The sequence below is a fragment of the Oryzias latipes genome, chromosome 12 (assembly GCF_002234675.1).
Source record: "Oryzias latipes chromosome 12, ASM223467v1".
In the NCBI taxonomy this organism is placed as follows: Eukaryota; Metazoa; Chordata; class Actinopteri; order Beloniformes; family Adrianichthyidae; genus Oryzias; species Oryzias latipes.
The window spans coordinates 26,805,565-26,946,989 of NC_019870.2; the positions used below are offsets into that span (position 1 = coordinate 26,805,565).

Sequence of the window (141,425 nt, forward strand, 5' to 3'; positions counted from 1 at the left end):
AGGTCCCAGTCGCACAGCCCCTTCTCAAAGTCACAGCGGCGGAAATCCCCTGGACAAAAACGTGCACGGTTCCTTACCACATTACCAGCGACTCAACTCTCTGCGAGTTCAGCTGAGAAGCAGGAGCTCGGGGAGTTTCTCACCACAGCTCTCTTCATCAGTGCCGTCGCCGCAGTCATCGCTACCATCACAGACCTGCCGCTGCTCCACACAGGCGGCGTTCTTACACGTCAGCATCCCTGCAGGACACTCCTCCTCAGGACGGGGAGCTGACGATGGCAGGAGGACGAAAACATCAGATGATCCTCAGAGTTCTTCGTATCAACAGTTTTGTAATCAAATGTTTGCATGATGATCAGGAACAGCTGAAGTCTGAGGGGCTCACGGGGCAAAGCGCAGTCAAGGAACTCCAGCTGGTCCAGGGCCACGTCCCCCCCTCGCCCCTCTGAGCGCTCAGAGTGAAGCCTGATCTGAAAGCTTGAAGCAATCCGTCCCAGGTAGATGGTGTCTTCCCTCCAGGCTCGGACACTGGAGGCCTCAGGACGCCACACCACAGCCTCCTGAGAGTCCTGGCGGAGGACGGACCCCCACAGGGGGACAGAGCCCAGCCCTGTGTGACCTTAAGACAACAATCAGTTTAACTCTGGACATCAGTGAGGCCAGAGAAGCTGTTGGATGAGATAAGAACATATTTGTTTGTTCGCTTGAGTCTGGAGATGGAGGGAGGATGGGCCACAGGTGCTACCTGAATCCCAGAGGAAGTATCTGAGACGAAGACGACACGTCGGTGAAGACTGCTTCATCTCCGGGGAGATGAGAACTGTCTTTTGTGGCGACTGAGCCGTGACGGCGCTCACCCCAATGAACCAGCCTGCAAGAGGAGAACCAATCAGAAACCAGTGGATCCAGAGAGTTTCAGTCATCAGTAAAATCAGTCCCACCTTTGCTCCAATCATGTTTCAGTAACTAACACTGTGACCACCCATGTTTCAGTATCCAGCTTTAAAGAATTTCCTTAGCGCGACTAGCAGCTGTCTATCAAAGTGTTTTTACAACATTTTTCCTTTAGATCAACTTTCTTTAATAGACTGCTTATACAACTACCTTGTTATTCATACAACTATATTCCTGTGAAGCAATGTTTGCCACAGCAACATTCTTTACTGCAACGTTCACTTTGGTACTTTGAATCTAAATTTGTTCTTTTCCTTAAGGAAGGTGAAACAGAAAAACAGTCACGGTGCCCTATTTTGTTCAGAGATGGCTTCTCAGCTGTTTAGCGCCCGGGGCATGTGCTGACCTTTATGTCAATTTGCTTTTCTACTGTTTCCCTTTTTATAGTGAAGTGAAAAATAGCATTCACAACAGATGCTCATCATCCGATTATCTTAGACATCGTAAGCTGCTGGGATAACAAACACTGAGAAAAATATGTAAAATTAAAAACAAGGTTTAAAAAAAGGGCCATGTCTGATTTTTAATCCTGTCCTACGTCTGTTTACATCTTTTTAAAGACCCACTTCAATTAAAATGGTGTTTTTGGTGTTTTGAAAGTGTTCTTGAGGCATTCATGAAGGACATAGAAATAATTCAGATTAAAACTGCATTTCTGAGTATTTTTTTATTCAAACTGGGATGAATCAAAAGCTGATGAAAAACCGCAGTTTGAAACAGTTCTCTTTTGTAGCAGCTGAAATGGGCGGGCCAAAGTCTCCCTGCTCTGCTCCATTCTGATCATCCACTGTCAGACACATAGATCCATGAACGTCTTTGTTTTCCTGGTCTGAGCTGGAATCTGGATCAGAACTGGACGGCTGGATAGCTCTGATATTGCTAGCAGTAAGCTAGCAGGACAGAGTTTAAACAAAAGGATGATGGGATATCAGCTAAGGCTTACTTCGGCGCCAAAAGTCCCGCCCACAACTCAGATGTGATTTTCTAATGAGCCTGTGCCGCTCTGCAGAAACTATGTCCCAGAAAACGATACAGGTTTTTTGGATTTGATCTAGAAATAGTAATTGACAATATTGTCTAAAGTCCGTCTGTGACTGCAAGGACCATAATAATCATAATTAAAAGACCACTGGGGACACTGTTAAAAAAAATCAAAGGATTAACTCGTTTGTTAATCGGTGATGAAATGTTTTTATCTTTACTCCAAAAGTCGCCTTACTCCCAAAATTCAAACAAATGTTCAGAACTGACCTCCTTTATACAGTGGTGGACAAAATTATTAATACCCCTCAGTTAAAGAAAGAAAGTCTACAATGCTCACTGAAATGACTTGAAACGTTCAAAAGTAACAATAAATTAAAAAAGTTTGAAAATTAAATAATCAAAATCAGCCATTACTTTTGAGTTGTTGATTAACAGAATTATTTAAAAACAAACTAATGAAATATGGCTGGACAAAAATGATGGTACCCATAACTAAATCTTTTGTTGCAAAACCTTTTGAGGCAATCACTGCAATGAAACGGTTTCTGTATTTGTCAATGAGCCTTCTGCACCTGTCCACAGGTATTTTGGCCCACTCCTGATGAGCAAACTGCTCCAGTTGTCTCAGGTTTGACAGGTGTCTTCTCCAAATGGCATGTTTCAGCTCCTTCCACTGATGTTCAATGGGATTCAGATCTGGGCTCATAGAAGGCCACTTCAGAATAGTCCAATGCTTTTCTCTGAGCCATTCTTGGGGGTTTTTGGCTGTGTGTTTTGGATCGTTGTCCTGTTGGAAGACCCATAACCTGAGACTGAGACCAAGCTTTCTGACACTAGGCAGCACATTTCTATCCAGAATGCCTTGATGATCTTGAGATTTCATTTTACCTTGCACAACTTCCAGACACCCTGTGGCAGATGCAGCAAAGCAGCCCCAAAACAGAACTGAGCCTCCTCCATGTTTCACAGTAGGGACATTGTTCTTTTCGTTGTATGCTTCGTTTTTGAGTTTACCAACATAGAGCTGATGTGCCTTACCAAAAAGCTCCAGTTTGGTCTCATCTGTCCAAAGGACATTTTCCCAGAAGCTTTGTGGCTTGTCAACATGCATTTTTGCAAATTCAAGTCTTGCTTTTTTATGATTTCCTTTCAACAGTGGTGTCCTCCTTGGTCGTCTCCCATGAAGTCCACTCTGGCTCAAACAACGACGAATGGTGCGATCTGACACTGATGTACCTTGATCTAGGAGTTCACCTTTAATGTCTTTGGAGGTTGTTCTGGGCTCTTTGGATACAGTTCCAACTATCCGTCTCCTCAATTTGTCATCAATGTTCCTCTTCCATCGTCCAGGGTGGTTGGCTACTGTCTCATGGGTCTTAAACATCTGAATAATATGTGCCACTATCGTCACAGGAACTTCAAGCTGCTTAGAGATGGTTTTATAGCCTTTACCTTTATGATGTTTGTCTATAATTTAGTTTCTAATGTCCTGGGACAATTCTCTCCTTGGCTTTCTGTTGTCCATGTTCAGTGTGGTTCACACCTTTTCACCAAACAGCAACATGACTATTTGTCTCCCTTTAAATAGGCAGACTGATTGATTATGGGTTTGAAAACAGCTGTGATGTCAATTAAAGGACATACCTGAGTTCATCTTGACCCCCTGGACAATTAGTTCTCAGTCTTTTATGGAGGTACCATCACTTTTGTCCTGCCATATTTCATTAGTTTGTTTTTTAAAATAATTCTGTTAATCAACAACTCAAAAGTAATGGCTGATTTGGATTATTTAATTTTTAACAAATTTTAATTTATTGTTACTTTTAAACGTTTCAAGTCATTTCAGTGAGCATTGTGGACTTTCTGTCTTTAACTGAGGGCTACCAACAATTTTGTCTACCACTGTACTTCAAATGTCGTTTCCTACAGCACTTAACTTGAAATGTGACCCCGACCCAGTTTTGATTCATGTTTGTCTCTCGTTTGTTGCTTTGGAAAAAAGCATATGTTGAATGTCCATATGAACTGAAAATGTGAAAATTAAGATGTCTATAAAATTGCTTTAAAAAAGGCTAAATTTGCTAAAGGGAAGCTTAAAGTCCCACTCTGACCATCTTTTGATCCATTTTCAAAGTGTTCCCAGTGGTCTTTTAATGATTGATTGATTTTAGGCAAAATCCAAAAACCTGTGTTGTTTTCTAGGACGTGTTTTCCACAGAGCGGCAGGAGTTCCTTAGAAAATCACCTCTGAGTTGTTGGCGGGACTGATGGGGCGGGGTAAGCCCACCCCCCTTCCCCTCCCTGAGAACTTGGAGCAGGGGGCTTGAGGCCCGCCCAGCATTTTTCCCACATCACCAGAACAATCTTTTTCCAACAGGATTTTTTTTCATCTGCTCCTGATTTACAACAATTTGCATCAAGCTAAACTCAGAGATGCAATATTGAGCTTAATTTGCTTTATATATGTCTGCTATCATCAGAAAAATGCTACAAGAACATGTTAAAAACATCAGTTATACCAGAGTGGGTCTATGTGTGTATGTATTCATATACTTTTCTATATTTAAAGCTATAGTAAAATGTTAAAAATTGTGTGTTTTGTATGTGATGTATAGGCCTCTGTCTTTTTTAATGATTAAAAGAATAGAGGGGGTCTTTTAAAAGTTATTAAAAGACAAAACATGGTTTAAAAAAGGCTTAGTGATCATTTTTCCCAAGCTTTAATAACCTAAAGTCTGAATAGTTTTAGAATCAGAAATGTGCAGACATTGTTTTAAGTGAGCACAAAAAAGTTGAATAAAACAAACAGGATTTGAACCTTTGGATGCCAGAATGAAACATCTAAATGTGCTGAAGAAGCTCCAGAAGAACCAAAAGGGCAAAGGGCGTGAACGTTCTCAGTCTGTGTGTACCTGTGGCTGTGCCTGTGGTGAAGTCAGACAACGGCCCGCTGTCAGACGGCCCCCCCTGGAGCCTCTCCCAGGTGTAACCGTCACCTGACTGGACGCTCCATCCACACATGCCAGCATCTTCAAAGTCACACTGAAAGTCCTTCCCCCCGTGGCCTTGGGAGGGTGAGGAGAAACAGATAAACTCTCTGACATTTACAGAGTTATTGACAAACAGATTTCAGGCTTGAACTTCCTCCTCATTTTCTTAATGATATTTCAAAGTAAAAGCCTCTGCAGACTCACCACAGTCATCCTCATCGCTGCAGTCAGAGCAGTCGCACACAAAGTCACATTTGGCCTCTGCAGCCTGACAGCGAGGAGCCTGAGAACCTGCAGCTGATGAGGAAAACGTACCGTTCTCATTCTGCTAACTGTGTTCAGTTCGAGGTTTGAGGATCAACAGAGGAGCAAACAGCTGATCGAGACACTCAGAGCCCATCTGTGGAGCTGCAGCCTTCCTCATCATGCAGTAAAAAACAGATCAGTGTTTATTTAGAAAAGTGGAAATGCTTCCAGTGCAGTAGTGGGAATGCTTACTAATAAAGACAATGCATACTAATTTTGTTGCTTGTTTCAACACTGTACCCTCTACTCTTTACCAAACTGGACTTCCCTCTTCACTCGATGTAAAATTCACTTCTTGCTGTTAATTGACAAAACTCTGCTTGGACTTGGTCTTTATTTTAGCCAGCTTTTGCACACTTCATCCCCCGTGTACAACAGCTGGTCTGCGAAATGATTTAGTTCACATCCAGACCCTAAATCAAACTCCTCATTGGGTTCTTCATGCTTTCAGTCTGCAGCATCCTGAATCTAGAATCATTTACAACAAACCCAGACTGCACACTCTTATTCAGACAGTTATTAGACAGAATCTTAATGAGCATTTCAAAGAAATATGCAGTAACCTGGTTTTAGGATTTTATTTATTTTATTCCATTAATTATTGCTTTTTTTTAAATGATTGTCTTGTATTGTTGCTGTTTCATCCTGATTGGTTCTATCTATGTGTCTCCTGTTACTCCTTTCATTTTTCTGTCTCTAAAGGTCTTCCCTTTTACCAGGCCACAGTTGGAAAAAAAATTATGTATTTTTTAAATATGTCTTGCTGGGAGTAATAAAAGTTAATAGAATAAATTAATTAAAGAACTATGGAGTACAAGATCAGGCACACATGTCACTGCGAGTTATTCGGATTTTTTTATTTTTAATTCGTTCCAGTGAACAAAATTGTAGAATTTCACTTTATGATTAAATGCAGTATTTTGTACAAAATCTATTTTATTATAAACAAATATTTGAAAAGTGAGATTTCTGACACAGTTTGTAGATCAACTTTGTTCTTAAAAAAACAAAACAAAAAAAAAAGCTGTAGAAATAAACTGGGATTTTGAGATATTAGATTTGAGAACATGATTTGTCCTTCAACGTGAAGGAAACAAAAACTAAATGTATGATTTTTAGAAATAAAACAAAAGTCCATTAAAGAAATGAGATATGAAGATTTGTGAAGGGAAAACTGAAGTAGAGTTAAGGTGCATCAATGAAGATGCATATTAATGTTTCATCCATTAAAAGCAATCACTAAATGGTGGAGAAATTCCAAACTTTGTATAAAACTCATGAATCAGCTTTCCTCACAATGCCAAATGGAGACATTTCAAAGAAAATATAAACAAGAGTTTGGTTCTAAAACTCAAACTGGCTAATTAAAATAAAAAATAGTCTCAGCCATTTTACAGAAACTACCAAGTAATTATTTTTCATCCACTGAAGTTGGATTATTTGTTATTTGTGAATAAACGATAGTACTGAGTCATAAATCCACCACATCGCCCATCATCAGAATGTTAAATGCTATGTGACACATTTCTCACTTTCTATTCTTTTTCTCCGGGTTTTAAGTGGGAAGTCACTTCAAACTACAAATTAAGTATATAAGGCAATATAGTTTTGACACAGTAATACAGTAAGGTAAGGGATTACTCTCACTAACTAGTACTATGTAATCTATTACAGTTTAAAGGGGCTCACTGGCACATCACCAATCAGCACATAAAAAACCTCAATCTCCATCATTTTCAGGCTGGCAGAGAAACATCTCTAGAGCAACCTTCACACAGAGAATGTACTCAATGTGTGAGAAAAAAGATGAACCAGAGCTCTGAAATGGACCGGAATCGAACCATTCTTTGAGTTTAACATCTCTTACCAAACTGTAGAGTCAGCAGCAGCAGCAGAAGAGCGAGGGTTCCCGAACGCACCATCTTTCAACTACTTCCAGTCTGAAGGTTGGAATTCAGACACTGACCCCTCCTCTCAGAGATAACACACGGACTTTGAAAGTACCCAGCATGCAACTGCAACAATCTCCCCTCATAAAACCTCTAGAATGGATGACACCACTCATAATTATTAAGTATTATAGCACCACGTGTCTGAAAGAGCAGTATCTGGAAGATAAGAAACCCCCCCCCCCCCATCTTAAAACTGCTGCTCTAGTGTAGTTTAGATCTGCTGCAGGTTTCTGCCCGTTGGTAAGTAAAAGTAGAAGAACTGTTCTATGGAACCATTTTGGATCATGAAAAAAGCATTACAAACTGGTACATCTGTCTGGCTTTGATGGGCAGATCAGGACTGAAATGGATTTCAAAACTTTAAGACGATTATAAATGGTTAGATGGTTTCGTTTTTTGTTCAGCCTGAGGAAAATCTAAGTTGCATGGATTGTCACAGTGATGGCTGCAGTGATGGATGCATAGTTGCAGGGATGGATGCGTGGTTGCAGTGATGGTTGCAGTAATGGCTACATGTTTGTAGTGATGGTTGCATTGCTGCAGTGATGGATGCGTGTTTGCAGTGAAGGATTTGTGTGGTTGCAGTGATGGTTGCAGTGATGGATGTGTGTTTGCAGTGATGGTTGCAGTGATGGATGTGATGTTGCAGTGAAGGCTGCAGTGATAGATGCGTGGTTGCAGTGATGGTTGCAGTGATGGATGCGTGTTTGCAGTGATGGTTGCATGGTTGCAGTGATGGTTGCAGGGATGGATGTAAGGCTGCAGTGATGGATGTGGTTGCAATGATGATTGCATGGCTGCAGTGATGGAAGGGTGGCTGCAGTGATGGATGCGTGGTTGCAGTGATGGTTGCATTGATGGATGCGTGTTTGCAGTGATGGTTGCATGGTTGCAGTGATGTTGCAGGGATGGATGTGAGGCTGCAGTGATGGACGTGGTTGCAATGATGATTGCATGGCTTCAGTGATGGCTGTGTGGTTGCAGTGATGAATGCGTGGGTGCAGTGATGGATGTAGTGATGGATGCGTGGCTGCAGTGATGGAAGGGTGGCTGCAGTGATGGATGCGTGGTTGCAGTGATGGATGCGTGGCTGCAGTGATGGATGTGAGGTTCCAGTGCTGGCTGCATGGCTGCAGTAATGGGTGCGTGGTTGCAGTGATGGTTGCAGTGATGGCTGCAGTGATGGATGCGTGGTTGCAGTGATGGTTGCAGTGATGGATGCGTGTTTGCAGTGATGGCTGCAGTTATGGATGCGTGGTTGCAGTGATGACTGCATGGCTGCAGTGATGGATGCGTGGTTGCAGTGATGGATGCGTGGTTGCAGTGATGGATGTAGCGATGGATACGTGGTTACAGTGATGGATGCAGTGATGATTGCATGGCTGCAGTGATGAATGCGTGGCTGCACTGATGGTTGCAGTGATGGCTGTGAGGTCGCAGTGATTGCTGCATGGCTGCAGTGATGGATGCTTGGATGCAGTGATGGATGCGTGGCTGCAGTGATGGATGCGTGGTTGCAGTGATGGATGCGTGGTTGCAGTGATGGTTGCAGTGATGGATGCGTGGTTGCAGTGATGGCTGCAGTTATGGATGCGTGGTTGCAGTGATGGATGCGGGGATGCAGTGATGGATGTGTGGATGCAGTGATGGATGCGGGGATGCAGTGATGGATGTGTGGATGCAGTGATGGATGCAGTGATGGTTGCATGGCTGCAGTAATGGGTGCGTGGTTGCAGTGATGGTTGCAGTGATGGCTGCAGTGATGGATGCGTGGTTGCAGTGATGGTTGCAGTGATGGATGCGTGTTTGCAGTGATGGCTGCAGTTATGGATGCGTGGTTGCAGTGATGACTGCATGGCTGCAGTGATGGATGCGTGGTTGCAGTGATGGATGCGTGGTTGCAGTGATGGATGTAGCGATGGATACGTGGTTACAGTGATGGATGCAGTGATGGATGCGTGGCTGCAGTGATGGATGCGTGGATGCAGTGATGGATGCGCGGATGCAGTGATGGATGCGTGGATGCAGTGATGGATGCGTGGCTGCAGTGATGGATGCGTGGATGCAGTGATGGATGCGTGGCTGCAGTGATGGATGTAGTGATGGATGCGTGGTTACAGTGATGGATGCAGTGATGGTTGCATGGCTGCATTGATGAATGCGTTCATCAATGCAAGTTTATTTGTTTACTTATCCGGTTCTTTGTATCTGTTTTTACTTTTATGTATTTTATTCCTTTTACATTTTCTTTCCACTCCAGTGTTTTCCTCACAGTGATTTTCCACATCACCGATTGACCCTTCTTAGTTAATGGGCCGCTGCGGTTGGATCTCCGGGGTTTAGCTCTTTGCTTAGATCTGGGGGGTTCTGTCAAAATGTCATCATTTGTTTACACATTTGAAGGCTCTTTATGTCCATTTGACAAAACAGTACATTCAAGTTCCAACACAAAAACATATTACCTTTGAATGCGTTTCTTCTGCGACGATGCTTTGTGTTTAAAGTGCTAAGCAGCTCTTTGAGTTTTTTTTTTCTGTGTGTATACATGCAGCCGTTTTAAATTCTGCTCAGCCCCTTAAATGATGCTAATCCAGAGACATGCAGTAAGCACTAAGCTAAGTTTAATCAACGGTTAGCAAAGAGGCGTGACTGCTCAGTGTTCACCTCACAGCTAGAAGGTCCTCCTAAAACGTGCGAGTTCCTGACAGACTGCTGCGTATGTCTCTCTTTTTTTTTTTTTTTTTTTTTTTTTTTTTTTTTTTTTTTTTTAACTTGTCCTGTCCAACAGCTAGGCAAACAGATGAGAGCTGAGGGCCTCTTGTGTTGGACATATTTTATTCTAACAAGAGGGGTTATTCATCTTCAGACAAACCAAAGGTATGTCTGAATAAACCCCTTTTGTAATTGAGGCCAAACTTTATTAATTTCAATCATGTTTGAAAATCTTTGGTGTTGGACCGGACGGAAAAGGAAAGAGGGGAACAAGAGAGAGGGACGTTAGAGAGAGGGGGGGGTAGGAGGGTGATAATAGGAGGGGAAGGGGGGTAAGACCATGAAGCAGCATAGAGCAGGCAGGTTTACTGGTTGTTTATCGTTACGGTACGGTTCAAATGTAGTACAAAAAGGGCGGGGCCTGTTCACACACACTCAAATATTATCAACACACCTGCTAGCCGCAGAAATGTCCACATGTCAACATGCACACAAAACAGATAGTGTTCACGAACGCATACTTATGCCTTTAAACCAACTAGTGTGAAATCTTTCATTCATTCAATCATGCAAACTATTAGTGCAAAGGTGAGCTAACACCTGTGCTCAGGTGAGTGTTTATGTTCTTCTAAAATGGATGGTGGAATGTGAAAAGAAGGAGGAGGAGCGCCCAGCCACCCCCACACCCATACCCCCGCCGCAGCAGCAGCGGCAGCCGGAATTCCCCCAGCGCCACACGGGAACAGGCAGGGAACAACCGCCCCCCGGGCGACCAAGACCGCCACCCAGGCCAGGGCCAGCAGGACCGCCGCGAGGCCCCCAGAGCCAGAGAGCAGGGAGGCGCAGAGGGAAAGAGAGCGCCGCCCCAGCCCAGCCAGGAAAGCAGCCCCCCGCCGCGCCGGAAGAGCCCAACGCAGGGCCCCACCGGAGAGGGACGCCCACAGCCCCAGACGAGCACCCCACCACCACCCAGGAGTTCCGGGCATCCCCCCGCCCCGACCCCAGGTACGAGCCAGGACCCCCCAAGGGAGACCCGCTCCGCACTCCAGGCAGCCACCCACCCGGCCCAGGTAGGTCCAGGTAGGAGCAAGGCAGGGGCCCGCCGCCCCCGCCCAGGAGGGGGGAACCCCGGGGAAAAAAGGGCGGCCCATAAGGGATGTTATAAATATGGCCCGACCAGGCTCGGCCATGTTGGAAGTTTGGCGGGGCCCAGCGCCCAGGGGCAAGGACCAGGACCCACCCCCCAGGGACACGAACACCCCCGGCTCAGGTGTAATATGAACCCCCCCACCGTGCGGAGAGAGCACCGCCGGGCCCAGGGAGCCGGCACCCAAGGGACACGGCCGCCATCGCCAAGGGGCCCACACCCCCCACCAGGGACGGGGTAGGGGACAGATGGACCCAGGTCCCACCTTCCTTGTAAAATGTGTGTGCGTGTATGGGTGTTTGAGAGGGTGTTTGTGTGCATGTGTGTGTGTTTATGTTTGAATGTATATATTGAAGGGGGAGGGGTGTGTGTACTAAGGGGGGTGCAGTTAAAATTGGCGAGTAGGGCACTAAGGGGACATCTCCTGATTACTCACAGTGATGTCCCCTCACCCTCCACACCAAGGGGCCCTAAATGTCTAAGGTGCGGTTAAAATTGGCGGGTAGGGTGCCAGGAGGACATCTGCTGCTTGCTGGCAGTGATGTCCAAGCACCCCCCCTACCAAGGACCCTACGTGTCTAAGGTGCAAATAAAACCGAAAGAGGGGGGGCCCACTCCATACGGCAACCATAGGAGGGGGGCCACTCCCAAGTAGCCCCCCCCCAAGGCGCATCGCAGGCTAAACCCCCCACCCCCTCACCCTAATATGAGGTTATATAAGGAAGGGGGTAAGTTGGGGACAGCTGGTAGACTGTCCCCCGGTGGTCAAACAGCCGTCCCCCAGCCCACCCCCAGCAAAGGGGCCAGGGCCACCCAGCCCAGGGGCCCACCCCCGGAGGCGCCGACACCCCAGGCCCGGCACCACCCACCCCACACAGAGAGAGAGGAGCCAGAAAGCGTCGCCCCCCCCCGGAGCAAGCCCAGGCCCCCACCCCCAGACGCCGGCCCTAGAAGAGCTCTGGTCAGGCCTCGACGGGACCGAGGAGGCCAACCGGCCGAGGCAACCACTGATTGCCTCAGCGGAGACCCCGACCCGCTAGCCCCCCCGACCCGTACTAATAATGGGCCCCCCCTCCCCCCCAGAACGCCCCCCCACAGGACAGGGCCGACAAGCCCCCCACCCCACCCCACCCCAGACCCCGCAGCCGAAGCGGGTGACACCCAGAGTGACCGGGGGCCCCGAGAGGGTTGCCCCGTCCCGTCCCAGAGCCAGGGAAGGGCCGATCCCAGCCCCAGGTGCAGATGGGCAGCCCATCCGGCGCCGCTGGGCCCCCCCACCCGAGCAGGGCCCCCCGCCAACCCCCCCCAGCACAGGCAAAGGGACCACCCCCCCAAGCCAAGCCAGACCACCACCCCACCCCCCCACCACGCACCCCCACACCCAAGCCCAGAGGACCACGCAGCGCCCCAGCCCGCCCCACCCAGGCACCGGACCCGACCCCCCGACCAACGGAGCCCCCCACCGCCCCCGCCAGGCACCGGAAGCCCCGACCCCCACCCCAAACCACGGCAGAAGGGCAAGGAGCAGCGACGACCAGGCCCTCCACCCCCTAAGTCATGGAGTCAACCACAGGAGACCAGAGAGACTGAATTCTTTCAAAGTTACTTGAGCTTTGGGCTGACATTTTTTCCAAGCTGATATGATCAAACAGCAGATTTCTGTGTTGACTTATGTTTATATTTTTCTTGTTTTTCCAATTTATTAAAATAGTTTTTTTGGCAATACAAAGGGTTATGAAAATGATAGATGCTAATCCTTCTTCTATATCGATGGCACTCATGTCACCAAGCACACAAAGTGACGGTGAGGCAGTGATTGAAACCTTAAGCCAGACTGATAAATCGGCACATACCTGCTGCCAGAGAGCCCTGACAGGAGTGCAGAACCACAGTGCGTGCATGTAGCTGTCGGGTAGATTATTATCACAGTGCTCGCAAATGTCTGAGTTACTGAGACCCATCTTGAACATCCTCTGTCCAGTGTAGTAAATTCTGTGAAGAGTTTTGAGATGGATTAGCTGCAGATTTGGACTTTTTGTCAGTTTAAAGGTGTTTAGACAAAGTTCTGACCAGAAGCTTTCATCTGTGCTGATGCTCAAATCTGCATCCCATTTTTTTGTTGGAAGGGCAATATTGTTATCTAAATTACATAAAAGTTTGTATATTTTGGAGAGAGTTCTATTCATTGAAAAATTAATCAGAGTGGTAACTACATCTGGTAGCTTTAAATCGTCGTCTTTAATTTTATACTTTTTAGTAATACTTGATTTAAGTTGCTGATATTCCAAGAAGTTATTTATTCCATGTTTGTCTTGAAGTTCCTGGGGGGTTATGAATCTTCTATCAATAATTACGTGCTCTAGTTGTTTTATGCCCCCTGCTTGCCAAGCTGGGAAGTGAATCATTTTTTTGTTAATAAGGATGTCCGGGTTGTTCCAGATGGGTGTCATTTTGCACGGTTGAATTGATGATTTTGATATTTTGAGAAATTCCCACCAGGCTGTTAAGGTGGCATTTATATTAATGCTTTTGAAACAATCCTGTTTTTTAACTGTTTGGCTAATAAATGGTAGCTGTGACAGGTTGATCTTTCCACATAACACCTGTTCCAAGTCTAACCATGAGTTGGTTTCTGGATTATTTTTTAACCATTTTAAGATATATTGTAATCTATTTGCAAGAAAGTATTTGTGGAAATTAGGTAGTTCTAATCCTCCACAGCTTTTTGCAGATTTTAAAGTTTTTAGACTAATTCTTGCAGGTTTGTTGTTCCATAGAAAGCTTGATATGGATGAGTCTAATGTTTTGAACCATTTTAATGGCGGTTGTGTGGGAATCATTGAGAAGAGATAATTAACCTTGGGTAAGATTTTCATTTTAACCGTGGCTACCTTGCCCATAAGGGACAGAGGCAGGTTGGTCCAGCGTGTTAGATCGTCCTGTATGCTTTTCAGTAATGGGGTGTGGTTTAGCTGCACCAGTTCTGATAGTTTGGGGGAAAAGTAGATACCCAGATATTTGATATTTCCTGTTTTAACTGGAATTGTGAGTCTTTGTTCCATATTCCTGTTGAGTGGTAATAAAACAGACTTATTCCAATTAATGGAATAGTCTGATATGGAGGAGAATTCATTTATGATCATTGCTGTTTCATTTACAGAATGTAAATTCCTTAAAAACAGTAATATGTCATCCGCATAAAGACTAATTTTATGATGGCTGTGTTTGGTTTTTATTCCTATAATGCTCTCATTCTGTCTTATTGCTGCAGCTAAAGGCTCAATGAATATAGCAAAAAGAGAAGGAGAGAGTGGGCAGCCCTGTCTGGTTCCTCTTCCAAGAAAAAACCTGTTTGAAGTCTGTTTATTAGTTCTAACTGATGCATTGGGGTTGTGATATAATATTTTGATCCAATTGATGAATGCTTCTCCAAAACCAAACTTATGGAGGGCAGCAATAAGGAACTTCCAATTAACTCTGTCAAAGGCTTTTTCAGCATCCAGCGATAGTACCGTCATTTCCTGTTTTTTAATGGTGGCAAAGTCTATTATATTAACTAGTCTACGGACATTATCATCCGAGTGTCTGCCTTTGATGAATCCAGTCTGGTCGAAGTCAATTATGTGAGGAGTGATTTTTTCTATTCTCTGTGCGTATGTCTCTCTTGACTACCGCGACCTCTGACCTGCCTGAGAAAAGGGTGGAAGCACAATGTCCACAAAGCATGGACATGTTTCAGCTGTTCTCAAAACTCCACCTTTTCAGGTTGGATCCAAACCAAAACAGATGTTATTTCTGCCCCAGATTCCTGTATCTGAAGTTTCATCTTTCCTTTTTTCTCTTCTGTTCTTCTGCAGAGGGTGATCAACTCTGCCCGGAAGATCACCGGCTACCCCCTGCCCAGCCTAGAGGACACTACCGGCTCATCCGGCACGAAACATGTCATCAACGACTCCCACCAGCCCAACCACCACTGGTTCCAACTGCTACCCTCGGGCCGGCGGTACGGACCTCGCAAGGCTGGCACCAACAGACTCGAGACTGTTTCTTACCCAGAGAACTTCAACCTGCTAAACAACATATGTACCTTACAAAAAAAATTAATAAAATAAAATCTGTAACAACTAAAAACCAGTCGTGTGCAATATTTAGCAGTTCAGGAAGTGCAATAATGATTAATACATGCATGTCTGAATATCTGTATATATATCTATAGTTCTCTATTGTTTTCCTCTTTTTATTCTATATATTCCTTTATTTTATATTGTTCAAACAGCTGGAGAGCAGCAGCATTTTTGTGTCACAAGCTGCTTGTGTAACAATGACATTAAAGGATTTCTGACTCTTCAGCGGATTTCAGTTTGACGACTTTAGTCTGATTGTCCTGAGATGACATGAATTCATAGACTGCAAGAAACACACTTCAGGATTTTTCCATTTATTACAAAAGCTAAACTGAAAACAAACACCACATAGTAAATCTTCAGGAGTTTGCTTGTTGAACCTGAAGAATGACTTTGTGATGTTGTGAGTCCGTGTCGCACAAGTCTCAGATGAGAAATGGACCGTCTGGTGTTCTCCTCTTCGTCCCAGGCTCTGCCTCCAGCAGGTGTGGCTCTCCAGAGGCTTCAGTACCCTTCATTAGCCCAGGTCACCTCATAACCGGGGAAGCGGGCCTTCAGCTTCTCGGTGGCCACCGCGTGGTTGGCCCTCCCAAATCCCTGTGATGACAAAGCATCAGCATTAGTCATGTGACCTGCCATGTGGAGTAATCCAGGTATTAACCCTCTTTGAACTACAAGAACTCTTCAACCGTTTACGAACTTTAAGTCATTTAAATGGGTCCTTAAGCGGGAAAAAAAAGCATCTTTGCACAGATTTGCAACATTTTACTGCAATAAAGTCCTAATGCCATCAACGAAAACAAGCTGATTTATTTGTCACTTTACTAACAAAGTGCTGCATATTGGCACAAAGGCTGCTTTTCTGATTCACAATCCAGAAGTCAAATTAACTGAGGAAACGGTCTAAGAGTTACGGTGGTTCAAGGAGTGTTTTTTTATTTGCTGTCGCTACTGGCAACAGCAAATTTGTGTAATTTTGTGTAAATCTCTTTTGGTAACACTTTGTATTAAGATTCCTCAACAAACTTTGTTAACGCATTAACAAGCATTATAATAGAATTTTTAGGGTGTTAGTAAAACATGTATTGGTGCAATAAGTCTACTAAGGTTTATTGATTACTTAGTTAACACATTTATAAGCATTATTATTATTAGAATGTTTTAAATTTTTAAATTCATTGGATTGCCCTGATCTTTGCATCAGACTGGACTTAAAGAAACCTTTCCAATGGTATTATGATCATTCAGATGGGTAAATAAATAAAAAAAGTTATGGCATTTTTAGTGATCACGTGGGGCGTAATTTTATTCCTGAAATGTAAAGAAAAAAACAGCAACATTTTTGTATGGAAGCATTTGTGTAGCATAATTAAAAATAAAACCAGAAATGCTTTTAAATGATAATGAAAATGGTATTTGACATTTCATTTTCCAAAAGTTCCCTGGTAAATGTGTAGCTACACAAATGCTTCCATATTTTGTGACCCGACTCAAAGAAGAGTGTTCTTAGTGTCCTAACTTTCTCATTACTTGTCCAATCTAAGAAAGAGCCATCATTGCAAACGAACTACAACAATGAAAGTTGATTTCAAATCAATTTTTTCCTTAGTGTTAAATAATAGATTAGAAAACTAATCAAGAAAGTGGTACAGTTCAATTTTGAAGCTACACCAATGCTGTGAGATGAGTAAACACCAACACCTTCAGCGTGACATATAATGTCTATAAAATAATTTAGCTAAAAAGAAGAAACACCTTTTAAAGCTCACATGTTGTTTACACTAGACTTTTTCTTTTTACATTTTAAGCTGACAATATAAAGAGAAAGTCGGAGAGGTAATGTCAACAAAGTCTGCAAAAATATTAAACGTAAAGGTAAAAATATGATGAAATATTTTTTAAAAGTCATGACTGATTTAAAAAAAAATAATAAAACAATAATATAACAGTTACTTTATTAAAAAATACCACATTCTTAAAGTGTTTCATTATTGCTACATCTGCTCCTTTATGTTTGTGGACATTGGCCAATCAGCTCACTCAAAACTGGTCACATGACCTCATCATGTTCCAGCATTCACTGCTTGGACACAGAGGCTTTCTAACAAAAAAAACAAAACACTGCTAACTTTTATTTTGTCATGAAATTTGCAGGAGGTGGAGACGACAACAACAAAAATTGTCTAGTGTCAAAATCAGACAACAACTAACTTAACTTAAAAAAGCTGAGGAGTGGTTTAGTGAACCGAAGCCCCTCCCAGCTCGCCCAGTGTGAATACCATGCACGTTCAGGAACAGGCGTTTAGCTGCATGCCGCCTTCACGGCGAGCCTTCGTACCTGCGAGTATCCGTACACGTGGATCTTCTTCGCTTCGGGGTCGTGTTTGATCCTCCCTCCTCCAAGACACTCACAGTCCAGGACTCCGCCCTTCTCCAGCTCCTCGGAGACCTTATCATAGATGTCCGCTGCAGACGGGACAGACAGTTAGTGCAGCGCTGACTCAGAAACGTGTCCGGATGGGAGAGGTCCCTGAACGCACCATGGTAGCCGGCCCAGCCGTAGCCGCGGACTATGTCCACCTCCGAGTCGTCGCCCTCCTCCCGGCTGTGGACCCTGATCAGGACGTACTTGAACACCCCGGACGGGTCGATATCCGCCTCCGGGATGTTGGCCATGAGAGCCGCGGCCCTGGTCTGCGTGCACATCACCAAGCACGGAGCGAGCACGCGGCCAGCTTAACGAAGGCTGCTGTTTAGTTGAAAAGCCCTGTATCTTTATACAGAGGGCGCAGTGTATTATTAATATTTTATTCGTTGTTTCAATACAATGTATTTTATAGAAATGAATAAAATAAAGAAGAAAGCGACCGCTCCACAGCTCAACCTAGAACACGAACATTCCGCCGGGCCAGGCTACTTCCGGTTGCCCTTCAAAATAAATCCTGGTTCTAAAAAAATTACTGACTGAAAAGTTTATGATCTATGAAAGTACACAAAAAGACAATCTAACACGAGTATTTAAATTAAAAAATACAAATAAGTGTTGTTTTTTAGTTTAATTTGTATTCTTCTTTACGTTATAAGAATGTGTAATATTTGGTGGTGAGCTAAGGGGTAACATTTTTAATGTACCTACATAAAAAAAGCTTTCCAAAAATAATTGTCAAAAATTTAGGATATTATTCAGCTTGAAGTAAAGTTAAACTAATTTGTGTCAAAATACCCACACTGCAGCTAAGCTGATTCTGATTCTAATAGTAAAGCAACAAAGTTAAATCAACAGAAACCTTCTCTGGCATTTGCAGTCTTGAACAAACATTTTCACATTTATTTTTACATTCTCTTCAAAATAATACAACAAACAAACAAAAAGACTTTAAGTCAAATAAACAATAACTAGGATTTTTTTTAACTAACAAATAAAAAAGATTTCACTTGCGGCTTTTATTTTGAAGGACTTCTATTCACAGCAAGCGCAAACATCTGACAGCACACTTTCTGGTAGTTGTAGTCCATGTGTAAAAAAAAAAATACAATTGCTTGTTTATTAAGAAACAAAAACACTCAATCGAGGTGGGGCTTTAAATATAAATGAGAGAGAGATAGAGATGGAGATAGATAGATACAGATGGAGAGAGAGAGAGAGATAGATAGATAGATACACACACACACAAGTACTTTTATCAAACTGTTCCAGTGAAAAATCTTACATTAAAGAATGTTATCGGCTATGCTGAAAAACATTCTTATCTTTTTATTGTAACAGAGAAATAACTTTACAACAATGTTAAATGAGCTAGAATGTTTTTTCACTTCCTCCTTAGGGTGGAATTATTAAAAAACCCAAGTTTTAAAGCAGCTGAGCTGTATACTAGTATTTTAAAATGCTCTTTATGCGGGTTTAGGGTAATTTTGGTCACAGTCTCAGGACCCTCAAACACACAGGAACTCTATGACAACTATGTTACCCACATAAAGAACAAGCCAAAAATGTATTTTTTTCTCTGTCAACATGAAATCAGGCTAAGTGCTTTGAACACTGGCTTGCTCTTCCCCGATGGCTCTGTGTGCGCTCGCTGTTCAGATGGCGCCCTCATCGCTGTCCTTCCTCTCAGACTGAACTCGATACAGAAGGAAACCCAGAGCTGCAGCGACGAGCAGGGCGAAGAGAAAGATGAGTGTCCCCCACACTCCTGGGGTCAGGGCCTTTCTCAGCCCCACTTTCTCTGCAGGCAGCAGGTTACTTAAGTTCAGTATGTAGCCCAGAGCCCACCCCACCGAGGTGTCCCCCGCCTGCAGGAGCAACACAGACACAGTAACTCGCTGAATCCAGGTCAATCTAGAACCAAAACTCATCTAGATGGGGTTTGCTTACCTTTTTCTGAAAGGAGATTTGTGGGAATGTAGAGTTATCGAAGGCATATCCCCTCAGCACGAGTGTCTTTATGAACACAGAGGCAGTGCAGTAGTTCATCCAGTGAGGACCCTGATCTGGAATCTGATTTGACATCTGCAACAAGAACCAGAGTTCAGGCACCAAAAATGTTGCAGTCAGGAAAACAGGGTGTATTGCAAATGAATACAGAGCATTACTTGACTCAAAGTCATGCTGCACGTTGTTTGCGCCGCCTCCTGCAGCTGCTGCGGCGTGTTCACCGGCTTTCCTGTCAATTTCCGCAGGGATGAGTGAACGTAAAAGAAGGTAGAGAACGCCTGGTAACACAGAGGAGGAGAACTGGAGTCATACTCACAACAACACCACTAGCACAACCCTAATACTTGTATACACTGGTTACCTGGTTACTGCAAATGGTCAGGAAACAAGACAGAGGAAACGTTTAAAGACACAAAAAACACTCAAAAGCAGAAATGCTCCAATTCCCATTTTCTTGGCAAGTTCCATTCACCAGTTTTTCTGTTAGTGTGATTTATCAAACTGAATTGTGCTGATCCTCATCTTCCCTCAAACATTCTAAATGCACGGCACGCCTGACCAAAAAAAAAAAAAAACGTCATTCAAACAACAAAGCAGTTGAGAGGTTAACTTTTATTTGCTGTTGGTTTTTTTTACATTTTCTATGTCCAAATTCACAGACTACGCCCAAACTGAGGGGTCTGCAACCCGAGGCTCCACAGTTTGATGTGGCTCTCTGGTTGAAGGAATATAAGAAGTATTTAAGTTTAAAAAGTAACTGTAAAGTAAAAAGTATGCAAGTAGTAAAGTAAAAAAGTAAACTAACTTTATTCAACTTATTCACAAACACTGTAAGGACAGCATGTTTCACTCTGCGAGGCAACTGACTACAGTACCCATAATTCTCCAACAAGCCATCAAATCCTTGTAGTTTAACAAAGCCATACTAAATCTGACGGTGAATTTGAGTGAATTTAAACAAAGCCAATGATTGTGTCGGAATTTCTTCACTACTCACTACATTGTGTACTATGTAGCACATTCTCCTTTTTGTAGTGTTGTCTGAGTCTAGAATTCCATACTCCAGTCTCATCGAAAAACCAGTGTGCGTCTATGTTCACTAGATTGGTGAATATAGACAACAATGCGTTTTCATTTTTTTTTTATGAACCATCCAAGTTTTCATATCCAGCATTTCCAGAAGCAGAACACAGTGGATGCATGGATTGTCTTTGTAAACGATTAATATTAAATGGGTTTCAACTTTGGGAAAGTCTTTTAGTAGTTAGGTTGAGTTTGGCCTGTCTGTGACATCATCTTTGTCACTGCGTATAACTTTATTTAAACTTCCTTTAGACAACAGAAAAAGAGCTGAACAGTAAAGACGAGCCAACAAATATCTGGATTTGTTTAAAAGTGGAAACTTATCGGCATGCATCGCTACCTGAAGCATTTTGTTAGAGGGGAAATTCAAAGAATGATATAAAATAACTGCCCAAAACTTTCATTTGTCTCACCATGAAGTTCCCGGTGACATTCGGCTGAGAGATTCCGTTGAAGGAACACTGTGAGAACGGACAATCTTCGAAGGAGAACATGTTAGACATGTTTTCCTCACACTGCTGATAGTTTCCGCTGCCTTTTACCGTCAGAGTACCCTCTGGGTTGTAGGGTTTTGGTCTGTGCTCCTCTGTGCAAGGAGAGCTAAAAACATCCTTCATTTTCAGCGTGGTGTTGACGTCGGGAGGGTAACATGGGTTAGTCACCGACTGCACGTAACCCTGAGACTGAAACACAAATGAAGCCTTTGAGATCAACAAATCAAACAGTGCAATAAATAAACTAACAAAATTATGTTTTGCATGTTAACAAGTAGCTACAAATAAAGCTTCAGATGGAAAGCTACGCATAAACATAGGGTTGCATTTTATTCTCCATCCATCCATCCATCCATCCATCTTCCTCCGCTTATCCAAGACTTGGTAGCGGGGGCAGCAATCCAAGCAAAGATGCCCAGACTTTCCTCGCCCCGGCCACTTCCTCCAGTTCCTCTGGGGGGACCCCGAGGCGTTCCCAGGCCAGCCGAGACACGTCGTCTCTCCAGCGTGTCCTGCGTCTTCCCCGGAGCTTCCGCCCAGTGAGACATGCCTGAAACACCTCCCCAAGGAAGCATCCAGGAGGCACCCTGACCACACCTCAACTGGGTCCTCTCGATGTGGAGGAGAAGCGGTTCTAATCCGAGTTCTCCACGGGGGACCGAGCTTCTCACACTATCTCTAAGGGAGCGGCCAGCCACCCTACGGAGGAAACTCATGACTATTGCTGAGCACTGGAACGAAGATCATCCGGTAAATTGAGAGCTTTGCTTTTAGGCTCAGCTCTCTCTTCACCACAAAACCCGGTACAAGGTAGAGCAGTGACGGTGTGGGATTTTTGATCACTGCAGTGATGAACCAGCAGAGGGCGGGGCGTCGAAGTTCACCCCCCCACCATACACAAAACTCCACGGCAGCCGCGTCGCAAATGAATACAATTACAACGCAGTACTCTTTGTTAACAAATAAAGAATATCAAACTAATGAACTCATCCATATCTCCACAGGTCAGGACCAACTGTCTTTCTTTCCTTCATCCTCTTCAATGTTTTCCTTGCTTCGTCCTTACAGACCTGTGCCATTTTTTTTCCCAGACAGCCTCTTCTTCTATTCTGTTGTCTCTGACATTTTCCTCCATCAGTTCTTCAACGCTCTCCTTCCAGCTTTCCATCACACTTTTTGGATCCTGTCAACACAGTTCCATCTCTGTCCTTGATCTCCCTAACCTGCTGCACATCCTTCCATTTCTGTTTCTCTGCCTCATCTGCAGCCAAAGAGACCAGAATTTGGAGATAAATGTCTTCTGAACATCGTACTGGAATCTTATGGTTTTTCTGTTTTTCTTTGTATTTGTCCATCCTTAATCATTGTTTTTGTTTTTATTCAGTTATTACTTTTTTCAAAGTAATAAAACTTAATAATATTACTGTAAATAAATAACTGAAAGGCAAAGAAATTACTCATCTGGATTCACACTGAAGTGAACCACACCAGAGTTCATCTGAAGTAAACAGTGACCCTAATCCTTGAGAGGTCAAAAGGTTCTCTTGTTTGGTCCAAGCCAGAATTTAGAACTGTACCTGAATCTGTTCTGTATTAGTTTGACTTTTTTCCTATATAGAAGTTACGTTTACCAAATGAGCATTCGGCCTCTGAGTGACACGATCATTACTGCTCTTCCTGCATCACCCCAGCTTTGATCCCTGACCTTCAATGTACTAGATCATGATGACAGGCATGATGTGATGTTTCTGTGGTTTTTGAGCCCAGGTGTTCCTTTACCTTTACAAGGTGAGCCAGCATTCTGTTGTAGACCTGGTTAATCCCATAGCAGAGAAAGCTGTGTGTATACAGGGAGTACTTATGGCCATAAAGACGCATCTCCATCATGTTTTGTTTCCCCTCCACTCGCTCCTGTGTGGCAAATGTTATCTGCGTAGATGCCCCCCCGAGGTCAAGGGCTCCCACTGTGGCTCTGCCAGGGCTCATCCACCGTCCAATAAATCCATACTGCAAAGACAGAACCAGGAAAACTGTGACACGTTATTAAAGGGTTCTGTTCTTCAGGGCAACTGAACCTTAAAGATTGATCTAGAAGACATTTTTTCCTTTTTGTCTTTCCTCTGCTTCCTTTGTCTCAATCTAACTCAAACCCAAACTTTATTTATTTATATAGCACCTTTCATTTCAGTTAAAAACACAAAGCGCTTAACATGAAAGCAGATAAAATAATCATAAAAAAGAAAAAAAAGAAAATTATTAAAAACAGAAAACACAGGACAATACCACACAGATGGGACCCCTCCCTCACCAGATTCCTCTCTCCACCCACCCAGTCCCCACAGTAAAACCCTGAACAAAAACAAAGAACTGCAGCTTAAAGAAGGTCTGGTTTGGTTCTGCTGTGCGGAAACGATATCATGGGGATCCATTCATTCCAAGGCTCAGCCCGACCACGGGGGTCATTACCACAGCGCCCGCCCAACTCAGAGCAGCGTAGGGCCCACGCCATGGCTATTAGACCACAGAGCGGGACCCCAGGCAGCCTAATGAGAACAGGCACCGCAGCAACAGCACCCCGTACAGGTTAAGCTGGTGGTGCCCCGGAACAATGGATTCCCAAGAGGAAACACTGGAGTAAAAAACATCAGAATAAAAATTATTATAAAACAACAACAATAAAAATAGAAATAAAAAATAACATAAGATATAACAATGTTAGTAATTAGAAAATAAAATATGTAAAATTATTAAAACATAACCTAAATATCATAAGTAAAATAAGAATAAAAAGAATAGCATATTAAAAACACAAAGGTAATAATAGTTTTTAAAGAAAAAAAAAGATAAATAACCTTATGATCTGTTCCATTCTCGCCCCCCTCCATCCATCCATGAACCTCCTCTTTGGTCTTCCTCTAGACTTCTTTCCTGGTTTTTCCAACCTTAGCATCTTTTTACCAACATCATCACTGTTCCCTGCATTATCTCCATCTACCATGATCTGTTCCTCTGGATTCATTCCTGATCCTATCCATCCTGGTCACACCCAAAAAGAAATCTTCATCTCTGCTACCTCTAGCTCAGCCACCTGTCTCTTTCTTAAGCTACGTCCACACTGCCCTTGGCACCATGTGTTCATTTGACCACCTCCAATGATTAGTCTCTGAAAAACCGGGCTTCCTCGTTCAACACCCGTGAATTCATGCATTGCTAAACAAGTTTCCACGACCAATTTTGGGTTTTTCGCACAAAACGTGTGGCCATTGAGTATGGGTTAAAAGTTAAACCAGGTTGAACTTTGGCCAATCAGGGGCTCAGATTGGGTAGTGAGGTATGGATGGCGTCCCTTTCAGTTCACAGACGTGCCAATTAATTAATAGTTATTAATCATGAAGGAAAAATTAAAGCTTGCAACTGGAACAATATGACTCCAAGTCCACATCACTGGAGAGAAAACATACTCACTGGATTTGTGTGTGTGCATAATACTTGATTTACAACTTGTGTCTGTCTGTTTGTGTGTAACTTTGGATTTGTAACTCTTAAGGCCCGTACACACCGGGACGAATATTCGCCAGGCGTTATTCGCCAGCGTTTTTCGCCACGTTTTTTGTGTTCACACCCAGGCGATTTTCGCTGACGATGAGTGGAGTGAACATGCAATTTCATTCCCTGACATTAGATGGCGCTTAATGTAAAACAGAAATACTCCTGTACACAAGGTGGCGCTGCGCAACTTTACGCTTCTTAAAGTCGCTTTTCACTCAGAAGAAGAGAGCAAGTATTTACACGCTTGTCAGAATCAAACAAAGAAAACATGAATATTTCAAGCACCAGTAGCTCCAACTGGTGCTTGGTTCGGGGATATTTTAGAATGTCCGTCATTATTTCTTCGCGGCTGTGTAGACGCTACTTGGCGTCTATCTTCTTCGCTGGTATGTGTGCTCAGCAAGGCAGTTTTGTGTTTGAGCGCCCCCAAGTTGTGTTTTACTGTAACTTCAGAGGCTCCAGACACGTGAGCAAAAGCGCCATTCTCATTGGTCGAGTAGATTTCGACGCGACGCGTCGAAAAAAAAAAACGAACCCGAGGCGTTTTTTTTTTTTGACGCTTTAACGCCTGGCGTTTTTTCGCCTCGGTGTGCACACTCTCGTTGGTGCCCTTTGTTTAGTCACGAGGCGTTAAACGTCGGCGAAAATCGCCGGCGAAATTCGTCCCGGTGTGAACAGGCCTATACAATGCATTTTGTGCATGTATTTGCCATTGTGTGTTCACTATACACTCAAATATGTGAGACTATACTCTCTCCATAAGAATCTGCCCTGAAGAACATAACCCTGCGGTGACCTGATTGGTTAATTCCCTGTTGTGTTGAATATATTTGTACAGTGTAAAAGAGTTTTTATACCTTGATGAAGTTCTCTAGGAGATAGTTGACCGTGACCCAGCCGTATGCGCCCTCCTCCTGACCGCTCAGTATGGCGGCGCCTTCAAATTTGAAAGGGTATGACTTGATCTTGTCTCCCACTTCCTTCAGAATCTGATCCGACTGCTTTGGGTTGGAAATACTTGAAAGAGAAGTCACATTAATGGAGCTTTATTGGAATCAAAGTAACTCTCACTGACCCATAATGCCTAAATTTAGATTCCATACCCACCCCGAACAACAGAAACAGAGCAGGGAGGTTTTTAGACAAAACAGTAGTAGTATGTTACCTCCAAGCACACAGGTACAGGAATAATAAAAAGGAGATCAAAACAGATAAGTAATAGTAATCCAACACTCTAGCAGCCATAGGCCAAACTCTGGACTTCCTGTTTCAAGCAAGATTGAAAGGAATAACTGGAGGCAGGTCAGTGTCTCTAGGAACCACCACAGGGCTTGTTAGGCAAGTAAGTCAGGACACTTCCACGCTGGCAGGTCTGGTTTTGGTCAGATCCAGAGCTGGTCTCTGCTATTGGTCCTCTTGGTTTGGCAGGTCTGACAGTTCACCTGAACTCTGGTTTGGGCCAAACAAGAGATAACAAGGGTCTTCGTTCCATTGCAAATGATGGTGAACTTCACTTCCGTGTGAATGCAGACAGACTTTCCACAAACCAAAAAGAGCAAGAGAACCAAAAGTAGGACATGCTGTGAGTTCCGTGTGTTTGGAGGAGAAGCAAAAAAGCCACAGAGTGAATCTGAAGAAGCAGGAATCCTAAAAAAGTTTGAAAACGTCTGCTGGGTAAACATGGTGACATGACGAAATGCAGTTTTTGATCAAGCATGTGACAGTCTGGAAAAGATCGACTAGCCGCTATTCTTCCTCCAGCTTTTCTTTCATCCTGGTCAGAGCTTGTTATGGGAAATAGGGCCACCATGTGAGAAGCTGCTGGAACTCCATACTCTTTCCAGGCAGTTTTTCTCTACTTGATATTATTTTTGGGTGGAGGGTGGGGGAGCATATGTCAGCCTTCCAATCCATTCCAGTCGAGGAAGAGACTTTAGTCTTCATCTAACTCCAAAACGTAGAACTTCGGAACTTCACAACAGAAGCAAACATACATTATGTTTTTTTTATCATTACTGTGATTATGTCTACCACTCCACAAAATTTTGTCAACTGTCCATCTTTGTCCTCTTATGTAGAACCGGGTTCTCCACATACATTTCTTTCAGTTCTACTTGGGGAACCATTTCAACCCTTAGAACGTCTTTCAGACATGGCTCCTCCAGTGCATCTTTGGTTTCTTTAAAACAATTTGCCTCAACACATCTCCAGGAGGAATCTGAAATTAGATGCCTGAGCCATCTCCCCTGGCTTGCCTTGAAGTGGAGGAGCAGCAACTCCAAGTAAATTACTGTATGTATAGATTTTTATGAACCTCATTGTTTGTTTTTTTAAATCTTCTACCAAAAAGTGTGTGTTAATGGGCGAGGCAGACATCCTATTGACAAGCAGCTTTCAGATCGTCAGCTCAGCACTACTGGAAATGTTCCAACGACACTAGGCTTGGTGAGGTGTTTACCCATTTTTTTATAGAGCTAAAGATTAAATAACATTTCTAGCTAAAATGGTGATAACTACAGAGCAGAAAGAATGGTTTAAAAGGAGCCCAATCCAAACGAGCGGGTGACATGAGCTCTCTCCATACAGACTATGCTTTAAAAAGAACTTGGTGAAAGTGTTCATCAGAAGTGCAGTGAATTTGGGATCCAGCATTTTGTCTTTAAATATAGCTGTTATTACAGGTCTCCACTGCAGCTACAAATGAATGAACCTCACAATCATCTGTCTATTAATGCAGAATTGTGTGTCTTTGTTTAGCCCTTGGATTCGTCTGGATAGCTGTAACGGGAAACTCCGGAGGGAGTAGAGCTCTTCCTACTTCACGGACTACAACCACGCATCATGTTTTTGCTGTAAAGGGAGAGTTTTACACAGCCTCACCGGACACAGCCAAGGTCTAAAGTTTCTTTTGGGAAAAACAATACCAACGCATCCCTTTTGTGCTTGAACATTTTGCACAGTATTGACAAATGAATTTAAAACCCAAGTACCAGGGAAGAAATGGGGCAGGGACTTACTTCAAAAGCCTCATGCCTGCTGTGGCTCCCAGATATACGGGTGTGAGCTGGTGCTTGTCTTTGGGAATATCCCTGACTGCCTGGTCCAGACAGGCCACCAGGCTCTCCCCTGCTTCCCCTTTTTGGCCTGCATAACTGGAAATGCCTTCACCTGAAAAACAAAGGGAAACCCGGGCTGATGGGTCGAACTCCTGAGGCGGGAGGGCTCGGCTGTGGCACCAAGCATAAACACAAAAAAGAGAACCAGTGTGGAAACAGGTTTACCCTCTGCGGAGGCAGGTGAAGCAAACCAGCGTATTGTTACTTCGAGTAAAAATAACTCAAGTGGGAGTTAAGAGTACTGTAGTATCCAAAATAAAGGCAAAAGGTGAAGAAGTAACTTAAGGGAAATACTCGAGTATTGAGAAAAAGTTTCAAAGTAAAATTTGATTCATTGACTCATGCAAACAAGATGGGAATACAATAATTCCTGTTATGCACTACCCACTATTATTGGGAGGATTGTTTTTTTGTCATTTACATAATTGTTTTGGTCATGTTGTAATTTTGACACATCCGTCATTTACCAGTTTCATGTTTGTCATGAAAAACATCTGTCTTTATGCGTTAGTCACATATGTCCTTACAGGTGGATAAGGGCTGTCTGTGGGTGAATAACCTGTACGCAGGTACGCAGGTTTTTTTAAAGATTAAAGATCATAGATTGCTTGGTAAATCTGTAGAGGAAAAATGTTCATGCACAATTTTTGTTTGGGGATTCTGCAAGCAACAAGTCGTAGCGAAACACTTAAAGGACATGAAAGGGTAAGTAAGTGGGTAGTAGATGAGACGCATCAATGTCGTTTGGAGTTTTCAACCCCCCTGAACTCTGCAGACTGCACAAGAAGCCCGTTAGTGCTGTCATAGGATATGTGTGCGCTCCTTGTGTGACTGTTTGAAACGAGGAAATTATATAAGCAGAGTGTAGTTTGTTTGGACATCCTATGGGTGTCCTACGGGCACTTATGTATTACGTGCACACCCTGTGGGTGCAGAATTTGTGGCCATTAAGGATTCAGTAGTCACACCTTACTAAAAAAAGATGACCCAACTCCCAATGTTTAAGTGCCTAGGATAGCACAAGGGTTACGGGAACCATACCACAGCATCACCCATATGTCATACGTTTGTGTAACTTACATTATCCTTACAAAGACACTATATTGACAAAAGTATTGGATCACCCATCCAAATGATCAGAATCAGGTGTCCTAATCACTTGGCCTGTCCACAGGTGTTTAAAATCAAGTCTTCAGACATGCAGACTGTTTTGACAGACATTTTTTAAAGAATGGGCCGCTCTCAGGAGCTCAGTTAATTCCAGCGTGAAACTGTCAAAGGATGCCACCTATGCAACAAATCCAGTCATGAAATTTCCTAAATATTCCACAGTCAGCTGTCAGCTCTATCAGAACAAAATGGAAGACTTTGGGAACAACAGCAACTCAGCCTCCAAGTGGTAGACCAGGTAAACTGAGGGGTCTCAGTGGTGAAGCGCACAGGGCAAAGAGGTCACAGACTTTCTGCACAGTCAAGTGCTGCAGAGCTCCAAACGTTTAAACAGATTAGCTCAAGTACAGCACGCAGAGAGATTCGTGGAATCTCGTGGATGCAGTGGTGGAAAGCACGCCGCCACTGGACTCTAGAGCAGTGGAGACGCCTTCTCTGGAGTGATGAATCACACTTTTCCATCTGGAAATCTGATGGAGCAGTCTGGGTTTGGAGGTTGCAGGAGAACGGTACATGTAGGACTGCATTGTGACGAGTGTGGAACTTGGTGGAGGAGGAATTATGGTGTGGGCTTGTTTTTCCAGACTTGGCCTTGGCCCCTTAGTTCCAGTGAAAGGAAGTCTGAATGCTTCAGGATACAGAAACATTTTGGACAATTCCATGCTTCCAACCTTTTGGGAACAGTTTGGAGCGGCCCCTTCCTCCTCCAACATGATCGTGGACCAGAGCACAAAGCAAGGTCCATGAAGACATGGATGACAGAGTCTGTGTGGATGAACTGGACTGGTCTGCACAGAGTCCTGACATGAACCCCATAGAAGACCTTTGAGATGAATTACAGCAGAGACTGAGAGTCAGGCCTTCTCTACCAACATCAGTGTCTGACCTCACCAACACGCTTTTAGAAGAATGGTCAAACATTCCTTTGAACACACTTCTCAACCTTGTGAACAGCCTTCCCAGAATAGATGAAGTTGTAAAAGCTGCAAAAGGTGGACTGGAATCATATTGAACTCTGTGGGTTATGAATGGGATGGCACTTCAGTTCATATGTGAGCAAAGCCAGGTGAGCCAATACTTTTGGCGAGGACAACCCCAAAAACGGCCTCATCCTAGTCCTTGTGCCTCCAACGGCTATAGATTGATTAGCTCCATTCTGATTGTAATCAAATGAGACTTGTTCAAATCATTACCTTCACAGAGGAGGAAAGAAGAAATCACACGAGCAGATAGAGGGGAGATTTTGAAGACACCGGTTGTGGGTGAGTTTCAGTAATGATGAGACGTCAGAAATGTGAGAACACACCACAGACATGCAGTGGGGGAGGGAGGTGCTGTGCAGTGCATGCGGCATGCAAAACCTTGGCTTTATGGGTTGGTGCTGACTCTCACCCTGCACATGGCATTCTGCGTGCTGGGTGACCACGCCCGTGCCATTCTGCTTGTCTGCAGGCCATCTATAGATGAACAAAGCTGTGTGTGAGGATCCAGCATCCAAGACGATCCCGTACTGCAGAGACAACGGGGAAAAGAAGGCAAGAGCTGAGAAAAAGGGTTTTTATGTTCAGGACACATGACTTTAGCCATCAGTTCCTGGAAGAGGTTTGTTCATGAGCTTCACTGGTCCTGCCTTTGGGGTCATTTTATGACCTGATGATTTTTTTCTTTCAATTTCATTCAAGCTTTCTTACCCAGAAGACACTTGACAGATTTATAAAAGGTTATTAAAAAGCAATCTGAATCAAACATATGTATCTTTGGAGAGTTTGGATTTTAAACACAGACGTTTTAAAAAAAATCTGGTGGACCGTGTTCTTCTTTGTTTTGCAAATTTATTTCAGGCCTCATACAAATCTTTCTCACTACCAAATGTTTTTTCAACAGATCAATTTTTTTTTTTATGAACAAAAGTCACATAATGCATCATTACCACAGCATATAGGAATAGGTCATTTGTGCTGTTTTAGTTTTCATTCTGCAGAGAAAACTGTTAGTTGAAGTTGAGTTGCTTGAGTAATTTTTTGATCTCTTTTCTCTTTTTTCAGATCAGAACAGCTAGTATAGCATTTTTATTCAAGTGCATTAATCTCTTCTAGCCTATGAACTCCAACTCAAATCAGATGATATGCTCCAGAAAGTCTGCTTCATTGTCAAACAGCAGAAGATAACTTGGAAGACAGGACTCAAGTATAAATGATGATTTAAATATGTTTTTATAGTATTTAACTTGTTTAATAGTATCCCTATTAGCTAAAACACAAATAATTCACTTCTGGTCATAGATGTTCTATAAATTAATAAAAAATATCAGCAAACATAAACTACTGCAGAAGTTTTAGAGACATTGATTCTGACCTTTCAGATTCGGTCAACTAGTTATAATGGCATCCAGGCAAAATAAAACATTTTCACGTTAAAAGTGCAGAAAACTCTCCTCCCATCCAAAATGCCTAAAAATAACAACCAAAAAAAAAGGAATGACATTTGTTTCTAGGAGGATTTTATGTTACAGTTTTAACTGCTAACACACACTTTATCAAAGTTTTTCCATATGATATGAACGAGAAAGGTTTGAATTTAGGCAACTAATTTGGTTTATTTTTCTTCCTCCCCTGTTTCAGCAGTTTGTATTTACAGAACACAAACCCCTTTTGAGTCAGACTTAGAAGGAAGTCTCTTCTGGTTTTCCTCCTCCAACGGCCTTTGAACCTCTTTCTGTCACCGTTTTCTTTGTTTTCTTTTGCTAAAAAAATACATTCATGTTCACAAACTCACCAGTATAGGGGCATAACGCAACAGAGGCCACAAAAAATACAGGGACCACAACTTCCTGTGAGTACATGCAAACTCAAGCTTTACTTTATCTCTAAAGTAATCTTTTCTAAAGTGTGAAGTCACATGCTTTTTTGTCATATTGAAACCATTTACACGTTGTGTGCATTGGAATGTGAATTTAAGTTCTCATGTGTGTGCATGTTTGCATGCAAATGTGAGCGTGCTTGTGTTTGCGCATTTGTATTCTTGAGCTTGTGCATGTGTGCATGCAACTTGCGAGGGCCCACATTGTCCCTGAATGAAAGCGAATTTTCCTGGCTTAAAAAGGAGCCATGGGATGTGGAGGTGGGAGCAGAAAAATTAGAGGGAAAAAAGGAGGCGAGGAGGACACTCCTGCAGGGAAATCCTGCTCTGAATGCTGGAACAGCTCCACCACTGCAGCTATTCATTCACCTTTTATGATTTTAGAATGCTCTATCAATAAGGCTGCTATTTGCCTGACCCACCAGCACATGTCCTGTCCAGGAGAGCAACATTTGCTGAATTAACTTTGGACAGTGTTTTTAAAGCCACAACAAAATAGAAAATAAATGTTATGAGAAGCTGCTGTTCCACCAAAAGGTTCAAATCTTAGCCAGTTTTTCTGAAGATCACCTACACGTTGAACCACTGAACCCATCAGTGCTGCAGGATGGGTTTTATATGTGTGTGGGATCTTTTATTTAAGGTGTGGAACATCTTTATTCCCCAATTATATAAAGCATAAACCCAATTATTAACATGAAATCTGTCCAGCACAAAAGAAGAGGCTCATTCTCTTTGCTGTACAGAACAAAATATAAATAAAATCAATTAATAAAAACACTGCAGTATAGGAAATTGCATTTAACGGATTTTAATCTCATTTTGTAAATGGAGATTCATTGGAATAAATAAGAATAATTTTTTTTATCCAACCTATCCAACAGTTCAGCTGGTCAATAATTATATCTAGCTTTAAACCTACATGTAAAACTGAATAACTTCTCGACCTGAACGTTAAACCCGTTAAAATGCTCATTAAGCATTTTTCATTTGCTGTGATCAAATCCCCCCGGAGTCGCAGGGTTCAGCTCCTCATCTGCATCTTATCGGTGTTTGGACACAAACTTTACTTTAGTTTTTCAGTCACCTTGCCTCATGTCCTCCAAACCAAACATCCACACCAGTCAGTCAATACGACGCAAATGGAAATTTACAACAAAATAATTGTTGACATGATTCTAAAATAAATCTCTGAAAAAAAGTACCGACGATGAAAAAAAACTGACTCAAACTTAGTGAGTAGTTTCCTGTGATATGCGTTATCTTCATCCTTCACTGCTGAGGAATAATTTTCTGTTTCTTGACTTTCTGCTTCAATTTGTCCACATAAGACACTTTTGGCAAAATCCTCCACCCTCCACGCGCCACACACCAAGCTTTGGGCAAACTCCACCAGGAACCGTCACGCTGAACTTACCATAAACCCCGGCGCCTCCTGGACGTCCTGGGTGGGGACGGTGAGGAGCAAGATGACGACAAGTGCGAAGACCAGCAGCGCGATGGACGCAAAGGAGAGCCGGGAGCGCCGCGCCATGCTGCGCTGCGCACCTGCTGCCAGTCCGAGCGCGCTTTGCGCAGCGCCTGAGCTGAGCTGAAGTCTTCCCGCCGCGCTCACAGCCCACGCGGATTCACGCCCCACCTGCTGTCCGGCCCGCTGTTGACATTTCAGTCAGAGACTGACCGCGGCGTCAGGGCCAAAAGGGGTTCCTGTCTGCCTGACGATGCTGATATGGGGGGGGGGGTCAACTTTCCGCGTGGAAGGGATGCAGAGCAGTTGAATGTTTTTTCCCGTGTGTCTCTCTAAACCGGCACTGTTGTAATACCGTCTGCACAGAGGGAGGTGGTTATACCGAGTCTGTCTGTGCATCCAAGATATTCAGGTGAAAAGCCGTTTTTTGTCTGCAGAACTGATAGGCTGATAGAGAGCCACGGGAGAAACTAGTTTGTCAAGTTCAGCCTTGTATGCAGTGGCAGTTTTTCCTATGGGCATTGTGGGCGATCGCCCAGGGCGCAATCTCAATCACACAAACAAAACCATTGCCCTATTTAAATGAAAATGAAATTTTTCGCTAGGGTACTATACTATTGTGTGAACTTGCTGCTGTTATGACTGTATTTTGCTTTGACTATGTACAGTGTACTGTGTGCAGTTACAGATGCGGGGGAGGGGCTCAGACTCACTTCTTATGATTCCGAACTAACAGCTGCTTCCTAATACAAAATAGTTGTCATCCATAAATTTAATACACTTTATTGGGTTTACTGTTATGAAAAGTTAAAGAAAAAAATAGAAAGGAGTCTGCATCAAAGTAAATTTGTTTCCATCTTCTCACTCATCTAAACTCTGTGTTTGACAGACAGAAAAGTCTTTTCAAGGTTGTTGAAAATGGACAAAAGATCAAAGGAAACATCAGCATCCAGTTTAGGAAGAAGAAAACACTCCAAGGAAAAATGAATGCAGGCGGTGAACAATATTAAAACTTGCTAGGCGCTGAATACGACCAAATTTACTGTTTGAGGAGTAACAGTTTGAGCAACATTTGGTTAATGAAGGTTTCCACTTAAACTAGTTTTGTTAATTAGCTCATTGGTGGATTTCATCTGAGCTTCTCTGTTCTCATACACAGTCAATGCTTCAGATGCAATGAACACAATCATTTGTCTTTTTCTGTTCAGTTTTATGTGACAACGAGAAGAATATGTCATTTAGTTTCCACTGATGTTCATTCATGAAGCCAACGGAAATGACCGGAATTAATTCATTCAGGGTTGTGTTTGTCAGAAGTCAGAGCTCTGTCCTTCTCCTCTGGTCACCAGCAGGAACCATCTCCAGAGTACTGAATGCACTTCATCTCCCAGTAACCGCAGTGTCCGCCACCTGGATGCCACACACCTGACTCTGATTCACTCAATCAATCACAGTCTACTTGAACACTGCACTGAGCCTCACTCAGTGTGAAGTATTGTTTGTGTCACTACGCCTGCATTACCGAGGGGTGTATTTGGATCTGAGCTTCTGTTTCTGACTGTTTGCCTGCCCTGATTCTTGCCTGGATCCTGACTACTCCTGTCTCTCCTCTGATGACCTCATGCCTGTTATAGACTCCTGCCTGCCTAACCCTGATTTAGCTTTGTGGACTTTTTGCTGAGCTAACAAACCTGCTGCATTTGGAACCAGCTGTCTTCCTATTCTTGTGACAATATTCAGCTTGTGAAAAAAAAAATCCCCCCAGAAAAATGTGGTAATTTTTACCAGAACCAGCCAGCCTTGAAAAAGAAAACAAACTGATGCATGTTAAATATGAAATAACTTACATACTGTGTTTCGCCCAGGGCACCAAAGTAGCAAGGACTGCCGTTTAGACGGATGTTTATAGCAGCAAGTCTGTGAGTGCATGAGAATACATGATGTGTGAAAACCACAGACCAGTCTCTGCAGCGGAACACCTGACAAGTCTTCACGGTTAGCATAGAAATGTCAGCATTGCTTTTACTTCATGCTAAGCTTGCCACCCATCTGCAAACAGCAAAGAAACAATTCTTTTCTAGCATTTTCTGTGAATTTCTCACAGAGCTGCATGGAGTCAGCACAGCGCCAACATGAAGAAGAAGGTCACCCAGGAAGAAGGTGAAGATGAAAAGAATGCACGGCATTAAAGCTGACCTTTGACTCCATGCTGGAGTACAAAAGAATTCATAACATGAGCCAAACTGAAAAAAAGACAGTTGTTTACCAAAGTCCTCTTAACACACATCAGGGACTTCAATGCATCGGTTGAAAGACCTTTGAAACATTTTGCCATGAGGAAAACATGTGAGGCTTGTGCACTTTTCTTTGTTTTTTAGTGATTTTTCTTGATTTTGGTTGTGAGTCGTCCCCCTTTCAGTCTCACCGCGTTCAAGATAATGTTTATCTATGCTGTAACAGATTTCTGTAAACTAGGCAGAATTTTGTTGCAATGTCAGCAGTGAAAAACCGTTAAAAGGCTTGAGGGCCTTTTACTGGAAACACCAATGAATTGTGGGAAATTACTGTTAAAAGCCATGGATTGTGGGAAACTCCCTTGTCACCACTGTCATTCCCCAGTTCTGACCTTTTCTTAGTCATTTGATGGTGTCCTTCCTCAAAGCTGTTTTGTCATCCACCAGGCTCAGCCCTGTGGAACAGCCTGCCTGAAGATGTGAGGCCTTTGGAGGTTTTCAGGAAAAAGCTGAAAACTCATCTTTTTAAAGCCTTTCTGTAGTTTTTACTTGTCCACGTGTTTTCATTTGATTTTATAAATTAATTTTATTTATTTTGATTGTACTTAGGGGATGTGTATTAGTGTGTGTATGTATTGTATGTATATGTATTATTTTATTTTACTTTATTACTATATTTTTTTATTATTATTTTACTATGTTTGCTATTTTAACTGCTATTTTTTTTATCTTACTATTGTCTATTTTATTACAGGAAGCCCTTTGAGATGTTTTGTAGCAGGAAAAGTGCTACACAAATAAAGTTGAATTTGAACTACCATATATCATTTTAGTACAACTGTAAAATTACAAACAATAACATATCTATGTACTGTATTTCATTTTACAGCTTTATTACAATAAAATGAAATACAGTACACAGAAATCCTGCTGTATTTCATTTTACTGTCATAAAGTATTAAAATGCTTTACAGTAATTACTGGCATCCAGCTGCCAGTAATTACTGTAAAATGTCCAGCAACTATTTTACAGTGTACAGCAATCTCCATTTCAGCCTATTATCCTCAGTGTGTGAGAGCCTGGTTGTCAGTTCTTCTGTGTCTGGTTATCTGCTTCGTCACCATTCTGTTGCTCCCTTTTTGTTCACAGATTTGTCACGTTTTTCTTAATTCAACGTTTAAGTTTTTGCCACAAGCCTGGTCTCCTGCATTTTGTTCTTTTCACCACGAGTTCCAGATAAAAAGAAAAAAAAATGGATGTAAGAAGCTGACGGTCCTGCATGCAGAAGACAACATGATGCAGATACGAAGGGATTTTGTGGTTTGACGTGGATGAAAATGAGAGCTGCTGACACAGGTCTCTCCCTTAACTGTGCAGTGATGCTGCTTCTCCTCTCTGCATAGTTCATTTGGTTTCTATTTCTGAGTTGTAAAATTATGCTTTTGCTGGTAAACCAGTTTTGCTTTTTGCAATAAAAAACTGTCATTTGTATAAAAAAGTGTGCAAATGCACAATAATATTAATTATTATATTTTAGGTCCATTGGTACCACTCAAGTCGTACTAAATCAGTGGCAGGGTTGAGGAGATCTTCAAAGTATTCCCTCCACCACTCGACACTATCCTCAGATGATGTCCACGGAAAATGCTGCCCGCAGAAAACGCTTTCTTGGGGTATAACAATGAATCGATTAATTGATTAATTGGACCATTGCTGCGTTGTCCAGGTCACGTGGTCTTGTGTCCACTCCAAACATTCACAAAATGAGGTGTGCCTATCACTCCATTTCAATCAATAATGAAGCAAAACAAACACTGTGTTTACGGCATCCACCGAGTTTTTTAACTTATTGTTAGTGTATATGCAGACACATAGCTGAAGATGATGAGCCTGATTGAGCTGGAGGATGTCACAGGAGAATCAGATGGAAACTCGGGGAAGAACTGTCACATGGCTGTGGAGCAAGATATTACCACAGTTTATTGAAAGAGGAACTAAAGGACAAATGACACATGGAAATTGCAAACACACACCACTTTCACAATCCTTTACCAGTGAAGAAAATTACTGATGTAGCCCCATCACTCAGCAATACTTTAACCAAATGGTAACCTACGGAGTCGTGATGGGGGGATTGGGTTCGTTGAGCTATGGTAGCTCCCAATCGGGTTACCTATTTAAATCTAAAGAGTTACAACGTCACAGAACTCACAGTAGACAAGTACGTCTTCCTAAAAAGTATGACACCAGACAACCATTTAAACTGAACACAGTTTCAGGTTTAATAAAATAAAGAGTTGACCCTCAAAACAAACAAAAATATTGGTCAATATATCTGGTTTTTATACTCTTCCTCTTAAACGGGAAAAAAAAATATGAACCTTGAGTAAATGTAAATTTCACAACTTAACTGAACATTCATAAACTGGTTTTAAAAGTTCGTTTCAAAAGTTTGTTTCAAACACAGATATTGCAATACTTCACCACGTCATGAAAAATAACAAACTGGGCCCATACTCACTCACTCATTCACACAGTCAGTTATTACCCCCGGGGGAAAAACCTCGTTGCAGGCCTGAAAAAAAAATCACCGACTTCCTTAGCCTTCCGTGCAAAGCCTTCCTGCGTTCTCCGTGCAGCTTTAGCCGTTGCTCCGCCCTTCCACAGCACCTGTCGTCCGTCGCGGGGAAAATCCACCGTCCTCAGCGCTGCAGCTCCGCTCCGTGGGCTCCGGTTCACGCTCAAGTGAGAAACTCCAAAACGGGAAACTTTCCGTCACCTTTTCTGTCACGGGAAACCACTCTCAAGTTTTCCTCCTGACTTTGGCCTGCAGAAAGTTTATTTTTTCCCGTCTTCTTCTCCACCTCCCCGCGTGCTTCCACATCCAGAACCTTTTTTCTTTTTTTCTCTCTTTTTTCTTCGATCCTCTCCTCAGCCAATCAGCTTAGTCCAATCAAAACCAAAGAACACTCCACAGAACACTCCGCATTTCTTCAAAATAAGATATAGTCCTGTGAACTGACGCTGATGAGGTTACATAATCCAAAACAAATCAATAAACAACAATAACATTGTTATTTACAGTAAACCCATTTCCTTCTGGTTAAATCTGTGTCATCTTCTAGACTTATTCAAACATATTCCTTTTAGTAACTTTGTAATATCAATATTAATAATAATATTGATCATTTATGGGATTAATTTGTTTAATCCTCCTCTTTTTTCTTCTCGGGGCTACACTGACAAAAATGCAGGAGATAACAACATTCCACTACCTAAGAAACATGAATATTTGAAAAACTTGAACATGACCCTGACATTTGTCTCCATGGCCAGAGAAGTGATCATTTATATAAGAAGAGTCTAGTTTGTTGCTTTAACCCTTGTGCTATCTTAGATGACCCCCCCCCCCCCCTTACATTAACGTGTTCTCCCTACCATGACAAAGGTGGATAAAGGTGGAAAGATTTCATGTGATCCATGGACACCAGTGAAGATCACAAATCATTGAAGAAAAAAGGTTCAGTCTGGTGAGTCTAGATGATCCAACTCCCAATGGTAAAGTGTCTAGGATAGCACAAGGGTTAAAGAACCTCTGGATGGACAGCAAAACAAACAAAAGGAGGGAAAAGCTACCAAGAAAAACCAATATGATGCTGGATTATTGCATAAGGAAAAGTTCACAATTGAACTTTTTTTTCTACCTTCCAAAAACAATAGAGGCCTATAGTGTTGGACTCTGTCAGACTTGGTTTAAGTTTGAAAGGAGACACTTGGGTTTTCTGACACTGGGGCTATATAAAACGTTAAATATTTGCAAATACCAGACAAAAGAGTGTCTGTCTTTAACAAAACCAGATTGGTCGCCGGATATTAGGCTAGGTAAGACCCTTTCCAGCCGACTGGCTAATACTTTGGCCAGAATTTTATCTTTACTATTCAAAAGTGAGATTGGCCTATATGAGTCACATTCTAAAAGATTGTTGTCTTTTTTGGGGAGTAAGGTATTACAGATGCCTTTACTGGAAGAGTACATAAACATTGCAGTCATCGCAGCTCTGGATTTGCGAGGACAACAAGCCAAAGGCGGGCTGTGGTGTAGTGTCAAGCGTCCTCATCTGACAGTAAGAGACCCTGGTTCAAATCCCAGGGCACTCCAGCTTCCTACCACAGTCTAAAAATCAAGCTTCATTGTTGTTTCTAAATAGTGGGTGTGTGGTTGTGTAGCCCTGGGACATACTGGGTATCTGTCCAGGGTGAACCCCACTTTTATCTACCAGTGGTGGGGATAGGCTCCAGCCCCCCCATGATCCTGAAAGGATTCAGCGGTTTCTGAGAATGGATGGATAGAGGAGGCTAAAGCTTTGGACATGTTGGAAACCACCAGAACACATTTAAATTGGCTTTGAGTCTCACTGTTTGTTCCACACTTTTAGAAAAGTTTTTCTTATTTTTTTTAGGAACTAAATAAGATTAAAAAAAACTCTGTTGTCACACAATATTTTAATATTGCACATTGTTTTTCTAAATTCACTCTTCATTCAGGAATATACAGACCTTTGAACACCAATGGTCAATGACTTATTGTGGTTAACAGACACAGGAATATAAATGAACTGCAGCCCTTAATCAATAACAGCACAATAATGGGTACGCTTGTATATTTTATTGACAGTTGTAGAAACAGGATGATTAAAAGCAATTTCTTCACTGGAAAAGGTAAGAAATACACACAGAGCCTCCTTTGAAGGGTTTCATTTCTCTGTGTGTGTGTACGTTGTTGCATTCTTCACGTGTGGTGTGGTAATAACCAAAGCGTAACACATTCTCAGCTCCAAAACATGAGCAGTTTTCTATTTACAGGGGATTTAGCGTCATACAGCTCATCTGCACACGTCCAAAACCACACGGAAGCGCCGGCGTCAACACAGAAGCATGCAGGCCAGACTGAGGCTGACCAGGTCAGAGGCCTTCAGCTGGAAACTGTTTCCTTCGACCGTCTTTTACCATCGAGCAAAACAAGCAAAACCACCAGTGAAACCCTGGCTTTTCTTGTTGTGAGGGTTAAGATGCATTGGATATCGTTTTATCATATTTTCAGACTGGGTGGGGGGGGGCCCTCAGAGTAAAGTGCAGCGCAGTGGCAGACACCACAGAGGATTGGATACGTGTTTGCAGCAGAGGTTTCTCACCTCCACAAAGTGGGAAACGGCCTGTTTTTGCAACCAACCAAGACCTGCACACGGGTCACAGGAGCGGAGCGTCCAGCTCACCCTGAGGCCTTCGTGCAAAAGCTCTGCAGCACTCGGCATGCTGGGAGGAGGTTTTGCATGAAGGACAGAGTGCCGGTTGGCTGAAAAACCTGGCCCTTTGATGCAACCCCTTTAATCAAAGGAAGTGAGAAAGACTGCTGCTGCAGGAGAGAGGAGGACCGGGGGCTCCCCCAAACTTAAAGGCCTTGAGTCATCAAATTTCTCAAAGATCTGGTATTTGTCTTCTTTCTATATCTTCTAATATATTAAAACTAATTTGACTTTGAGTCATTTATCCAATAAGTGCTTTTGGTGGGTTTGTGCAAAATAAAGAGCAGAAGATCTGAAGAATTTCTGCCAAAGAAGCTCAAAAACGACAATAATTATGATGATCATTCTGGTACATACAGCTCTTATTCATATACAAGATCACGCATGCTTTCATTATTACTTCTAAGCAAATAAAGCATGAATTTGTCCCTTTTTAATGCTGTTAATAGTGCGTCCCAATAAAGAAATCAGGTCAAAAAAGCCTTAGAATACAGATAGTTCCTCTTAAAAATATTCATCTTCCTTTACAGTACTTCGTATATTGCACTATTTGTTAGGAAATATGAGACTAATCAGAGGTGATATGTGGAGAACGTTTGCTCCAGATTGGCTGCAAAACTTAACCAAACTAAACCCGTGGAGCTAAAATCTAAGCAGTTCCTCAAAAAGCTGTAAAACACCAACGATTACGTTCATGTGAGTAAAAGGACAAAACAAGGTTAAATATGTTTTCTATAATATACAGAAGGAAAAGAGTGTAAGTGGGAGCTGGACGGGTTCTTCTGTGCATGCTCAGGTTCCCCACAAACATCTAAGATCAGGTCTTTGAAAAGGTGCGGGTTTTGAGGCCTCCTCCTCATCAGTGTCCCGTGGACCTCGGCGGCTTCAGCAGGAAGGGAAACACCAAGGCCCCTCTCCTTGCTCTCCTCCTCGCTTGATTCCTCTCTCCTGGCTCTCTCCTCACACCACGGTGCTGACAGACGGGTCCGATAGGTTGAGTTGGCCCGTGATGTCAGTGGGTGGAAATTGCTGCAGAGGTGAAGGAACACGGGACAAAGGAATGAGGCCACGCACACGTGTACTCTGTCACGGTAGAAGGCGAAGTACTGCAGGTTTGCTCTAAGCGTCAAATCGCAGTCCTCAAGGGCCGCTGTCCTGTTTGTTTCTATCTGTTTTGGAAAAAACACACCTGACCAGGTAATCAGCGGCAGGTGAAGGCTGAGAAAAACCAGCAGGACACCGGCCCCCCGCCAGACCTTATCTAAGCATGTAGAATACGCTCTATCCCAGTGCAGAAGCAAGAGGGCGCTCTAACCCTTCTCAGAGGCTGCTGACTGGACTCACCGCCATTCTCTGTGATTTTCTCTGAGAAGGGCTGTTCAGAGCTCACAGGAGTCTCCACAGCAGCAGGAGCAGACCTCCTGGAATCGGGTTTGCTGAAGGAGCAGCATCTCTGATGGAGAAGACTGCTTCAGGTCTGCTTTCAAATCGCTGCTGTGGCAGACTTGTGTGTCCCTTTTTAACCCTGCTTCTTTAAAGAGCATTCACTCTGATTGTGCTGAATCCCAGTTTCATGCACGTCCCCATGGCAACAGCAGTCTGCTCTTGATGGAGCCATGTGAAAACTTGCTGTGACAACAACGCTGACTTTAGGAAGAAATGTGGAAACCTGATGGAACAAAGACTGGCGGCTTTGTGGAGTTTCCTGTTCTTCATGTTTCAGCTGAACTTATCAGTGTCCAGGGAAGTGTGGTTTTGCTGCATCCGATGTGCGGGACAGCAACACTGAGAGCAGATGAAAGGGTCTGTGTGCTCATCTCATCCCTGACGTTATTCACAGAGCCTCCCTTCTGAGCTCAGAGACAAACTGTTTTCTGCTTTAAAGGCTGCTGTGATACCACTCTGACAGTCAGAGCAGCATCCAGTCTGTGAAAAACCAGCTGGGTTGGGAGGGGGGCTCTCCGGAGCCCCACCAACACCCCCCCCCCCCCCCCCCCCCCCCCCTTTAGCCCTCGTTCATCTCTGTCTTTTACCTTTGGGGCCCACTAACCACACAACCTGCTGAGGTCAGGTGGACCAGCAAAACAGACTCTTGTATTGACATCATAACAACATTATTCAGCACGACTACGGCACATCTACAGAAATCTACCATTTCCACTATAACTATGTCTATGACAGGGAGAAGCATGCTTGCAGAGGGAGAGAGGAGCAGTGTGGCATGTGGGTGAGGGACACTGACACTCAAGTCCATTGATATCCATTAATAGAAAAGAAGAACATTGATATAAAATCAAAATAATGGTCAAAGACTGAAGATGGCAGATCTTTCGATCCAAATTTCTGTTTTTACCCAACTAAATTTGACTTTGTTTTTGGCAACTCATAGATCCAAACCAACCTTTTCCCAAAACGAGTTGAAGCACTGTCCCGTCTGCACGAGCTGGGCTGAGAAACTGAGTGATGCCAGGAGAAACAAAGAGTGACCAAACGACTAAAAATAATCATTTGCTCAACGTCAGAACTGTAAGACTTCGCAACCTTCTGTTTCAGCGTCTTTCATTCAAGCCCCGCCTACAAAGCCCTGCAGGTCAGCGCCTTGTCAAAGCAGCGGCCGTGGTACAAACTTCAGGCAGCTTCAGTGTGAAGAACTGCAGAAAATCAGACACTCCCAGGCGAAAAAAAAAGTTTCAAATCCGCTGAAGTCTAATGAACATCTAAAGTCCAACCACTAAACGAGTACCTTTATTAAATGAATAAAAAATATAACGTTTCTTTTGCTTTTTGTAAACTTTAAAAGTAAATAAGAGAAAGAAAAACATGTCAGTGCTCTAATTGTAGATGTGTTTCTAGCATATATTTCAAAACTAGATGAAATATAAATTTAGTTTGATTCCAGATGATTTATTTCGTTGCTGATACTTATTGCTCAGTTAATTGATTCAAAAACAATTCTAGATCTTATTGGTGTTTGACACAATCATAGTGGCTCAGAGGAACCTTGGAGGACAGAAAGAGTCCTGATGGAGAGCTAACCGAGAGGAAACAGCTCAGGTCCTCTGTCACACGCTTCTGCACACCCAAAGTTCTTCTATTTTAGGACAAAAGTGCACCCTTTTATTTATGGTTACTTTTATGACACCTTAAAACACTCAGTATAAAATTAGCTGTTCCTAAATAGAAAAATAGCATATTTCATTCTGTCACTGAGCAACAACAGGAGCACAGATGAAGAATATCCTCAAAAAACGCTCGATTTCTGCTCGATTTGTAACACAGTGAGGGTAAGGCTCCAGATGATTGTAAGAAAAATCTGAAAACAGACCCTGGAAGAGGCACACAAAGTTCAGATAAACCAGCAGTGCAGGTTCAAACTAGAATCACACAAACAAAGCATTTGTCAGGTAAAAAAATCAAACTTTCAAACAAAAGTCCCGGATTGTCGTTCTGGAGTAAATCAGTGTGTCTCTCCTGAGGAGGCTGGGTCGTCATGACGACCTTGAGAATGAATTTTGGACATAGTGACAGAACAACGGCGCATGCAGACCAACACCTGCTGGAACCAAACAGAGGAGGTGCAGGATTAGTGCAAGAGAAAAACAATGACGGTGCACGGGACACAATCACAGGGAGATCGCTCAGGTACAGTTCACAAACACCACAAGTCACCACGCAGGAAGAGCACAGCTTGCATTTTCCACGCTCAAACCAGAGGCAGGAAGGAAGGAAGAGCAGCCCACCACAATGCACCACGCACAGTTGGCTTGCTTTTGTCGCGCCCCCTCCTCCAAAAAAATAAACAAAATAAATAAAACCCATCCTCAAAGGGAATTGGATCACTTTTTCCTCCAAACCAGGGAGTGCAGCTCCTGCCCTGACCTGAGACCCAGACCTGAAGCCCTGCAGGCTTTAGAGGAACCCCTGAATGGCGATGGCTGATCGATGGTGAACGGACAGACACCGCATGGGGATGAGTGAGCTGAGCATGGGGCTCGTTTGTGGTCGGACATGGGGGATGTAAGCAGAGAGGACAGGAAGGAGAGAGCTGAAACTAGAGACAGAGGAGAGAGAAGAGGAAGCAGAAGGGAAGTCGTTGCTTCTTCATCTTCTTACCGTGTCTTTGGAGGACCTACGTCTCTTGATGCTGGAGGCCAGGGTGGTACTGATGGACCTAAAAGAGGCTTTCTTTTTGGGGTCGGGCTCTGCTCTACCACTTTTCCTATCCTAAAATGAATATATGTAGAAAGATTATTTGGGATCTGGGGAGGGGGCTCCAGCTAAGCTGTCAGTCTTGCCCAGGCTCTCTAGTCACCAAAACCCAAAGTTACCTGATTCCATCTAAATATTTGGGAAGGGAGGGGGTCCTTATGAGACAACAGACTAATGCATAAAATGTGAAAAGAGGAGAGAGAAAGGGATAAAGGTTGTCAGACGTGTGAGCTAAGAATAACCCGACTAGTCTGGTTTGAGGGCATTCGTCTACATTTTATGCAACATTATCACACTCTGACTGCACGGGGCGGCACAGCCGTCCTCTGCAAATGCGCCGACACAGCCGCTCGCCCCCGACAAATGTACTGGAATGAGTGATGACTCTAAAGATGTCAGTGGAAGTGATACTTGGCACTTTAACTGTCCAAAAAAACACTCACAGCTGCCTGAAAACTCACTCCACCACAAACGAGTTTGAAGCAGAAACAGTGTGCGATGAAATCTGCCCTCAATCTGTGCCATTCATTACAGAGGAGGTCGTCTTTACCAGGACTTTACAAAGGGGCAGTTTGGTGCCCTCCCTCGTATCAGAGAGCTCCCCACAGCTACTCTCATGTCATCTGCATGACTTGTGTGTATTTAATGACAAAAACAACAAAAACAATAACTCATATTAAGGCATTCTTACATCCTGAGTCTCTAGAGAGGAAGAGGGCTGCATTGAGGGGGAGAAAAGAAAAATAAAATAAATTTCCATCCACCTGATCATTACTTATGAAAAGATCCTTAAGCAAAAGCCCAGAAAAACGAAAAGGGATCATATTAACTTCAAAAAGAAACTAGCAAAGCAAACATCCACATCCAAAGCCAGGCAGGTATAGAAAAACTGCGATATCAAAGAGGGAGAACAAAAGCGACAAACTTCTGTGTTTGAAGCCCATTTAAGGTCATTATACCTTCAAAGGGTATAATGGAAATTCACCCCACACACAGGGAATGGGATGGAGTGATGCGAAAGATAAAAGCAAAGAGATGAAGGCCTCTTCCTCCTGAAGCTAAAATGGAGGAACTTTAGTTGTTGCAGAAGTGAATTCTGAAAAAAAAGAGATGGTTGATAAAGAAATGAGGTGAACAGCAGAAATTAGGGCTGGGGGCCCTCTTGGGTGGGGCAGGGCAGTGTGGTGTGAATTTCAACATGCCAAAACATTTCATAGATAGGAGGAGGGGGGGGATAAGGGAGTGAAACATGTAATAATTAAACACCAAACAGAGAACAGATCAATGATGCACTGGCCCTGCAGCACATCCTTTTTTCATCAGGTCACATGACTGGCTCTTTCGGGGCAACCCCCCTCCCATGGGGCTGTTCTCTCAGCCCCCTGACGTTGTGCATCAGCGAGATCATGTCTGACATTTGTGGATTTATTGCAGGTAAATAGCAACAACACGGTTTTCCTGTTGGAAGACGACACCTGGAGGTTAGTATTGCAGTAGAATAGTGTTGTTTGACACGAGACATCGGCCCCCTTTCCAAAAATTTGTGCCGTTTCTTTGCACTGGTGGGGCTGCAGGAGTGCCGCCTGGCCGCTCTCTGAGCCCTGATGAGGAGTTGCGTGCGACAAACCCGGCCATGCTGGGCATGCTGAACCATTGGATGAAGCGAGGATGGACTTGCACAGCAACCGTCTGCTTCACAGATGGAAGCAGACCACCGCGGTCCCGTTTGGGTCAGAAAGTGCACCTCTGAGGAGCAACTGAAGGTCAGAAGATTCCCTGCAAGGGATGAACACCTTCACTGAGCTGCTGACAAAGCCACTGAAGTGAGCGCGTGGGGTAACTCTATGGTCTGTAGAAGGTATAAATTGTAACTCATCTACTGAGGTCATCAAGTGAAAATACATGTTTTAAAATGATCTTTATTGGTGGCTTCAGTTGTCTTGCTGCAGACTATAATATTTCTGACTGCTAACGGCATGAGTTTATCTATTTTTGCTTTTGTCTTCTGTTGTAAATAACTTATTGGCGTTCGTATTTCTAAAGGTTTAAAGACCCACTCCGATGAAAATGGTGTTTTTAACCTGTTCTTGTGGCATTTTTTTGATAACAGAGGACATATATTAAAAAATTAAACTCCATTCTGATCATCGCTGTCAGACAAACAGATCCAGGAACGTCTTTGTTTTCCTCGTCTGAACTGGAATCTGGATCAGAACTGGACGGCTGGACGGCTCCAACAGTGCTCAGAATTTTTGTTGCACCGTGATGTAATGTTAGGTTGGGGGTGTGAGGGGCTGTGAGCTAGGGAGCGTGGAAACAGAGAGCTCTGAGTTATGGGTGATGGAAAGGGGAGGCGGTGTTCTTCAGGGTTTATCAGAGGCAAATTTCTAATAAAGTACTGCAGTTTTGCAGGTTTTCTTTTTTTGCTCTCTGAGTATTTAGTCAGATAAAATTATGGATTTCGAGGATCAGAATAGAAGGCCACCTTTTTGAAACGGCACAAACTCCACCCACTGCTTCCCCTTTCTGATGCAAAAATGAACCGTTCTTTTATGTGACCACGCCCATGAATGCACCTAGAGTTTCTTTTACTGTTTTTACTGTGCCCTTTATATCAGAAAAGGCTTCTCAATGGTCTCTGTTCTAATTTTTTATTTTGGCAAAACATCATAATCAGAATTAAAAGACCAAATATATCAAAAGATAATCGGAGTGGGACTTCAAAAACACTCCCAGAATTCAGGTGGTCAATATGACGTCTGTTTTTGTTTGTTTGCATATTTTATGCGATTGTTTGTTTTGCAATGGTTAAATGACAGGCGCTATTGCTTCTAAAAAAAGGTATAGCAACTATTACAATTGGGTTTATTCCCATTAAAAAACAGAACCTGCTCAGTGAGGCCATGATAAAAACAACCTCTTAATGAATCTTTTTTTTGAATGATTGTGTCCTTTGTGATGGATGTTGAGATATTTAATGTGGACCGGGTCTGTGTGGACGGCTTTGCGGTGTGGGGAAGCAGCTGCAGAACATCAGCAGCAGGTGAAAGTAACACCTTTCTGTTCAGCAGAAGGTGCAGTCAGACGTGCACATCCTCTGAAGTTTGGCTGACGGCATGTCCTCCGTGTGTGAAGCGATTGAAAACACACAACAAACATACAAGCAGGCAAAATGGCGCCAGCAGTGAGACTGCAGCTTCTCTGGAGGAAGGAGAAGGCCGCATTAACTGGACGTTCCCATCCTGATTGCTTTATCGCTTTCAATTTGCACAAATTTGACCACAGTGTGCAACTCAATGGGCTGAAATGAAACCCAAAAAACATTCAAGCAGAACAGATTGGAATTATCCAGACACGCTTGCTGCTCGTTGTATGAGCCGCTGTTGTTGCAGGAGTCAGAGCGCTGACGATTATGTGTGTCAGTGAGTAGGATGAGCCGTCTTTGTGCAGAGAGCGTGATCATCACTGGCATGGCTCTAAATTACAAGGCTCTGCAGGCAGTTTAATGTGTCCCTCTCCTTTCCCAGTGACGCCCCTTGCATGCATTCGTCTGCTGCACGCGCCTGGAACACACACATCCATATGAAGACGATCACAACAGGGACAGACAGCTGTCAGTTAGATGGCAGACACTGTTTTGCTGACAGGCACTTGTGATGTGTATACTGTACCTTCCTCCAGCTCATGTCAGCGGGGACAAACGCTCAAATCGAGGCTTACAGAAACAGACGGGCTGCCAGGGCCGCATCGCAGACTGCAGGAACCAGCTACTGCAAGCTACCCGGCTACCATCAGGCTCACAATTGCACTGATAGCTCTGGAGCGCGTCGGCATGCCGTCACTGGCGTGGCACAACTTATGCTTTATTACAGCAGATGGTTCACACAAATACAAATTCTTTGTTTAAATTTGCGTGAACGGACCTTCACTCACAGATTAATGGAAGCAGAGCCTCTCTCACGCATGAGTTTTAGAAGTGAAACGTTTACATTAAGTCGTCGTGCCGCAGCGTGCAGACCGTCCTTGTGATTGTGCCAGGACATTGATTTTGCTCTTTATGCCCGCTCTGCATGTTTAGCTGGGGGCCGTTGTTTGGCTGCTGGAGCTAAAAAATGAAATCAATGTGGCACCAATACAACATCAACTCTACAATGACCACTGCTTTCACAGCTTCACCGCTCCAGATTCTCTTTTCTACATTTGTAATGAGTGGCTTTTCCACATTTATCGTATGACCTCATGAAGTGAAAAGTGCCACAGCAGAAGCTCTGTAATTCATGCCATGGACAGAGGCAGGTCTAACTTAGATGTCTACCAGGTTTTAGGCTATGCAGCTGGTTGTTTTATCGTCACTCTAAGAGCAAGCGGTGACATGGGGTGAAGTAACTCTGCTACATACTAAAGAGGGGGTCCCAGCCACCGCTTGACTTCCAGAGGCCTCCTGACTTTCCTGCAGGCACACAGAGACACGCCATTGGCCTCTGAAAGACTGATCTACCAGACGACCTGGCATGATCCCAACGCTTTGTCTGACATTTCCTATCAGCACTTGAACTTTTGAGTTGATTGGACTTCAGTCAGATCACTCTAGGAGGGGGCTTTGCTGGTTGTGTTGCACCCAAGCTTGGGCCACCTTGAAGCAGCACGAATGAGCGGGGAAGGCTCGTGACGTCATTCCTACCTGCAAGTTCTTCCTCCAAACGTTGACGGCCGCAAAGGCCAGCTGCATCTGCTTCCTGCGGGCGTCTTTGTGTCTCTTGTAGGCGATTTCAATGAAGATGAGGAAGATCCCTGCTGCAATGCCTCCAGCCACCAGCATGAAGACTCCTACAGGGGTGGGGGAGGCAGACACACAGACACAGAGAAAAGACAGAGGTGTGAACAGTCCGTTTGCCGTCCTGCCGCTCCCACTGAGCAAAAATGCACCCTTTGAATTTCATGCTCAGTGGTCGCCCCTCCTTCCTTAAGCATCTCCTACTGAGGACAGCTGCTGCAAACCATACAATACCAAAGGAAGACCACAAATGCACAAAATCACAGCACATGACAGAACAGCACACTTCCACTGAACACCAGGGCTGACACCGAAACAACCAGACTGCAAAGGTATTGGACAAAAAGGAGCTACAGTACCTTACCGACTGCAGTTTTTGTCCAATCCCTTTTAACGCTCTCTCTACACCATTAAGACCATACCTGCCATGTTTTCAAAGGTGAGTGTGGCTGGGGCATTGCTCCTCGAGTCACACTCCTGGTATCTCACCCAGGTTTTATCTAGGTCTTCCATGAAGCCATTCTCATGAGAACTGCAACAGGTTGGGGGCATGGGAAAAGAGGTAGACAAGTTTAAAAAATGCCTCAAAATGATTGTTTTCAGTCACTTGACATTCGTGCTGACCTGGAGGGCAAAGCAATGGTCCAAGGTGAAGGCTCAGACAAAGGTATATACATTTGTCATTTTGATCAAGATGAGTCAGTGGTACTGTTATCGAATAGGTGAAGAAAGTCCTCATAAAAGTAAAGATGAAAGCTAGCTGCTAATGCTACTGTGGAAACACACTGTCATAGATATTGAGGAGATTTAGAAGCTAAGTTCTTTTGGGGGAAAAACAAACAAAGAATGAACCACTAAAAATCTTCTTCACAAATGTAACAGACTATTTTCCTTCTTCTTTGGTGTTTCTTGTGCACATGACAGTTACATGACGTGAAGTGACAAATGGATCTCTGGGTATGTGAAGGGTAAAGTGTCAGTCCTCTACGTCCAGACGTGTGTCTCTGATCTCCACACGACACGGTAATGCGGAGTGTCGTGTGTGAAATGAGCGGGCTCAGAAACACACATCTATCTGTGGTGAACCGCCACTTTATTCTGCTTTTCTCCTTTCAATACCCAGAAATCCATTTGTCGCTTTACGTCATGTAACTGTCATACACACAAGGATCAGGAAAGAGGAATGAAAATAGTCTGTTCATACATGTCAGGTAGACTTAAATGAGATACCACTAAAAACTCGCTAAGAATTTAGCTAATCCTTTAGTTGTGTTGTTCAGTGTGTTTGCATAATATACTGTAACTGTCAGATAGCATAAGAAGCAACGCAACATGTTTTGCTTGTGCTATCTGCTAACAGCTGCTGTTGTCCTCTCCCACTGGGGATGACAGCTCGTCTGAGTGCACAAAAACATTAACGGCAAACATTTTTTTCCAAAAGTGGAGCATTCTCTGTCTTCAGAAGCTTGGGATAAGTGTAGCTTTTTGCCCTCCAGGGGGGCTATTCACTCAAAATTTGACGTCATGTGAGAACTTTCAAATAGGTTGCCCTAGCCGCCCGCTCCCAGACAACTTTGAAATAGCTAGACAGACAGACAGACAGACAGATAGTGCAGGACAGGGAGGACAACACAGACATGTGACATAAGGCAATGCACTGAATGAAAGGAAAAGACCCAAACATGGCCGTAAAAAAAAAAAAGAAAGTCATACGATAAAATGCAGCTTCTGCTGGGACAGACCTGAGAATGGCCAGGGACACATTCTGTTTCCAGGGGCTGTCCTTGCGCATGCCTATGCCAAAGCCCGAACGGAAAAACAGCTCTCCCGTGGTTACCAGGTCACACTTCTGCGAGGCTTCAAACTCCAGCACCGCAGAGTCCCAGATGAAAGCATGCAGCTTGCTGTGGGGGGGGGGGAGGAGGAGGAGGGAAAGGGAGGCAGGACGAGGAGGAAGGAGGAGGAGTGGAAGGAGGGGGTTACGGTGCAACAGTACAATGATTTACATACACATTTACGGCTCCCACCCTCACTCAGCGTTCACTGGCAATCTGAGCCGTCGCCCAAATCGAGTCGGGTGAGGGCTGCCCCCACCTGGATTGCGTCCATGTCACAGATGTTCGCCTGGGTAAAACCTGAAAGAGGTGCTCCTGTACTGGGTGTTAGCTCAGCCTGACACTGGTCGAGGTGCTGCTCCCTGAACACCTGTACTGGCTAGGGAATGGACCTGAATCAGTGGAAACATTGCAGTAAGTCCTGCAACTTCCACCTGGCTCTGAGGTCCATGTCCTTCCCCCTTACGTGACTGAACTAGCCCTAGCCTATGTGCTTCAGCCGGCCGACTCCTTCCCTGGTCGGCCCGGCCTGGCCGAGACTCACTTGTCGCGCACAGCCTGAATGGCCTCGGCGGCGCTTTCGTAGTTGTGCTTCTCCATGTGGCGGTACATCGTGCTCAGCTCGACCTGCCGGCGGAAGTAGATGTCCACGGAGCTTTGCTTCACCGTCGCATAGATGAACTTGTCAGATGGATTCCGCAGCTGCAACCGAAAAAGGACAAGCCGCAGGTGACACGCATTATGGACATTCCCATTGATGAGAGTGAATTCCCAATGCTGGAATTCTCACCCTTGGATCATTGATGCCAGTGATGCGCTCCTCGGGCCGGTCCAACACCAGGAAGGCAGCCAGGTTGGCAGTATAAGAAGCCACAATGATCATGGCAAAGCCGGCCCACACCATGCCCAGGATTCTGGCTGAGAAGCTGCGTGGGGCACCTGTCAACAGAGGTCAGTCTTCTGGGCTTTTCCATTTGCAATCATGCCCACAAGCCGTAATCGGGTCAGTTTAAACATGGTCACTGTATTAATTACACCAAATAGGATTTGTCTCTGAATGGTCTGGAAGGACCCACAATGTGAACAATGCAGAACAAACAGAGAACAAGCAGAAGCAGTTTTTTTTACTCAGCCATCACCTCCTACTTTGCCTCACCTTCTCCAATTCCAGAGTTCAGCAACACTCCCCAGGAGAACCACATGGCGGATGATAAGGTGAGGGCATCTTCCTCTTCTTCTTCACTGTTTACTTTGAATCTTCCAAACGGACTGGAAGAGGGAGATCATAAGGGATGCATAATGGGAAATGAGAGACTGTATGAAAGGAGCACAGGGCAGGAAACGCTGGGCAGATTCAGAAACGTCTGAACAAGAGCAAGTGAAGCTAGTCAGAGGAGGTTCTGAGAGAGACAACAGGCAGAAGCACAGGGACAGAGCAAGCGGTGGGATGGTGGAAGCCAATCTTCAGCTCTACCGTCCATGTCCTCCACACGAGGGAAGATCTGCAGAGCTCAGGAGTGCACAGACACACACACGCTGATCCAGACGTGGATTGGCATCTATGCACATACATGGACACACATTCACACACAAACAAGTCCTCCTTGTACCTGAACCGGTCTAGAAGGTAAAGCATCACCGCCACCACATGCACCGAAAGACCCACCAGCAGCCACAGCGTGCTCTGGAACGGCTGCATGAACGAGTCCAGAGTGCTGCGCGGGATTTCCTATAAACACACACACCACTGCGGGTTACTGTGGTACTTCACTTTAGGAGACAACCACACGGAAAAACCCGTTCAAACATTCTTACTGACACAAAATTCTCAAATTGTTGTCAGTCTTTAAATTGTTAATTTGCACAGGAAGACAGCATGACACTGCTAAACTAAATATGGGAACTCTAATCGGCGATAAATGAATAGAAACCAATAAATGCAGATTTCTTTCATTTCTGAATCCCATTGGTCGTAACTTGTTGGGTTAAGTAACTTGACTGCTCAACTGGGGTTCAAACTCCAGGCTGGACAGTAATTTAGCAGTTCTGCTCACATTACCCAGACTGAAAGGGTTTTGCGTAATGCTTGGCTACAATCAGAGTTTTTCAACTGACCTGTGAAAATTGTTCGGAAAATTGACATTTTGATGCACAGTCATGTTTTCACAGTAACACAAATACTCTTCTTGGTGATTATCTACTTTTCTGACAGTAATTCAGTAGCTAACTTTTTTGGATTAAGCTGTGAGTAACTATGGCTATTGCATTGCCAGGAAGCTTGTGGCCAGGGGTGGAGCTAGAATATTTTACATGGAGGGGGAGCAACTCACCCTTTGCCCCCCTATAGCTCCACCCCCGCTTGTGACCCACTTATTGTAGCCCCTTTGTCACTCCTACAAGCTTCTCCAAAGGCATTTTTTTTTGGTCTCCTCCTAATTCACAACAATTTGAATTAAATAATGCAATTTAAAGCTTAATTTACTTTATATATGTGTCCTCTCTTAGAAAGATTCTCAAACAAACATGTAAAAAACAGCAAAAACATCATTTTCTTTGGCGTGGGTCTTTAAAGTAACTTTCCCAACACAGCTCATCAGATAAACAGATCAATGGAGACACAGACCAGGACTTCTTTTGTTTAAATCTTTCTAAAAGTAAAATCCAGACAAAACGAGTTTGTGTATTTGAACAAATAAACATGATCATTTGCAAGATCTACGAGCAACTTTTGAATGGTAAGCTGCCACCATTAAACCACTGTTTGGTGCAGGTCACATGACTGAAGTCATATCAAGGTCATGAAGTGGCTCAGCGGGTCTCTGGACCTCAATCCTATAGAAAACCTAAGGAGGAAGCTGAAGCTCAGAGTTGCTAAGCAACTGCCACCAAATCTGACTGATTAAGAAGTCATTTGTGAAGAAGAGTGGAACAAAATTCCCCCTGATATGTGCAGAAACCTCCTCTTCAACTATGAGAAACGTCAGTTTGGACTAAAATTTCTACCAAATGCTTAAGAGTGTCCTTTTGTTGTATTTCCCTCGTGGTACTCAACACTTCACATCTCATGGCTCGGGGCACAAACTGACCTTTTTAACCAGGATGGTGAGACCTTGGTATTTAAAGGGTTTGGAGAACTCGATGTATTGGGCTCGCTCGTTGTTTATAGTCAGTGGGGCCACGATCATGTCAGCCAGGCCCCCCAGGAGCTCTCCCATCATCCCATTCCACTCTTTCTTGTTGCTGTTGTTCACCTGAGGTCCAAACAGAAGAGAGAGAATCAGCTGTTACTGTCAGTGCCCACATCTCTGAATGTTCACAGACATCTGGGGTTTGAGTGAAAATAGACAGGATGTGTTACAAGTACAAGGTGAGAATCGAGTGGAGCTGCTGGTCCCTGCGGTTCACAGTTTCTGTAGGAAAAGAAAGCTGAACTATGCCCTCACACTAACCATGGTTCTGGGCTTATTCCTATTCAACGTTAAGTCCATGTATCTTCTATCCCAGTATTTGGATTAGTTTATGTTACCACACAAACGTGGGTTCAGGATGTTGCTCAAACACATTAGAAGAAGCTCAATCAGGATTGTGCCTTCACGTTGTTCACTTCTGCCATGAAAAGAAGTTTGTGTTGGACCCAAATACTGAAGAACTGGATCGTTTCTTAACATACGACTTAGTTATAAGAATGACACAACAATCTGAACAAAAAGCACAATTTTCACAGTTTTATTGAGGTTGTTTTCTCCATAAAAGTGTTGTTGTGTGATATTTGCGTTGATGTGAGTGAACAGGTCCATCTGGTTGACGGAGGGCGTCCAGAGTGACACATCTTTTTTCTCCTTAAAGTAAACTGCACTCGTAGAGCATCTGAAAACCAGCTTTCAAAGAAATGTCAGGCTTAAAGGAACATGGAAGAATCCTTCATGCATGCCCAGAATGCCACTAACTCACACCAACTGGGATCTTTGAGCTGCTGCACACTGGACGTCCCGTAACATGCAGCGTTGAATGATTTCTGCCCCAGTGGAATTTGTGATTCACTGGGATGTTGAGGCTGATTTTAGAGGCTGTGCTCAGCGTGCAGCCAACCCCCAAGCTGCACAACCAATGAAGAGGCAAGCTGGCGTCAAAGAGGGCTGGGAAGTCAGGGATCAGCCATGCATCCATTATCCAGAGTTAGCAGCGTTTGCATTTAGCAGCAAGGCATGCACATCTTTCTCTGATCCCTCTGCTCACATGTGCAAACACATGGTGACAGGGCTTCACTAATCTAACATGAAGATAAGTATAACACAACACAGCAGCTCAGCTGTGAATGTAAGGACACGGAACAAGTCTGTACGACAAAACATCTTGGCTAAAATGTGTGCTGCTGCAAGTTCCCAAACAAACCACCCGGGATGCTGAGAACTCAAACTGTGTCTCCAGAGTATTTTTAAAGTCTACTGTTCATTTGTAGATGGAAATATTTACTCTGACAGAGCTATTGTGTGTCAGCTCAAATCTTTTTCAACTTCTAACCTGAATGCTACCTTAGAATTCACTTTCCACACAATAAGGCGCCTCATGTGGCTCCAGCAGCTGAGCAGGTTGGCCGATGATCAAAGGGTTCGAAGACACCTTACCCTCCCTGCCTCCAGTGTGGTTCCACTGGTGGATGAATGCTTATGAATGATGATCAGAGGACTGTATGCATATACTGGCAGTCTGTAGGTGTGTACTGGCAGTCTGTGGGCGTGTACTGGCAGTCTGTAGGCGTGTACTGGCAGTCTGTAAGTGTATACTGGCAGTCTGAAGGCGTGCACTGGCAGTCTGTAGGCGTGTACTGGCAGTCAGTAGGCATGTACTTGCAGTCTGAAGGCGTGTACTGGCAGTCTGTAGGCATGTACTTGCAGTCTGAAGGCGTGCACTGGCAGTCTGTAGGCGTGTACTGGCAGTCAGTAGGCGTGTACTGGCAGTCTGTAGGCATGTACTTGCAGTCTGAAGGCGTGCACTGGCAGTCTGTGGGTGTGTACTGGCAGTCTGTGGGCGTGTACTGGCAGTCTGTGGGTGTGTACTGGCAGTCTGTAGGCATGTACGTATGAAGTCGAAGGCTCTTCCGTTTCCTCACTGGAACTTTTCGGCCAAAAGAAACTTTTCAAACATGTTTGTTTTTTGTCAACCTTGCTAGCTTGGAGGTTTTAGTTTAGTGGTCGACTCAGCTGCTTTAAGAAAGTAGCGGATGTAAATAAAACTTCTTTCAAAATCAGTTTATAAATTAAATGTGCTCTTTTTTCCTCTGCGGCCCGATACCAACTGTTCCATTGACCAGTGTTGGTTTACGGCCTGGGGGTTGGGGATCGCTGGTGTGAGCAAAACCAGAAAAAGATTGGTTTCTGTCAGCACACCAAGCGTGCGTCATTCAGTAAAAGGCTTTAAAGTAAAACTCACCCGTTCTTGAGTTCCAAACTTTCCATCGGCCACCAAATGCACCTCATAAGTAAAGTTCATGGTCATCGCCAACTTGATCAGGAGGTCAATACAGAATCCATAACAACACTGAGGTATGATGGGGCGCCCTGAAAGAAAAGCAACAATGATGTTTGTGACACCAAAAGCAGAGCAATCCTCCACGAGCCGAACCGAAGCACAGCCATGAAAATGTCTCACTCTTACCTGGGATGGTCTCATTGGGCCCCGTGCAGATGACCTTTTTTATTAGGACTCCGTTCAGGGTCAGTTCCTCCTTGCAGGTCCCATCCAGCATGGTGGGTTTCACATACACAAAAGGCTCCTGGTGTATGGTCACTATCTGCAGCAGACAGGACACTGAGCTGTTGATCTGATGGTTCTTTGCGAGACATGAGCAGGAGAAACACTGGGAGAAGCTCAGCAGTGAGCAGACACATGAAAACACAGAGTGACAGACGAGTTACTGGCGAGGTCACAGTGAAGATTCTCTGAGACAGCAGGAAGGGATAAAAGTCAGAACAGATACGTCAGCAGAGGATCGGCTTCACTCCGCCGTGCCTCACACATCCCTGAGAGCTGTCCGGCGGCGGCACGTCAGCCCAGATCCACACCGTGCCTGTGTGGACGCCACTGTCACGCTGCAGCAGCTCAGCAAAGGACCCCACCTTTAGCCGAGTGGACATCTGGAAGCCCTGTGGTTTCTCCGTCTCTCCTCCAGGCCAGATTATCTTCCGCTGATTGTTCATCACCACCTGCAGGGGAGCGGGATTACAGGTGAGTGCTGACAGAAGGCCTGCTGCTTCGGAAACACTGCGGGTGAGCATGGCTAATGAGTCAGGGTCACGGTGAAACAGCTCAGCAGTTTTTCACGTCCCCTCACATACTGGATCTCAGGAATGAATAACTTATCATTCCTACAGGGAGCCGTAGAGCTGATTCCCCTCAGAGCAGCCTGACAGGTTCACCCTGCGGCCTCTGACACACAATCCCTGTAACTCAGGGTGAAGGAGCAACATGCTGTCAATAGGACCTCCATTAAGATCTGACACATAAAAAAATGAATTTGATGGATAAAAATTGATCTGAAAATTATTTTATTTGGGATCTGGAAGAAGAGAAGTGGAATAATTTCTCCTCATCTCTCATAGAGTGGAGGAAATAAGTATTTGATCCCTTGCTAATATTGAAGGAATGCCCACTTAAAAAGTAATTTCCAGTCTGTCATCCTGATGGTAGGTTCATTTGAACAGCAAGAGATAGAAAATTACAAAGAAAATCAAGAAATCCACTTTAAAGAATTTATTTTAAATTTATTGCTTTTCATTGTGGACAATAAGTATTTGAACCCTCTTTGCGGAAAGACTTTATACTTTGTGGCAAAACCCTCATTAGCAGCACAGAGGTCAGACGTTTCTTGTAGTTGATGAGCCGGTCTCTGCACATTTCAGGAGGAATTTTGCTCCACTCTTCTTTACAAATGACTTCTAAATCAGTCACATTTTGGTGGCTGTTGCTTAGCAACTCTGAGCTTCAGCTCTCTCCATGGAGGTCCAGAGACTGACTCGACCAATCCATGACCTTAATGTGCTTCTTTTTAGCCATACCTTGGTTAGCTTGGTTTGTTTTAGGTCATTATTCCATTAGAAGACCAATCAACCCCCCAATTTAGGCCTCCTGGTGGAAGAAAGAAGGTTGTCACTCAGGATTTGATGGTACATAGCTCCGCCTATCCTCCCATCTACATGATAAAGCAGCTTTGTTTAGAAAAAACTCCCCCAAATCATGTTTCCACCTCCGTGGTTGATGGTGGGGATGGTGTTCTTGGGTTCATCAGCAGCATTTCTCTTCCTCCAAATACGAGGGGTTGAGTTGATGCCAAAGAGCTCCATTTCGGTTCTTACCAGATCACAGCACCTTCTCCCAATCATTATCTAAATCATGAAGGTGTTCATTGGTAAACGAAAGACACGTGTCTTCTTAAGCAGGGGGACTATGTGAGCTCTGAAAGATGTGAAATAATTGTACAGTTTTCCAACAGTTTTCTTGGTGACTGTGGTTCCACCTGCTTTGACTACAGTCTGGTCTTGTTCAGGTCTACAATCTTCTCCCTTAAATTCACTGAAAGCTCTTTAGTCTTTCCATGTTGGAGAGTTTGGAGTCTGACAGATTCTGTGGACAGGAGTCTTTTCTACAGGTGATTAGTTCAAACTTCAATTCAGGTGACAGGTTGGTTGCATAGGAGAGTCTAACTGGTCTGTGTGAACCAGAAAGAACTCTTAATGATTACTAGGGGACCAGATATTTATTTCCTTTGAAGAAATGCAAATAAATGTATATCAAATCTTGGATTTCTTAATTTTCTTCATGATTATTTTTAATCTCTCACTGTTTAAATAAATCTATCATTAAGATGACGTACTGTCAGTGTCTTTTTAACCCTTGTGCTATCTTAGATGACCCCACCCTTACTTTGATGTGTTCTCCCTACCATGACAAAGGTGGATAAAGGTGAATAGATTTCATGTAATCCATGGACACCAGTGAAGATCACAAATCATTGAAGAAAAAAGGTTCAGCGCACTGTCTAGTGGGTCTAGATGACCCAACTCCCAATGTTAAAGTGCCTAGGATAGAACGAGGGTTACATGGATGAACCTACAATATCAGCAAAAGATCTAAACTCATTTCGTCCACTGAAGAGGAAAAAGGTTACTAGTGTAAAAAAGACAGCAGGAGCTGGAGTTAACATCAATAAATCTTCCCTTACACCAGGAAGCAGGAGGTCGATCATCAGATTCACCTGAGTTTGAAGTGGATCTTTCTCACACGCACTTGTCATAATTTGGGGGCTTTAGTCTTTAAATTAGCCCATTTGAGCAGCAAAGCTAGTAGCTAATGCCAATGACAGACTGTTTTAACTATAAAAAGACCCTGCAGGTTTAAAATTGAAAAACAGTTGAAAAACAACAACTTGGATCCTTTTGTGTGTCTGCTTTGTCTTGTATTCTTTCATGTGTCTTCAGGATCACAATCATTGCAGGTGTCAGGTTTTTTGGGGGAGAGCTAAAATATTCATAGATGTTTGGTTTTTTTTCGTCTGGTGGCTATTCATCTCTTTGAGGTCACTTTGGGAAACATTTTGTCCTGGATACAAAAATGAAACCATTTTTCATGCTCCTGTCTGAGTCAGTATTAAATTTAGCCACTAAAGAAAACGTGTTACAATAATAAAACCACCAGAGAGAAGAGTTTGCTGAAAGACACAGTAAAAGAGTCATTCTAGTGTCTTTGGTTCCTTTTTAGAGGTGATTTAGCTTCAAATGTGACTGAATCCATTGTCTTATCATCCAGTTCTGTCTGCCTTGTTTTATGAACATATCTAATATCCAATACATCCGTTTCACCGGTGACTCCTTGAGATCCCTCTGTCTGTGCCACGGTGCATCATGTCAGATCTATCATCATTTGTTTTCTCTGCTAATAAACAGTAACAGATGTGCATCACCTCAAGCTGTCAGGGATTTTGTTTTTGCTTTTCTGCGTGCAGCATAACTTGCAGTTGAAGGGAAAAATGTCCCTGAATGCACCTGAGCTCCTGAAAGACGTTCACCTGCGTGCCGTTGTAAATGCCAACTTGAACAAGGCGACTCTTCTGATAGTTGAGGATGCTGTAGTGCGCGTACTTCCTGTCTCCGTCATCGTTGAACTCCACGCGTCCTGTGAGGCCCTCTGGATACTTGGACGACATCAGAACCCTGCAGACAAAGAAAGATGGGCCTGTTTGGATTCGTGACCTCTGCATCAGGAGAGCACCGGCTTTCTGGGCGGTCTGTCTGTTACACTGTGACTGACGACACATGAGAATTTACCACTGTTCAACCGGCTGGAAATCCTTCTGATGCTCATCAGAAGTAACTAGTGAGTGGATCTGCTGAAAGTTTGTCCTTGGGAAAGACACTTTTGAATTTGAGCCAAAACAAGACGAGAATCTGCAGATTTTCATCATTTCTGCAGAAACATAGATGTTGAGCCATTTTTAAAGTAGCTAACATCCATTATGGTCAACACCTCTCACCCACTACATCAGACAGTGGAGGCGGTGAGCAGCTCCTTCAGTTGCAGACTGTTACACCCCCCATGTAGGAAGGAAAGGTTCCGCAGGTCATTCATTCCAACAGCTGTTAGATTGTGCAATGCCTCAATTTATCATGCATCCATAGCCCATCCGAATGTTCTGTGTTTTACTTTATTTAATTTTTATTTTATGTATAACAAATGTTATGTCCTACTAGTGTATATAGGTGTAGATTCTTGTTGTTGTTAAATGTCATTACTTTTGCATTTTTGCACATTTTTAAACAGCTTTTCATTCTTTTTGCACATTGCTGTTCTTCTTTTTTCTCTATTTTGCACTGAACTGCTGTAATAATTGAATTTCCCCAACGTGGGATCAATAAACAATATCTCTATCTCTAGCTCCTATAGATTTCAGATTAATACAGACAAGATATGTACTCAAATGACAGCATCTTTCATTTTAATTTTAAACCACTCTAAAGTCCCACTCCGATCATCTTTGGATCTATTTCAAAGCGTTTTCAGTGGTGTTTCAGTTATGATTATGACGTTTTTAGCCAAACTCAGCGTTGTCCTCTAGGTCTAGGACATAGTTTCTCCAGTAGTTCAGAAACTATCTGAGTTGTGGGCGGAACCATTGGGGCACAGTAAGCCTGCCCCACTTTTCATAATTTCTTTGTTTAAAAACTCTTCTTGCTTGTAGCCCCTCACACCCACAACTGAACATGCAACAGAAATGGTGAGCAATATTGGAGCTATCAGTCGGGCAGTTCTGATGCAGATTCCAGCTAAGACGAGGAAAACAAAAGACGTCTGAAGCTGGACGCATCAGAATGGAGCGGAGCAGGGAGCTTGTGGCCCCTCCCCAGTGTATTTTCAACATCACCATGCTTTTTCATCTAATTCTGATTCACCATTTGAATAAAGAAATACGCAGAAATGCAATTTTGAGCTTAATTTTCTTTACACGTCCTCCATCATCAGAAAAATACCACAAGAACATGTTAAAAACACAATTTTCATCAGAGTGAGTCTTTAAGAAGAAGTAAAACGCCGTCAACCAAATATTGGTTTAAAGTAGGCCTGCACAATATACCGCAAATTTATCGTTATCGCAATATCCAGCTCTGCAATATGCATATTGCAAAAGACGGCGAATATCGCAATAAATCGCAAACCCAAAATGTGTTAAAACAATCTTCTAGCAGCTTGAAGCATTTAACGAATCAAATAAATCCCTTTATGCTTTGACCAATCAGATGGAGGCCTATTATGTTAGATGTTTGTCCCCCATGTCGATGAGGGTCATTTGGAGTATAATTTTTAAACTGTTGCAATGAAATGGGAATGATGTTTTTGTTTATTTTTCTATTTGTTTATTTACCACAAATTTATCGTTATCGCAACATTGATCACTAATATCGCATATCGCAGGTTTTCCTCATATCGTGCAGCCCTAGTTTAAAGTAACTTTAAAAAAAGGAAATCAGTGAAAAAACTACCAAACATCAGAAATTTATTCCAAAACAACAAAAAAGCCTAGATTGTGGTGTTGCAGAGCTGCAGCTATTACAGTCAAAAGAAGGCTATGCTTGAAAAGTATATAGTTTCTGCGCTTTAAAGCTAATCAGTAAAAAAAAAAAAAAAACATTTTAATAATATCATTGCCAAAATAGTTGTTCGTTATAAATAACTGTAAATACAGAAATGTGATTGAAAACTTGTAAATAAAATCTGAGTAACTTTTTGTTTCCAGACATTCTGCTATCAATAATAATAGTGCATAATGTGCATACTGATAAAAACTGGATAAAATAAATGCATCTTCAGCAAATAAATAGGAGTAGAATTATTTTCAAGTGTAACCGAGAACATGGTGCTTCTTGTTTCTATTCTAGTTTAACCAGTTCTGCAGTAAATGTTGTTTTAAAGGGGAAATGTTTGTCTCACCGCTTGAAGAGGGGTCCTGTCTTCCAGATGTTGGTGTTTCCCACACATCCTCGGGGGGGTTCTGTGATGTTCTCCTTCTCAAAGAGCTCTTGGATGGACTGAGCCACCACGGCCACCGCATCGTTAATGTGAGCCGATTCATTCTTCCCGTTGATGAGCTGGAGGCCGATCAGCCCTGAGACAGCAAAGACAATCCCCCACCTGAGCAAAGACTTCCTGCTGCTCTGCCTCAGATGCAACATCTGACTCAACAGCATCATAATCCATCCTGGATGTTTCCTAAATGCCAAGAGGACCAGCTCAAAACTGTTGTTTCAGAAGCATTTAAGGAAGAAAAAAACTCAAATTAAATGTATGATTACTGCTGCTTCCTTTGGGCATCAGTTCTGTTCTTCTGTAAGACCTGTAGCAACTATTTCAGGGCTCCATCACAGCAAAATGCAGACTTCTGAGAAGATCTGGAGCAAATGTCAAACGTATCTCTGTTCAATCCCTCAGTGAGAACCAGCTCCTGGTTTTTTTTACTGGTTTAAGGTGTCTGGATCATCCACTGCATCTTAGTCAAGGCAGCGTCTCTGTCATGGTTTCAGTTTGTTGTCTTGTTTTTCGCTTTAGTTCTTGTCCTGTCTTGTTTGGTTCTGTTTCCTGTTTTATTTTGAAAGGTTTCCTGTCTTGTCTTGTTTCTTGTGTTTTACTTCGTTTGGTCCCCATGTGCCCTGATCGTGTTCACCTGTGTCTTGTCTGCCCTGTCTGTATATAAGTCTTGTCTCTGCCTTCCTCCTGTGTTGGTCCATTATCCCTGTCTGGTGTTCATGTCATGCCATGGTCCTCGTTTCTTGTCCCTCGCCACGCCACAGTGAGTTTTGTTTTGTTTTGTTTTTTGTCATCCTGCTCTGCAGCGCCTTTTGTTTGTTCGCATTAAACCCCTTGCCCTTGAACCGTGTGCCTCCGCCTCTGCATTCTGGGTCCTACCGGCTCTCAAGCCACCCCCGCACATGACAGTCTCTTGACTTTCCTCAGAGCAAGCTGTTTGCAGCTACAATCAGACCATTAATCAGTATGTTTAAAAGGTAAAAATAAGCGTCAATAACTCAAAAGCGTAGCTTTAGATAAGCAAGCTAATTAGCTGGGACCTTAAACTCTGACACAGAGGAGTCCAACCCACAAAGAACGACTGTTTGAAGCCAACAAAAGTGAAAAAAACTGATCATCAACCTGCTGACGTTATGATTTTAAAACACTTATGGACGGTGATGTCTTTCAGCTCAAAGAGGTGTTGGATGATGAGATGACAGAGCATGTGGAAGGCAGATATGTTTGGGAACAAACTACAACCAGCTCTTTTTTGCTGGAAAAAAAAGATTAAAATTGTGGTTTTTGCACCAACATGAAGACAAGAACAGATGCAGCTTACCCTTCAGTCAGATCTGCTGCAAAACGGTCTCTTTACAAGAAACACAGATGAGCAGGACTTCAACACAAACACACGTCACATTTGAACACTCAACCCTGAACAAGAGAACCATCATGGTCGTGGTTTCATTCTGAACCCTGTGGGTTCTGCTTTCCCCCAGCCAGCGGTCATCCCTGCTGGATGAACGTACCGTCCGGCGCCTCGGTCAGGGCTTTACCCGACATCTCCCGCTCCCCCACCAGCCACACGTAGCCTGAGCCCGTCATGTTCAGGAAACGGGCGGCCTTGTACACCGCAGCTGCGTCCTCCTCGCTGGGAAAACAAACAGTAATGACAGACATAATTAAAAAATCAAGTTTAAAAAAATGTCCAGTTTAATGTCACACAATATTTTCATGGACCGGCCTGTGAGGCTGAAGGGGGCCTGAAAATGTTTTTGGGTTTTTTTGGTTCCAGTTGGCCCATAACCTTTGAGTGTAAAGTTCATCTTCATCCTCTATATAATGCTGCTTGATTTTGTGAAAGAAAAATTAAAAATGATATGGATTTTCCTTCAACCAATAACTGTCTAAGTAGAAGCTAAAAATCAGACGTCAATGTCCGACAAATAAAAGTGAGACAAAAAAAAACAAAGAAAGAAGAAACGGTAACTAAATTGGCATTTTTAAATGTAATAATAAAGTTGAATCCACCTTTTAAACAACACATTAGCAACATCCTCGTAACATTAGACAACAGGTTGCTGAATATTCTGCATCATTATTAACATGGTCTGTGGGAACAACTGTCACTATAAATCCATATTTGAAATAAAGACTCCTGGGTTTTTGTCTGTTAAATGCAGATTTCTTTTATTTTAAGGTTCCTCGCTGGATCTTTTCCGCCAAAAGAAATGTTCCAAAAATGTTTGTTTTAGTTAACTTGAGCTTAGTCCAGAAGAAGATCACAAATCATTGAAGAAAAAAGGTTCAGCGCACTGTCTTGAAAATAACTTTACTTACGGCTCCAAAGAAATGAAGTCAATTCCGTCGCCATATATGGAGACTGCCATGTTGGAGCCAGATGATGTCATTAAGCAGGGATTTGTCAGAGTGGGTCTTAGTCATTGTTTCTATGGTAACTATTCTGGCCAATCAGGAGTGAGCTTGTTGGAAGGCCACACCCCTACTACTTGGGAATCTGTCAATCAGATCTGTCAATCAAACCTTCATATTTTGCATGTGAGAACACATGCTTATATTGAGATGTCTGATTGGTTGGTTTAGAACTTAAATAACATAAAGAAAAAAAAAAGTCATGAAGAAAGTGAGAATTATCAAGAACATGCTAAGAAACGTCTCCGAGCCAGGATGGTTCTTCTGACCAATAGAATGACGGAGTAACAGCTGTTTATTTCTCCGTAGAAGTCTATGGGATTTTGTCCTCTTAGAAAACCAGCAGGTACTTCCTGTTTGGAATCCTAGGCACTTTAACATTGGGATTGGGTCATCTAGACCCACTAGACAGTGCGCTGAACCTTTTTTCTTCAATGATTTGTGATCTTCACTGGTGTCCATGGATTACATGAAATCTTTCCACCTTTATCCACCTTTGTCATGGTAGGGAGAACACGTCAATGGAAGGGGGGGGGGGGGTCATCTAAGATAGCACAAGGGTTTTAATCAGTCCAGTTCTCATATACAGTCAACCCTTGACCTCCTTCAAGAATGGGTTCGAATGTGAAAGTGAGAATCCAGTAGTTTCCCAATATAAAACTTGTTTCAGAACCAATTCATAAATAAAATGTAAAACATTTATTTTGTCTTGTTTATTTTCTGCGGCCCGGTACTAAATGTCCCCTGACCGGTAATGATACCGATTTGGGATCGGGGACCACTGCCTTAGACTACATTACATTTATTCAACACATTGGAAAAGTCTAAATGTTTCCAAAAAGGCTGGTGAATTTCTGCAGCGATATATATATTTTCTTTCACTGTTGGGAGTAAATCTTTTCAAAAGCAATGTATGACTGTTAGATATGCGTTTCTGCTGAAATGGAGAAGTGAAAGGCACTACAGAGATCCTTATTCTGTGGATCTTTTTGCTCGTTTTGAGAGTCTATTACTCCAAAAGAAATCCACTGAAGTGGAACTTCAACGATTTAAGACCCAAACATTCAAGACATTCATTTTTTAAAATCATCCAGCACACATTTACATCTTCTGTAGACCCACTCCTCATAAATCAGTGCTAAAACTACAACAGTACCTGTGTTAGGAATTGAAAGGCTCTTTAGGAACGACGTCTACGTTTCTGTTCTCTCTGCTCATGTATGAGTGTTTTCCAGAACTAGAACCATGAACCGGAGAAAGCTCACCTGGCAGACAGGATGATGACTCGGGCCTCCAGCTCTTTAGCCTCCAGCAGCAGGGCAGTTAAGTTAGTCTCCTGGCTGAACTGGAGGACTTTCTCTGCCTGTGATTGGGGCATAAGAAAGGTCAAGCCAGCTACTTCTCCCTACCCCAGACGCCATGCTGCCTCTTTACCTGCTTGGATTCGAGCTTGGTCGATTACGTTTGAAAACGAGACACAGAGATTAAAAAGGAAAAGCGATCCAGGGGAACCGGCTGAACTAAAAAAAGAAAAAGCTTGAAGGGGGGAAAAAAGACTTTTGCATTTGTTTGCATGCAAACTGAGGATTATCAAGGCTCCAAAAGAGAACGTGCATGTGTTAGGTGGTGGGGGGGGGGGGGGGGGAAGAAGGTCAATGCAACCAGTAACTAAAAACAGGTGAAGGGGGGAAGAGGGGAGTGTTTCCCCTCAACGAAAAAATAAAAAAACAAACTGCTGAGAACTAGGGAAGTGCTACGGAACGGGAAGAAGTCTGATTCCCACACTACCGGACCTCCACAAAGGAATGAGCTTGCAAACTGTCTTTGTGTGAGCGTGTGTGTTCTGAGGACATGCACTCCTTTACTGAAGGAGAAAATGAAAATCATAAAAGCAGGACGCTCTTCCCATCTCCCTTTTTTCTGGAATAACCGAAAATGAAAGCTTTTCATAACAAAACCATTCGTCATTGAAACCATGGGGAAATGTCTGAAAGTAAAAACCAAACACGTGCTACCAAGAGAGGGGCATTTCTGGGTCGGCTGGTGACTGGTCTGGGCTGGTTTCTAGCTGCTACGTTCGGAAAGTTGGTGGGCGGCGTGCATTGACCATGCAAATATACCTTAGGTCCTCGCTTGTTGTCATAGGACAGTTGGTCGAGGTTTTCATAGTTCCTTTTTTTATTCTGATGAGTAATGTGCACAGAGAAAATATGCAGACACAGAAAAATATTATAAACAGTTGAAAATGGAGGGCAGTAAAGCATTCCAACAAATCTCCACTTTTCTGCTTCAAATTGGGATCTTTAATGGTGGGGCTTGCAAAGAACATCAGTGGCTCAAGACTACAACACCCTGTCAGAAGAGGGCGGGGTCAAAGGTCACAACCTTTAGTTCAGAAACTCTCACTCTGACCTAGAACATTTCGGTGGAAACTGCATCTAAAAAGAAGAAAAACTCATTCATTGTAGGTCATTTAGGCAGAAAATAGACCAAAACATTGCGTCAGATTCAACCCAAACCCCTCCCACTTTCTTCTTTTAGTTATGGAACAGAGCCTATAAAGCTAAACACAAGTTCAGCATGTCCTCCAAAGCTGCGTCTGCGCAGAATCATCCCCACACCGTTTGTCTCAGTCAGGCAAACAAAGGCGTGAGCCGTGCACCTGTTTGCAGTGCTTTCATGGCGCCCTGGGCTGCTGCGCCGGTGGTAGAGCGGTCGCACACATGAGCAGACGTCCTTTAGGACTCCAGACCTACTTAATCGCAGAGAAGAAACAAGTTTCTGCTTCACAGCTGCCAGCTTCAACGCTCACACCCCACGCCCCCATTCTGCTCTTATGTGCACTGTCCAAGCAAACCGACAAGAAATCCTCCTGTTCACATCAGAAGAGAAGTCTGAGAGCTGCTTCAGTCCCGGCGCTCAGGATGCTGGTTCTGCTCTTCAGAAGAAACCAGCTTGGACGGTTTGGAACGGCTGCTCCCGTCACTCTGGACAGTTTTTCTCAAGGATTACAGAAAAGCGTCCATCTTCTCCTCAGGGATTTTCAAGTAACTCTATTTTCGTATCAGCTGCAGGCATTAATATTTCACATTGTGTTCATTATGGTCACAGTCACATCAAGACATGAAACACATTTCCTTAAAGTAACTGATGGTGCACGCCATGACCTTCCAATAAAATATGTGTGAAGACAGCCAGACACCACCTGGCGAGTTCTGAACTAAAAAGAGTTCAAACAGCACTATGCCTCTGAGCTGCAAGTTCCTAAATCATGCATTTAGATTAATAAAGCATTAATTCAATTACATTTACAGAACATTCTGCTTGATCCTCTGTGCACCTCCTCCTTGTTATTACTGCTTAAGAGTGTTTTCTTATATTTCGGCTAAAAACAAAATCTGTTTCCTTGCTGGATGTTCTCATCTCACCACAGGAGAAGGGTCAAGCCCTTTCCCAGCAGCCTTCACACAAACTGAAGTCAGAAATCCAGAGCATCTCTGCAGGACGCGGGCGTGAGCCCCTCCCTTCACGCATTTTTCCCAAAAGAAAAAAGGGGGGTCAACAAAGTCGTGCAAAGACAGCCACAGGGGAGCGTCAGCACAAGTGTCACACCGAATGAAAACTGATTCTGCAGAAACTGTGAAAAACGGAAAGCAGAAGCATCTGAGGCCGCGCCGGAACAAATGACAGAAACCAAAAATCATTTTTGAAAATAAAAACTGTTAAAATGAGCTGCACTGAGGCAGCAGCTTTTCACGCTCAATTCAGTTGTACAAGTGACATCATGTTTGGATCCAAGTCCTGGGGCTGAGAAAGTCCCACATTATGATCCCTCTGCCACCATGCTTTGCCGACAGGGAAACACAGAAAGGGCCCACCTTCATCAGGAAGGACTGACAGTAAACTGATGCTTACAGGCACAAGGAAATGAACACGCCAGAGAAAAAAAAAAGCTGACAGGAAGTGACATCATCCATATTGTAGTTGCTGTCAATGCCGCAGCAGACACTCTTATTCTCACATGTTGGTTCTGGTTTGGTTCTGGTCTATTGATCACATGTGAAGCAGATTAAAGACGGATAAAAAGCTTTTTTTCTAACTGAAGTTTAATGATTGCATCAAGTCTATGAGGTCCAGTGGTTTTGTTTTTATTCCTTATGTTTGATTCTCAGTCCTGTTCTGGAGGTTCTACATCCCCGCCTTCTTTCCCAGGTCATCCGTTTAAGGTCAAAACGTCCCCAGCTTAAGTTCGTTGTCAGCTGCTCCACACAAGGCGCCATCAGCCTTAGCACCCTCCATCAAGTCTCCCCCGGATGATCCCATCCTGAACCACAACTGACCCAAAGCCTTAGTTTGGTTCTGATCCGAATGTTTTTAATTTGATTTGTCTTTGAGCCAAACTCGGCTCTGCTGCATCTAGATCCACATCCAACTCGTTTTATCCTCACGAACCTCCGTTGCACTGAGTGAATGTCGGCTCTTTGATTATCTGAGCCGTTATTATGATCCGTGTCAAATAGATTATGATCAAATGTGTGTGTTTGTGTGTGTGTGTGTGTGTGTGTGTGTGTGTGTGTTTGTGTGAGTATTTGCGGAATAAATGAACTGAAACAAAGTGGATGTGCTCACAGCTGTCACAGTGGTTTTTCCTTGAGAGCAGCTGGTTGTGGTGGTGGTGGGGGGGGCATAAATGGTGGTTTAATGAAAACTGTTTGTGACTTTCAAAAGTCATCAGGCGCACATGTTGAGTTTTCCTGATTTTCTTTTGATGAAAGTAGAAAAGTGCTCCATAAATCATTGCTGATGAGACGAAAAACCTCCTGGGGCGTTTGTCCAATGTGTGTGTGTGTGGGGGGGGGGCTGCAGCGACATTGGGGGGGCTTAATGAGCTAATCCGAACTGAGATTTAAAGGGGCGTGCTGGGATTCTCAAAAGAGGCTTTTCAAACAGGATTTTCCTTTTCTGATGCAGGAAGTGAGCTGCACGCGCTTCCTGCAGCCTTTCCTTCTGACCTGCTTTTGTCTGAGCGCAGCAGCTCTCCGCAGACTCTCGGGCATGTGTCAGCATCTCGTCAGCCTCTGATTTAATTAAATCTCTGAATCAGGACACATTTCACTTCACCACACAATTACAGCAAAGAGCCCCAGAGAGGAGGAGGAGGAGGAGGAGGAGGCGGAGGAGAAGGAGGAAGAAGAGGAGGAGAATCTTTCCTCAGCCACTTGCAGAGTTGCAGATGGCATCAGCTCTTCTCTGGAAAGGTGGCGCTTCACCTAGAACTCAACCGCTCCCCCTGACCCACAAACGCGGGGGCTACACTTCCATGATCTGCCACGGATCTGGAAGATCCGGGTTCTGCCTCACAGACACGGGTGATGGTTTGCACAGCCCCACCTTAAAGTCCGCTATTTGCTCCCAGTGTGGAAGGACACAGGATCATTTGGACTATGGCGAAAAGCAAAGTGAAGATGAGCAAATAAACATACAAACTTTTGTCAGATTAGACCACATTAGACACTGCTGATGTCTCTGGGAATGTTAGCCAATGTTCACACAACAGTGAGGAGGAGATGTGTTCAGACAGACGACGGGGGGGGGGGGGGGGTGCACACACATGGGGGGAGTCAGGTCCTGGCACACTCGTGCACACGCACCCGCTCACACACTGAGGGGGGGAAGGGAGGGAGAGGGGGAAGGGGTTCCCGGCAGTGGCGGCATCTCACCTTGGTCTCCCTCTCCTCCAGCAGCGTCTCCAGCCTCTTCTGGGCCGCCCGCCCCTCGTGGTCGTCGCTGACGATCAGGATGATGTGGTTCCAGTTGAACTCGCGCATCAGGTCGAACCACACGTGCGCCTGGTGGGAGTACGGCGGCACGGTGCGCAGGAAGGACAGGTGGATGCTCTGGGGGGGGGGGGGGGCAGGAAATGAGAAGATTAACACCTTCTAATGCAGAGGTGGGCACTGAGGGCCGCATTCCTGCATGTTTTCCAGCATACCCTGCTCTGGCATGTTCTAATTGGCTGGACACACCTGTACCAGGTAATCAGTCATGAGTAGGGAAAGGCTATCTTGAAATCATGCAGACACACCGGCCCTCGAGGCCTGGAATTGCCCACCCCTGTTCTAATGGATGACACGTGTGAGGGGGGGGCACCTGCACATTTTCATGCATTTTCTTGGTTATTTCTTCCATCCGTTTTTAAGAATTTGTCTTTCTGCTCTGATCAATCATTATTTCTAGACAAGCTGTTAAAACAATCAATTCAAGTTTAAACAATGAAAAGTCGTGAAACACATTAGAATCAAACAAAAGACAAACATAAAAATGGAGGGAAACGTTGTGGCTGTCATTAAAACACAGAGAGGGGTGAAAATCTACAAATAATGAACTAGAAAAGCCATCAAATACTTAAAAATCAAACAAATAAAAAAGTCAATTAAATGAGTTGTTCTAAAGCGAAAATGCATCTTTAATTTACATTTAAAAAGAGACTCTTAGAGCTTCAGGTAAGTTGAGAACCACGGTTCTGAGAGGAGGCCTGGCTGAGTCCTGGTTCTACAGATAAGAGAGCAGAACCTGAGGTTCTAAGAGTTCTGGGGGGTTGTAAGGACTGAGGAGATCCCAAATCATGAAGACATTTAAAAACTAGAAGGTCCCAATGTCAGTTAGTTTAACCCCCCCACACACACCACCCACACTGCAAAAACTGAATCTTAAGAAAGACTTGTATTTCCTCGAGAAAGTTTTTCAGAAGCGAAATAATCCTAGTTTGAGAAAACATGTTGGTAACCAGATTTCTCTGTAAAACAAGTTTTTTTTTCTTACCCCACTGGCAGATTTGTTTGCTTATTCAAAGAAAATCTTCCAGTCGAGTAAACATTTTTTAATTATTGCTAAGGGGCCTTTGTTTGCAGGGCAGTAAGTTAAAGTCAGGGAAACCTCCTGCAGTTCAGGGAGACTTTATGGTCTCTTGGTTGTCAAAGGTCAACTGCAGCTTTTTTTTTTTTTAGAGAGGAGTCAACATAAAATGCAGGAACTCTGATGAAGCATCTCCACAAACATTAACAGGGTGACCTCTAAAAGTTCTTTGTTAAATAATGTGAGGACTATTTAACTGCAGCCTCTGCTGCAACACCCCCACCCGCCTGCTGTCCTGCTTTGGCGATTATTTGACTGAATCCTGGTCCTCGCCGGTACATTTCTTGAGTCCAGGCATTATTGATGTCTGCCTTTCCCATGTAATCTGTTGTTCCTAATGTAATCTGAACTCCTCAGGGTAATGCTCCTTCACACCGCCACCTCTGCTCCTCCTCCACCTCCTCCCTGCCAGCAGCAGCATCCGTCACTCACCTTGTCAGAGTAGATGGACATGCGGGTGGTGAGCCCCACCACAGGGATGCGGTAGAAGCCGGCAGTGTAGGAGACGGGCGTGGGAGTGAGGTGGTCGTTGGACTGTGGGGGATGACTCACCAGGATGGCATAGACCTGCAGACACACAGAGAAGGGGGGGGGGGGGGGGGGGGGGGCATTTGACTGAAATGTTCCCATCAGAAGGTTCCCGACACACGACCTCGTTTCTACAAATGTAGAAGGTCCCACTGCTCAGAGGAGCAGAATGTGGTCAGCTACTCCTGCAGGTTGTGCAGTGAATATTTCATGTGTTCTATCATGAATATGAAACTAAGCAGGTCATGTACTTTGAGGTGGGGGGAGAGTTAGGCTGCAATGCCCATAAGAGCTGCAAAGTTCATGTCGAGGTTTTAAAGAGCCACTCTGATGAAAATGCTGCTTTTGGTGTTTTTATGTTTTTGTGGCATGAAGCTTAAAACTGCATGTGTCCTTATCCAAACCGTGGTGAATCAGTAGCAGATAAAAAAAGTCATATTTGTTATGTAGAAAACAGGCAGGGGGGGGGCCTGCTCTGCTCCATTCTGATGCATCCACCTGCAGACAAACAGATCCATGAACGTCTTTGTTTTCCACGTCGTGGCTAGAATCTGGATCAGAACTGGACGGCTGGACAGCTCCAGTATTGTTCACCCTTTTTGTTGCAAAGCTTATTTTAGCTCGGGGGTGTGAGGGGCTGTAAGGGGGTGTGAGGGACAAAGTGTAAACAGATGGGTTATGGGAAGTGGGGACGGGCTTACTTTGGGCCAACGGTCCCGCCCACAACTCAGAGGTACATTTCTATTGGACTCTACAGGAACCATATGTCCAAGAAAACGACACATTTGTATTTTTATTTTGGCTAAAATCAGCAGAATCATCATTTAAAAAATCCCTGAACGCTTTGACAATAGATCAAGAGATGATCAGAGGGCACTTTTTCTGCTCCACTGTTTTAGATCTCCATCTTTCTGCCGAAACGTTCAAATAAGGACTTTTATTAGTTACAAGCATGTTTCTCTTTTTAAAGGTCAAGGACACACTTAATCAATCTTTAACAAATCTAACTCACTTCTGTTTGACGACCTTCGTAATGCTTCACCCTCACAGCTCTTTGTGCTTCAGTGGAAATGTTGTTAAATAAACAACAGTTTATATGATTGCTTTAAATTACAAAAGAATTAGAATTTTAAACGGACATTCATATATATTTACAGTTACGTCTAGAAAAACAGCAGCGATCACTCATCATGACTGCTGCTTTGGTGTTTATTTCTGGAGCGATGTAATGTCTTTCTACTACTCTTATTACTACTTATGGATTTGATATGAGATCTGCACTTGGACTGGTAAAGTAGAAATAACTCTAAATTGAAATTAAGAACCGGAATGTACAATAAAAAAGTGAAACATAATAAGTGTGGGATTTAAAAGGTTCTCGTCTTCCCTTCCAAACAAACAATTTAACTCCTTTTAACAAACTTTACCTTTAATGAATTCCATGTTTCATGTATTTGATGTATAAGTGCAAATATGTGCACTTTCCAATTAAGTCAAAATTATTGATCCAAAGTTTGAAAGATCTGTGTATTGATGTACTGTATATCTCTTTTGTTTATCTGCTTTAGTTGTTTTTTTTCTTTTGGTTGCTTGATATAAACCAATTTCAAATTTAAAAAATGTATTTTGTCAAATGTTGTTCTCCGCAAATTGTAAGTGCAGCTTTTGCTGATGCTAAAAGTCTTTGTTGAGAAGAAACCTGGAACAGATCTCAATCTGTTTTGGATTTAAAGTTTAGACTCACTTTAAAGCGTATAATTGACATTTTCCCATGAAGATTATTTCTGGAAGTGATGAATTTTCCCAAAACAAGTCAGTTTGTTTTCATTTGACATCAGTTTGCCGTAGCATATGACTTAAAAACAAATCAAACAGCATCCTGGGTTAGTTCTTGCAGTGCCCTGAGTCCATGTGTACGTTTGGATTCAGGACGGACGCAGCAGCTGCTGTAAATTCTTCCTTTGTAGTTTTCAATCAAGCAAGTCACCAGAAACATTGCATGATTTGCTTCACGGAATCTGGGACATTTTCGACTCATTCAGCAGAGCAGATGCTCCGTTATCGAGCCACTAATTCACGCTTGGCGCCCACATCTGTTTTCCACCTCAGGATGAAGTCAACTTCAGCGCCGGCCTCTCCGTCAGAGGGAAGACGGACGCGTTTGATGCTGCGTGTCTGCAAGCATCAATCTGTGACACCAACTCAAGTCGTTCTGGGTTTTTGTGTGTGTAAACGGAGAGGCTGCCGCTCATCAGTCACTGAGGGCCAAGTGGTGCATTAAAGAAACGAACCTCACTGAGGACAGTCTTCAGAGATGCCTGCAGCTGAGGGAAGCTAGGGGGGAAAGTTGGCAGAGCAGGCCGGGCTCGGCTTACTGGATCTGAGCCGTCCATATGGCTGGGTCAAAAATGAGGTCTATCTTCCAAGGATGGCTCCAAGCAAAACCACATCCATCTGTCACACGCACGCCGTCCATCTGAGCGGCTTTTGTCACCTGCTAGCTCGTCTCACCTGGACCAAAGCCCCACCGCTTGTTCTGCATCTGTGTGCCGCTGTTGCTGCTTAATCTGCAGTTAACAGTCCAGCACCCTCTTCCAGAAATCTATGACTCTGTGTGGAAATACTGGAAAATATCATCTGATGACAGCAGGTCTCAGAAATGAGGTAATTTAGCCTCTGATGAACAACAGTCCATTTTTTTCTTGATAGTTGCTCACCTCAAAAATAAAGCAAATAACAGCTGCTTTCATGGTTCATTAGCATAAACACCCACTTTTTGTTTCTTTATTCTAATAAACGGATCCATTACCAAAGAACGGGAAGAAAGGCCTGAAGTCATTTTTATTTAACGCGATGAAGCTTCTTCTTCTTGACCCGAGACATTTCCAGAAGAAAAGAAATAAATCAAACTAGTTTATCTATAAAAAAAAAAGCACCCAGGAGGCTCATCAGAGGAAGTGTACGCCGCGGGCCTGCATGGGTGGTTTCTGCGCTGCCACACATGCAGCAGCAGCCATCCTCACATGGAGGACTTCATGTGCTTGGCTCTGTGTGGGAGAGAAATGAGAGCCTTCAGCCTCAGAAACCGTGTTGGTCTTCACAGCAGAACATGGTCTGCGTGTGGGAGAGCTGCAGCTCCTGGAGCGCGCACACTCTTCATGCATTACTCATGGTACAGGAGCATCTAGCACAAAGAGAAGCGCCAAGAACTGTAAAACCAAGCTTTATGTGCAGGATCGTAACAGAAAAGATCTGAACAACAGACACCGCCTGTCTCCTGTTAGTTGTTCACAACTGTTGAGGTGATTGCAAAGAAATCTTTTATCTGTGGAGGGTGAAGCAGTTTGCCTCTGAACCTCCTCGTGCTGCTCCAGCTGCTGCAGAAACGTTTGGATCTGCGAGTTCACTGTGTTCCAGCTGAGGACAATGCGCTAAATGGTTTGGGTCAGCACAGTTCTGCATGGGATTTAGGAGAACCGGGGCTTTAAGTAGAGCTTGAACCCGAACCGAGAGAATTACTGCCGAGCAGAAACTTTGATCAGCGAGGATCTGCTGGATTTGTTCACATAGGGATGTGGCGGCGCGCATGCGAGGGCGGCAGCGGGGTACCTGGCTGGAGATGAGGTCCTCACACACGGACAGAGCCATCTGGATGGCGTTGGGTTTGTGCGTTACAGAGATGGCGGTCAGCTTGAACTTGTCCCTGCCGTAGACCTGGTTGGCCTGAGTCACGGCGTCTTTGAAGACCTGCTCGTACCTCTTCTGGCTCAGGACGGCCCCGATGTTCACGATCTTGGGCTCGCAGCCGGCCCGCGCGAAGGAGCACGAGAAGAGCGCGGCCAACAGAAAGAGGCGCATCTTGTGGAGCAGACGGCGCAGCGCAGCCCGGCCGCTTTTGTCGGAGGGGCTCGGCTCACACAGAACAAGGCGGACTAGATCCAGGTGGGCGGTGAGCGCGAGGGAGGGGAGGACGAGAAGGTAAAAGAAAACCAGGATAGAAAACGACAGCACTGCGGAGGAATGCGCGTGATCATGTCATGGACAGCTGGGACGTCCAACCGCCTTCTGCGCCCCCCCACTTTTTTCTCTGCCCGGACCCCTCCAAGTCAGACCCTCCCCGGTGGTGACGGTTCCGGTGTGTCGGTCCGGAGGCTGTTCCCCCACTCTGAGCGCCGCTGTCCTTGGTGCTGACAGCTGTGACGCGCGCCGCGGTAGTGCTGCGCGCTCCCGCTGCTCTGCGCGCGCGGTGCCGGAACTGCAGTGTGACAGCATCAAAGATTTGGGATTAAACACGTGCACAGTGCTCCATGCGCGTGACACATTTACGTAGACTCGATTATTTTGTGTGTCTTCAAAGAGAGCGACACCTTCAAATGGTGCTGGCCCGCGCGCGCCGCTTTGAACTGTTTGAAGTGCGCTGCCTCGCGCTTTCTATCAACACAGGACGCGCGCTGCCCATCCATCAATCATCTGCAGGCGCGTCAGCGCGCGGTTACGCGCTGAAAGTGGAGCGCGCATCTGAGTTTCTGCGGGGACTAAAATCACCCCCTCCGGTTACCATGGAAACAAGCTTTTTTACAACAAGCGCGAGCTCCAAGGGGCTCTTCACGCGCCTGAAGAATGAGCACGAGCCGACGGCGAGCTCTCTGCAGATCCAGCACGCTCACTCACACACGCGCGCGCACACACAAACACATAATAATGACACAAACAAAAACAAAGAGGACAGAAACTGCCTCCTGGTATCAATTTCTTTCCTCATTATTCCGTGAATCAGGAATCTGAACTCCAAATAGAGAACATGTATGCTTGATTCTGACAGCAGAGGATGAGGAAACCAACCTGCTGGGGGGGAAAAACTCGTGAGATTTCTGCAAGAATGACCTGAAACAACTGCAGCTCAGACTTACTCCCATAGATCTGGTCCTTAATCATCCCCATGATGCTTCCACCTTCAGTAAAGATGAGAACTCTGTCTCCACCCTGAGAACCAGAGCATCACTGACACTGAGAAAACCAGTGGAGGACAAAGTGGGGCAATGACAAGCAGAATCATGTTCATTTGATGTTCCTCGGGATGTTGTACTGTTCCACCTGCTTTACGCCCACAGGTGAAAATGAGTAGTTGTGCTGCAATTTCAGTCTGTGACAGTGGATGTGAGCATTTACCACTTAATCAAAACCATTTTTAATTATTCCATTGGGATCAGTGATGCTTCATCAATCTTCAGTCTTCCTGAAAGTTTGAAAGTCTGTCTCTGTTGTGTCTCCATTCTGTCACAGATGAGTTTCACAAAGACGTGTTACTCTCTGCCTTACTGAGAACAGTTCAAACCTGCTTCTATATTTGACTTGCTCCAACAATTGAATAATTGATGGCTCTCAGTAAGATTAGGTCATCATGCTCCACCCTCTCCACAGATTCCTTGTGATCTATTTTGCAAAAAACTTTTTTACCATTTCAAACAGAATATCTGGCCTTTGGCTGTTGAAGGAGAAGAAGGACTCAAAGCATCACAGTATTTGTCTGCACAAACAGCAGAGCTTCACAAACATACTGCTGTTCAGTCAAAAGTAAAAACTGGCTGACGTTGCTTCTCTTTTTGCTTTTTATGAAACGTTTTGTGGAGTTTCCTGCACTGCAAGAACAACTCCTCTAAGAAACATAGATGTGTTTAAATCAGAGCTGCTCATTCATGATCGACCACTCTGCCTGTTTTCCAGCTCTCCCTGCATTGCTTGCTGCGGATTACCTGCACAAGGTGTGTTTATTCAATCAGAATGTGGGACATCTGATTGAACTGATCAGCAGCTAGCAGGGCTTGGACATTTGGAAAACAGTCACGGTAGTGGATATGAGGAACAGGATTGAGCAGCCCTGGTTTCAATAACAATCAAGCAAAAAACACAAATATAATAAAACTAATCTGCCAAGAAGGCAAAAGTTCTAAAGACCCCTTCAATGAACATTTTTGATGGTTTTTTTGTAGCGTTTTTCTGATGATGGAGGACAATAATAAAGAAAATGAAGCTCAGAGTTACATTTCTCAGTATTTTTTATTCAAATCATTGTGAATTAGGAGAAGACGATACAATACAAGCTTCCTGCTCCGCTCCATTCTGATGAACCCACTCTCAGACAAAGAGATCCATGAACGTCTTTGTTTTCCTTGTCTGACCTGGAACCTGGATCAAAACTGTACATCTGGATGGCTCCAATATTACTCAACATTTTTGTTTCACTGGTAATGTTAGGCTGGGGTTCTGAGGGCTGTAAACTAGCAAGAAAGAGTGTAAGCAAAGGCATGATGGGAGGTCAGGGAAGGCTTAGTCCAGCCAACAGTCCCACCCACAACATAGAGGTGAATTTCTGATGAACTACTGCCGCTCTGCAGAAACTATGTCTAACAAACCGACACAGGTTTTTTTTAACAGAATAGAATAGAAACAGCCTAATCATAATGAAAAGACCAATGGGAACTCTAAAAATAGATCAAAAGATGATTGGAGTGGATCATTAAATAATTGTAGAAACTGCATAAACATTTGAATTCTTTAGATCAAGTAAAATGTAGAAATTTCTCTCATTTTCTTTGATATCCTAAATGCAAATGTCAGATAAAAGTGTCATGCTTAAAACAGGAAAAAAGCTAAAACTCTGTCAGATACAGTTAATTATACAGTTAATTAGTGTTAGCATTAGAGAATGGAGAAAACCTTAAATCTTCTTTTTTTTTGATTAGAGTTCAATTTTTTTAAATTTGAAGTGATTTTTGTCTAATACTGCAGACTGGAAAATCAAATCTGTAAATTAGATGACTACTTTTACTCAGCATGTCATGTGACATACAATGAACCTCTTCTGAGCCTTTTATCTGCTGGGTGGAAGATGACAGCGGAGTCATCATGGGGAGGGTTTTGGACGGCGGCGCTCCTCTGGAGCAAAGTGAAAGAGAAGTTCCCGTCACTGTAGAATCTGTGGAAGTTACTGAGCAGAGTAATGTTGTTAACCAGAGCACTCAGTGATTAGCCTCCCAGCCTGAGCGTGACTGCCACAACCAGTTTGGGCCCAGTGGCATGAAGGCTGATCATTGGATGAGTCCTCCTGCGCCTCCCTTCCAGCCCACTTCCTCCCCCTCACACATCAAGGAAGCTGGACCGATCTCTGTGTGGTTACGTAACACGCCGGCTTGTTTGTCCACTCCACCGAGAAAGCGGGAACTCTCCAGCTCGCTCGGGTCAGAATTCAGGCAGCTGCTCACAGAGACGACTGTCGGCTGCAGCGCGTACGGACCTGCACACACTCCACAACACGCTCAGAGTGTGCGCCCACTCAGAGGAGGACTCATTCCACCCACGGTCTTATGCAGAGTCAGGGAGGGCTGCGTTGTAATTTGGTGGGGGTGTCAGTAGCTTTTCCCGATGAAGTAAACAGCCCCTGTTCTGCAGCACAGCAACATGACACTGCCGCCCTCGTGCTTCACGAGTAAAAACCAGTTCTGAAGCTTGCAACCCCCCACCACCAAACATGACTAATAAAGTCAACACTAACGTCTTGCTTCCACTGAACCACAAAGGATGGAAGAACCCCATTTCACCTCATTGACTCTACCCAGGAGGGGTCAGAAAGAAAGGTTTGAAGTCCATAATCTGGACTTCAGGAAGCCCTGAGAACACTGGGATTGATAAGGATAGATTTGTAAAACGTTATTGTGGACAGGAGGACATTTCTTTTTCCATATAGCAATAAAAATGAGATTGATTGCATCCATTCCAACGCGTCCACTGTCTGACCCATGAACGTGTTGGTTTTCCTCGTCTCAGCTGGAATCTGCATCTAAACCGTACGGCCGGATGGCTCTGATGTTGCTCGCCCTTTTTGTTGCAGTGTTAGCTTGGGGGTGTGAGCGGTTGTAAGCTAGCGGGAGAGAGTATAAACAAAGGGATGATGAGAAGGCTTACTCCCGTCCACAACTCAGAGGAAAAGTTTTGATTAACTCCTGCCGCACTTCAGATACTAAGCCTGCCCTCACTTCCCATCATCCATCTGTATGTACGCTTTCCCACTTGCTTACAGTCCCATCACGCAGTAAGCTACAGATTTGAATAAAGAAATACTCAGAAATGCAATTTTGAGCCTAATTTTCTTTAAATATCCATCATGAGAAAAATGCTACAAGTACATCTTAAAGGAGTGGGTCTTTATGTAATACTCCTCGTAATGCAAAGTAATATATAAATGTGGCTTTTAATTATTTTTTTAATAGTTATTACCTATGTATGCATTAACTAACATTAACAAAGGGACCCTTAGTGTAAAGTGACGTTTTTCGGCAACACAATGTAATTGTTTTGTTTAACTTTGGAAACTTAACACAAAAAAGCGTAAAGAGAACGTGAAGGAATCCAAAAACTCCAACAAAATTGACTCTATTTTGCAGCTAAACTTTGTCGTATTCTCTTAAAAATCCTTGACATAATCTCTGAAAATGCTGCAGTTTTTTTGTTTTTTATTTTACTCTATTTTTAACATTTCCAAATAAGTATCAAAATGTTTTTGACACACATTACTCAGTTTTCCAAACATCTGAAAACTCACATTTTTTTTTTCCTTTTTAAACTGCTGTTTTAACTGTTAACTTATTTTGTGTTTTGTGGAGTTTTGTTGTTGTATTTTTGCTTTTACATTTTTTGTGCTGTGAGGCGACCTTGAGTGTCCAGAAAGGCGCCATATAAATAAAATGTATTTGTATTACCATTATTATTATTAACTTTCAACACCTAAAGACTGAATTAGTTTATATCATCATATTACCACACATGCTCTTTATACTGAATGAAAATACTTGGAAGATTTTCAAATCAGTAAACCCTGGCAGCAGCAGTTCACATCCATTAAAGGCTGCACGTGAGTACGTTTCATAAAATAAAGCACAAAGACAGAGCTGTCCCTCCTGCAAACTTTGGAATCCTGTGTGTCTGCAGCAGCATGCAGCTTCTGACTCAAACCAAAGCAGAAGATGTAAAGATTACAAGAATGATGAGTTAAATTCCCTCTACAGAGAATCCTTCTATAACTGAATGCTGCTGCTGCTGCTGCTGTGGTGGAAAGAAAAGTCCTGACAGAGACAATGATGCGAGCGAAGCGCCTGAAGGAAACATGCAGATGGATGCCCGCCTGACTCTGATGTGTTTCTTATGTTGTGTGAACTCCTCGCATAAATTATGGAAGCCACACTTTTTCTGCTCTTGTCCTGATGCAGAGCTGAAGTGCTCAGGCTGCAGGGAGTGCAGGTCTGCATCTGAAATTCGGGTTTGATTTATTTTTTTTTTTTTTTTTTTTTTTTCTTTTCTCTTTTTTAACTTGTTCTGTCCAACAGCTGAGCAAACAGATTAGAGCTGAAGGCTTTTTGTGTTGGACAGGTTTTACTATCACAAAAAGAGGTTATATAGCTTCAAGAAACTAGAGTGTAGATTTGTATAAACCCCTTTTTGTCGTATTATTTTTTATTTATTTGTTACATTTAGTGTGTGTGGGGAGGGAGAGGGGAAGAATGTGAGGGGAGGGTGGAAGAGAGTAAAAGGAAGAAAGGTGAAAAGGTGGGGGATACAAGCACTGATTTGACTAAGTTATTAATTTAAGCTGTAACAATTATACCAGATCTGCTGGAAAGACGAATGTTACATCAAAGGTGAAAATCTGACACTAAGATGAGCGAGAAAAAAAACTGTCCATCAATACACTGTAGGTAAGGAGGAGGGATGAAGCAGACAGGGAGCAGTGTGGAGTGTGCACGTGCACGTGGGGGTGGAGATACATGCATGCTGCCGACGTGAACCGTGTGTTCATAAAGGGAGCCAGATCCTACCCAGCCAGACCAGCCAGACCAGGAGAGGGGAGGAGAGCCCCCCAGGCCAGAAGCCCCCCCAGCATCCGGACCCAGGCAGCCCGGGAGGGGAGGAGGAGGGGACCGCCCACCCCACCAGCCAGGCACAGAGAGGGCCCCCCTACAGGGGCCCCCCCAATGCCCAGAGGCACAAGCGAACCCAGTGTCCGGCCCCCAGGCCACAAGACAGGAGCGCTTAGCCGTACCAGGCGGCAGCCATGGGGGCCACCTGGCGCCGGACACCGAGACAAAGGCCAGGGACGGGTTTGATTTTTAAAAGCTGCAAAAGCTTCAGGCCCAACCAGCATGGACTACTTTTTAGTGTCAGATTAACAAAACCTTCCAGATACACATTCAGAGAGTGAGACGCTCAGTTCCTTCAGAATAAAGGTAGGGTAAAACAACAATTAATTTAATTTTTGATATAAATCTTGGTGCGGTGTCGACTGACTTTGGCAAGTATTGGCCACATAAAGACTGAGCAAATAAAGCAGAGCTTATCACACTCTATGTATTCAGAGCAACAAAAAGCTTTTTTGAATGCACACAGGCCAATGTAACCCGAAGATTTTCAAAATAAAACACCATATGCAAATACTTTTATGTAAAATATAAAAGTCATGCATTTTTCATAAATGAACAACTGCTGTTCTTACTGTCTAACGTGTCTTTGAATTCAGACGCTTCTCTTCAGTTCTTACTCTGAGCTCTGGGGTCCCGCAGGGATGGCTGCTGAGCCCTCTGCTTTATGACTGCAACTCACAGCAGCAACACAATCATTAAATCTGCACATGACAAAATTATGCTTAGACGGACATAGGACAACAGTGAGTCTGCTTGTAGAGGGGTAGGTTGTGCCAAACAACTCTGCTCTTCAGAGACCAAAGAGTTTTGGGCATGACTTCAGAAAAAAAAAAGAGATGACAGCATTTTCTATTTCAGGGTGCGCTTACATCTCCCAGGAACTGTTAACATTAGCTATGCTTAAACTGAGCTAATATTTGAAATAACCGTCTACACATACAGTAACAGAGCTCCAGTAAAGCAGAGTTAACGACTGTGGTAATATAACCCAAAATGGATTTAAGATGATAAAGGACTTAAGGACCATGCAAAATCAGCTTTTAAGTGTATTATGATGCTTAGTCCTCACAAAAGACAATCCCAAGTCTGTACTTTGATCCGTTCAGGCATTTCTAAGTATTCCTCTAAAAACCTGTCCTGTCTGCCTCTGTGCTTCTCTTTCTCGGCGTGAAACCAAACTAATGTTCACAAATGTTGACCTCTGACCTCAGTCTAGCTTCCACTGCTCTTTTCCATAACTTCATTGTGACTCATCAGTTCTAATCCTCTGTAGTTTCTCTGCACGTCTCCATCGTTCTTAAAAGTGGACACCACAACATTTCTCCTCCATTCCTCAGACAAACCTAAAACAATCTGCATTTAAAAGGCAAATAGAATATTTTAGGAGACCAGTGTGCTTTTAATTGCATTTTTAGGATGTGATAGAAAGTGTGTCCCACACAAATGCACGTAAGAAGACTGGCAGCTGAAGATGATCGTTGATGACGCAGAAGCAGGAAGAGGATCGATAACTAACAAGACTAAAAATTTGATAAAAACATTTCGTTTTTTGAGTTCAAGAACTCAGTGAAAGCAAAGAAAAATAAGGAACTATTTGATTTTAACTAAAGCTGCAAAGTTAAATGGGAGATGCAAAAAATTTTCAAATGGGTGTCCTCCAACCCTTCATGAGGAGATGCGTGCGATGGAGAAGCCAGCATTTTACCAGCGACCCCTCCCGACAGCCTGAATAGCAAATACGAATTCTCATGTTTCGACATTGTCAGGCACGGAGGTAGTAGGTTGGTGATGTGGGCTTGTTTTACAGCCACAGAATCTAAACATGCTGCACTTTTTATGTGACTTTTGACATCTTAGCTAAAAGAAGTGCAGAAATGTTAGGTTTCTGTCCGAGAGACAAACAACAACGCTGCAGTAAGCTCTGAGTCTTTATTTTTCCAGAGAAAAAAAAAATATTCTGCTAAACCTCTGGACATTGATCACTGGCTGCAATATGCTCTGTATCTGCGAGGTTTGTTGTCATCATTACTGCATTCAGTAATGCAGCTTTCAGGGAGTTTGGCACCGTCAGTTTTCTGGGTTCCGCTGCGGCTCCATGAACCTCACGCTGCTCTGCGTTCTTTTGAGCTCCACAGGAGTTCTCGATGTTTCATCAGGTTTTGTGCTGAAGGGAACTCCTTCATCTGAGGAGACGGTCCATCCTGACCTGGGGGCGGTCTGGCCCGTCAGAAGTCCAGGGCGTCATTCTGGTACTGCAGCGTCGGGCTGTTCTCACTGTAGAACTGCTTGTACCAGAGCCTGTGCTTCCGGATGGTGGAGTCCTCTTTCACCAGGAGAGGGTTGGAGATGTACTTCTTATTGTTCCAGATCATCACGTCTCGCTCAAACTGCCCAGGGAGAGAAAAACACAGCAGTTCAGAATAAAAAAATGTGACTTAAACATTGGAGAAGAGGATCCTCTGTAGGAAAGCAGCCCTGACAGATACACGACAAGGAGCGTCCTACACCATGAAATATTCCTATTTTATCTGCAGGGAACCGGCGTCCAGTGCTGCTGATTAAATGTCACCAACCAGAAACTGCTGCTGACATCTGACATTTACATGTGTGTGGGGGGTGGGGGTGTCAGGGGCTAATTTCAGAGTGCAGATAGCATCCTGAAGCTCTGTTTTTCAACCAGTGTGCCGCCAAAGATGGTCAGATGTGGCATGGAATATTATTCAATCACACATCATTAGTCTAAAAACCATTTACCTGTCACAGGAGCGGACAGACGGCTTTTCCGATTGCAGCAGGTTTTATTAGTTCAGCTAAAAGTCTACAAATTTAAATCAAAGTCAGGCAGGCAGGGGTCAATAACAAGCATGGGAGCATCAGTAAAGAAAAAAGAAGGTCTGGATACAACACTTGGTAATGCAGGCAGAGTGGCACAAACAATACTTTACACTGAGTGAGGCTCAGTACAGTGCTCAAAGAACTATGAGTGATTTAATTCAATTCAATTCAATTTTGTTTGTATAGCCCAAATTCACAACAACAGTCGTCTTGATGGGCTTCGTATCGTTAATATTGGAAATGAAAGTCAGGTGTGTGGTCTCCAGGAACTGTGCACTGGGGTTTCTGGGAGATGTAGTGTGTGACCAGAGGGGGAGGCAGCGCTCAGACTTCTGACATTACCATTGCCTGGATATCAGCTCTGTGTTAATCCAACAGAACGAGGTTTTACACTGAGCAGTTAGGAATATGAAAGATAATAAAATACCTTTTTATTTGTGTTTATTTGATTTCTATTTAAAACACTTTGATTACAAAAAGACAGTATTTTCTTAATACAGAAAACCCAGTTACCTCTTTTGTCAGTTGGTGGTGCGTTGGTGGTTTCATCAAGGATATAATGGACAATAAATAAGGTTGTTTCTGTTTGATCAAAAGTTTCAATCATTTCAAAATGAAATCGAATTACCGGTATTCTTGTATTTAGTTTCTGTTTTTGAACAAGCGACTGTTTGCGTTTCTTCAACCTCATTATCAGCTTTTCGGAGAACTATTAGCACTTTCTGTGTGACAGCAGAGTCTCACTTCTGCTGAGGAGCAACAGCTTTGCAGAGCAGCAACACAGTGAGAGAGAAGGACGAGAAAGTTTGAAAAAACTCAGTTACAACCACATTACAACAACATCTCTCATATATCTGGGTTCTGTAAATGTTTTTTTACTTCATTTTTCAATGGTTCAAATAGACCAATCACATAAAATATTATCTTGAACAATTTTATAAAACATTCGTTTCTGAAAGAATTATTCAAAATTAATAGTCTTAAAAAAGCGCGAAGCGATATGTGAACAAGAGTTTTTAGCGCGGCAAACTTGCATGAACCCACGTTTACTGCATTTGCAAACGTAACCGAACGTTTACATGGACTTTTCATTGGCTGTGGCCACTTGAGCGTGCATTGAACAAGGGTGGCGTGAACGAGGGCGGCGTGGACAGAGCTTCACTCACATACACATGGAAGGGGGTTGACCTGTACAGGTTTTCGGGTTGTGGAAAGGAGCGGCTGCATCTTAAAGGCAACACGTGTTTGACTTGGAGTTCCTCGTACGACCACCTTTAGTGATGTCATGACAATGGAACGTACCATTGTCGTGCCTGTGGTAAGAGTATTGTGAAGTACTTGTAATGGTAATGTAAGTTACAGGCACTTATGATGTACGGGTGATACTGTTGTACGTTGCCCTATTGGGTCTTTACTGACTGCGTGCACGCATGAGGTGTGGAGGTGATACATGAGTGACCACACAAACTACGCACTCATTGTCTAATTTCCTCATTTGTCAGTCAGGTTGTATGGAAGAGACGCACACTAAACACGTGAACAGCAATAACGAGCTCCTTGCAAAGTCTTCAGGGAGTTTAAAAAAGTGCCTTTCTACAAGTTCACTACAGCCTCTGGGTATGACGGCCATGGGTCATGCCCACTGGAATACATTGTGTCTCCACAGGCTCACATCGATACGAGAGAAGGAATGAGGGAAGCACCCAGGAGCAGAGAGGAGGAGGAGGCAGAGGGTTCCAGGGAAAACAGGAACTTTAATAAACAAAACTAAGCTAAACTAAACTAAACCAAAAACCACTGCAGCAGGTAGGCAAACTTGAAACACTAGAATTACAAAACACAGGAACTCAGGATACGTCAAACTATACATGCAGGACTGACGAGACACAGGACAGATAGGGAAAAGGTAAAACTCGAAACCAACACAAAACAGGAAATCCTACAAAATAAAACAGGAAGTAACTCAAACCAAGACAGAACAACAAAAAAAAAAAAACACAAAGGCAAAGACACAGAATGTTATGGAGCAGCACAGGAGGAAGGGAAAGACAAGACTTAAATACATACAGAGAAGACAAGACACAGGTGAACACAATCAGGACAGATGGGGACCAAAAGTAAAACTCCAATACAACACAAAACAGCAAACCCTACAAAATAAAACAGCAAGTGAACTCAAAACATCACAGAAAAAAAATAACCAAAACACAAAGGGAAATAAGCTGAAACCGTGACACACATGGTGGTCTATGACTTTTACCCGCAGACAGCCAGTATCCACCCACAGGGGCAGTTGTGACTATAAGACTAAAGCAAGTTTCTCAAAGCTCTGTGTACTTAGCATGCATCCTATGCCGGTCATCAACTTTTCTCCGATTGGTTCAGTTAAGACTGAGATGTGGGTTTGATGAATCTCATTCATTCTTCAGAATATTTGCTTTTAATAAGAGAACTGCTGGCGGTTAAGATGGCTCTTGAAGAGTGGCCTCATTGGCTAGAGGGGGCTGTGCATCCCTTCGTAGTGTGGACTGATCATAAGAACCTGGAGTACATCTGCACAGCAAAGCAACTCAACTCTCGGCAGGCCAGTTGGTCCTTGTTTTTTGACAGGTTCAAGTTCTCTCTGTCCTACAGACCTGGCAGCAAGAACCACAAGCCTGATGCTCTCTCGCCAGTACCAAAAGGAGGGTGTCCTTGACCGTGAAGTGACCCCATCCTACCTCACGCCATTGTGCTGGGAACAACCCACTGGCCTTTGGAATAAAAGGTGAAGGCTTCTGTAAGAGACAAGTCTGCTGTCTCTGCGGGATGCCCTGCTGTTTGTTTGTTTGTCCCTTCAAGTCTCCGCCCCCAGGTACTGAAATGGGGACACTCGTCCCATCTGGCGTGCCACCCAGGTGCTACTAGGACTCCCTTTTTGGTGGCACAACGATTTTGGTGGCCTTCCATGTCCTCGGACATTGGGGCCTTTGTTGCTTCGTGTCCCGTTTGTGACTTCCAGCTGGACTCCTTCAGCCTCTACCTGTGCCTTCTCTACCCTGGCCCCAAATAGCCATGGACTTCATTACCGGGCTCCCCAATTCCAGAGGTAAAACTGTCATCCTGACTATTATGGACCGGTTCTCCAAGTTAGTCCACGCTGTTCCTCTGCTGTTCCTCAGCTAGAGAGCTAGCTTTGGTTGTGTCTAGACACGTTTTCCGTCTGCATGGCCTACCGAGGGACATTGTGTCCGATAGAGGTCCACAATTCGTGTCTAGTTTTTGGAAGGAGTTCTGCAGGCTGTTGGGGTCAGGGTCAGTCTGAGCTCGGGCTGCCATTCTCATACCAACGGCCAGGTAGAGCGCTGCAACCAGGACCTTGAGACCACACTGTGTGCCATGTGTTCCAACAACCCCAGTACATGGTTCAATCAATTACCTTGGGTGGAGTACGCTCATAACTCCTTGATAAATTCCTCTGGGTTCTCTCCGTTCCAGGCTGCTTATGGATACCAGCCACCTCTCTTCCCTCACCAGGAGTAGTGGGCATCTACGTCTGGTCCAGCAGCCTTTGTACGGCGTTGTCTACGCACCCGAAGGACATTCAGGAACCAGCTGTTGAGGAACCAGGAGAGGTTCACGGCTGTGGCTAATCGTAGACGAACCCCTCCCCCAGAGTACAAGGTGGGAGACAGGGTCTGGCTGAACACTAAGGACATTCCTCTCAAGGGTGGCTCCAAAAAACTGCATCCTCGCTTCATCGGTCAGTTCACCATCAGCAGGATCATCAACCCTTTGGCCGTGAAGGTGGATCTTCACCCAGTGTTTCATCCCAGTGTTTCATGTGAGCAAGCTGAAGCCTGAGAGATTAAGTTCTCTCCATGCAGCGTCGGGGTTCCTCCCCGTTTCGTGGAAGGGGGTCCGGCATACACTTTCAAGTCTCTTCTCGCCTCTTGGAGGGTAGGCCGTGGCATCCAGTACCTGGTGGATTGGTAAGGTTATGGTCCGGCTGATTGCCAGTGGGGGTTCCTGCACGTCACATCTTGGACAAGGACGTGATCTCCCAGTTCCATCGGGATCATCCTGACCAGCCTTGTCGTCAGGCTACAAGACGGGGGGGGTTAAGTTACAGTTTTTGTTACAGTCTGTCAGTTTCCTTTTGTTTTTGTGTGTGTAGATTGGCTGTGGCTCCTGGAGGACTCTTCTTCCTCTCCTGTCATTCCTGAAGTGCGCACAGCTGCTTGCATTTAGTTAATTGGTTTCTTGTATTATTTAAGCTCACCTGTTTCAGCAGTCTGTGTCGCAGTGTAGTTTCTGTTTGTCCACTATGTTCCTGGTTTGCTTGACTTGGTTCATTGGAGAGGACTCCTTAGTTATATTAAATAATTCTCCTCACTTCACTTGCTTCTCTGTTCCTGCATTTGGGTCACCTTGATTCCCCGTAACAAGGTGGAGGTTAAGGTCAGCTATAGGATCGCTCACGTTCTCCATGACAACCTTTGGTTAGTTCGTTTTGAATCAGTGATTCTGTGATCGACACATATGGTCTTTAAATCAGTTCTGTGAGCGTCTACACGCTTCTTTTATCTACGCTGACAAAGGCAAGGGAACAAACCAGGATGAGATTATCGGACTATGTCAAATGTTTGACTTATCCTGGATATCCCAGTATTACTTTGATGAAAACCTATGTGGATCCACCAGATCTAGCACCCTGTAGCCTCTGGACCAGGAGAAACCAGGTTCTGCTACAGTGAAAGCCACCTGTTTCAGCAGCAGGCAGAGCAGGAAAACACACAGAGGACGTTGGATCTGGAGCTCCAGGGTTGGGCAGCACTGTGCTCCGAGGATACAAGGAAAGAATATATACTACTGCACCTGCATGCACTCTCCCCTGAGGATGAATTTGGGCACCACAGCTGGGATGTTGGCCTGGTAGTAGATGGTGTGAGTGGAGCACTGTAGAAGCGGCTCTACGGGAGTCACAGACTGCAGCATCATCCCCCGGCCCAGGAACGGGTGTTTGAAATCCAGAAACACTAAACTTGGGCCCACCTGGAGGTGTGAAACCACAGCAGGTTCAGCCAGGTACTGCACATCACCAAACATTCATTAGGGTTGATTAAAAATGTCCTTAAGTTGCAGAACATCAGTAAAAAGTTATTGAAGTAACAGCTTTCCACATGTGAACAGAAAAAAACAGACACCACACCTGTGATGAGTCTATAGCCTGACATTGTTCTGCAGGACAATCTGATCTCCAACTTCTATTTTGACTGGAAAGTTTTTCTTTTTTCAAATGTTTTCAGCCAAGTTAAGCTGCAGAGGACAGCATCTTTGATGTGTCATCATTATGAACTGCTTCAACTTTCAGCAGTTTTGGAGAGAAACAGATTGAAGACTTTACAAATCTGTGATGACCCTGACATGAATAGAACAGAGTCTTCATCAATCCAAGTTTCATAGTTGGAGTGTTTGAGAGACAAAAGGCAGGTCAACACGTCACGCGTGACGTCACCGACCACACTCCAGCGTCTCTGAACTGAAATTCAAAAGAATAAAATAATGATTATCTCACATTATATGTGATTCATCAACTTAGTTAAAGGACATTTTTTTCTAAAGGGTTTTATTTCATTCTTCTTTGGAATGCCTTTACGTTCAGCAGAGGTATTTGAAAAAGAACAATTAAGAATTTATGTAAAATAATACCTGCAGTGCCAAATAGATGATAATGTGCCTATTGTACTCATTTGACATATTTAGGGGAAGAGTAAAGGTCTGGTAAATGGAAAATTCAAAAAATATTTTATTTTAAGGTTCAGAGTTATAATATAAATTAATCAAAGATGACTTGGTGAAACCACTTATCTATTCTAAGATGTTTTGGATAATGTTTTTTTTATGTTTTCTATTTTTTAGCCAATAACCAACAAAAAAATGGTTTAAAACAATATTTGTCATATTTTCATGTTTTTAATTAGTGGCTCCTGAACTCTCTTTATTTCTGGTAAAACAGGCTTCATGTGTCACTCTGCCCTTCAGTGGGGACATCGTTGGTTTCCATTAAAGCTTTTCAAGGACAAAATTTCAAACTCCAAAGTTACTTTAGATTTCATGACTGATTTTTTGCTGCATCATTTCTCCCTTTTAGAATCCTGAGGATGCTAGACTGTTCCAGTTTCCCTTGTGTGTTGACTTTTCGTCCCTTTAATTCCTAATCAACCACCAAACTGTCAGCGCCGCGCCGCTCTGTACCTGGCGAGCCACCACAGAGGAGTTGAAGGTGGAGGTGGGACATCACCACCTCTTGTTTCCATGGTGACGGACAGACTGACAGATGAGGTAAGACGGGAATCACTACGGACCACAATGTTTGCAGATGACACTGTGATCTGTAGTGAAGGTCGGGGCAGGCGGAGGGACATCTAAATAGTTGGAGGTTTGCTCTGGAAAGGACCAGAACGTAGATGAAAGAATCTCAAGACGAACAGTGAGGTCACATGGAGCAGAGGTGGAGAAGGTGGAAGACTTTAAGTTTTTAGGGCGAATAGTTCGGAACAACAGGGAGTTTGGGAAAAAGGTTAAGAAGCATGTGATATCCGGTTGGAACAGGTGGAGGAAGGTTTCAGGTGTGATGGGTGACTAAAGAGTGTCATCAAGACTGAAAGGAAAGATGTGGCAGACTGTGGTGAGAGCAGCCATGTTGTTGGTTTAGAGCCTCTGATGCAGAGACAGGAGGCAGAGCTGGAGACAGCAGAGGTGAAGATGCTAAGGTTGTCTTTGGTAACAGAATAGATCAGGAATGAATCCATCAGAGGAACAGATCATGGAAGATGTTCTGGAGATGAATGGAGGAGATGGAGATGTTCGGAGATGTTGAGAGGAGGAACAGGGATGCTGAGGTTGGAGCTACCAGATAAGAGGTCTAGAGGAAGACTGTACCTGGCGAGCCACCACATCCATATCCATCAGACTGCAGTGACACCCGAACAGAGTCATGCTGTGCTTCAGGTTCATCTCTGAGCAGTGCTTCTCGGGTTTGTTTGCCTCCCACTCCACCTTCAGCAGACAGGGACACACTGAGGTTTACACACACATCAGGCTCAGAGATGACAACAATCAGAGATGACTAAATCACATTACTGATTATTATACACTTAAAAATCTGACAATTTGTCTTTATTCTTCACCAGCATTTTAGAAAAGAAGAAATTAGGTTTGAATCCTTTTTTGAAATCGATTTTTAGTTTGATTCAGGAAGAGAAGCTGTCACCTTACACCACCCAGAAAGTGGAGGAACAAAATGAGGACAGTGATTAGTGTTTTTTAACCAGAATGGAGTAAAAACAGAGTAATTTCAGAGGAAAAAAAGAAGAAAAACCTATAAAGAAAAATGAAGCAAAGCTAACTGCTGATGCCAGTTATTTTTTTTTACACATGAAAGCTACTACAGAAAAGTCATGACTGAAGATGAAGAAATGATTCAACATGAAAAAAAGAAGAGTTGAATGCAAAAAAATGTACATTTTTAGCCACCATGTTAGATTCTTACAGTTTAAAAGAGCTTCAATTGAAATATTTTTTACGTCTCAGTTCATGTTCTGTTTTACTTCTTAGTTTGAATTTTAGTCTGAAAACTAAGACTCAAGATAAGAAATAAACTAAGACAAACACTCAGATTTTCTTTGTGTTCATGTTTAATGCTTCAGTTTCTATCTTGGTTTAATTTATAACCACAAGGGGGCACAATCCAGAGCTTTTGGGTGACGATCCCAAGCAGAAGGAAAAGTCAGGAAAGGCCTCCAATGAAAAACCAAAGCCAAATGCAAATGATAAACAGAACTTTCAGACTACATCTGTCGGGTCAACAACCATCAGTGGTTCTGTTGACCTTCAGGGTTCTGGTAAAAACTGAACAGCTGTTGGTGGAAGAAGGAGAGGAGGACGGAGTGTCTGTAGAAAGAAGAGGAGAAACTTTGAATGTAGGAACTCTGACAGGAAAACTAGAGAGTTTATCTAGATGGATCTGGATCTCCTGTGAGTTGAAGAGACCAGATGGAAAGAGATCAAAGCTTCTGGATTTGATCAGGATGTGGATGGAAAGAGGAACGGAGGAGAGATCCTGAAGGAGTTTGATAAGAATGTTCTGGAGGTGAAGAGAGGGAGATGGGTCTGAAGCTGGAAGTTGAAGGTGAAATGTTGAATGTTGTCTGTTAGGATGTGAGCTGGAGGAGGAGGAGAAATGATCCAGGGTTCCTCTGAAGGGGACGGGGGGGGATTGAGCTGACATGTGGATGAAGGAAACAGATGGGATAAAATGATGGTTAACTTTGATGTTCAGGCCGGGAATGCAGGTGGATGTTGTATCTGAAAGAGATCAATAACAGAAAAATTGTGTCCAGGGAAAGTGGAGCCAGACAGCAGATGATGGTGGTGTAGGAGAACAAAGCCGATGAGTCATCAAGGAAGTTGGAATGGAGGAGGAATCACTACAGTTTAGAGGATAAGAGGTCTAGAGGAAGACTTCAGAGGAGGTGGATGGTGTGAGAGAGGAAGATGCAGAGGAAGGGATTAGAAATAGGTGAATAATTTGCTGTCCCATCCCCCAAAACAGTAGAAATGCAAAGAAAACAATCCTCCTTAAACACCAATATGTTTATTTTAATTTTTGTAGATGAAAAGGAATTTCACCTTCCAGTCATGTCGTAAAAACTCGCACACTTTGCTGTTGATGTAACGCAGGTCCCAGGCACCAACGGCGCCCGGCCCGTGCACGTGGGATAGGTGAGCCACATCTCCGGCGTTTTCAGCAACTTCCTGTGTGTACGAAAAACAACGAGGTTCATCATGAAACTTCTTCTGAAGGCCTGAAGTCATTTTAACATTTTCAGGCTGTTTCACCCTTGTGCCATCTTGTGGGGTTATCCACCATGACAAAGGTGGATAAAGGTGGAAAGATTTCATGTCATCCATGGACACCAGTGAAGATCACAGTTCATTGAAGAAAAAAGGTTCAGCGCACTGTCTAGTCGGGTCCAGATGACCCAACTCCCAATGGTAAAGTGCCTAGGATAGCACAAGGGTTACAAACCCGATCCAATCAAAGTTTTGGTGTTTTTAACATGTTCTTGTGGCATTTTCTGATGATGGAGAACATAGATTAAGAAAATTAAGCTTAAAATTGTATTTCTGAGTATTTCTTTATTCAAAGCGTTGTGAAACAGGAGGTGATACAAAAATGCAGTTGGAAAAGGCTTGCAAGTGTGACGTACAAGTTACTAAAGTGGGCCACAACCTTCCTGCTCTGCTCCATTCTGATGGATCCACTGTCAGACAAATAGATCCATGAACATCTTTGTTTTCCTCGTCTGAGCTGGAACCTGGATCAGAACTTTACAACTGGACAGCTCCAATAGTGTTTACCATTTTTGTTACACTGCTAATGTTACGTTAGAGGAGTTAGAGGCTATAAGCTAGCAAAAGAATGTAAACAGATGGGTGACTGCAGAAACTTTTTCCTCAAAAATGACAGGTTTTCTTTTATTTTGGCTAAAAACAGCATATTCATTGTTAAAAGAACACTGGGAACGCTTTGAAAAATGGATCAAAATATGATTGGAATGGGACTTTAAACAGTTGCAGTGCACTTAGCCTCACACCATCACACTACCAACTCCGTGCTTGGCTGTTTCTCTGTTGTTTAGAAAGTCCAGAGAGTTTGTCTTCTGTTTCATCCAGATGTTCCTTTTTGTATCTTGTTGCTCAGCAATGTCTTTATCCAAACTCTCCCACCTATCCATGTTTGTCCAGAAGTTTCTTTCTTACAGCTGGATCCTGAACTCTGACCTTTACGGAGTCATAGGAGGACTGCCCTTCTTTCCTAAATCTGCTTCTTTGTTGACCTCTAGGGTGAGTCCTCAAAGCGTTCTTGGGGTCATTTGTTATAAAGTGAAAAGTTTTCCACTGTTCGTGGTTTTCTCCATCTATGGATGATGGAGATCTAGGATTTCAGTCCCGAAGGGTCCAACTGACCCTTCAGGCCGCCCCCAGGCTAAAACACACACCCACTCTCTCCGTGGAGCTAGCAGTGATCAGCAAAACGCTTTCCTTTTAAATCCCCAATCAGTACATCCATCTTTGCAAAAGTTGGGATGTTGTTTGTTTTCTTAGATGAAACGCAGACACGCTGCCGAGTCCAGCTCTAAGCTGACGTCATGAAATGGGCGGCACCCACAAGGAGCGAAAAGGCGGAGCCTCAGAAATCGAGTCGTCTTACTTCTGGGTAGATACAGATGCTTTAATCACCAAAAACTTAGAGGGGCTGACCTGGATGTGAGCGCTTATGAAGTGTTCGACTCTCCCGCGGTACACCAATGAGCCGTTGGAGATCTCTTCCTGCTCAGGAACAATCCACGTGGGTTCTTCCCCGTCACAGTGGAACCACACCAGGATCTGGTTGTTCAGCTCGCAGGAGATCCAGGAGCGCACTTTGGCAGACTCTGGGACTGAAGGACAGAAATCCAGGACTGAATATTCCAGGAACCAAAAGTCCAACTTCACAGTGAAAGCGCTAGAAAATGTTCTTTAAGCAGTTTGATGAAGCACAGGATGCAGTCGTCGTCATCATCATCATCATCATCTCTTCTCCTTACCTTTTTTTGAATAAGGAATCTTCACACACTTTCCATCGCCCCCATTAAACTGCCATCCATGGAACGGGCACTCTAAGCAGTTCCCTGACACCTGCCCCCCCACTGCCAGGTTGGCGCCCAGGTGGGGACAATAGGCGTCCAGCACATAGGCCTTCCCGTCCTCGCCACGAAACACGGCCAGCTGTTGACCTGCAGCACAATAACACAAGGAAAACAGCTGCAGATTGAGTCTTTTCTCATTTTTTAATACATTTTTAGTTTTTACCCTAAAACTGTCATCTTATTTCTAACCTGCATTTCTCAATAATTGACTGCAGTTTTAATGGACAATAATGTTTTTCTATCCTATTTTGGTCATTTTTATTTCAAAGAACCATTTGAGAAACCAAAAAATATGATTTCTTAACAGCAAATTTCATATATTTGAAAACTTTTTTCCGCGGTTTTATGTTTTTCATCAATTTAGTTATTTGGCTCTTTAGCAACCCACCAAAATAAAATCAACGAGAATATTTTTTAACGACTTATTGCCTTGAGTGATTAATAACCATCAATGATTTTAAAATGTGATCTGCCTGCTGATCAGGCAGTTGAAGGGTTAACACAGTTCACACAAGCAAAACATTCAATATACTTTTGAACAATAGAGGGCAGCAATGTTCCAAAAAAATCGTATTTCTCCTCACTTTAATTTATCATGACTCGTTTTTTTTATATTTTGCCATAAAAGAAAAGCAGGTTTTAATGACTGGAGGTGTAATCAAGCTCTTGTGTAACTGCAGGTCTTCCAGGCCGTACAGACATGCAAACTGGATTGAGAAACCACACCTGAACGTCTCCGCCCACTATTTGACTACAGCCAAGCAGCTCAGAGTCAGCACAACCTCAGCCCCTCCAAATGTATCAGAGCTGCCCTGCATTGTGACGGGGCAGAACGTGACCCGGCCCAACAACACAACACTGCTCTGGCACATCCAGCTGATTACAGATGCTGGAAACAAAGAAAATCGGTTCACAGTGTTGATCATAACACCAGCGAAGCATGAGGCAAGAGGGAAGAAAAAGCAGAAAGATGTCCTTCTTAAAGAGAACAGAACTGCTTTACCAAATACACAATCAACCAATAAATCTCTCATAAATATATAAAAAGATCATGAAATTGTGAAAAAACCTGCACACTGATTTTAAATTAGCCATTATATTATTCAATATATTTCATTTTGCTTTAAAAACCTGTTTACTATTTTAAAACAGCATTTTAAAATATTCCTTTTAATCATGTTGAATTTTTTCAGAAACTCTGATTCAAACTCAATATTTTCCAACTTATCTTTTTCTTTTATTTCACATTGCTGTTTTTCAGAATGACTTATTTATTCCATGATGACCTTTTTCAGCAGAATGAGTCTGTCTGTCAATCAATGAAAGTGGGTGGGATCTAAACACTCATTGGCTGATCCCTGGAAATCAACTCATATTCCTCGATACCCACTCAGCGGTGTGCCAGTCAGAGAGATGACATATTTCAGCGATATCTGCACGGCTTTGCTGACATCAGAGGATCAAATAGAGACAAACTATCTGTCTGCTGCAGAAGATGCAAACATGGACAACTCTGTTTTTGTAGTTTGACGGTTTGTGTGGACCAAACCACAGAGGAGCTCTGGTCGTCCACATCTTGAAGTCCCCCGTTGAAACACTACGGACTCTCGTTCTCACGCCATTCACTCAGAGCGGGTTGATAAAAGAACCAGTCTCTATTCATTTGAAGGAAACTTTTTTAATTATTACTTTTCCGGCGAACTGAGCAACACGCCCTTAACTTGCCCTCACACACACACTCACTCTTGCGCTGCGGCCATCATCAAGCCCTAGTTTCACTGCAGGAGCTGAAGCAGAGACTCTCTGGGATGATCTCATGAACTCAAACATGGAAACATTGTTATCATGTGGAACTATTCAAAATAAATAAACCTGATGTCTCAACAATCTCCATGTGGATTGTGCATCCATGCACTGTAAGTGAGACAAACAAAGACACCGCTCCATGTGGCTATCAGGCTAAATATGTTAGCGGTAGCTCCACCCACACGCGGCATGGTGCGTTCATGGAACTCCAGTTCATAGAAGTTTAGTGGAACTCCAACAGCCACCCAGCCTAACTTAGACCACTACCATATTTTCACAAGAAAATGAAAACCGCCGAACCGACCACAAAATCACCCGAATTATGCACACTCCCCCAAAGCCATTTTTATCCGCAAATTTAGAACCAAAACTGCCCAATTTCTGGCAACACTGTGAATGTGTGTAAAGTTATTGTGTTGTGTGTAAAGTTAATGTGTTGTGTTGTGAGTTAATGTGTTGTGTGTTAAGTTAATGTGTTGTGTGTAAAGTTAATGTGTTGTGTTGTGACCCTTCTGGGCCACCGTAGAGCACGCTCAAATAGAAATGAAGCTGGGGCTCCATCATCTGCACAAACAGGAGCCAACACTGAGGAGTCTGGAAGAGGAAGGACCTCATCCATCTCTACATCATCTCGTGCTGATGAAGAGGAGCGTCTTCGTAAAAGTGGCCTGATTTTGGGAAATTGTTGTCTTTTTTTAAAATCTACAAAAAATTACATGATGTGGACCTTAAACTGAAATTGATTTGTAGTTTAGTTTTAAGAAACTGTGAAGCTTCATCCGGTTTTTTTCACATATTTCCTTCAAACAGAAAGTTTATTTAGAAGTTTTAGCGATCACTCGTCATTCAGTAAAGAGCGACATTCTGATAGACATTTAGTTTAGGTTTTTTTCCCAACTCTAATATTACAAAAGTTCTCAGATGTGAGATTTAACTGTGCGGTAAGAATGCAGGTAAGGAGCAAAGCCTTACCTACCAAGAATGGAGACACTTTTGACCTCGGCCTTCCGCAGCATGAAGGAGTCCAGCACTCGGTACCAGCCGTTGGGGTACACCGGGGGCAGCTGTCCGACCTTCCTCCTGCGGCGGGCCTCGTTGGCCGCCTGCGCCTTGGAGCGGCCCGTCGCGGGCAGGTATCCCACGTCATCGGACGTGCGGAGCAGCACCAGCGGGCAGAAGAGCAGCCGGTACAGCCAGTGCAGGGCGAGGAGGGAGAGTCCTCCGGTGATGCAGAGGAGAGCCCGGCTCGTGGCGCTCCGTGACAGGCGCAGGCGCAGTCCGCCGCCCGCGGGCTCCTGCGGCTCTGCGCCGTCTGGAGTGAGGAGCGCAGCCGCTGCCACCCCCAGAACCACTGCGGCCTTCGTCCAGGACATCATCATGCCCTCTGCGTTCGGTCCAAACTCTCGGTCTGCTTTGAACTCTGCTGCTCTCAGCATCTGACGCTTCTGCGCAGACTGACACATCTCTGCAAGTCTTCTTATTAACTAACCCACGGATGCCCCACCCAAAACATCAGAGGGTGGGGCGTGTTCGAACCCCAGCTTTGTTGGCTTCTTATCTTTTGAGATAATTCCTCTGATCATTTGGCTGCGCAACATGCTTTAACCATCACACGTCCTCTGCCATGCCTAGTGCTTATTCTAAACTGGCTTCTCGTTTATCTCATAATCCAAATACTCTTGTGGACTTTCACAGACATTCAACACATCTCAGTTTATGTTTGTCACCATAACCCCACCTGCTCTCTTAGATCCTTGTCCTTCATCTGCTTCCCCATACTCAGGTTGGCTGTGGCGTTGAAGCCATGCTCATGGTGCCCAAAGTGTGCCAAGAAATATCTCCCACACCATGACACCACCACCACCAGCCTCAACTAGTCATTCAAAGGCAGAGTGGAACCACGTTAAACTGAAGGAGGTTAGAAAATGAGTCTCACCTGGAACTTTTTTAAGAAACCAAAATGGTTTCTACAAAACCCTTTAGACCCAAAACCATCTTAAAAACTAGACAAGAAGCCCAAATATGGCAATGTTTTTCACATAAGTTTCTTCACTAAAATCATTGTCAGACTTTTTAAGTGGTAAGTGAACAAAATAATATGTTTGTAGTGTGGAGGAAAATATTTTCAAATCTCAAATCTCTGTTTCAGAAAGTTACTCATTATCAGGAAACCCTTGACACCTTTTCTGAAAACGAGTGCATCTTTTATTGCAAACCAGAAAAAAATGGCTGTTTGCCAATTTGAAATTGACCAAGGAAAACAGAGTTAATTTTTATTGATCCACAAACAAGTTTACATTTTTAGACTCAATCCCAGCTGTTTCCAGCCCAACAACCCCACCTTCTGATTCACCCGCATGGATTTTTATGATGATGACCACAGTTGTGCAATAAAGATCAGTCCTTGCAAGAATGATGTGATAACCTTAAAAAATAAAGATTTCACTTTTAGTGTTTACATAATCATCATTTGCTTACATGCTATAATCACCATAATATGATTGTCTCAGTTCTATATTTCAGTAAGAAAACAATGACGTTAAAAGTTCCGACTATACAAGATATGGTGTTCATGTTCTGCTCGATTGAACGACCCATGTTATAAACTCTGGCCACCAATAAAACCAGACTGGATATGAAGGCAGAACTCTTTGCGCTGTGACAGACGGTCTTCTCCTTCTGCAGAAGTCTAACAAAGACCATTCTCATCTCCTGTGTTCTTTGTTGGGGAAAAGTCATAACCCTGACAGTCAATAAATTCCACAAAGGTCTGAACCTCATGTTCAGACAGATTTGAATGCATGCTTAGCAGCAAGAGTGACTGTTTTAAATCCAGTTTGGTTCCCACAAGCTCGTCTTGGCCCAGCTCATATACCTCCAGGCAGAAAAGACTCAAGTCTTCCAGAAAAACATTCCTTCTTTGGAACTATACAGTTAGGTTTTTGGAAGAACAATCTGCTCGAGTGTCTGTAAAAAAAAATGTTACAAACCAAATGCAGCAAAACCACAAGCTAATTATCTGACAACCTATGCTGTCAGCTTATCATCCCTATGTTTACACTCTCTCCTGCTAGCTTACAGCACCTCACAATTAATGAGAGACTTTTGGCCGATTTTTATTTTTCTGTGTTTGATGTGGAGTTTGCATCACAATTTACTGTGTTAGAAGCTGAATTGTCCCAATGGTTATTCAAAAAGCTTAACAAAACACTGCAAACATTACAAAAACAATTTAAAATGTTATTTATTAAACAGAGAACTAAAACAGTTGCAACAGGTAAAGGAGTCTCCCAGTAAATCTCTGGAGTCGCTCTTTGCAGGGATGGCTGCTGAGCCCTCTGCTTTATGACTGCAACTCACAGCAGCAACACAAACATGAAATCTGCACATGACAAAATTATGCTTAGACGGACATAGGACAACAGTGAGTCTGCTTGAAGAGGGGTAGGTTGTGCCAAACAACTTTGCTCTTCAGAGACAAAAGAGTTTGGGCATGACTTCAGAAAGAAGAAAGAGATGAAAGAGATGACAGCATTTTCTATTTCAGGGTGCGCTTACATCTCCCAGGAACTGTTAACATTAGCTATGCTTTAACCTGAGCTAATATTTGAGCTAACCGTCTACACATACAATCACAGGGCTCCAGTAAAGCAGCGTTAACGACTGTTGTAATATAACCCAAAATGGATTTAAGATGATAAAGGACCTAAGGACCATGCAAAATCAGCTTTTTGAGCTTTTAAGCATATTATGATGCTTAGTCCTCACAAAAGACAATCCCAAGTCTGTACTTTGATCCGTTCAGGCATTTCTAAGTATTCCTCTAAAAACCTGCTCTCTGAGCACCAGCCCCTCCCAATCCATGAAAACAAGCAGGTTCTCACCTTGTGACATCAGTGAAGTTTTGGGTCAGGGCACGAAAGGAATGGGGGTCTTCAAGTTAGATCAACTCCCCAACAGACACCCACAGGATTAGAAACCTCCGTGGTAACCATCCTGTTACCGTCTAGTAGATGTAACAAATGTCTGCAACGCCAGAAGCTTTTTTCCCTTTGAAACAACATCCATGTTCCACTCACTGATCAGTGAATGGGGCGGCAGTGGCTCAGGTGGTTGAGCGGGTCGTCCAATGATCGAAGGGTTGGCGGTTCGATCCCCGCTCCCACCAGCCAAAATGTCGTTGTGTCCTTGGGTAAGACACTTCACCCTCCTTGCCTCCAGTGTGGCTCCACTGGTGTGTGAATGTGTATGAATGTCCCAGTGATGGTCAGAGGGGCCATAGGTGCGAAATGGCAGCCACGCCTCTGTCAGTCTGCCCCAGGGCAGCTGTGGCTACAACCGTAGCTTACCATCACCAAGTATGAATGAGGAGTGAATGAATAATGGACACAATGTAAGCGCTTTGGGTGTCTTGAAAAGCGCAGATAAATACTATCCATTATCATTATTAACATGGATCCAGCTCTCCTTTGCATCCTCCTCTTCTGCTCCCTTCACTGTTCCACCTGAGCTTTTATTTAAATACAGATGTCCTGTCTGCCTCTGTGCTTCTCTTTCTCTGCGTGAAACCAAACTAATGTTCACAAATGTTGACCTCTGACCTCAGTCTAGCTTCCACTGCTCTTTTCCATAACTTCATCGTGACTCATCAGTTTTATTCTTCTGTAGTTTCTCTGCACACCTCAACATTTCTCCTCCATTCCTCAGACAAGCCTCAAACAATCTGCATTTAAAAAGGCAAATAGAACATTTTAGGAGACCAGTGTGCTTTTAATTGCATTTTTAGGATGTTCCACGTTGATAAAGAAATTCAAATAAGTGCACACAGTAAGCAGGGCTTCATGCAAAATCCTGAAAGTCCTTTTTCATTCACAGTCATTATAAAGCCTGAAAATCTGTGTTTCACAGGAAACAATGTGTTATTCACGGGCTATTTGAAATAAATAAATTTTAAAAAGCTACTTTTTAGCCAATATGTTAGCAGCAGATCAGACATACTAGCAGAAATATAGAACATCATAAGTCTTATAATGAAAAAAAAACTGATACCAGTAAATAAATATAAGCTTTCCCCTAAATAAATAAATAGGAGATTTCAATCAAGAAGTGATCCCACCTGCTCTTACCTGAACCCCAGAGGTCAGACTGAAAGACAAAAACACCTCTGACCCTGAAGGCCTAGCTAAATGTCTTATCACTAAAAATAAAAAATAGTAAAGTGTGTTGGCCTGCAAGAAAAAAAAAGAAAAACTACAAGGCTCGTGTTCAAACATCTTTGGCTCAGATATGGTAAAAAAGTTTCCTGAAGTCGACCTGTTGGCACAGTTCAGAAAGATGTCGGCATTTCTTTATGGCAGGCAGCTTTTCCTGAAACAGTCCACGCCTTGATAGAAAGTGTGTCCTACACAAATGCACGTGTGAAGACTGCCAGCTGAAGAAGATCGTTGACGAGGCTATGGATCGAAATTTAGGAAACTAAAAATCTGAAAGAAACGTTTAGATTTTCTAGTTCAAGAACTCAGCGAAAGCAAGGAAAAATGATGATTTGATTTTAACTAAAGCTGCCAAGTTAAATGGGAGAAGCAAAGCATTTCAGGCACGATTCAAAATTCTTTGGAAAAAATACTCAATTACATAAGTGCAACAATAAATGCAAGATTAGATCAAAGTTTGTTGTTTTTTTTCAATTAAAGTATCACAAAAAAGTCAAAAACAAATAGGGAAATTTTGCAAAAAGGTTTCAAAGAAGTCAATTTCAGAGGGAATGATAAAACACTATGAAGGATGATGTTGCTAATGTGAATCATCAATTCTAAATCAATGGGTTAATGTGTAAATAAGCCACATAAAAGTTAAAATATTTTTTCAGTAAATGTTTTGTCAAAGTTGTTACGTTTTCTTAAAAAGAACCAACTTTTTGATGGGTTAAAAGCTTTTTCTACTCATTTGCAAGAGAGCATTAAACTGGTTCAAAACCATAAAAGTGAGAAAAAACAAACTACAGAAAAACCCGGGGATGATCTGAGACTGAAGGTCTGTCAAAGTTTTAAAATAAATTAGCATAAACAACAAATAGGTGTCCTCCAACCCTTCATGAGGAGGAGGAGATGTGTGCGATGGAGAAGCCAGCATCTTACCAGCTACACCTCCTGACAGCCTGAAAAGCAAAGATGAATTCTCGTGTGTCAACACTGTAAGGCACGGAGGTGGTAAGGTGGTGATGTGGGCTTGTTTTACAGCCACAGAATCTGAACGTGCTACACTTTTTAAGTGACTTTTGACATCTTAGCTCAAAGAAGTGCAGAAAATGTCAGGTTTCTGTCCAGGAAGCAGAACTTACTGCAGCGTTGTTGTTTTTTTGAATCAAAAATGTTTGTTTTTTTTCCAGAAAAAGTTCCAAAGTCTTTTTAAAAATTCTGCTAAACCTCTGGACATTGATCACTGGCTGCAATATGCTCTGTATCTGCGAGGTTTGTTGTCATCATTACTGCATTCAGTAATGCAGCTTTCAGGCAGTTTGACACCGTCGGTTTTCTGGGTTCCGCTGCGGCGCTCAAAAGAACGCAGAGCAGCGCGAGGTTCATGGCGTTCTCGATGTTTCATGAGGTTTGTGCTGAAGGGAACTCCTTCATCTGAGGAGACGGTCCATCCTGACCTGGGGGCGGTCTGGCCCGTCAGAAGTCCAGGGCGTCATTCTGGTACTGCAGCGTCGGGCTGTTCTCACTGTAGAACTGCTTGTACCAGAGCCTGTGCTTCCGGATGGTGGAGTCCTCTTTCACCAGGAGAGGGTTGGAGATGTACTTCTTATTGTTCCAGATCATCACGTCTCGCTCAAACTGCCCAGGGAGAGAAAAACACAGCAGTTCAGAATTAAAAAATGTGACTTAAACATTGGAGAAGAGGATCCTCTGTAGGAAAGCAGCCCTGACAGATACACGACAAGGAGCGTCCTACACCATGAAATATTCCTATTTTATCTGCAGGGAACCGCCATCTATTGCTGCTGATTAAATGTCACCAACCAGAAACTGCTGCTGACATCTGACATTTACATGTGTGTGGGGGGTGGGGGGTGTCAGGGGCTAATTTCAGAGTGCAGACAGCATCCTGAAGCTCTGTTTTTCAACCAGTGTGCCGCCAAAGATGGTCAGATGTGGCATGGAATATTATTCAATCACACATCATTAGTCTAAAAACCATTTACCTGTCACAGGAGCGGACAGACGGCTTTTCCGATTGCAGCAGGTTTTATTAGTTCAGCTAAAAGTCTACAAATTTAAATCAAAGTCAGGCAGGCAGGGGTCAATAACAAGCATGGGAGCATCAGTAAAGAAAAAAGAAGGTCTGGATAAAACACTTGGTAATGCAGGCAGAGTGGCACAAACAATACTTTACACTGAGTGAGCCTCAGTACAGTGCTCAAAGAACTATGAGTGATTTAATTCAATTCAGTTCAATTTTGTTTGTATAGCCCAAATTCACAACAACAGTCGTCTTGATGGGCTTCGTATCGTTAATATTGGAAATGAAAGTCAGGTGTGTGGTCTCCAGGAACTGTGCACTGGGGTTTCTGGGAGATGTAGTGTGTTTAGAACTTTTTCTCGCTGGTGACCAGAGGGGGAGGCAGCGCTCAGACTTCTGGCATAACCATTGCCTGGATATTATCTCTGCGTTTATCCAACAGAACCAGGTTTTACACTGAGCAGTTAGGAATATGAAAGATCAAAAAATATCTTTTTATTTGTGTTTATTGGATTTCTATTTAAAACACTTTGATTAAAAAAAGACAGTATTTTCTTAATACAGAAAACCCAGTTACCTCTTTTGTCAGTTGGTGGTGCGATTTTCATCAAGGATATAGTGGACAACAAATAAGGTCGTTTCTGTTTGATTAAAATTTTCAATCATTTCAAAATGAAATCGAATCATTCCTTTATTTAGTTTCTGTTTTTGAACAAGGGACTGTTTGCGTTTCTTCAACCTCATTATCAGCTTTTCGGAGAACTATTAGCACTTTCTGTGTGACAGCAGAGTCTCACTTCTGCTGAGGAGCAACAGCTTTGCAGAGCAGCAACACAGTGAGAGAGAAGGACGAGAAAGTTTAAATAAACTCAGTTACAACCACATCACAACAACATCTCTCATATATCTGGGTTCTGTAAATGTTTTTTTTACTTCATTTTTTTAATGGTTCAAATAGACCAGGGGTGGTCAATTATTTTGACTGGCGGGCCACATAGGGTTCTAAAATGGGATAGAAGTGCCGGACCAGGAGCAGATGCATGGAGTGAGAAAGAAAAACATTTAGACTGAAAATTATATTTTAAAACAGAATTTTTTTTTTAGGTTAAAACGTTTGTTCTAATTTTAGAGCCAATTGCACCAACGGCTTGATGTACCTCATGTAAAACTTAGAGAAATGCTGCATTCATGTGGTGGTGATGTACGGGTGATACTGTTGCACGGTGCCATACTGACTCTTTACTGACTGCGTGCACGCATGAGGTGTGGAGGTGATACATAAGTGACAGTAGGGTGACCACACAAACTACGCACTCATTGTCTAATTTCCTCATTTGTCAGTCAGGTTGTATGGAAGAGACGCACACTAAACACGTGAACAGCAATAACGAGCTCCTTGCAAAGTCTTCAGGGAGTTTAAAAAAGGGCCTGTGTCTCACCCTTTCTACAAGTTCACTACAGCCTCTGGGTATGACGGCCATAGGTCATGCCCACTGGAATACATTTAGTCTCTACAGGCTTACATAGCGGTCCACGACTTTTACCCGCAGACAGCCAGTATCCACCCACAGCAATTCTCACACGCTGCAGTGTTTGGTATATGACGAGCAGCGTGTTCTAAGTTCTGACAATCAGTGTGCCGTTTTCACCTCGCTGCCTGTGCCCACTTCCCCTCCCCTTTTCCTTCACACACGCTCCTTCCCAAAGATGGGGGCGCTCAGCTGCAGGGACGAGAATTCACAGCTTTCAGGCTGGTACAAACTCTGTGATATAACAGATAACAGGAAACTGATAGTGGCGCCGATTTTTTTTTCTCCAAGCAACGCTACTACTGACCCCCCCAGCATCGCATCGCGCCTGAGAAGGACCGGTCTAATGAAAACATTTTTCTTTATAATTAAAGATTTGTCTGCGAGACAGATGTGGTCATCAAAAGGGCCAGATTTGGCTCGCGAGCCATTGGTTCCTGACGCCTACTTTATCCATTCTGACAAAGGCAAGGGAACAAACCAGGATGAGATTATCCGACTATGTCAAATGTTTGACTTATCCTGGATATCCCAGTATTACTTTGATGAAAGCCTATGTGGATCCACCAGATCTAGCACCCTGTAGCCTCTGGACCAAGAGAAACCAGGTTCTGCTACAGTGAAAGCCACCTGTTTCAGCAGCAGGCAGAGCAGGAAAACACACAGAGGACGTTGGATCTGGAGCTCCAGGGTTGGGCAGCACTGTTTTCTGAGGATACAAGGAAAGAATATATACTACTGCACCTGCATGCACTCTCCCCTGAGGATGAATTTGGGCACCACAGCTGGGATGTTGGCCTGGTAGTAGAGGGTGTGAGTGATGCACTGCAGAAGCGGCTCCACGGGAGTCACAGACTGCAGCATCATCCCCCGGCCCAGGAACGGGTGTTTGAAATCCAGAAACACTAAACTTGGGCCCACCTGGAGGTGTGAAACCACAGGAGGTTCAGCCAGGTACTGCACATCACCAAACAAGTACCAAGTTAAGCAGCAGAGGACCGCATCCTTGATGTGTCATCATTATGAACTAAGTCAACTTTAGAGAGTTCTTCTTCTTCAGCAGTTTTGAAAAGAAACAGATTGAAGACTTTACAAAGCTGTGATGACCCTGACATGAATAGAACAGACTCTTCATCAATCCAAGTTTCATAGTTGGAGTGTTTGAGAGACAAAAGGCAGGTCAACACGTCACGCATGACGTCACCGACCACACTCCAGCGTCTCTGAACTGAAATTCAAAAGAATAAAATAATGATTATCCTACATTATATGTGATTCATCAACTTAGTTAAAGGACATTTTTTTCTTAAGGATTTTATTTCATTCTTCTCTGGAATGCCTTTACGTTCAGCAGAGGTATTTGAAAAAGAACAATTAAGAATTTATGTAAAATAATACCTGCAGTGCCAAATAGATGATAATGTGCCTATTGTACTCATTTGACATATTTAGGGGAAGAGTAAAGGTCTGGTAAATGTAGAATTAAAAAACTTTCAAAGGAAAAGTGCCTCGATTTTCATTTTTAGCCGCTGAAGGAGACTAGAAGAGATCGAAGATGTTTGTTTGGACAAACTGTCCAATAAGACGGAAAAAGTCTGGATTCTTTACATAGAGTTCAGATTAGCAAATGTCTTTAAGGATCATTAAATTTTAAAAGATTATTTTATTTTAAGGTTCAGAGTTGTTATAATGTAAATTAATCAAAGATGATTTGGTGAAACCACTTATCTATTCTAAAATGTTATAGATAATGTTTTTTTTATGTTTTCTATTTTTTAGCCAAAAACCAACAAAAAAATGGTCTAAAACGATATTTGTCATATTTTCATGTTTTTAATTAGTGGCTCCTGAACTCTCTTTATTTCTGGTAAAACAGGCTTCATGTGTCACTCTGCCCTTCAGTGGGGACATCGTTGGTTTCCATTAAAGCTTTTCAAGGACAAAATTTCAAACTCCAAAGTTACTTTAGATTTCATGACTGATTTTTTGCTGCATCATTTCTCCCTTTTAGAATCCTGAGGATGCTAGACTGTTCCAGTTTCCCTTGTGTGTTGACTTTTGGTCCCTTTAATTCCTAATCAACCACCAAACTGTCAGCGCCGCGCCGTTCTGTACCTGGCGAGCCAGCACATGCAGATCCAGCAGACAGAAGTGAGACCCGAACAGAGTCATGCTGTGCTTCAGGTTCATCTCTGAGCAGTGCTTCTCGGGTTTGTTTGCCTCCCACTCCACCTTCAGCAGACAGGGACACACTGAGGTTTACACACACATCAGGCTCAGAGATGACAAAATCACATTACTGATTATTATACACTTAAAAATCTGACAATTTGTCTTTATTCTTCACCAGCATTTTAGAAAAGAAGAAATTAGGTTTGAATCCTTCTTTGAAATCGATTTTTAGTTTGATTCAGGAAGAGAAGCTTCCACCTTACACCACCCAGAAAGTGGAGGAACAAAATGAGGACAGTGATTAGTGTTTTTTAACCAGAATGGAGTAAAAACAGAGTAATTTCAGAGGAAAAAAAGAAGAAAAACCTATAAAGAAAAATGAAGCAAAGCTAACTGCTGATGGCAGTTTTTTTTCCTGAAAGCTAATACAGAAAAGTCATGACTGAAGATGAAGAAATGATTCAACATGAAAAAAAGAAGAGTTGAATGCCAAAAAATGTACATTTTTAGCCACCTTGTTAAATTCTTACAGTTTAAAAGAGCTTCAATTGAAATACTTTTACGTCTCAGTTCATGTTCTGTTTTATGTCTTAGTTTGAATTTTAGTCTGAAAACTAAGACTTAAGGTAAGAAATAAACTAAGACAAACACTCAGATTTTCTTTGTGTTCATGTTTAATGCTTCAGTTTCTATCTTGGTTTAATTTATAACCACAAGGGGGCACAATCCAGAGCTTTTGGGTGACGATCCCAAGCAGAAGGAAAAGTCAGGAAAGGCCTCCAATGAAAAACCAAAGCCAAATGCAAATGATAAACAGAACTTTCAGACTACATCTGTCGGGTCAACAACCATCAGTGGTTCTGTTGACCTTCAGGGTTCTGGTAAAAACTGAACAGCTGTTGGTGGAAGAAGGACAGGAGGACGGAGTGTCTGTAGACAGAAGAGGAGCAACTTTGAATGTAGGAACTCTGACAGGAAAACTAGAGAGTTTATCTAGATGGATCTGGATCTCCTGTGAGTTGAAGAGACCAGATGGAAAGAGATCAAAGCTTCTGGATTTGATCAGGATGTGGATGGAAAGAGGAACGGAGGAGAGATCCTGAAGGAGTTTGATAAAAATGTTCTGGAGGTGAAGAGAGGGAGATGGGTCTGAAGCTGGAAGTTGAAGGTGAAATGTTGAATGTTGTCTGTTAGGATGTGAGCTGGAGGAGGAGGAGAAATGATCCAGGGTTCCTCTGAAGGGGACGGGGGGGGGGATTGAGCTGACATGTGGATGAAGGAAACAGATGTGATAAAATGATGGTTAACTTTGATGTTCAGGCCGGGAATGCAGGTGGATGTTGTATCTGAAAGAGATCAATAACAGAAAAATTGTGTCCAGGGAAAGTGGAGCCAGACAGCAGATGATGGTGGTGTAGGAGAACAAAGCCGATGAGTCATCAAGGAAGTTAGGAGAAAGAGTAGTGGAAGCTAAACTAAGGTCAGAGGTGAACATTTGAGAAAAACTACATGGTTTCAAGAAGAGAAAGAGAAGCACACATGAAACATTTGGCTTTGAGGATACTGTAGACATGAATGCTAGCTGGAAGACACAGTGAGATGTTCTGTAGGTGTGACAGAGGAGTTGAAGGTGGAGGTGGGACATCACCACCTCTTGTTTCCATGGTGACGGACAGACTGACAGATGAGGTAAGACGGGAATCACTACGGACCACAATGTTTGCAGATGACACTGTGATCTGTAGTGAAGGTCGGGGCAGGCAGAGGGACATCTAAATATTTGGAGGTTTGCTCTGGAAAGGACCAGAACGTAGATGAAAGAATCTCAAGACGAACAGTGAGGTCACATGGAGCAGAGGTGGAGAAGGTGGAAGACTTTAAGTTTTTAGGGCGAATAGTTCGGAACAACAGGGAGTTTGGGAAAAAGGTTAAGAAGCATGTGATAACCGGTTGGAACAGGTGGAGGAAGGTTTCAGGTGTGATGGGTGACTAAAGAGTGTCATCAAGACTGAAAGGAAAGATGTGGCAGACTGTGGTGAGAGCAGCCATGTTGTTGGTTCAGAGCCTCTGATGCAGAGACAGGAGGCAGAGCTGGAGACAGCAGAGGTGAAGATGCTGAGGTTGTCTTTGGGAACAGAATGGATCAGGAATGAATCCATCAGAGGAACAGATCATGGAAGATGTTCTGGAGATGAATGGAGGAGATGGAAATGTTCGGAGACGTTGAGAGGAGGAACAGGAATGCTGAGGTTGGAGCTACCAGATAAGAGGTCTAGAGGAAGACTTAAGAGGAGGTGGATGGTGTGAGAGAGGAAGATGCAGAGGAAGGGATTAGAAATAGGTGAATGATTTGCTGTCCCATCCCCTAAAACAGTAGAAATGCAAAGAAAACGATCCTCCTGAAACACCAACATGTTCGTTTTAGTTTTTGCAGATGAAAAGGAGTTTTACCTTCCAGTCATGTCGTACAAACTCCCACAGTTTGCTGTTGATGTAACGCAGATCCACGCCGCTGGTGATGCCCGGCCCGTGCAGGTGGAACAGGTGAGCCACATCTCCGGCGTTTTCAGCAACTTCCTGTGTGTACGAAAAACAACGAGGTTCATCATGAAGCTTATTTTGATTTGATTTTGGTTTATTTCAAGCAATCAAAGCAAGTTTAATGCACAAAACAATACAATCAGCAGTTATACATTCATACAAGGACGTATCAAACTTTGGATACTTGGACATTAAATCAAAGATTGCTTGAAAGGGAGTGGAAGGAAGCATACTTATATAATCCCACCCCTGTTCTACCGTAACCATTTTTATTACATGTTCTTATTATTATCCGGTTTATAACTTTTATCAGACAGAATTAAGAATCTTTAAGTATCACTAAATTACACGACAAAGAAGAATTACTTAATTGTGTAAAACTAGACATATCTATTTTAGAAATCAACACAAAACATGCAGATCAGTTATCTAAAATATATGCAGATCATATTCATTGGAAAAATCCTGAATATGTTTAACAATAACACTATATCAGAAAAAATAGACATAACACTATTTCAAAAATCTTCATAGCAAATGCAGATCAAGTATCAAAAGTTAAAAAATATGTGCAAATTAATGCTTCAGTTTCTATCTTGGTTTAATATGTAACCACAAGGGGGCACAATCCAGTGCTTTTGGGTGACGATCCCAAGCAAACAATCCCCCTCCCAGGCTGCTTGGGTCCCAATGCCGGGGGCGCTCCTGGCCTGTGGGTCTCTCCTACCCTCTCCTGGTCTGGCTGGTCGGGCTGAGGGGGATCTGGCTCCCCTTATGAACACACGGTTCACTTCGGCAGCATGCATGTATCTCCACCCCCACGTGCACGTGCACACTACCACACTGCTCCCTGTCTGCTTCATCCCTCCTCCTAACCCACAGTCATGGCCGGCCCTCCCTATACGCGAATTACGCAGCCGCGTAGGGCCCCCGTCACCAGCAGGGCCCCGAAGTGGCGACAAAAATTAAATTAAAAAAGACCCAAATCTGGCAACCCATTTCATAGAACTTCCTTACCAACGTGTGCTCTGAATGTTGTGCAAAAGAAAGTTGCCTGCACTTTAATGATCCCCCTTGTCAGCACACATGAACCAATCTGGCAACCCAAATAATGACGTTACACCATTTAGCAACGATTGGTCAATATAATTGCATCTGAGCCTGGCACGGTGTGCATTTACGAGCGCATTTTGTTTCAATAAAGTTGGGGAAAAGAAAAAATCAGCACATTTTGTCACGCTGATCAAAGCGACAACAAGAAAACGTCATGCCTCAGAGACTTTATCCACCACCAGGAGCTAAAAAAAGATAAAGAACTTCAACATCAATCACAAGGTAAGTTTGGAGGATGTTGGGGCTTTATTTTTACATTATCCAGCATTTCTGTGCAGCTGCGCAATTTACGTAAAATACGAAGCGATGTGTCTGAGCTGAAGTTTGCACATAAACGACCCCGTTTGTCGTAATTTCCAATGGAAAACTCGAAAATAATTTTGATACCCAAGTTTCCAAGATGTGGTCGGACATGTCCTTCTAAAACGGCGGAGAGTAAAGAAAAGTAAATAATGACAACTATATGGTGGCTGAAAAATGTTTTAACTCACGTTATCGTTTTGTTTCATTGTTTTGCTAACACATACTTAGTGCGTTCTGCATTTTCCGGTTTATTACAGCATAAAAACTGCTGTTTATCTGTTATAGACAGTCAGGTAGTCTGAGTTTTACAACAATGAGTGTGTCTTAAAATCTTGCATTGGCATGAAATATGGAGAATAAAAACTACCAAATACATAGGAAATAAATGTTCTCATCTATAAATGACAAACAAAATAAATGTACTAATTTTAAAATTATGAACATACAAAATAATACAAAAAGAAGTGTATAAAAGGCTTATATTTCCACTTATTCTCAAATTAGTGTTCACATTTTATTATTTATAAATAGGTACATTTATTTCTTATTTGTAGTTTGCACATGCATTATTTTACATAATGATGATGTTTTGCACAGTTGTGTCTCATCAGACAGTTTCTTCTGCTCTCAAAAAGTACTGGAGGTGGTGCAGCGTCCAAATCCCAAGATGTTCCTGACTTCACTGAAGATTTCATCTCAGGTAATTTTAAAAGCATGTAAAGTAATAGAAAAACAGTGTCTGCATAAACCCTTTTTTTCATAAACAGCAGCTGAAGAGTATGGAGCTCCAAACTGTTCATAATTAAATTAATGAAATATGACCTTATGCAAATATACAATCAAACAATAAATCTCTCATAAATATATAAAAAGATCATGACATTGTGAAAAACCTGCACACAGATTTTAAACGAGCTAATATATTATTAGTATTCTGCTATAGATATTTTATTAGCTTTATCATTGATTATTGTATAATAATAATTCTTGTTTTTTAGCTGCAGGAGAAACTCCTGTCACCACATCTTCTGTTGAAAGAGAAACATTTGACTGTTTGACTTTTCACTGTTTGCTTTTATTGAAGTTATGTATCTCATGTTCCAGAGGCTCCAAGAGAGGCGTGTATGAAAGAGGAGCCTACTGGATCCAAAATTCCACCTACCGGTACCTCAAACCCAGTTGGTCCAGCTGAACGGCCAACCACACTCTCTGATCCAGTAAGAATGGATTTGGTCCTTTTCAGACTGATGAAGACTCTGACTTTCCAAACTCCCCCTCATTGAGCTGTTGTGTTCTTTATGTTGGATTGTTTTATTGTCATTTGATTTGCAATTAAGTTGCTGTTTTTAATAAGTTGGAGTTTTGTGAATGTCATTTGTTGAGTGCCTAATGTTACATTAAAAAATATATATCTATATACATTTGTCATTCTTTTTTTTTTCTTTGCATTTAAAATTTGTTTAGCACCACTTAATGTGCATCCAACATGCAGGCAATATACTGTATTCAATTCTTTGGCAGCAACAATAATTCACAAATGTATTAATAGACAGATCTCATTTATATTACAACAACAGTTGCGTTTTTTTGGTGCTGCTGATCAGTTAGAGGGCCCACAAATTACATTTCGCTTAGGGCCCCCAGAAGACCAGGGCCGGCCCTGCCCACAGTGTATTGATGGACAGATATTTTACGCTCATCTTCGTGTCAGAATTTCGCCTTTGATGTAATATTTGTCTTTCCAGCAGATCTGGTGTAATTACTCTCTTTCACCCCCCCCCCCCCCCTCACATTCTTCCCCTCTCCCTCCCCACACACACTAAATGTAACAAATAAATAAAAAATACTACAACAAAAAGGGGTTTATACAAAGCTACACTCTGGTTTCTCGAAGTTCTATAACCTCTTGTTGTGATGGTAAAACCTGTCCAACACAAAAGGCCTTCAGCTCTAATCTGTTTGCTCAGTTGTTGGACAGAACAAGTAAAAAAAATAAAAAAAAGGTGCAAATTATGTCTCATTAGGAAAATTCATGAATCCATTTTTGGAGCAAGTGAAGTGATATAATTAAAGATCAATCATTTTAACCATCTCCAATAATTGATTAAGCAATTTTATTATTAAAAGGTAATGCTGTGAAATAAAAGGGTCCATATTCTGAGCATTGTCCAAGGTTATGGCGAGACATGAAACATCTTCTGACGGTCAAAATGACCCCACCCTTACATTGACGTGTTCCCCCCTACCATGACAAAGGTGGATAAAGGTGGAAAGATTTCATGTAATCCATGGACACCAGTGAAGATCACAAATCATTGAAGAAAAAAGGTTCAGAGCTCTGTCTAGTGGGTCTAGATGACCCAACTCCCAATGGTAAAGTGCCTAGGATAGAACAAGGGTTAAATGCCCAATCAGTACATCCATCTTTGCAAAAGTTCGGATGTTGTTTGTTTTCTTAGATGAAACGCAGACACGCTGCCGAGTCCGGCTCTAGGCTGAAGTCATGAAATGGGCGGCACCCACAAGGAGCAAAAAGGCGAAGCCTCAGAAATCGAGTCGTCTTACTTCTGGGTAGGAAAAGGAGCTGCAAAAACTCTCATTTTTCATTTAAAAAAATCATTCTATAGTGCGCCAAAGGTAATATATTATCATATATATGGATATAGTTTACTCTGAAAGGCTGAAGAAGAGCCTGATATTGGCCCTCTATTCATCAAAAACACAATTTTCATCAGAGTGGGTCTTTAAAGGCGGCATTAAGAGTTCCTGTCTGGGATCTTTTGGCTTCTTCAGGTTGTCTGATTGTCAGAAAAGTGATTTTTCAATGCATCAGATCTGACAGATTATGTGAGAAAAGTCAAAAATTAACCTCAGTTTTTAGAAAAACATGTTTAACTGATGATCTATTTTGGATTTATTGCAGGTTAGCTACCTTTTCCTGATCAGTGACTGAAGGTAAGGCAGGTTCTTTAGCATAAGAATAAAATATGAACTGAAGTTTTAAAGTTCTTGAATTTACTCAGATTATCTCTCTATAATGAGAACGTTTGTTGGGTTGATGTGAATCGTGTTAAGACAGAAATGCGTAAACCTTAAGGTGAGTCAAACAGAAGCAAATCTGGCTGACCTGGATGTGAGCGCTTAAGAAGTGTTCAGTTCTCCCGCGGTACACCCACGAGCCGTTGGAGATCTCTTCCTGCTCAGGAACACTCCACGTGGGTTCTTCCCCGTCACAGTGGAACCACACCAGGATCTGGTCGTTCAGCTCGCAGGAGATCCAGGAGCGCACTTTGGCAGACTCTGGGACTGAAGGACAGAAATCCAGGACTGAATATTCCAGGAACCAAAAGTCCAACTTCACAGTGAAAGCGCTAGAAAATGTTCTTTAAGCGGGTTGATGAAGCACAGGATGCAGTCGTCGTCATCATCATCATCATCATCTCTTCTCCTTACCTTTTTTTGAATAAGGAATCTTCACACACTTTCCATCGCCCCCATTAAACTGCCATCCATGGAACGGGCACTCTAAGCAGTTCCCTGACACCTGCCCCCCCACTGCCAGGTTGGCGCCCAGGTGGGGACAATAGGCGTCCAGCACATAGGCCTTCCCGTCCTCGCCACGAAACACGGCCAGCTGTTGACCTGCAGCACAATAACACAAGGAAAACAGCTGCAGATTGAGTCTTTTCTCATTTTTTAATACATTTTTAGTTTTTACCCTAAAACTGTCATCTTATTTCTAACCTGCATTTCTCAATAATTGACTGCAGTTTTAATGGACAATAACGTTTTTCTATCCTATTTTGGTCATTTTTATTTCAAAGAATCATTTGAGAAACCGAAAAATATGATTTCCTAACAGCAAATTTCATATATTTGAAAACTTTTTTCCGCGGTTTTATGTTTTTCATCAATTTAGTTATTTGGCTCTTTAGCAACCCACCAAAATAAAATCAACGAGAATATTTTTTAACGACTTATTGCCTTGAGTGATTAATAATCATCAATGATTTTAAAATGTGATCTGCCTGCTGATCAGGCAGTTGAAGGGTTAACACAGTTCCCACAAGCAAAACATTCAATATACTTTTGAACAATAGAGGGCAGCAATGTTCCAAAAAAATCGTAGTTCTCCTCACTTTAATTTATCATGACTCGTTTTTTTTATATTTTGCCATAAATAAAAGCAGGTTTTAATGACTGGAGGTGTAATCAAGCTCTTGTGTAACTGCAGGTCTTCCAGGCCGTACAGACATGCAAACTGGATTGAGAAACGACACCTGAACGTCTCCGCCCACTATTTGACTACAGCCAGGCAGCTCAGAGTCAGCACAACCTCAGCCCCTCCAAATGTATCAGAGCTGCCCTGCATTGTGACGGGGAAGAACGTGACCCGGCCCAACAACACAACACTGCTCTGGCACATCCAGCTGATTATAGATGCTGGAAACAAAGAAAATCGGTTCACAGTGTTGATCATAACACCAGCGAAGCATGAGGCAAGAGGGAAGAAAAAGCAGAAAGATGTCCTTCTTAAAGAGAACAGAACTGCTTTATCATGAAGGGCTGCTTAATCACAGAAAATATTAAAAACAAGAAATAATCTGTGACGATCATGTCAAAACAGCGAGCAGTTATCTCAGCTGAAAGACTTGAGGACAGGATGTTGAGGAATTCTCAGAGGAAATGCTGTCACTGATTTAGCTGAAGTCCCTAACAGACCACGATGCAGAAACATGAAAGTTAACAGCTTCTGAAATCAACTCTGAAGAGATAAAACAAATTAGTTAAACCCCAGCATGACATTTGGTCCGGGTCAGCAAACCTTTGTGTGAAACGCACAAAAATTACCCTTTTTTAACGGTTCACTGTTATCAGCTCAATGTAAAAAAAACTCCATGTAAAGACCAAGCCAATGAAAATGGTTTTTTTTAACATGTTCTTGCTGCATTTTGAAAGTGATGGAGGACATTTATTAAGAAAGTTAAGATTCACCCTTGTGCTATCTTGTAGGGTCAAAATGACCCCACCCTTACACTGACAGGTTCTCCCTACCATGACAAAGGTGGATAAAGGTGGAAAGATTTCATGTAATCCATGGACACCAGTGAAGATCACAAATCAATGAAGAAAAAAGGTTCAGAGCACTGTCTAGTGGGTCTAGATGACCCAACTCCCAATGTTAAAGTGCCTAGGATAGCACAAGGGTTAAAAATGCATTTCTTTATTTAAATCATTTTATCGCTATGGCCCCACAGCAAAAGGGCCCCTGGTTCTTTCTGTGTGGAAATGGGGGCGGGCTTACTTTGACCCAACAGTCCCACACACAAATCAGTGGTGAATTTTTGATCCTGCCGCTCTGCAGAAAAACTGTTGCTGTTACTTTCTAAGTCATCTATAAACACACTGAGTAACAACAGCATCTTTTGCAATTACGCTGTTTCCATTAAATCATAGTTATTCGAATAAACAGTAACACAGCTCACGCAGGGTGCTCATCACGCTTTGATTGACGGCAGATACATTCAAATTTCTGCCACTAGCGCTCATCATCGTCTATCAAAGGAGACGTCGGCGTCTTCTTCAGGCCGTGGAACGGCGAGCTCTTTACATGTGGGAGTGGCTATGGATGAAGCCATTTTGGAAAATGGTGGTTGATGAGCTGTGTGATGCTGTGGGACCTCTGGTGATGCCCGCTGCGCAGTGCCCAAGGCAGCCAGTTCCTACCAAAAAGCGCATTACTATTCCTATCTACAAACTGGCTACTGTGATCATGTGACTCATTCAATTAATTAATAAGTGTTTCCATAGCAGTTTTGGGAAATATGTCAACTTCCATATGCTTCAAGAACCACCTTTACCAAGCGTAAAAGCTTTTCAATACGAGTTTTTTTTTAAATTGTTCTGCTTCCATTTGGCTAATTAGTTATCGCAACTCCAATTTACTGAATTTCATAATCTGTGGAAACGCAGAGACCTGGAAGTCTGTGCAATCAGATCTCCTTCATGTATCTTGTTTGATAACTGGGAACATTTTGACTCCTGCAGATAATGCTGAGCATGTCTGTGATTTTCTTAACCACGCCTCTGCTTCAGATTGCGCGCCCCACGACCTGAATGACCCCAGAGAGCGCGAGCAGGTTCATCTGGTTCTGGATGCTGCAGGGCAAAGATTTGTTGCTGAGTCAGCGCCAATCTACAACTATTTTGAGCTCCAAAATTTTGTCAACAAGACTGTTGCAAGGCTGTTTTCTGCCTTGCAACAGTCTTCTGTCCCCCACTGATGTATTATTGGTGGGGGGATCCTTGCTCCTCCTCAGTGGTGACAGTTCCCTGTGAACGTTAAGGAGGCAGCTGACCTCAGCATAGTCAGTCAGAAAAGTCTTCTGTCGATCTGAGGTGACAAATGTGGAATTTCACAACAATAACAAGCTTCCAGAGCGCAGACGCAGCAGCCACTGAAAAGAGAGTATCCACTCAAATCTAATAGAAATCAGACCCTCAGAACTGGAGCCATCAGTCAGTTGCCACTCATTGTTTCCATGGTAACCGTGGATACAGCAGGACCTGTATATTTCTTTATTAAAAAGACTCAAAAGCTGGAAGTTTTTTTTTGTTTTTACTTTCATTAGCAACTCGCCAAACCTGGTCGCTGAGCGGACTGAGCACGCTCATCAGTCAGTAAAGAGCGAAAATGATGGACATTTAGTTTGTTTTTTCCAACTCCAATATTACAAAAGTTGTCAGATGTGAGATTGAACTGTGCGGTAAGAATGCAGGTAAGGAGCAAAGCCTTCTTCAGTGGGAAGTTCAGGTTGGCTGACCTGAAAAACCAGCTGAAGAGGTTTCAATGAAAACTCTCCATCACTGCAGCCTCACGATAATCAAATCCTCCTCCTACCAAGAATGGAGACACTTTTGACCTCGGCCTTCCGCAGCATGAAGGAGTCCAGCACTCGGTACCAGCCGTTGGGGTACACCGGGGGCAGCTGTCCGACCTTCCTCCTGCGGCGGGCCTCGTTGGCCGCCTGCGCCTTGGAGCGGCCCGTCGCGGGCAGGTATCCCACGTCATCGGACGTGCGGAGCAGCACCAGCGGGCAGAAGAGCAGCCGGTACAGCCAGTGCAGGGCGAGGAGGGAGAGTCCTCCGGTGATGCAGAGGAGAGCCCGGCTCGTGGCGCTCCGTGACAGGCGCAGGCGCAGTCCGCCGCCCGCGGGCTCCTGCGGCTCTGCGCCGTCTGGAGTGAGGAGCGCAGCCGCTGCCACCCCCAGAACCACTGCGGCCTTCGTCCAGGACATCATCATGCCCTCTGCGTTCGGTCCAAACTCTCTGTCTGCTTTGAACTCTGCTGCTCTCAGCATCTGACGCTTCTGCGCAGACTGACACATCTCTGCAAGTCTTCTTATTAACTAACCCACGGATGCCCCACCCAAAACATCAGAGGGTGGGGTGTTGTCCAGTCGCAACTTTGTTGGCTTCTTATCTTTTGAGATCATTCCTTTGATCATTTGACTGCGACTGTGCAACATGCTCTAAGCCAGTGTTTTTCAACCTTTTTTGAGCCACGGCACACTAGTGTGCCGCGGCACACTGGTTGAAAAACACTGCTCTAAGCATCACACTTGTTTATGTAAGAAGCATTCTTCACCTAAGAAAACCCTCCAGCTCCTGCTAACCGCTCCTGCAACACTTCTTCCTGAGGCAGAACCAGTCATGATGGATTCATGCCTGCAGCCACATTGCTCACAAACTCCCCCTCACTGGGTTTCAGCAGGTGCGGTTCCAGCTAAATTGAGATGATTGAGTCAAAAATCAGAGTTGTCATTGTTGATAGAGTGACGGGAAAAGCGGCAAAAGCTTCTGTGTTGCTTAAGGGTCGCATAACCCTGTGGGTGGAAGTAAAGTCAACTTTGCTGTAAGGAAGAGAAAGAACGAGCTCATGAGGCTCTGTGAGTTAGATTTCTGGTTGTTTTTTCTTTTGGTTGCGTCCTGTCATTAATGCTGTGGGACGAGGTTTCAATCAACGTGACTGGTTGAGCAGCTGAAAATGTTCATTTGGTTTCATTTTTCATTAGTTATTTTTCCTTCCTTGTATCTTGAAGTCGAGTCACAGCAACTGATCGAGCTGACAGTCAACTGTCAGCTGCTGCAGATTTGTCGGCTGCTGAACATCCATGATGCCGATGTCCCGTTCCACCACACCCCAAAGGTTCCCTATTGAGATCTGGAGACTGTGGAGGCCGTTTGAGTCCAGAAAACTCACTGTCATGTTAATGAAACCAGTCTGAGATGATTCCAGCTTTATGACATGGTGCCTTATCCTGCTGGAAGTAGCATCAGAAGATGGTCCACTGTGGTCAGAAAGGGATGGACGTGGTCAGCAACAATACTCAGGTAGGCCGTGGTGTTGGAGCCCATAGTGTCCCAAGAATCTACCCCCCACACCATGACACTACCACCACCAGCCTGAACTATTCGTACAAGGCAGGATGGATCCAGTGCCTCAATTTCTTTTTGTTTTTTTAATCTAACCTTTGTTTACCAGGAAATCCCAATGAGATCAAATCTCTTTATTAAGGGAGACCTGGGACTAAAGCCATCATCGCAAGAAAAACATGCAGTTTAAACAATAGCATAGACATAAAAACAATAAAAATGAACAGTATAACAATGATAAAAAGCTAAAACAGTCAGGTCAGAAGTGACATAAGTGCTTAATTCTTTTAAGTGCTCAGAAAGCTTAGGTTCTAGACAATTCATGAAATTAGGTCATACAGACGCAGAGTTTTGAATATTTGTTCTAGAAGCAGCAATAATAGAAAAGATTGTTTATCCTAATTCAGTGTGGAATCTGGGAACAGAGAGGAGCAATCGTAGTGAAGAATGATAGTTATATCAGCTGATAGGAGGAGATAGAATGCCGTAAATGAGGCAGTTTACCACGTATGGCCTTTTAGATGAAGATTAGCCAGTGTCTCTGTCGCCTGACTATGAAAGGAGACTAAGATAGCAGGGAGAACATCTCGCAGTGATTGGCTAGATGAGATAAAATGCAGGGCACGGCAATAAACTGCATCCAGACTACGAAGAGTTAGAGAGGTAGCATTCGTGTAAAGAATGTCCTCATAGACCAAACCTGGGAGGATGGTGCACTGAACAAGTCTTGCTTCTGTAACAGAAACCCCCTTCAACATTTTTAGCAAGTGGTCAATGTGAAAGATTAAAGGTCCACACATCCAGATATTAATAGGTAGATACTTTTTCAATTTCTACCCCTTCCAATGTGTGAATGTCAGCCTTCAGTGCGTCATGTTAACGAGACCCGGAGATTATCATGAATTTGTTCTTTTTTTATTTATGGTCAAGTGGAACTGCCAAAGAGAAAGCTGAAGGTGATGGAAGGCTTCCTGAAGCTTAATCATGGCCTGACTGAAGCAACTATATAAATGACAGTAGCATCTGCATAAAGATGGAATTTAATACTTGGCATATGATATCCAGGTTATTAATAAAGATGGTGAAGAGGACAGGAGTCAAAATGGACCCCTATGGACCACCATCTTCAACAATCACACGCTGGGTTCCATGCGTAAGATCACTTCTAAACCACTCAAAGGCGGAACCACCTAAATAGACCAATATGTTGTAAAAGCTGATGGTCAACAGAATCAAAGGCCTCATTTGAGTCCACATACAGGGCTGCACAGTGCAGGGTTTTTTTCAGGACATTGATTATGTCATTATTTTACAGATATAGCAGCTGTTAAAGTACTAATCTTCATGACTGAGTTTCACATAGAACCGAGTTTGATGTTAAAAAAGAGTTTTACTTGAGTTTCCATGTGATGTTTTTGCACAAACAGGTAATTTGGAAACGTGTCTGTAGTTATTTAGCTCTGATTAATCACCATTTTTCAAAAGAGGGAGAACTTGAGCTTCCTTTCAACCTATGGGAATGATGTTCGACTGAATACTTACATTAAAAATATGGGCAATGGCTCAGCAGCAAGTCTCACGAGGCAGGGGTCTAGGTCATCTGGACCAGCAGAATTCTTGGGGTCCATGGCTTTTAGAGCGTTCAGCGACTCTGAATTTGAAATTTGTTGAAAAACAAATTTGGTTGCAGGTGTTACAAAATAAAATTCATGTTTTTTGCAAGACAGAAAAAATGGCTGACGTTTACAAAGAACATTTTTCATTTTAATTTTTTGAATTCACAAACACGTTTACATTTTTGGACCGAATCCCAGCTGTTTCCAGCCCAGCAACCCCACCTTCTGATTCACCCACATGGATTTTTCTGATGAAGTCCCTGAGAGGCTGCTGAGGCGTAAGTCATTCACCACAGTTATGCAATAAAGATCAGTCCTTGCAAGAATGATGGGATAGCCTTAAAAAAATAAAGGTTTCACTCAATTCCACAAAGGCCTGAACCGCATGTGAAGACAGATTTGAAATCCGGATGTTTGGTTCTCACTTGCTCATCTTTGTCTTGCCACATTTCAGCTCATATAACTCCTGGCAGAAAAGACTCATACGACTGTGTCTGAACACAAATGTCTTCCAGAGAAACCTTCCTTCTTTGGAAATCTGCTCAGTAAAAAAAAAAAAACATTTTGTAGAATTCAAATGCAGAAAAAACCACAAGCGGATAAGCTGAAAACCTAAACTGTCAGCTTATCGTTCCTATGTTTACACTCTCTCCTGCTGGCTAACAATTATTGAGAGACTTTTGGCCATTTTTTGATTTTTCTGTGTTTGATGTGGGGTTTCCATTACACTTTACTGTCTATTGTGAATTTGTTTTCTTCTACGTTTTTAATTTACATACCATCTATGTTTATTGACAGTTCTGGATGTGTTATATGATTACCAAATATTATTGCTTTAGCCTTTTTTTAGGTTTATTGATAACCTAATAGTATCCATCCATTTTTTAAATGATATTTAGCTCTTCATCAACATTCTAAATCAGGTTGTGATAGTCATCACTACAACTAAATTTTAGCATCAACTGCAAATGACACAACTTTTAATGATTGAGAAACGGTAAATATGTCATTCATGTACAACAGGAACAAGTTTGGTTCCAACATTGACCACCAGCAAACACCACAAGCCTATAGTTCTGGATGTGACCTGACCAATTGTTGACATGTTGAACTCTGGCAGTTTGATAACTTGCAGTCTAAAGCCACCCCTCTGATTCCGTATCGCTCCAGTTTTTGAGCAGGATTGAATGATTTATGGTACCGAATTCATGATGTTTATCATCCAGTGCACGGGCAATTTCCATTATTGCATCAACTATGGTCAATGAGGCGGTTCTTTTAGCCATACAGTACTGACCTTCATCAATTATAAGATATTTATCTATATATGTTCCTAGTCGCTTACTAAAGAGTTTTTCCAGAATCATCAACCGACATCTGTTGATTGAAGTTTCTTTCAAACGGAATGAGTTTGGCCATTTTTATCCTGTCACTAATCACTCAAAAAGAACCTCGAACAGAACACACACAGAACATTTCTGCGCTGCAGCACCACTTACCTGACAAATACAAACACACCGGTCCAATTCGACAAGCTGTTGAAGGTAAAATGACAGAGGGAGGAACTTTTTATCATGTTTTTATCACTTGCTTCACTTCTCCTCTTCGGTCAATGATAATTCCTCAGATTCAATGTTAAGAAAAACAGTAAAACAAACACTGACCAAAAATGTTTATTGATACTCAGGCAAAGAGTTTGCTGTTAATAATACAAACAAAGAAGAAGAAGAAGTAGAAGAAATGTTTTTGTACAGCATTTTTCACAGGTAAAAAAAACCCAGAAGGGCTTTACAAGACATGAAAAAAAAATCAACACAAAAGTTAATAAAATCATAAAATAAAACATTACAGGTAAAAGGGCGAGTAAAGGGCAGTCACGAGCAAATTTGAGCTAAAAGCCTGTCAGAATAAAAACGTCTTAAGACGTTTTTTAAACGAACTAACAGATTCAGCCGTGCGAAGGGTTAACGGGAGGGCGTTCCAGAGTCTAGGGGCTACAGCTTGTAAGGACGGGTCTCCATGAGTTTTAAATTTGATTCTAAGGACTTTTAGGAGGTTTTGATCCGAGGACTGCACAGATCGATTGGAGGTGTAGGGACTCAACAGATCAGAAATATAGTTAGGAGCTTGACCTTTAAAGGCAATAATAGTTAAAGCTACGATGTTTTAAATCAATTCTTATTTGGAGCGGTAGCTAATGTGACGAGCATAAAACAGACGTTATGTGTGCCCTTCTGTTGGTTCCTTCTAAAGGCTTCGCTGCAGCGTTCTGGACAAGCTGGAGACGAGAAACAGCAGAACTGTTAAGGCAGATCAAAAGAAAGCATGGATGACCACCTACAGGTCAGATTTTAAAAGAATAGACATCAGTTTGGAGATGGATCGTAAATGAAAGGAAAACTATTTGTTAACCAAGTGTCTTGAATGGGTGTCCAGGGACAGACTGGTCAAAAAGAACATCAAGGTTTCTGAGTTGAGGTTGAGAAAAACCAAGGTGTTGTTTAAAGGAGGGCATTTCCTGTTCAGGGGCAATAATTAGAGTTTTAGTTTTCTGTTGGTTTAATTGAAGGCAGTTATTGGTAACCCAGTCTTGAATAGAAGAGACACGGTGCAAAAGCTGTGCAATCTTGTACAACTCTGACTCATTAAATAAAATTTAAACTGAATATGCAAAGCAATTACAAATTACCCTCAAAGGCTTTTTACAACATTGCAGAAACATTTTTTTAAATTGAGCAATCAATAGTATCTCAAAAGTAATTTTGGTCATGTATCATTTATCAAGGATGTTGCTCTTGGCAGCGTAGCAATTAAGATTGCTGTGGACTCCTGCATACTGCAAATTATAAACAGTTTCACAATCATAGATTTTTTTTCCAGTGGTGTCTTTTTCAGTTATTTTAAACAACTCATATGGAGGTACGAGCACCTCTTGTTCCTGGTCTTTAAGTGACGGCAATTTTTCCAAATACGCACCCAGACATGTCCTGATCTGAAAGCAAGTCTTTTGACCAAAACGGGTCTTGTTCGGTAGTTTAGAGGTAGATGCAAAACTCCCTAATCGAATCAGTTGACCTACATCGCCAGTAAATGCTAGATCGGTTCTTCGGTAAGTTGTCAAACACTCCTTTTCTTTGTTGAGGATTTTTAAGGCATCTGTGAGCCAGAAAAGTAAGGAATGATAGGGGAAAGAGGTGCCATAGGCATTTCTCTGGGTCCTGACAGCTTTATTAAAGGTTTGGTAAAACTTCTTGTAGTCGGACGTGTAAACACAAATTGCCTGTCTGTGATTCGTGGTCAACAACTTGTTGTTTGTGGGTCTATTTGCACAAGTTTGTGCTTTTCTCCAAATATCAGAGAATTCTCTTTTGAGTTCTTTCTTAAAGAATGTGTTGTTGATCTTTGTTTCCATCATTTTGCTGCAGCCAAAGTACATGTCATCCACAGAATCATCAGCCATGTCTAAGGGGAAGGTCTCTTTTGCCCCAGTCATGAGGCGGATCTAGACGGGGGGAACAACAAACTTTAGTAAAAATTCGTAATCCAAATGGTAGCTAATACTACCTAATAAAAATGAGGACAAACACTATAGGCACTGTGAATTTGTATACCGGTTGATTTTGTATGCTTAAACAGCTGTGTGGATGTGTGTTTGAGCATCAACATGTTTTGTGTTGTTACTTTTTACTTGTGCTGTTCAACGCTAAACACACAGATAGGAGCTGCCCACCTCCACCCAAAAGAGTTAGGGGTTCCTGGAGAGCGTATTAAACACAGCCTGACCAGGTTTATTGTGGAGACGTAAGTGGTGTGTGTAATGAAGGGTGCAGTTAAAATTGGTGGGTAGGGCAGCGAGAGGACAACGCCTGATTGCTGCCAGTGATGTTCAAGCACCCCCCCCCACACACACACACACACACACCAAGGGTTCTAAGTATCAACACATGTAATGTAAGTTACATGTGAGACTCTTCCCATGGCCCCCCGCCCTGTCAAAGCAGCATATACTAACACACTTGAAGAGTAACAACCAACCCCGATCATAAAAGCAAAACATGTCCATCACAAGAGGCAAGGGTTAAATGAAATAGTAAATTAAGAATGTAAATGTCAAAAGATTACAAAACAAAACTCACCATCTTTGAATGAACAAAAGTCCAACTAAATAGTAAAGACAGCTGAGCAAAAGCCAACAGATTCATCTTTGCAGCTCTGAAAAAAACCTTTGGATTTTAAACACAGAAAGAAAATCAGCATAATGCTTGAAGACATGCAGCAAACTTTTTAATTGTTCTATTAGATTAAAATAATAATGGAATGGGGAATAAGAGAAAGTTCAGCTTACCACAGTCTTGAAGCGGTTTCTTCAAAGTTAAAGATCTTTAGGTAGCGAGTGAGAGCTGGTCTGTAGTTCAGGGGTCTTATATGCTTGGATCAGGTAGGTCGCCAAAACCACAGGTGCACATGTGTCTCACACACACAACCGCTCATAAACAACGCCTTGGAGTGGTTCGCTAGCTATTTCCTTTTAAAAGAAATTAATTTAGGTTACCTGCTGCAACGTAAACCTTTCCTCATTGTCACAAAATGCAAAGAACCACAGAAGCTTTCTGCATTTTAGTCACCAAACCAAAAAGTTCCAGCTAAGGCACACAAAGATACACGTGTAGAGAAATAGACTTATTTATTTATTGCTATTTAAATGGTTTGCTATTTCAAATTCATCAATAGTATATTGTCTCTACCACAACTCTGAAATACAAATATGTACATTACAAACCTCATGGACTTGAGATGTTTGACATGCAGCGCAGATCCTGCATCAACTGCCAATATGATGGTGCAAAGAGAAACTCTAATTTTATTTTAAAATAAAACATCGTCTCTTAGGCTGCCTGTACTTTGACTTGTCACTTTGTTACAATCAGCAGATTAGCTGCCCTTTTATTAACCATCCACCAATCTTCCATTGTTTAGCAGCTGAGACATGCTTGAAATACTTCCAAAGATACTTCAGGAGGCTTCTCTTCATGTGGAGGAACAGGATCTTTAATCTTTCATGTGCAAAATTGTTTTTAATTGAGACTGTAGCTCAGACTAAAACCACTACTTTCATGTCACACAATTGGTTGACATCTGACACCTCATTTTGCAAAAGCATCACGTCAACCATAAGTGGTCCTAACAGGAAACAATGTTTTTAGGGGGTGGGGAAGATCCTCTTTACAGCTTCCACTTGTTTGTCTTTAGTCACAAGTTATAATTAACAGTTGCAGGGTTTATTAGGAATTAGTTGTAGTACATAGTAGGAGCCGACTTAGATAAAATACCGTTCAAAACTCCAGAACTAAATTTTGAGGAAACGCCGGCTTTTGTGTAACTTTAGTCACCAGAGTCAATTTAGACTGACAGCAAAATGCAACATCACAACTAGACCACAATCCATCTGAATTTGTGTGTACTTCACAGCAAAAGTCTCGGATGAATTGTAATATTCTGAGTAGTAAAGTAAAGTAAATGCACACTCAGGAATCCATCGTCACGTTCTATCAATTCGTTCAATCTGCCACTGCGACACCTGCTCTACGTACGCAACAGGTTCCTCCAACGTGTCCGAAGCGGGCTGTGCAGAGCTGCTCCAGAGCTGCAGGAACCAGAGGCAGGGGATGACAGTATTTCACAGTAGGGCTGGGCCATATGGCCTAAAAATAAAATCTGCAATTTCTTTTTTATTCAATTTACGATTTTTTCCCCCCTTACTTAAGGAAAGCAATAAGTACAAACGGCAGACAACTTAAAGCTTTGATTTAATCAAACGCAAGACAAATGTAACCCCTATTTCTGGGATGAATGATAAATAAATGAACACACTCTTGGAATCAAAGTCCCAGCTGTATTTTAAGTCACACGTTGTAGTCTAGACTAAAAGGACACAAACATTCACCTTAAGAGTAGCACCATTTTCTAAAGGATAAGAATACAGCTCATATCTGGGGTCTAAGGTTTTAATTAAATTAAGAAACCCCGTCTTCTCCACGGTATATATGGGTACTATTTCTTTGGCTATATGCAAATGTGTCTCGCAAGATATAAACTAGAGCTGTGACGATGTGGGATTTTTGATCACCGCGCTGATGAAGCAGCAGGAGTCGCGGTCAACACACTTTAGTCTCATATCACACTTGAAACTTTCCTCCCACCGTTCCAACCTGCTTGTACACACTTCTTTAACTCCTTATACTATCTGTTGCTCTTAACTGTTGACCCTAAGAACTTAAAGTCCTCCACCTCTGCTCCCTGTAACCTCCCCATTTCACTTCAGTTTCTCTCTTAAACACACTGATGATCTTTATTCCTCTCCTTTCCAGAGCAAACATCCACCTCTCTGGATCATCTTCCACCTGCTCCCCTGTTCTCATTACACATCACATTGTCATCTGCAAACATTTTGATCCAAGGTGGTTCCTATTTAACCTCATCTGTCAATCTGTCCATCACCATGGAAACAAGGAGGAGGTCAAAGCTGATCCTTGGTGCGGTCCCACCTCCACATTCCTCTGTCTTACCTACAGAACTTCTCACCACGGTCTTCCAGCACTCATCCATGTCCTGAACATCTCCAACGTTCTTCTCCGTCACTCCAGACCTTCTCATCTAAACCACAGCTCCCCTCTCTCCTGTCATGGACGTTCTCTAGACCAGTGTTTTTCAACCTTTTTTGAGCCACGGCACACTTTAACCTTGACAAAAATCCCGCGGCACACCAGCATCCAAAAAAAAAAAAAAAAAAAAAGAGATTCATGGTCTGTATTGATTGACAGCCCCCCCCCCCCCCCCCCGCAATCTCACGTGCATTTTTGTGATAATTGTGGCCGGAAAAGCAGGAAGTTGCGGCTGTTTTTTCTAAGAGATGAAATGCAAGTTAAATTAGAAAATTTAGAAACTGTTTGTTTGTTGTGGTTTCAAGGCGTTTCGCAAGGACAACTCATTGTGCGCTGGGACACCTTTAAGCCAATGCATCATGGGAGATGTAGTGTCAAAACTGCCGAAAACTTGCAGAAAGACTCGCGTCTCTGAGCTTCATTGTATTGTCCACTTGTTTCACGGTCTGACACCGGACTCTGTGGAAAGCTACACCGCTAAAGAAGAGCTTTAGCTGGCATTTTTGTTAGAACTGAGCGACTTTATCAGCAGAATTAAGAACAAGGAAGTGAAGACTTTAAGCACTTCTGATTGGTCAGACTGATGACATGTGATTAAGCCTTCAAGAATGATTGGTGGAGACAGTTAAAGGGACGGGACTTTTCCGCAAACTGTCATAGCTGCAGGGAAATCGCGGTAGTGTCATTCTTATCAAAATTTCTTTAATAAATAAACACAAAGAAAAAGTAATTTTAAGATCTTTTATATTCCTAACTACTCAGTGTTTTATCAGGGCCTGTTTGGATGAACAAAGAGCTGATATCCTGGAGATGGGAAATGTTTTTAGATCAGTGAATGATTAATGAGGGCAATTTCTCCACGGCACACTTGACCATCTCCCACGGCACACTAGTGTGCCGCGGCACACTGGTTGAAAAACACTGCTCTAGACCTACAAAGACTCAATGCAGATACTTTGACCTCTGTTCTTCTCAAGATACATCCTCACAGCAAATGTTGCTTCTATGGTTCTGTTTCTCTGCATGAAACCAAACTGTAGTTCACAAATCTTCTAATCTCAGTCTAGCTTCCACTACTCTTTCCCACAACATTATTGAATCTGCTTTAATCCTCTCTGGTTTCTTTCCTTGTCTCCTTTCTTTTTAAAAATGAAACCAGACCACTTCTCCACCATTCCTCAGACGTCCTCCTGGTAAACGGTCCAGTCAGAAACTCTACTGCCACCTCTCCTAAACTCTTCCATACCCCCACAGGGAAGCTGTCAGGACCAACTGCCCTTCCACACTTCATCCTCTTCAATGCTTTTTTAAGTGAAGGTGCAGGCTGTTGACATCCATCCCATTCTGTCAAAAACACCAAAGCTGTTTTAGGTGTTGAATTAACCCCATTAAGAGGCCTAGACAAATACATCCAGAGCTCCACCCACAGGCTGCGTGATGTACAGACACTTCCTGTGAAGTGGTCACATGACATTCAGCATGTTGAGGCAGTGACTGAAGCAAAGCTTCTTAACATTTTCTGCTTCGAAAGATCGGCACGGTGTCAAACAAACCAGCCTGAGCTTAACATCCCCATATTAAATATTATCCGTCAAATTCTTCTCGTTCTGTCCAAAAATCAGTTTTCATCCCTTTGGATCTTTCTTTGAGACATTCTTTTCAAAGTAAAACATTTTTTTTGGTTAAAAAAGTTGTTTAGCTCTTTTTATATCACAGTATTTTGTCAAATGTTCAACTGAAGGTTTTTTTTTCAGTAACCAAACTCAAATTAAAACTTTTGTCTCGTGAACTGAATTCTGGGAAATGCTTATAGTTGACTTTTTAAATCTGCATAACTCAGGAGCAAGGATGGAGTTTTACTTTGAAGGAGTTGGATTGAAGTTCCTGTTCTGTTTGTCAAGTAGGGGGTCAGCCCAGTTTGTCCCTGCACTTGTATCTGCGTTCACAGACCGAGGAGCTGCTGCTACAATGAAGCTCCACCTGGTTCTACCCTTCATCTGCACGCTCCTCTCTGTGCAGCAGTCTCTTCTTCTGCAGGTCTGTCCTGCTCTATGCCGGTGCGACTGGAACACCAACAGTGTGACCTGTGCTGGAGTGGACGTCCTGCCACAGTTCTGTTCCTGCACTCAGGAGGTGTAAGAGCTTCACTGTTGAGGAGCCGCTGAGAGGCGCTGACCGTGGCTGAAGGGTTGTTTGTGCTTCAGGTGGATGGTGGCCTCAAAGCTGCTCTTCATTCCTCAGGACGCCTTCGCCAGTCTGCCCAACGTTTCCCGCATGTGAGTGTGAGAATTTCCCCCGAACCTTTTATGGCTTTTGCCTCACACTGAGTAACTGGAACCTAAACTAAGTACTTATGACTAAGTTACTTATCACAGTAACTGAGTAACCTAAAACAGGTCCTTAAACTGAGTAACAATAACTAGATAAAGTAACTGAGTAACCATAACAACAATGACTGAGGTACTGTAACCTAAGTATCTATAACTAAGTAACAGTAACTGAGTGACCAACAGTCCCTAAAAAAAGAACAACGAAGCAGCAGTAACTGAGTAACTAACTTTAAAAGTTTCTTAAGCTGAGTAACAGTACTAATTAACATTAACTAAGTAGTTGTGTAAATAAATGAGAGACTGGGATTAACTGTGACTGATTATTGAAAATAAATTGTGTTACAGCAATTGTGATGGAGGAGATAAGTAACTAAATGAGGGACTACGTGTTAATTTTGCTGTTTGACTGCAGCAGAATAAAACTATTGGAGGTGCAACGATTCACTTTCCCCTTGATCTGTTCTTTGTTTATTTGGTGTTAACATACAGTTTGGTTTTTTAACCGAGAATTGTGGCATCCCTTGTAACTGTGGTGAGTAACTAAAGGATTTTCTGAGTTGTTTGATCCAGTCTGTGGCAGCTGTCATGCGTGTCTCTTATGGCAAGCGAAAAGAGTCATAATTCATCAGGACAGGCAGCGTAAAGAGAAGCGTTTTGGCCATCATCTTGCAGGGCTGCCAACTCTCACGCATTGGCCGTGAGTCTCACATTTGATTGATTGCACGTGCTCCACACCTCTATTTCTCACACAAAACACTTAAAGTTACTTTTTCCTGTTTTTTTTTTCTTCAATGAATCTGTTGAGGCTGAAGAAACACTCGTAAAATCCATAACTTAGGCCTGCAGGAACTGTGGTAGACAGTCAGTTCATTAAGAGGAATTGTCCGTTGACGTGGATGTGGATGCATAGTTTCTGTGTCTGCAATCCACTACTGAGCCATATTCGCAGCAATGTGTTTATTTGTTTTACTTGTTCTGTCCAACAACTGAGCGAACAGATGAGAGCTGAAGGCCTTTTGTGTTGGACAGATTTTACTATGACAAAATGAGGTTATTTATCTTCGGATAAGTGTATATTTGTCTAAAGGGGAGGGAGTCAGACATCAACAGGAGTTCATCTACATTGAAATCAACCAAAAGGCAATAGTTTTTGTTCACCTTTCGGCTTCTCCCTTAAGGGGGCGCCACAGCTTTCAACGACCCACACAGGTGATTTGGCAGAGATTTTTACGCTGGATGCCCTTCCTGACACAACCCTGTATTTTTTCAGGGCTGGGGACCGGCACAGGGAAACCCACACATAGTTAGGCTGTAGTGTGAAGGGTCTTGCCCAAGGACCCTCACTAGATGAAGATCATTGTTGTTTGAAATTCGATTTAACTGGATCCTGGTTAGTTCAGCAGGTAAACGTTAGGCGGCTTGTTAGTCAATAGAGATAGTTTGACTGTGCAGATTATTTCTGGTGGGTCAGCGACTTTTCTGAAGCAGAGTTTCTTGGAATACTGTTTTTTGTCTCCTCATGCTTTAAGCCTTGTGGGTTTCTGGATTTTTTCTGTTTTCTTGTCGTGTTTTTCCTTCATATTGAAATCCCCAGTGTTTCCTTTTCATCTGCATGTCACAGATTTATATTATACTTATTCCTCACAGATCAGCTGAAAGACAACCTTCTGTTTATAGACCGTGAAAGAAATGTTGTGTTTGATTGTAAAATGATGCCGAAACATTGTGTCAGGAAAAGGTTGTGTGTTTTCCAGACACATATCTGATGACACCACTCTGACATCTCTGCGGAGACATTCCTTCTTCAACCTGTCCAGGATCCTGCACATGTACGTACAAAAAGCACAAAACTGCTGTGACACACACAACACCTTGAAAGTATCCAATGATACTTGTGTTGGTTCAGTATTTTGCTGAAAAAAAGCTTTAAAGCCACTAAAACTGTTTTCTAGAATAACTGTGTCACAACCGGGGAGGCAGTTCAGTTGTGTAAATGTATCGTGTCTCCTGTGTTAATGTTTTTTTTTTGTTGTTCTTTATTTTCATCCTGTTCATCTCCACTTGGATTCTAATATGTTTAAAGATCCACTCTGATGAATATAGTGTTTTTAATATGTTTTGTAGCATTTTTTTCATGATGAAGGACAAGAAAATTAAGCTTAGAATTGCCTTTCTGTGTATTTCTTCATTCAGATTGTGCTGATTCAGGAGCAGATTAATAATAATAATAATAATAACAATAAAGATTGTATTTGTTGTGGGGCCACATGCTCCCTGCCCCGTTCCACTCTCATGCATCCCCTTTTGTTGTCTGTTCTTCTTGCACCCGTTGTGGTAATGTTGGGTTGGGGTTGTGTGAGGGGCTGTAAGCCAGCCGCTGAGAGTGTAAACACATAGCTCAGTTATGGGTGACGGGAAGGGGGGTGGAACTGTCCCAAGTCAGACCCACAACTCAGAGGTGAATTTGCCGCTCTGCAGAAACTTTGTCCTATAAAACGACAGTTTTTCTGATTTTGATTACAACCTGCTTAATCATGAATAAAAGCCCACTGGGAACACTTTGAAAAAAGAGGAAAAGATGATCGCAGTGGGACGTTAAACTTCAAAACATGAGAATGACTTTTAATTCAAGATGAATGAAGGATTTTTGTGTTTGAGTCAGACAGCTGACCAGCATCAAAGCTCTGTCTCACATCCACCAAGAGGCGTTTAAGGACCTTCCAAACCTAAAATACCTGTAAATATGACTCTCTTTACCTGCTAGTTCTTGAAGTAATACTGTTAACTTTATTGGCTAAAAAAAAGGTCATCGTTTCATTTCAGCGGGATCAGCAACACGGGTCTCAGATGGTTTCCAGGTCTGCAGCAGATCCGATCGGGTCAAGAGGATTTCTTGCTGTGCGTGTGGTCTGAGCAGACAGGACTGCTGTGAAGTTGCAGAAAAGTGGATCCAAACTTCTGTCCTCCATTTAACAGGGAAATCGTGGAGAACGCCTTCATTCAAGTCATTCCTGCTAACTCCTTCAGTGGCATCAGTGAGCGCGCTCTGACTGCGTGAGTCTCACTCCCACTGAGGCACAAACCTCAGGGAAGAAGGATTTTCTATCAGACGTAGAGGCCAAAAGCTCTCAGTCTGATTGTCTCTATAGAAAGAAGCCAACTGTCTATAAATAAACACGATAAGGGCATTAATTAAATCAAAGTGGAAACCGACTAAATTATATTTAAATGTAATGAAATAGTTACATGAGATTTGAATTTGACACAATTTTCAATAAACATATAATTAATTGTTTGACATATTTAATTACAGGTAATTGAATGACTCAGTCATTCTTTTAGTCAGAATAACCATTCTTGCTCTTTTACCTTCTTTAACACGTTCTTGCTAATCCTTATGTTTTGACATTGTAAATTATTCAACTGTTAAACTGACCAATCAGATGCCTCAATAAATGCATGTGGTCTTGCAGTGAGCATTTGAAACGCTTGATTGACAGATTTCACGTAGCCCGCTTTCAAACGGTAGGGGTGTGGTCTAACAACAAGAGTGGTTGCCATAGAAACGTTGACTCAACCAACCCAGACCAGTCACTGCTCACTGACGTCACCAGGCATGTCACATGGTAACGTCCATATCACGAAATAAAACGGCAACTGAATTGACTTCATCCAGAAGAAAACCTCTTTTATGGGATATTATGGGATGGTCGCTCGCTCCAGTTCTCATATAAGGTCAATAGTGAAAACAGGGAAAACCTGAAACCATTTTAATGTGTTTTCAAATATAATTATTAGTTGCAATAATTCTTTATGTTTAAACATATTCATGCTTTATTTGAGTTCATTAGTGGGACATTAAATAAACTACATAATGTATTACTGCAGGTATTTATTCAGTTTTAAACAAAATGAAACTCATATTTACGCAAGTCACATTGTTTTCCACCTTAAATTTGTTTGAGTCGTTTCAATTATTCAAAGTTTGTGTAATTTTTAAATTAAGTCACTTTATCCGTCCCAAACACTTAAATCTCTCTATGAAACGATGGCCGTTTCAGCATGTGGGAATGCAATAGTTTGAGTCTTTAAATGCCTAATGTGTGTTTTTTTTCCCAGCATCCTCAGCGGTAACGGCATGAAGAAGATTGAGAGTTTGGCCTTCAATGGGAGCAGACTGGAGGAAGTGTACGATGCTTAAAGTTACTGTGCTGCAACAAGGATGAAAACCGTCAAGTCCAAGTTTAAGGATGAAAACCAAAAAGAAAAACCACAAAATGAACCAAAAAACACCCCAAACCCTGTTGTTGATTTTTACTGTTTTCCTTTAAACAAGTCTGCATGGTCGCTCCGTCGCTCAGATTTGCTTAACTTCCCACACATCAATGATCAGAAATCAGACGAAAAACTGGTTCAGGTTCTCTTTCTCTCTGTTTCAGAGACCTGAGCAGGAACCGGGATTTGGACCATCTGGATGAATTTGCATTTTCTGGTGTGATTGGAGGTCCGACTCACCTGTAAGTGACTGACGAGAACAGATGTTTGGCTTTGATGATTACAAAAGCAGAAGAAGCATTAAACATACAGCAGTACATTTAAGAAAACAAAATTTGGTTTCATCTTTTGTTTTTTGTTTTTTAACATTCCATTTTGATTTCCTTTTGCTTTCCGAAACGTTTTGTCCTTTTTGCTTAAATCAGATAATGTACGAACTGTTGACCATCGCTGATTGGATGATGACGTTTGGTCCTTATTTTGACATAAGGCGATTCTGGATATCATCATCCATCATCCCACAAAACCTACCCTTTCCGATTTCTCTTTGTGTTTCATTTCTTTACTCTTGTTTTCCGAAATGTCGTTTTGGTTTTTGCAGTTTGGTTTCTAGATTTTTTTTATTTTTCTCAAATGTACAGCTGGTTTTTCAATATTTGTTTAGCTTTTTTTAAACTTTTTTGCGTTGAGTGATTTGCCCTTCTGGGCCACCGTACTCCAGTGACTCCAGTATTGTCACTGCATCATGCAGAGGGGCATTAAGCTGGCCTCCGGCTTACGTTCTTCAGACCTTTTGAGGACGTTCCAGTTTTTTCACTCTACTTTATTGCTGGAGGTGAACCTGACCATCAGAGGAGGGAGTAGCTTGATGTTGTTGCAGAACATAACCCGTTCATCCCCTCCACCTGCTGCCTCTTCCAGCTGGATTCACTGATGGTCAGAGTGAGGCAGAAGTCCAGAACAACAGAGTCCAAAAAGCAAACGTTCAGATTCAGGAGGACCGGCTTGACTCCTGCTCCTCATCCTTTAAAAAGAAGGAAAGACGACAGGGGGATCTCTGTGTTTCTTTTCTTTTCGTATCTGTGCTCTTTTCTTTTGTTCAGCTTTTGTTCACTTGTTTTATTTACCTGCTTATCTGAGTTTTTTGTGACATTGTTTATGCAGACAATTGGAGGAGATAAGAGTTTCCCTGTTCAAACACATTCCTCACCCTGAAAAAGCATTTTTCCTCTTCCCGACCAAACGGCTGTTTGTGCTGTTCCTGCAGAGACGTCTCAGAGACCAGAGTCACCTCCCTGCCCCCCCTCGGCATGAACGCACTCGAGAAGCTCCGAGCTGAAAGCGTCTGGGCTTTGGAGGTGATGCCCCCCTTCAGCGCCTTTCCTCATCTGCAGAGAGCTGAGCTGACCTTCCCAAGCCACTGCTGCGGCCTGCAGAAGCTCCAGAGGTGGAGCGGGTGAGCGCCCCGCAAACCGAACCCCAAACAGAACACAAGCAGGAGCTGAAAACAGCCAATACAGTCCTCATTACTCACTTTAACAATCATTGGGGACCCACTCGGGTGCTTTCAACGTGTTCTTCTGGTACTTTACTGAAGATGGAGACCATATCTTAAGAAACTTGAGCTCACTTTTGCATTTTTAGTATTTCTTTATTCAAATCAGGAACAGATGAAAGTATGCAGTTTGAAAAAGATCGCATTTGTGATGTAGAAAATTTGCTGGGTGGGCCACAAGCTCCCTGCTCCGCTCCATTCTGATGCATCCACTTGCAGACAAGTAGATCCATGAACACTCACCATGTTGCCTTCAGAACTGCCTTAATCCTTGGTGACATAGATTTAACATGGTCAGTGGCGGTTCTACCCTGAATTACTCCCCGGGCGAGACCCTCCTCTGGCGCCCCCCCCCCCCCCCCCAATAGAGTCACTTTGTCCATTTATTGTAACTGAAAATACAGTTAGGAAATATTTAATCAAACACAAATAATCTGAAATAAATATTATAAACTACAAATCACACTAATAATACACTAGAATAAATGTAACTGCAGCACTAAGAACAGAAAACACTAACTAAAACCTAACCTTTGTGGCCTTCCTGATGCAAGCTTGCCAATAACGTCATCATATGAAATCTGCTCCCCTACTGAATGATTGATACTAACAACAGCAGGTTAGTGAGTTGCTCCTGAGACATTGGTGATCTCAGGTATGACTTGATCAACTGGAGTTTTGAAAAGCTAACAGCAGCAGCTGCAGCAGCAGCATGCTACCATCACAGCTTATTTAACATTATGAACTAATATACAACAATAAAACACAACACAAACTTTGTGTTACAGCAGAGCAGACAGACACACGAATCATAACTAATGTTACAAGTTAAGGCAGAGCAAACATTTAAGAATAAATATCTTAAAAAGGACGTTATTTGCAATATTTGGGCCTCCTTCAGTTTTGGTCATGATAGACCAAACAAGAGATTTTTCATCTGCAACGTTGTTGTTGTTGTAGGGCAGGTAGCATTCGAATTTAGAAAACGTGCATCTAGCTATGCGATAATACCCTTTTCTTTGTCTCTTTTCCCCTCTTCTTCTCTTTTCTTTCTAAATTGGGCACCAGCTTTGACCTTTTTTCTCCATATTTCAGATGTTTCTGCATTTCGCATAAATGTCCTGACATAGGTATCAAGTCTGTCGACTAAACCAACTGTCATCTAAGTGAAGAATTTTTTTTATTTTCCCATTTTTTATTTGGGCATTTCACACAAAAATAACCAAAAAGGCATGATTTTTTTTATACCTTTTTTATACCCGCTGCCCCCCGTTCGTCAAACATTTCCAGCAGGAGCGCGTGCAGCTGCACCCAGGGGCGCCAATTCTCTACATGGCGGCGCAATTTTTATTTTTATTTTTTCATCAAGCACTGAGCCGCGGCCCGCGACCGTTGCCCCCCTGGAAGAAGATCCAGCCAGGTTTGCGCATGCGTTTTGTGCTCCGTGCTCACCTCTCAGCCTGCACCCTTCACCCCGCGCCCCCTCCCTTCTCCTTCTTCACCCCGCGCCCCCTCCCTTCTCCTTCTCACACACATTTGCGTCTACTTCTCAAAGACAGGAGGGAGCGCAGCTGCGGGGCGGGGGCGCCGCCAGGTTTCAGGCTGTTACAAACTCTGTGATATAAGTAAACCAATAGTGGTCCATAAAGTATTTTACAAGAGCTGAGCCGCTGGCGCCGCCCCTCCGTCATGTTTCCGCCCCGGGCGATCGCCCGTATGGCCCGTGCCTAAAACCGCTACTGAACATGGTACTAGAAACATTCCTCAGGGAGTTTGGTCCATATTGACGTGATACCATCACGCAGTTGCTGCAAATTTGTCGGCTGCACATCCATGATGCCGATGTCCCGTTCCACTCCACCCCAAAGGTTCTCTATTGGGATGAGATCTGGTGACTGTGGAGGCCATTTGAGTCCAGAGAACTCACTAGCTGCCTTTCCAATCCACATGTGCTCAAAACTTAATCGAAATTCTACAGATGTCCAAAGAGCACAATTACACAGTGGCCATTAAATGATAATTAAGTGAATAAACACAAACCACCTCACGCGAAAGGTCGTTCAGACGGATGTGAGCAATACTTGGATTTACAGCAGGTACAGTACGCTCAAATTCCTGCACGAAAGACACTTGGTGTTTAGAGATCTTTACTATTTTTGAAAAGTTCTACGAAAGCATCGGTAATCACGTCTCCATGTCTGGTTCATGACATCATCTAGAGTCTCTTCCGGTGTAGTGAGCTTTACTCCTCCTGCAAAAGCCACTTTATGCAGCTACGTCTGTGTCCCACATGCGTTTGAGAGTGGAAAAATAAACGCAAGAATCAAACTAGAGGATCTTTTTATTATTGTCTCGATGAAAATAAGAAAAATATCGTAAGATTTGGGAGGCCCGAGCTGACTGCCTCCCCATCTTGCATTGGCCCTCTGTCTGCAGCTCGCCGTAACCGTCAGCAACATAATGAACCCTCAGTTGGGTTGAGAGGCATCAACATTCTGCCATTTCTGGAGAACATTTTTGTCCAGCGTTTCAGAAATAGCAACAATCCGGGCCTGTTCTTTTCTGAATACCTGCCTGCTTCAGCTCCTGAGCCCCGCAGAGCTTTTTGTCCAGGATGGAGCGTTGCAGATGGAGCTTTGCTCCTTGAAGGCCACAACCTGAAAGAATGTCCTTAATTATGTCCTTTCCTGTGTCTAGAAGAAGCCACTTAGATGTTTCAGTTTCTCTGCCAAAGCTTTTTTTTTTTTTTTTTTTTTTTGGTGGTACTTTGTGAGGTTTCATCAGAGCAAGAATGGCGTTTGCTTTGTATTTGGTTTCTTCTTATTATTATTTTGAATTTATTTGTTGGAGGGTTTTTGTGTGTATTTGTCTTCCTTTATCTTTTCAGGGTTTTATTGGGTCAGAGTCTGCACTGACGAACACACGCTTATTCTCCTAAGAAGCTGCTTTTCCAGAAGAAAATGCCGGATTGAATGTTATATTTCTGAATGAAAATGATACTTAAAGGGTCATAATTGGCACCAAAAAAAATTAAAGAAAGAAATGATCAAAGTTGACCATAAATAAAGTGAAAACAGCACAATAACAAAAAAGAAATTTATGTGAAAAATGCCAGCAGCTCACATATCTTTTTAAAATATAACCTGATCAAACCAGTCGATGGTTTTTTTTAACT

At 43.0% G+C, this 141,425-nt stretch overlaps 7 protein-coding genes across 21 annotated transcripts in view; 1 reads left to right on the forward strand and 6 right to left on the reverse strand.

Moving 5' to 3' along the window:
* mamdc4 (MAM domain containing 4) overlaps positions 1–7,204 on the reverse strand; it is a 23,467-nt gene extending 16,263 nt beyond the window's left edge. Inside the window, exons 1-7 of the mRNA XM_023961127.1 lie at positions 7,102–7,204; positions 5,133–5,225; positions 4,851–5,003; positions 746–871; positions 386–619; positions 144–269; positions 1–49 (exon numbers count right to left, since the gene is read on the reverse strand). The exon at positions 1–49 is cut by the window's left edge and continues 107 nt beyond it. Of these exons, the coding sequence (XP_023816895.1) occupies positions 1–49; positions 144–269; positions 386–619; positions 746–871; positions 4,851–5,003; positions 5,133–5,225; positions 7,102–7,156 (836 nt within the window). The 5' untranslated portion in view covers positions 7,157–7,204. The remainder of the gene's footprint in view (positions 50–143; positions 270–385; positions 620–745; positions 872–4,850; positions 5,004–5,132; positions 5,226–7,101) is intronic.
* Positions 7,205–15,467: 8,263 nt separating this feature from the next.
* Positions 15,468–18,101, reverse strand: phpt1 (phosphohistidine phosphatase 1). The gene is made up of 3 exons (XM_004075092.4): positions 17,710–18,101; positions 17,508–17,635; positions 15,468–15,766 (listed from the first exon to the last, which is right to left on the reverse strand). The coding sequence occupies exons 1-3, from the start codon at positions 17,873–17,875 to the stop codon at positions 15,674–15,676; spliced, it is 387 nt and encodes a 128-aa protein (XP_004075140.1). The 5' UTR covers positions 17,876–18,101; the 3' UTR covers positions 15,468–15,673.
* Positions 18,102–18,594: 493 nt separating this feature from the next.
* Positions 18,595–33,964, reverse strand: entpd2 (ectonucleoside triphosphate diphosphohydrolase 2). The gene is made up of 9 exons (XM_004075110.4): positions 33,293–33,964; positions 30,409–30,526; positions 27,748–27,898; positions 25,588–25,747; positions 22,961–23,188; positions 21,101–21,370; positions 19,763–19,882; positions 19,545–19,679; positions 18,595–19,462 (listed from the first exon to the last, which is right to left on the reverse strand). The coding sequence occupies exons 1-9, from the start codon at positions 33,407–33,409 to the stop codon at positions 19,250–19,252; spliced, it is 1,512 nt and encodes a 503-aa protein (XP_004075158.1). The 5' UTR covers positions 33,410–33,964; the 3' UTR covers positions 18,595–19,249.
* A 6,102-nt stretch (positions 33,965–40,066) lies between these two features.
* LOC101169874 (glutamate receptor ionotropic, NMDA 1) lies at positions 40,067–77,511 on the reverse strand. Of its 11 annotated transcripts, none has more exons than XM_023960488.1 (23): positions 76,738–76,986; positions 73,033–73,167; positions 71,406–71,582; positions 67,806–67,868; positions 66,951–67,048; positions 64,782–64,903; positions 63,178–63,352; positions 60,761–60,905; positions 57,816–57,902; positions 57,355–57,490; positions 57,130–57,257; positions 54,786–54,950; positions 53,310–53,428; positions 52,856–52,968; positions 52,490–52,638; positions 52,244–52,401; positions 51,607–51,768; positions 50,287–50,396; positions 49,772–49,917; positions 49,490–49,540; positions 45,782–45,808; positions 44,995–45,105; positions 40,067–41,910 (listed from the first exon to the last, which is right to left on the reverse strand). In XM_023960488.1, exons 1-23 carry the CDS (start codon positions 76,984–76,986, stop codon positions 41,842–41,844), a joined length of 2,895 nt encoding a protein of 964 aa, XP_023816256.1. In that variant the 3' UTR covers positions 40,067–41,841. The 11 variants fall into 11 exon arrangements, with proteins under 11 accessions (XP_023816256.1, XP_023816259.1, XP_023816258.1 ...); XM_023960493.1 differs by lacking the exon at positions 40,067–41,910 and adding an exon at positions 45,210–45,261 and having other exon boundaries at positions 76,738–77,511; XM_023960491.1 differs by lacking the exon at positions 44,995–45,105 and having other exon boundaries at positions 76,738–77,511.
* Positions 77,512–83,228: 5,717 nt separating this feature from the next.
* On the reverse strand, positions 83,229–120,810 carry LOC105358384 (cholesterol 7-desaturase). 2 transcript variants are annotated; one of them, XR_002874315.1, is made up of 8 exons: positions 120,278–120,810; positions 116,830–117,018; positions 116,504–116,682; positions 111,871–111,996; positions 109,363–109,479; positions 107,992–108,168; positions 104,902–105,312; positions 83,229–85,065 (listed from the first exon to the last, which is right to left on the reverse strand). XR_002874315.1 is itself a non-coding variant. In XM_023960959.1 (7 exons), the coding sequence occupies exons 1-7, from the start codon at positions 120,762–120,764 to the stop codon at positions 105,151–105,153; spliced, it is 1,437 nt and encodes a 478-aa protein (XP_023816727.1). In that variant the 5' UTR covers positions 120,765–120,810; the 3' UTR covers positions 102,932–105,150. The 2 variants fall into 2 exon arrangements, 1 of the variants encoding a protein (XP_023816727.1); XM_023960959.1 differs by lacking the exon at positions 83,229–85,065 and having other exon boundaries at positions 102,932–105,312.
* LOC101170113 (cholesterol 7-desaturase-like) lies at positions 85,015–99,993 on the reverse strand. Of its 3 annotated transcripts, XM_023960955.1 has the most exons (7): positions 99,453–99,988; positions 96,569–96,757; positions 96,243–96,421; positions 94,608–94,733; positions 92,859–92,975; positions 90,792–90,968; positions 85,015–85,486 (listed from the first exon to the last, which is right to left on the reverse strand). In XM_023960955.1, exons 1-7 carry the CDS (start codon positions 99,937–99,939, stop codon positions 85,325–85,327), a joined length of 1,437 nt encoding a protein of 478 aa, XP_023816723.1. In that variant the 5' UTR covers positions 99,940–99,988; the 3' UTR covers positions 85,015–85,324. The 3 variants fall into 3 exon arrangements, with proteins under 3 accessions (XP_023816723.1, XP_023816726.1, XP_023816724.1); XM_023960958.1 differs by lacking the exon at positions 90,792–90,968 and having other exon boundaries at positions 99,453–99,993; XM_023960956.1 differs by lacking the exon at positions 94,608–94,733 and having other exon boundaries at positions 99,453–99,989.
* Positions 120,811–131,977: 11,167 nt separating the features above from the next.
* The window catches only part of LOC101170361 (thyrotropin receptor), an 11,812-nt gene continuing 2,364 nt past the window's right edge, over positions 131,978–141,425 (forward strand). The window contains exons 1-9 of one of the 2 annotated variants that reach the window (XM_020707880.2): positions 131,978–132,225; positions 132,295–132,366; positions 134,175–134,249; positions 135,083–135,157; positions 135,244–135,318; positions 135,397–135,474; positions 136,540–136,608; positions 136,860–136,937; positions 137,963–138,151. In XM_020707880.2, the coding sequence (XP_020563539.1) occupies positions 132,059–132,225; positions 132,295–132,366; positions 134,175–134,249; positions 135,083–135,157; positions 135,244–135,318; positions 135,397–135,474; positions 136,540–136,608; positions 136,860–136,937; positions 137,963–138,151 (878 nt within the window). In that variant the 5' untranslated portion in view covers positions 131,978–132,058. The remainder of the gene's footprint in view (positions 132,226–132,294; positions 132,367–134,174; positions 134,250–135,082; positions 135,158–135,243; positions 135,319–135,396; positions 135,475–136,539; positions 136,609–136,859; positions 136,938–137,962; positions 138,152–141,425) is intronic. The other variant, XM_011482078.3, reaches the window with a different exon arrangement.

What these genes read in the sequence shown, in the direction of transcription:
- phpt1 (XM_004075092.4), bottom strand. Translation starts at nt 17,875, where the DNA reads ATGTGCACGCAGACCAGGGCCGCGGCTCTCATGGCCAACATCCCGGAG. An exon ending in CGGCTGGGCCGGCTACCATG is followed by an intron (nt 17,636 to 17,709) that starts GTGCGTTCAGGG and finishes TCCCGTCTGCAG; the next exon opens with CGGACATCTATGATAAGGTC. An exon ending in ACGTGTACGGATACTCGCAG is followed by an intron (nt 15,767 to 17,507) that starts GTACGAAGGCTC and finishes TTGTCATCACAG; the next exon opens with GGATTTGGGAGGGCCAACCA.
- entpd2 (XM_004075110.4), bottom strand. Translation starts at nt 33,409, where the DNA reads ATGGCGCGGCGCTCCCGGCTCTCCTTTGCGTCCATCGCGCTGCTGGTC. An exon ending in TGCTGGCTCACCTTGTAAAG is followed by an intron (nt 21,371 to 22,960) that starts GTAAAGGAACAC and finishes TTTGTGTTTCAG; the next exon opens with TCTCAGGGTTACGTGCAGTC. An exon ending in AAATCTCCTTTCAGAAAAAG is followed by an intron (nt 19,463 to 19,544) that starts GTAAGCAAACCC and finishes TTGCTCCTGCAG; the next exon opens with GCGGGGGACACCTCGGTGGG.
- LOC101169874 (XM_023960488.1), bottom strand. Translation starts at nt 76,986, where the DNA reads ATGCGCCTCTTTCTGTTGGCCGCGCTCTTCTCGTGCTCCTTCGCGCGG. An exon ending in TGTCCATCTACTCTGACAAG is followed by an intron (nt 71,583 to 73,032) that starts GTGAGTGACGGA and finishes CCCCCCCCCCAG; the next exon opens with AGCATCCACCTGTCCTTCCT. An exon ending in TCACCATCCTGGTTAAAAAG is followed by an intron (nt 53,429 to 54,785) that starts GTCAGTTTGTGC and finishes GTGTGTTTATAG; the next exon opens with GAAATCCCGCGCAGCACTCT.
- LOC101170113 (XM_023960955.1), bottom strand. Translation starts at nt 99,939, where the DNA reads ATGTGTCAGTCTGCGCAGAAGCGTCAGATGCTGAGAGCAGCAGAGTTC. An exon ending in TGGATGTGGTGGCTCGCCAG is followed by an intron (nt 90,969 to 92,858) that starts GTACAGTCTTCC and finishes TCACACCTCCAG; the next exon opens with GTGGGCCCAAGTTTAGTGTT. An exon ending in TCAGGGGAGAGTGCATGCAG is followed by an intron (nt 85,487 to 90,791) that starts GTGCAGTAGTAT and finishes CTCCCTGGGCAG; the next exon opens with TTTGAGCGAGACGTGATGAT.
- LOC105358384 (XM_023960959.1), bottom strand. Translation starts at nt 120,764, where the DNA reads ATGTGTCAGTCTGCGCAGAAGCGTCAGATGCTGAGAGCAGCAGAGTTC. An exon ending in CAAAAGTGTCTCCATTCTTG is followed by an intron (nt 117,019 to 120,277) that starts GTAGGAGGAGGA and finishes ATTGTGCTGCAG; the next exon opens with GTCAACAGCTGGCCGTGTTT. An exon ending in TGCATGTGCTGGCTCGCCAG is followed by an intron (nt 108,169 to 109,362) that starts GTACAGAACGGC and finishes TCACACCTCCAG; the next exon opens with GTGGGCCCAAGTTTAGTGTT.